At 43.6% G+C, this 121896-nt stretch overlaps 3 protein-coding genes and 1 non-coding gene across 4 annotated transcripts; 2 read left to right on the forward strand and 2 right to left on the reverse strand.

Moving 5' to 3' along the window:
• Positions 1 to 48862: 48862 nt before the first annotated feature.
• On the reverse strand, positions 48863 to 48965 carry LOC146175689 (U6 spliceosomal RNA). Its single transcript, XR_014701638.1, has one exon. It is a non-coding gene; the product is annotated as a U6 spliceosomal RNA (small nuclear RNA).
• Positions 48966 to 51961: 2996 nt separating this feature from the next.
• Positions 51962 to 71155, forward strand: LOC146175690 (sulfotransferase 1C2A-like). Its single transcript, XM_084580844.1, has 2 exons — positions 51962 to 51989; positions 69480 to 71155. The coding sequence occupies exon 2, from the start codon at positions 69499 to 69501 to the stop codon at positions 70441 to 70443; it is 945 nt and encodes a 314-aa protein (XP_084436970.1). The 5' UTR covers positions 51962 to 51989; positions 69480 to 69498; the 3' UTR covers positions 70444 to 71155.
• Positions 71156 to 82217: 11062 nt separating this feature from the next.
• LOC146175691 (putative thiopurine S-methyltransferase) lies at positions 82218 to 103175 on the forward strand. The gene is made up of 8 exons (XM_084580845.1): positions 82218 to 82309; positions 87884 to 87976; positions 91405 to 91534; positions 93459 to 93511; positions 96452 to 96526; positions 97859 to 97944; positions 101406 to 101450; positions 103072 to 103175. The coding sequence occupies exons 1-8, from the start codon at positions 82218 to 82220 to the stop codon at positions 103173 to 103175; spliced, it is 678 nt and encodes a 225-aa protein (XP_084436971.1).
• A 2058-nt stretch (positions 103176 to 105233) lies between these two features.
• LOC146175692 (sulfotransferase 1C2-like) lies at positions 105234 to 120334 on the reverse strand. The gene is made up of 4 exons (XM_084581184.1): positions 120301 to 120334; positions 114499 to 114862; positions 110585 to 110903; positions 105234 to 105557 (listed from the first exon to the last, which is right to left on the reverse strand). The coding sequence occupies exons 1-4, from the start codon at positions 120332 to 120334 to the stop codon at positions 105234 to 105236; spliced, it is 1041 nt and encodes a 346-aa protein (XP_084437310.1).
• Positions 120335 to 121896: the final 1562 nt, after the last annotated feature.

Below are 121896 nucleotides of genomic sequence, written 5' to 3' on the forward strand. Positions count from 1 at the left end.
GTCGGTAAGTTGAGTTATTTCTCTGACCCATTCTGCACGCTTTCTATCTCTTAATGTTACCCCTACCATTTTTCGTTCCATAGCCCTCTGGGTTGTCCTCAACATAAGTAGAACTCTCTTGGTTAGCCTCCACGTTTCATCCCCATAGGTGAGTACAGGCAAAATGCAACTGTTGTATACTTTCCTCTTGAGCGATACCGGTAAGCTGCTAGTCATAATCTGCGAGTGCTTGCCAAATGCGCTCCATCCCAATCCTATTCTTTTTGTTATTTCCTTTTCGTGGTCCGGATCTACGGTTACTACCTATCCTAAGTAGACATATTCGCCTACTCCTTCCAGTATTTCGCTACCTAATGTAAACTGCTGTTCCTTGCCGAGGCTGTTCAACATTACCTTAGTCTTCAGCATATTGATTTTCAAGCCTACCTTTCTACTCTTCCTGTCTAGGTCATCAATCATTATTTGCAGTTCATCCCCCGAGTTGCTTAGAAAGGCAATGTCATCAGCAAATCGCAGATTACTGAGGTATTCTCCGTCTACCCTTATCCCTAACTGCTCCCATTCCAAGTCTCTGAATACTTCCTCTAAACAAGCTGTGAATAGTACTGGGGAGATTGTGTCTCCTTGCCTAACACCTTTCTTTATGGGAATTTTGTTACTTTCTTTATGCAGAACTATGGTTGCTGTGCAGCCACTATATATATCTTCCAGCACTTTCACGTACAGCTCGTCTACCCCCTGATTTCGCAATGCCTGCATCACCGCCGAGGTTTCAACTGAGTCAAATGCTTTTTCGTAATCAATGAATGCTATGTATAAGGGCTGGTTATATTCCGAGCATTTTTCTATCACCTGATTGATGGTATGGATATGATCGATAGTAGAGTACCGTTTCTGAAACCCTGCTTGATCCTTTGCTTGATTGCAGTCTAAGGTTGTCCTGATTCTATTAGCGATTACCTTAGTAAATACCTTATACGTAACAGACAGTAAGCTGATTGGTCTGTAATTTTTAAGGTCCTTAGAGTCCCCTTTCTTGTGAATGAGGATAATCTTTGCATTCTTCCATGGTTCCGGTACCGTCGATGACACCAGGCACTGCGTATACAGGGTGGCCAGTTTTTCTAGCACGATATCCCCCCCGTCCTTCAGCAAATCTGTAGTTATCTGATCCTCTCCAGCTGATTTCCCCCTTTTCATAGTTTCTAGTGCTTTCTTGACCTCGTCCTTTGTCACTGGTGGAACGTCTGACTGTTTTTCCCTATCGCCAATCTCATTACGGTCCTGACTACTTTGGCTACTGTAGAGATCTGTATAGAACTCCTCGGCTACTTTGACTATCTTTTCCATATTAGTGATGACGTTGCCCGCCCTGTCCCTTATTGCATACATCTGGTTTTTGCCTATGCCCAATTTCTTCTTTACCGCTTTAAGGCTTACCCCGTTCTTTACAGCATGCTCAATTTTCTCCATGTTACACTTCCTTATATCGGCCACCTTGCGCTTATTGATTAGCTTTGATATCTCAGCCAATTCGATCTGGTCTGTTGGATTGGAAGCTTTCATACTCTGGCGTTTCTTAATCACATCTTTCGTCTCCTTAGACAGCTTGCCGGTATCCTCTCTAACTATCCTACCGCCTACTTCTATCTCGCACTCAGTAATGATATCTCTGAAATTATTGTTCCTTGCCTCTAGGGTAACGTCACCATCCTCAGAGATGAAAACCTATTCTGTAGCGAGATCCTGAACTGTTCTGCCCTCCCCCTCACCGCTAATTCGTTGATGGGTTTCTTTCTTACTAATCTGTTGCGTTCCAGGCTAATTCGGGACCTCACCATCCTGTGGTCACTGCATCGCACTTTCCCGATTACCTCTACATCTTGCATAATGGCGGGGGTTGAACACATTATGAAGTCGATTTCATTTTTAGTCTCTCCGTTAGGACTTTTCCATGTCCATTTCCGGTTCTTCCGTTTGCTGAAGAAGGTATTCATGATTCGTAAGTTATTGCGCTCTGCAAACTCAACTAGTAACTCTCCCCTGCTATTCTTAGAACCATTGCCATAGTCCCCTACTGCCTTGTCTCCTGCCTGTTTTTTCCCTACCTTGGCATTGAAATCGTCCATTGGTACAGTATACTGCGTCTTTACTTTTCGCATTGGCGATTCTACATCTTCATAGAAGCTTTCAACTGCCTGGTCATCATAACTACATGTAGGTCCATAGGCCTGTACAACCTTCAGTTTATACCGCTTATTAGACCTAATTACGATGCCTGTAACCCTCTCATTAATACTATAGAATTCATCTACATTACCCGCTATATACTTATTGACAAGGAAACCTACTCCTAGTTGTCGCCTCTCTGGTAAGCCTCGATAACACAGTACATGCTCATCCTTCAGTACAGTATATGCCTCATTCGGCCTCCTAACCTCACTAAGCCCTATGACATCCCATTTCATGCCCTCTAGTTCCTCTAACAGCACTGCTAAGCTAGCTTCACTAGCTAGGGTTCTAGCATTAAACGTTGCCAGGGTCAGTTTCCGATGGCGGCCTGTCCAGCGGAGCCAGGCTTTCTTAGCACCCCCTGCTGCGTCACAGGTCTGACCGCCGCCGTGGTCAGTTGTTCCGCAGCCGCTGGTGACTGAGGGCCGGGGTTTTATGGAGCTTATCATAGGAGGTTGCGGCCAATTACTGCACCAGGGTGGCCAACTCCTGTTCTGGTGCGTTGCCGGAGGTGTTCACCGGCATCAGGTCGCACCCCAAACCTGTTTATGCAATTCCATCGACACGCGGATTTTTTTTTTCATCCGGTGGAGAATTGCGCGGCACCGGGATTTGAACCCCGGTCCTCTTGCATGCGAGGCGGATGTTCTACCGCTAAGCCACCGCTGCACTCCAATGTTAACAAGACAACCATAATGGCCGGACAATATTAACCAAGCTATGCCATGATATGTCCAATGCTGGTTAGCCATCACAGTCCATCAAACAATATTGACCACTAAAAGCCGATCTGTATGTATTGTTGGCATGCCAGCATGACTGTCAGAACAATACTGACCAATGCATGCCAATATATATTCAATGTTGACAAGACAGCTATATTGGCAGAACATTATTGCCCAACCTATGCCATGATATGTGCAATGCTGGCCAGCCATCAAGGCTCAGTAGACAATATCGACTAGTAGAAACCAAGATATTACAATATTAGGAAGCCGCCAAAGTTGGTTGGACATTATTGACCACTGTATGCCTAGATAAATTCAATATTGAGAAGCCGTTGTTATTTACCGGACAATATTTACCAGGTTATACCATGGTGTGGAGGATATTGGCAAACCATTGTAGCTGGTTGGCCGATAATGACCAGGTCGTCTTATTGTGTATACAATAATGGGAAGCTGTTCAATATGCATGGGCATTATTGACCGCGTTTAGCCGGTTGAATGCCAATAACGGATATGGGTGAAGTTCACTGGGCCAATAATGATTATGGTATAGCACGGCTGCACATTATTGGTAGCTCAATGGCACCATTGGGCCACTTGTGGGCCAGTAATCCCCAATCAATCCCCAATATTGGGCCGATGGCTGGTGCTGCATGGGGAGTGTATGTCTTGAAGACGCCCGCGTGACCGGATTGTGGGTCAGCGTGGAAATAGTCACAAATTTGCGAACGTAGCTGCCGGGAAATAACTAGCAACCACTTGCGGCCATCTGCACAGTAGTTGCGGCGGTAGAGGAGGTTATCACGAATGGCGAAGTGGGAAGCATGGCGGCGGAGAGCACGCGATGGAGAAGCAGCTGTAGGATTGGAGATAAAATCGAGGATAGAGTTTATCCAAGGATCTTGCCGCTGCGCTGACGGCATGTCATTGATGTGAAGCGATGGCGGGGAATCGTCGGAAGGGGAAAGGCTCGCGACCTCAGCTGTAAGGGGCAGCGGGAAAGTGCATCGGCATCGTGATGTTTGCGGCCAGAGCGGTACAAAACGCGGACATCATATTCCTGAAGGCGAAGAGCCCATCTTGCCAGTCTGCCGGACGGGTCTTTCAGTGAGGAAAGCCAGCAAAGCGCATGGTGGTTCGTCACTACGTCAAAAGGGCGACCATAGGGGTAAGGGCGGAATTTAGTAAGAGCCCAAATAATCGCTAAGCATTCTTTTTCAGTGACAGAGTAATTGGATTCAGCCTTCGTGAGTGTACGGCTAGCATAGGCGACCACGTATTCAGTATAACCTGCTTTGCGCTGAGCGAGCACAGCGCCGAGACCAATACCACTGGTGTCTGTGTGGACCTCAGTAGGCGCTGTGGGGCCGAAGTGACGTAGGACAGGCTGTGCCGTGAGGATGTGTCGTAAAGCATTGAAGGCATCGTCGCACGCTGGTGACCACGACGAAAGGTCGGAACTGCCGGAGAAAAGTTCTGTCAAGGGAGCAGCAATGGAAGCAAAATTCCTAATAAAGCGGCGAAAGTAAGAGCACAGCCCGAGGAAGCTACGTAGATCTTTGATGGAAGTCGGTTTGGAAAAGGCTGTTACGGCACGAAGTTTGGCAGGGTCTGGAGATACACCTTCTTTGGAAACAACGTGGCCGAGAATGGTGAGCTGGCGGGCGGCAAAACGACATTTTTTTTCAAAGTCAGCTGCAGTCCGGCATCAGATAGGCAGGTCAAAATGTGCTTCAGACGGTAGAGGTGTGTGTCAAAGTCACGAGAAAAGACGACAATGTCGTCGAGGTAGCAGAGGCATGTCTTCCACTTTAGGCCACGCAAAATGGTGTCCATCATCCGCTCAAATGTTGCCGGAGCATTACAAAGGCCAAACGGCACAACTGTGATTCCCCAGTAAACACGAACAAGACATTCAACATAGATTCACCCTCTAATACAACAGTGCTTTAGTGTTATTGGCATATTGCACTGTTGGTGTCTCAGTTTTCTCCGTTTATAAAATTAGTTGTCAACTTTTAAAAGAAAATAACTATACAGTGAGCTGTGTAAAGAAGCTGCAGACACAATAGCATACTAAAAGTTCTATTTAGTGCTGTTGGGAATTCCAAGACCTCTCCTTCATTAAAATGTTGAAATGAGCACTGTTCAAATGAGCAAAGCTTCCCTTACCTTACACAACTTGTAGAAACCAGAGCAAGCCGACTATTATCTACAAATAGCCCACTCCTATCCGAATAGAAATGTAGCTTCCTTGGCAGTGAAGTGTAACCTCCGGCGTCGTCGGCTCTAGGCTCAAGCGTAAGCTTCTAACAGAGTGCATTAAGGTCGCAGCTGCAATTCATGCTCGCCGACGTGCTTTTTATAACTCCGATTTCACTCTTTTCTATTTGTTTTACAAACATAACAGAACATTTTCCAATCCTGTCAGGTCATATGACAGGTGTAGTGGTTTCCTGTGTCAAATTACGAGCTTTGCTGTCAGGGCGTCTGCATTCCCCACACGGGAAGGGTCCGACGTGAGTTGCTTTTTTTATATCCATCTACAGTTGTCAGACAGAGCGGAAGATCCGTCATTTGAACTAAAGCAGCATGTTTTACAGACGAATCAAACGAATAAGCCCTGTCGCACACAGGTAAAAAAGCACCAGCGCATTTCTTGCAAAAACACGATGGGAAAAATATTTCTCGTTATTTGTTCGAAAGCGCACCACTCAACCGCTGTAACCAAGCACACTCTCCTTATATTGGTGATTAATCTCTGGCAGGAGTGCATGGAAAATAATATAAGCATACCTCGGAGCTCTGAAATAATTTAGATCTTCAGAAACTTTAGCAAGGAGTGACATCGGACAGCGAAACGAAGTCCTTGACAATCTCTTTGGTTAAAACCCGGTCGCTGAGGCAAGAATTTGGTCCCAGCCCCATTACCATAATTTTAAATCACCTGTTTTGTTCAAGAAATTCCTGCGTACAGAAATCATCTTGCCCGGAACAATTTCATCATTGTCTTTAGCGCGATGCTTATTATAACGTTGTTGTAAGACCCTTCAAGGCCACTGGTCCAGCTGTCCGGCTCCATAGAGCACGCATGAGACGGGAGACCATAACAAGTATATTGTTATTTACAGTAACCATTTCTTGCCTTTTATCAAAGATTACCACCATATTAAGAGACAAAAATGGCAGGGAATAGGTGGATTCCCTTATGACGTTCAAGCCTCCAGAGCGACCACCAAGAAAAGCAAAAAATATTGATATATACTTGAATTTTTGAATTAAGAATTTGAATTTTTTATTCGTGAGCAGGTAGTTCCCACTTGTCAAACATATCTATCCGATTAAACTTTTTGGTTTCGTAATCGCGGTATTTCAACCATTGGGGAAGCTTTTCGTCCGAAGCGACCAATACCTATGGGAATTTGTTGACAAAATGAGATTATATAGCGTTTTAAAGAAACTAGTGGATGATTGGGTAACAGAGAGCAAGTCATTCTAAACTATTTGAAATATGTTTTCACTGCATAAAACAAAATAGATAGACTGATGAGTGATCTCTCATCATTTCGCTGACCCAAGAACCTGCAGAACGGAAAAAACAATTAGCAAGGCGCTTTAGATTTACCTGAAGTGAAGACGCGACAGCGTCCCCAACCACCATTTCATTCTGCGAGTTTCAGGTTCTGAGATACTGACAAAAAGTTTTGCAATGTGCTAAACACCCTTAGTTGGTTTGGCTTTTGGAGAAAGAAAGGCGTTGTATCTGTCTCAGTTCTCAGTCGACGCCTACACCTATAATCAGTGGCATACAGTTGAAGGTATGCGTACTAGGGAATTTTCGTAGACTTCCACCGGAACGGTGATGTGGCACAACGATGACTGATGGATAGCGACTCTTGGAGATAGCCAAGAGGTGGACTGAAGTTTATGTACAGAACTTTACGATATCTACAGCACTTACAGCGATGTTAAGCCATAGCTGAGCACACTCGACTGGGCCCTGTGGCTCAGCTTTAATGCCTCGGGGCCCAAACCACACTCGAATCGTAGTCAGTTGCAGCGAGCACCAGCGTTATTGGTTGCTTGCTGCCTACCACACCCTTCTGATTTACTAGTACTTGTAATTCTCTCCCGAAACAGATGCGCAATCAGAAAGAGCATGAAAAAAGCAAAAACATGCAAACGGCAATGCTCCGGGCGACCACCACTGGCTTGCCAAATACAGGGCCCTGGCCCACAACCTTAACCTGCACGCGGGCCCCTCTTCTATAGAGACAGCTCCCCCCCAAAAAAAAACTAAAGAATGCAACGTTTACTTTCACCCTGTGTTGCCTATGCGACGATATTTCACCTGCTTTTGTTTTTCAAGCTACGGTTGTCAATGTCGACTTTTTGGCGTCGTTTTGACGCATTCTTCTCGCAGTTTTTCGGCGTCATTCACTGCAATAAGTTTACCTCCAACTCTCCCGAGATCTGCACCGTCAATGACTTTTGCCCCCCGCGAGCGCGTTATTGTTGCTGAAACGACACACAAAAAACCCGTTCCCAGCAGGCGCCTCTCTCCTTTGTCATACACGGGCCTAGACGATGCTGCCTCGATGCGCCAGTCGTTACACACTGTTACTTATGTCAAACCAACGGTCTTCTTCTCTGCCGTTCACCTTGCACCGCCCAAATTCCTAAGTGCCGACAGGCGCCTGCGTACCATCTTCCAGTAACCATTTCGACCAGGGGTTAAACACTTGTCAGTGTCACCGCGTGCCTACACCGACCTTTACAATGCATATGTCTTCGAATTCTGTTGCAAACAAGCTTCCAACTTTTCTAAACAGGCAACGGAATAGCATGTATGACATCACATAAGCGTTGCACACAGAACGGTTGCGTGATATTTTAAAACAACATCATGTGCGCATTTATTTGGCACCTTCTAAATTCTGGCCTATATGGCGACGTCCTTTCGGCAAAACGAGCCGTATTCGCTGCTGAGTAATAAATTAACAATGTGGTTCGTATTACTCACTCGTATAAGGGCAGATTTAATGAAACGAAGTTCTGGACTATAACATGATATTACGGGACGAAGCGAAGGGGCATACAGTGTCTACCACTAGGTGCGCGATTAAGCAGACAAATTGAAGGGGATATGAAGGGCTCGTATACACTCGAATGAAAGAAGCCAACAGTCGGCAGAACAAGGAAAGCGTAGGTTTTTTATTTTATTTTTTTGCTCCTAACCTAGATAATATGAGGGTTAAAGTGATCACAAAGCAAGGAACGGGGGATGAAGGGGAGCGGGGGGCTGTTTTGCCGTGGTTTTGCAGGGTTTATTTTGAGGTTACACGGTTTTGCTCCATTTGAGCTGAAGGCCTACTTGATTTGACACACGAAATGTGTTATGCTTCCCCAAGTTGGCAACATATGGAAAGTCGCGCACTAATCAAGCTGTACCGGAGAGCTTGCAATGTCTGACTCGAGATCAAAGGGTCTCTGTTGGCTAGGCCCCTGTCTCAGACGCGTTGCCGAAGATGGTAGTTCCTGCCAATCCGGACCTGACAAGTGGACCCGTGACGTCACAATGAGCCTGGAGGATTCAGGCAAACACAAAAACAGTGGCTTATAGCCTAATCGAGAGCCCTAATGCTACCGCCCTGGAAACTTCTTTTAAGTTTTTTAAGCATGCTAGATTGAAATAATACAACTTGGTCTATCGCCCTGACGAAACATATTCAGCATATATTACTATAAGCACTGGACGGGCGATAGACGTTTGTGTAAAAAAAAAACCCAAATTCGCCAAATATATGTATGTAGATTATTCTGCAAACTAACAGGAGTTTTCACGTAACATTATGCTCATTTGTCGGCATTTATCTTGCAGTTTTATTATTACGCCACTGAGTACTCACCAGTTGTATTCTCGTGTGGTGCCTTTTGCTTCCTTTTGTGGCGAAAGTGAAACCTAAGCTTTTAACAGCTTTCTTTGTTCAACACGAGAGCGCTGGCACTCAATGTGTTGCATTTTAAATTCGATTTTTGAAACAACTGGTACTCCTTCGCTATGAATTGTAGATGCACACATAAGGTTTATTCCTCAAGAAGCCTACAAAGAATATTTACCAGAGCCCCGAAATCCTTACAACACTTATATAGGTAACTTAACAAAAAAAAAACTCATTGCCGGTAATAGATAGACGCGGTCAACAATGTGAAAAGCAGGTTTTTCATACACTGCTGCTTTCCACAATTAGGTTGCATGGTAGTCATTTATATTAGGACTGTGAATAGGACTGGCATCCCCGGTGTCAATGCGGTGAGCTACAACTGTCGTTTGACCCAATGGGCGGGTGCCGAAGTCAAAATGGTCACTTTAGGTAAACAAAAGCTTGTGTAACTCAGCGGCGAATTCAGCTGTGCGGATCGAAGTCGGTGTGAGCAGGAGGGGTCTTCAGAGCAGAGCGGAAGGTCCAAGCGAAGTAGGCCGCTAGAGCAGTCAATAAGGATAACGTCGTGGGGGCATTCATGTGGGACGGTGAACAACACTGGGGCATGACGGTCAGCAATTGTAACTCGCGCCGTACATATGCCAACCACGGCAGCAGGGCTGCCATTGGCGACGCGAACTGTTGACGAGACGGCTGGCGTAAGGACTTTCTTGAGGCGACGGCGAAATGAGGAGCCTAGAACGGATAGTTGGGCGCCTGTATCAAATAGAGTAGCAACGGGAATTCCATCCACAAGGACGTCGATACGGTTATTTTGTAGGGCAGGGGTCAACAGAGGTTTTTCAGTCGGGGTCATATATGCAGCATCACCTCCGGGAGCTGCATTGGCTAGTTTTCCGGCAAGTGGCCAGAATAGGACGGTGGCGAACTGCGACGAGGAAAAGGAGAACGCGAACGTCGTGCTTGCGGGGATGGTGAACGGTTGGCAGGACGGACAGTGGAACCAGGGTCAGCACGGGTCTGGTTGGGGCGAGATGAGGAATAGCGAGGGGCATAGTTTCCGCGGCGGTCGGCGTAGGTGAACTGACAAGATGGCGTATACCAGCCACTACGGCAGTGACGGGAAATGTGGCCAAGGCGAGAACAAGTAAAACAGATGGGGCGATTGTCATGGGTACGTCATTCATTTGGGTTGCGGTACCGATATCGGAGCGAGAAACCGGCGCTGGATGAAGCAGCAGCAATCATTGGAGGAGCAGGTCCTGAATCCACGGTGTCGGTGAAGCTGGCAGAAGGGAGGCCCATATTCGCAACTTCTTAGCGAACAACAGCCTTAATAAGTGATATAGTAGCCAGGGTGTTGTCGGGTGTGTGCGGCAGTGAGGCCGCGGGAGTCATTGCCTCAAGCTCTTGGCGGACAATGCGTGTCAAAGTGTTGTCGTTAGCAGGCGGTCGAGGGGTCGGGAGATCGATACAGGACGAGCTCGCAGCCGTATTCGGCAGCCGGTCGAAACGGTGAGATATGCGCCTCTGTTTCGCCTGCTTGAAACGTCGGCACACCTGAGCGCAGAGTCCACGGTGGAGCAATCCCTGTACAACAGGAGGTTGAAGGCATCGTCGGCAATGGCTTTTACTAGATGGCCGACTTTATCCTCCTCAGGCAAGCCTTAGTAGGCTTTGCGGCATAAAGACAGGACGTCTTGAATGTAAGTGAGATAAGACTTCGTAGACGTTTGGGCACGAGAGTCGAGCGCTTTCTTGGCGGCGATGTGGTGGCCAATAGACTTTCCGAACAGGTCGTGTAGCTTTTGTTTGCAGATATCCCAAGATGTTAGGTCGTCTTCGTGGGTTTCAAACCACACCCGTGCGGTCCCAGCCAAGTAGAATATTACATTCGCGAGCATGAGTGTGGGATCCCACCGGTTGTGCTTGCTCACGTGCTCGTATAGGGCTAGCCAGTCGTCTACGTTGACGTCGTCGGTCCCGCAGAAGGTTCCGGGGTCACGGGGGTGGGCCATGACAACAGCAGGTGCGGCGGCAGTAGAGGTCGAGGAGTCTGTAGTCATTGTAGTGGTTCCGATGTGGCGGCCGCTGAGGAGGTCCAGCTTGTGACAGGGGATCGAATAGATTGACCTCAACCAAGAGATGTTACGTGGACGATCTACAGTCCGGAAGCTCTCCGCACAGCTAACGTTGATGAGGGCACTGATTTCACAACGCTCAGCGTCGTCTTCTCGGAGTCTGTTGCACTTCTTCACCCTCATCACGAACAGCGAATACAGCTAAGTAACAATGTATTTGATAGCATCAGTGTTTAGCGTTGTTAGCTTCTGTACTGAAAACAACGAGTCAGTTGCATAAGAGGAACATCCCGTTATTTCAGAATTCATTAACACCAGCTGATAAGAGTGTATTTCCGCAGATGAGGCTCCTCGCTTTTTTTCAGTATTGTGCACTTCTGCGAACTGCGCAATTTCACATTTTAAATCTGTGCAAATATGCCTTATCGTCTTTGCTAGCCATCATCAGCTTCAATGATATTGTGCTGGTTATTACACCTTACATGGCGCCAAATATGTCCGTCACGTTTTCCAACGTAACGCAAGCGCCAACCTCTTAAAGGTTTAGGTCGTGCGTCTTTCGGATTCAAGGTGCGGAGCCTATCTCTAACGGTGTTTTCCTTCTGGAACCACTCTCTTGAGCCCTATGGGGATGGGGTCGGCATCTCGGCCGCGGGTTGGCAACACATTAGTGAGTCGCTGAGGGCACCAAGTCGCGTAAATACTCATCGCAAGCATCTTGCTCTTAAAGTGTCACTTGTTACAGGTCAGGTTCCTAGCTTTCGCTTCGTTGTAATCATCAGTCTTCGTCCTCATCAACCTGACTGGGCCGACGGCTGATCAAATGGCTACCCCATCTCTGTTTAATTAACTTTGTATTGTGTCAACTGGGGCGCTCTCATTAGGGCGATCATCTTAATTTTAACTGGTGTGTGACCTGACTGTCTACGGGCGCTTGCACAAGTACTTGCCTTCTTTTTGAATCCAACTTGTTAGAAATTAACCTTTTTATTCCCATAGAACGCTTTGCAGCATAAAATACTATCTTCAACCGAGAGGTACAAGCAAGGTTTTGTTACATAATCCAATGAGTACCGGTAAAGAAGACCAAATATCCAGGTGATCACATCCGGCAGTCAACCTTGGGAAGGCCCGCATCGGAGCAGACGTTTGTAGGTACTATTAAGAGTGTCCATTTCCTCTGCATGATGATAAATAGCATTATACAGAAGATGCTAAATTAGCATCATGCAAATGATGCTAAATACCATCTGCTATTAAGCATCATCGGAGTGAGTCAGGGCGCTTTTGCCCTGACCCACTTTTTGATCTCAGTGTATGTCAATATTACGCCCTCATTTCCTTTTCCGTCGCTTATACTGCCCTTTCCGTTAATTTCAGTATAACACTTATTATCCTCCACATTTCTTCCGCATAGATTAGTAAAGGTAAGATACAACTGTCAAGTAGATTTTTCTTGATGGATGCTGAAGTGCTATAATTTATAACATTAAAATACCTGCCCAATGTGCTTCACTCATTTTGTTCATGGGATTTCAATTTTGGTGTCCGTACCAGTAGTCGTTATATTCCCTAAGTAGATGTACTCCCTTCGCCTTTCCAATGTATCGCTATCCATCGCGAATTTCTCTACCCTTCCTATGTATGTATGTATGTATGTATGTATGTATGTATGTATGTATGTATGTATGTATGTATGTATGTATGTATGTATGTATGTATGTATGTATGTATGTATGTATGTATGTATGTATGTATGTATGTATGTATGTATGTATGTATGTATGTATGTATGTATGTATGTATGTATGTGTGTGTGTGTGTGTGTGTGTGTGTGTGTGTGTGTGTGTGTGTGTGTGTGTGTGTGTGTGTGTGTGTGTGTGTGTGTGTGTGTGTGTGTGTGTGTGTGTGTGTGTGTGTGTGTGTGTGTGTGTGTGTGTATGTATGTATGTATGTATGTATGTATGTATGTATGTATGTATGTATGTATGTATGTATGTATGTATGTATGTATGTATGTACGTATGTACGTACGTATGTATGTATGTATGTATGTATGTATGTATGTATGTATGTATGTATGTATGTATGTATGTATGTATGTATGTATGTATGTATGTATGTGATTGATTGAATGTCCTTTATTGAATGGGAAGGCTCATGGCCATGGATGGGGATAAAGGGGAGTAAGAACTGTCCAGGGGCGTCGCCTGCTGGCCTGGGATGAACAGCGTAACGACAAAACACCAGCCCTATATGTATGTATGTAGCAGGCAAAAATAGAACTACTTTTTGCACCTCTTTGACTTCATGAAATAAACGCGTTGCAGCTCGGACTTTGCGCTTTACCCGCCCCCTCGGGAGATTGATGGACGCTTTATGTAGCGGTCTGGAAAGGGTAATATGCGTATGTGATATTCAGAACTTAGACTGTGTGATATTCAGAACATCCAGGGAGCAAAACGTTCGTTTAGCACTTGTTTTGGACTTTTCACGCTAGGCTAGACTCGTTTTTAACTCCAGAAGTAGCGCTTTTGAGCTTTGACACCTGGCCAATATAGGCAGCGTCCGAAATGATCTCTTAAAAGTTGCAGCAGCCGAAAGTTCCTGGCAACGAGTTATTCATAGAACAGCGGATGTTTGTTGGGCACGTGCTCGTGCTTTCGCCGTTTTATTCAAACCTTTGCGGACATTTTACACTTCCTGACAAACCTCATTTATAAGGATGTGAATTTCAAGTGGATCGCACAGTGAAACTTCACCTTCTGCCGACTATAATTTCTTCCTACGTCGCCGCCTTTACTCCAGCATGTCAATCCATTAGCCCCCACAGACGCTCTTGTCGACGCAAGCGTTTGAGTCGGCCCTGTCCTCCTCCTGGCAAGGAGCACATTGCTGCGTACAAGCACGGTGCTCCTTCTGTGAGCCGGAATGAAATTATACCACCCAAGAGCAAGTATGCAAGCTGTCGCCTTCGGTACTCAGCGCATTCGCTCGTATTTTTATGAATGCGATTTCCCCGTCGTCCGAGATTATCATGATCTCTGCTGTGCAGTTAATCACAGAGACCCGTGCGGCCTCCTTAAACAATGCGCCTCAGCGGCTTCAAGAATACGATTTCACAGTCTTGTAGACGAGTGCTAATCAACATCCTGATGAAGAGATTCTCAGCGGAGTGGGGCGCCGATAATTTCAAATATGTCGAGTAGGTGTCACGCATCCAACCTCATTATACAGCGGTTAAACTCTCAACCGGCACACCCCACCTTTTTGTGCGACGCGGTCTGTTATGGAATTATTCTATGGGTCACCGTTCACTCCTAATTCTTCCGAGCGCCTATGCACATTCTTCTTGTAGGTCATACATGACGACCCCGCTTCTTGGCATATTGTAATTCAGCAGACACTCCAACGAACCCAGGAACGCCTCTATTTAATGAATGCACCACGTCGCCAGTTGTAGCCAAGGTCATTGCCATGAGCGCCCCGCAAGCATTGCAGCAAGACAGCGCTTTGCACCGCCGCAAGCATTATATGAGCAAATGGACGTTATCTTCTAAGCTCACTTCCACTATCCTATAACGGTTTGGTTTGGTTTATCTGGTTTAATATCCCAAAGCATCTCAGGCTATGAGAGACCCTGTAGTAGAGGGCTCCGGAAATGTCGACCATCTGGGGTTGTTTAACGTGCACTGACATTGCACAGCATACGGGTGCCTTGCTTTCGCCTCCATCGAAAGGCCGCTCGCTGCCTTGGCCGGGATTCGAACCCGCATTCTTGGGTGCAGTAGTCGAGTGCCCTAACGACTGCACCGCCAAGACATTAATGTGCTGCTACGTGATCCTATGTCGTCATTTACCCACAAGGCGAGCTAAACGAAGACATCGTGCGCCTCATTACAACCACTAATCTGGAAACCCTGAAGTCGCTGACGGGGCTCCTTTGGAGAATTTTCATTCATGTGATGCTTTTAATTCGCCCTATAACCTCAGGCTTCGTAGAAGGAAGAGTAGCGCCCACAAATAAGCTGACATACAGAAAAAGGTTAAGGAGTTGACGAAAACGCTGACAGAAAAGCGGTTCGTACTCATATAAAAAAGTGGACCCCGCTGTCTTCGGCCGCTCAATTTAGGGTCACTTAATGCCCGTCTCGTAAGAATATGTGCGTCGGTTTCAAATTCTTCGCGAGAATATATCATGAAATAAAAAAAAACGCAATATCTGAGCCCGGGTCGCGCGTTATAGATTGGCAACCTTTGAGTTCTTTTTTTTTTTCTTTCTGACGTTACATGTAATGGAAAACAAGTGTTGTTAGATACTAACTCAGCATAAGATGTTTACTGTAATCGCGACTAGTGAAAAACCAAAGAATAATAATGTGGAAATACTAGTTAACAAGAGCAATAGCCTTGATGATGATAACGATTATGATGATGATATGGCCCAAGCCCTTTTCAACTGGTGATCACAGTGGGTTCTGGATCAGGACTATAACAAACGTTGCATACAACGCCAAAGCGTTGTTCACAATAATTTATCTAGAAGTCCCCGCCACCAGTGCTCATGGCGTCGTTTCGCCGTTTCCACTGCTTTGTTTTTGCTGCTTGTGTGATGCACTTCATGGTGCAGCCCGAGTGCCATTGCCAGCATGTCGTCTGTGTCCGTCATGGCATGCGTTGCCGGAGAGAGTGGTGACGATAGCTGTGGGCACTCCAATAAAATATGCTGGATCGTCTCCTCAGCAACTTGAGATCGGGGGCATGCCGTGTCCCGCCCAGAGGAGAGCTTCGCTCGCAGGCGTAGGGTGCGAAGCACGCCGGCTCTAGCCTAGCACAGGAGGCCCTATAGCATTTTCCGTGCTCAAAACAGGGTTTCCTGCTGGGCAGTCTGTTGAACTCTAATGGACATTTCGTTTAGTAAGAGAGACAGGCAAAAATGTAACTCTTGCTGCCTGGCACTGCAGCACTAACAACTGATATCTGCTGGACCTCATTTCATGATAAGGCACCGCTGTGCTTACGACTGATTCGGGCTGTCCATCCCGTTAAATTATGTTACGTGTGAGCGGTCGTTCGCTGCGTGACATATAAAGCTGGCGCAAACATCAAGCTAAACCACTTCTTTTGCAAGCAACGTTTTTGTCTACTATTAAGCCAACCAGCAAAAAGCAAACCAAATCTGTCCTGACAACAGATGAGCATGCATCCTCTCGCAGTTATTTTCGCTGTTTTGACGGAAATAAGCTGAATTTAAATTTGCCTGACATCCAAAAAGAGGCGATCGTGAGTGAGCGGCTGTATTCCTTCCATTTCATGACAATGGAGGGTATACACGCACGCTCCAAATATTACTTCGACATTTCGGACCAACCATTCCCTGCGGTGTACCCCCAACTAGGGAAATTTTCTTTCACACAATCATTTCGCGAGCTGCCCTTTTGGCCGATACTAATGTCACTCCTATCAGAGCTGAAAATAATGTCGCTTAATTGATTCTTTAAATAATAATAATAATAATAATATTATCCGCCCCTCAATAGTATCTCAAAAGTCAATGTTTATGTGACTGTCCCGCAACCGCTGTATTTCAGGCAAACTTATCAGTGGTGTCAGATATATGGTCACCGTATGCAGAAAATATCATGTGTCCAAAAGATTCTGAACATGTCCCCTTGCAAACGACACACATGTTGCCGGCTCGAACATCGCCAATAACGCAGCATAATACTGTCTGCTAATACGACATATCCTACCCGATAAGAAATAATATGTTGGCAGAATCTGCATTCTATTAAGAAAATTAACAAGGCCTTGCTCTCGAGCATCAGAAGACTGGATGAAAGGCCGAACCATTTGCGCCGAATCTGGTCGCTTGGCTTCTGATCATCGAGAATCACTTAAATACGCCATCTTGAAGCAAAAATCGTAATTTTTGGACATTGAATTCTATCTTAACTTATCATCTCAGAAAGTTAGGAACGCATAAATATACAGACGAAAATTCACAAACACGTACTGACGTAGGTACACGCAGAAAGTAATGAACAACTGGAAAAATATACTGGTACAATTGACGACAGAAATGTAAAGAGACAGGCAGGAAAGAAGTCAGGATGATTGAGAGCGCGTTACGAAGATAGATTCAGAAGCGGGTGGACAGGAGGTTGATGGTTAAAATCAAGTTTTATGTATAAAACATCAATACCGAAAAACGCGTCAGCCACAGTAGTGACACAAAGAAAGGGTAAAGACAACTGCAGTGAGAAATAATGTGTCGTTGGAAGTCCCAACGCACTTTTTCACACCGGGAGACCGAAAAATTACATATTTACTATATACCTTCTTCTTGAGCCCTCTACAAACCCTGCAGAAGATACACTCAGCTACGGAGCCCTAGAACACAGATTCTGTTGCGCCTGGGGTGCTAAGTGAAACACAAGGCCCACTTGTGCTGTGGACTGCCCAAGCACTGTAAAAATAACCAGATTGTCAAAAACAATTAGGAGCACAGCATTTCGCAGTGCCGCCAAAGAGATGGCAGTTTGGGACCTCAAACCTGACATAAATATCCTGAAGTAGAACCGACATTTGACCTATTTACTACTGAATCTGAAAAAACGGCACACACAGTACAAAAACAAACTCAACCCCTCTGGTGTCTAGCCTTTCTAGTATTCATCCTGTGCGCGCTGTTTTTGTTTGTTTGTTTGTTTTTTTCAATATGGAATACTGCATTTTCTCTTCAGCTCGCTTTTACATCTGTATTATCATTAGAGACACGCAGCATGAGGCTGTAGGTGTTTCATACATCTATGTCAATAAGCGACACAGAGCCAGTTGGTTTGACCCGATAAACTTATTAATCCATCGGTGCAGCTGCCATATTCAAAACGTACGTCTTATTGGAGAAAACACCCCTAGAGGGGCAAGCGGAACTGCGAAAAAAAAATGTACAGACATCGATGGACTGCACTCCGGGGGTTGCAGCTATGGTCCTTCACCAGCCAACTGTGGGCCCCAACTCATGGGTCTGCTGGCCACTATCCAAAATATCAGCAGGACATGTTTGAATTAATGGTTTGCTCAGTTTGTGGGAAAGGTAACAAAGCTGCGGTGCATCACCGCAATCGATGGCTCCCCTGGTGCATACTACGAGAAGCATTAAATGCCACTGACGACGTGAGAATTTTTTCAAATCAGCTGTTGAAAACTATTATAGGGATTCTTCGGAAGACATTGGTGAATTGGTTATCTGTACAAACATCAAACGCTCAAATATGATTGGCAAGGTCTAACTAAACGAAAAACAAAGCTGATTTGTCCAGCGCACAAGCCCTAGTCTGACAGCGGGATAAACAACTAGGTTTCAATTTCAGGCTAAGAGCAACTTCATGCTGTCCTCGCAACAATACGCCCAAAATTGTTTTATAATTATTTATAATTGTCCGAACAAGGATGCTGTAGCAAGACTGAACAGACACACATATATAACACACGGACATGTCAATGCAATCTTAGGTAAGAAATCACTACCCAACAGAACACCCCTTGAGAAATATCCTTCAGGTCATCAGAGAGAAATACGCCATTTCTTGGCATAAGCTGTCGTGATCCCATCATCTGCGAACCGATATCACATTGTCAGTAGCCGATCTCTCAGCCAACCGATCTCACGTTGTCATTGACACAAACAGTGCGCTGCCCAGGCAAAGCAGAGGCAAGCACGAAGCCACTCGCTAGCGTCGAATAGATTTTAGCCAAGCATTGAAACAGTAGCATTGAAACAATGCCCTTAATTCTATTGCGCATTGGCACGGTTTTGATTATCCTTGCGTTATTCGTTGAAATCACAACGCTGCGCGTTTGTTGTATCTGCTCTGTTCTCGGGCGGCCATCGGCGTTAACGTTCGCAATCTCATCACGGGCATTCTCGCTTTTAGCTTGATAGATAGATAGAAATGAGGGTGGAAGGCAAGGATGGTAGCCAGGAATGCCTCCGGATGGCTACCCTACACTGGGGAAAAGGGATAAGGGGAATTAAAGAAGGGAAGAGAAAGGGGACGTCGCGCACAGTCAAAGTTTGTCACATAAGCCGGTGGCTGTTAAAAACTGAACAGTGCCCTGTATGCCTTAAAGGCGCTCGACTGCCGTGGCTACGGACCAACGATTTTATGGGCCGTTAAACGGCGATGATCGAGGCGGTCCAGCGCACAACGCAGCTTATGTCTTTCACTCACAAATGCAGTGCTTTCACATACGAGATGCTCGATTGTCTCTTCACAGCCACAATTTTTACAGGCATGGCTGTCGGCCGTTCCAATCCTGAAAGCATTCTTGTTGGTGAGCGCAACTCCGAGCCATAAACGGCACAGCAACGTTGCTTCTCGACGAGCAATCTGATGGGGAAGGCGGAGGCGTAGTTTAAGATCCAGTGCGCTGAGGCGGCGGTTGCAAAAATCCCCATGTTCCACGCTGAAATTGTGATCTCCAGGGCCAAAGAGCGAAGCGCACATGCCGTATCAACCCTCGAGATGGGATTTTAACTTAAACGCCGTCGCTGTGGGCAGAACGGGCAGCCTCGTCCGCCTGGTGGTTTCCCTTGATGCAGCAGTGTCCTGACAGCCACTGAAAAACATTATTTTCACCTTTTACTGCTGCGTCGTGGTACAGCTGGTGGATCTCTCTAAAGAGTTCTTCATGTGAACCGCGGCGTAGTGCTGCTTGCAGGCCTTGAATGGCTCGTTTAGAATTTGTAAACGATGTCCAGCAATGTGGGTGTTCTTTGTAAATGAATTAACCTGCCGTGCGTAGGGCAGCCAGTTACGCACCAGTTGAAGAAGTAAGGTATGATGTTTTAACATTTATCAGGATTGACTTGGCTGATATAACCACAGACCCCGCGCGAACTGGTTAGAATAACTGAGCCATCTGTGTAGACATATATACGGTTTTGATGATTGAAAAGCAGATAATCCAATGTGAATTGTTTAAGAGCAAGTGATGACATTCCGGCTTTCTTCGTAATTCCAGGAATATTAATATGTATCCTTGGTTCATGTATACTCCATATGCGGGAGCATGGTGTTACAGCGGTGGCAAACTGCGAAGGAATATAGGTGCGATGGGCTTCTATAACTTTGGCGAAAGCAGTGTTTGGCCTAATTATTGGAAGGGTTTCTGTATGATGACTAGGGACCCTGGTTAGATGCCGAATATGCATTCTCATTGTGTCAACAGCAATATGTGTGGTAACCGGATAATCGCAGGCGACAAGAACAATCGCTGCTGTTGAGATACATTTTGGGAAGTCCAAGGCATATACGAAGGGCTTGAGCTTGCAGACTTTGAAGGGTCCTGAGGTTCGTTTTTTTTTTTTTTCAATGTTATTAAATATGGGGAAGCTGTATCGCATGTAGCCCAGAAACAGTAACCAGTACAGAGCACCGAGTGTACTGGTGTGCCCCAGGACTTTCTCCCGAGGAAGGAGACAACTTGGACAATCGCTACAGTTTGCTTCTCATTTCTCTGAAATGAGGACTCCACAAAAAATCGAAAACGTTTTGTCACTGACCACTCCAAGCAATCGATGGCTTCTCTCGTAGGAAATGGATTTGCCATTTATGCATATGGGGTAACGTGACATTGTTTTGTGGGTGAACACCACAAAGAAGCACTTCTCGGTCGAAATATCTAGGTCTTGCAGACGAAGGTACGACGTCAATATCGTTGAAGCCTTTTGCAGCCTCGCACGTACTTAGAGCCGAGTCACACTGAATGCCCAAATACATATATCATCTGCATAGATGGAGATTTGAGCAAATTGTGGTACTAAGTCTGCAAGACCTACGAGAGTAAGCTTGAATAGAACTGGGCTAAAACTCCACCCTGTGGACCTTCGCTCAAAATTCGATACAGAGACATTAGTCCACCTTCAGTCTGGACGTAAAGGGACCTCTCTGACAGGTAGCTTCGTATCCAGCTGAACATGCGGCCTCCGATCTAAGCAGCTACTAGGGCGTCCAAAATGGCCTGATGTGTTACGTTGTCGTAGGCGCTCTTGATGTCCAAAAATAATGCTACTGTCAATCTTTTCAAAGCCGTTTGGCGCTGCACAGAGGTTACGAGGTCAACCACATTGTCGATAGAGGAGCTGCCACGGCGACACCCAGGCATAAAATCTGGATAAATTTGGTATTGCTCCAGATACATTCGACACGTGTTAGTAACATTCTTTCCATGACTTCGATGCAGCTGGTCAGTGCAATTCAATGGTATGATGCAAGGTCGAGTGGGGACTTTCCCGGTTTCAGAAGTGGAACCAGACGACTGGTCTTCCATTCCTTAGGAACTGTGCCATCCCACCATAACATATTGCAATTATTCAATAGATACCGTCGAGCCTTCTGGCCAAGGTTAGATAGTGCCGAGTATGCCACACCATCAGGCCCTGGCTATGATGACTTTCTACAACATGCCAGCGCAGCATCAAGTTCCTCCATGAAGAAGGGATGATCCATCTGTGAATCCTGCGAAGGTGGAACGTCGCAGCAATGCAGCGCTGTGAATGGGTTCTGTGCGACTATAGTTCTTGCACAGAAATCTTCAGCTACTTCTACCTCACTACGTCTTTGGTGGAGCGCGAGAGATCTGAACGGGTGACGGTGTTGAGGGGACGTACGAAGGCCACAAATGACACTCTAAAGGCGGGACTAAGGCTTGCGTGGATCTAGCTTTAGACCTCCAGCATCGTGTCTGCAGGGCTTGAATACTGCGCTGAATCTTCTTCTGCTTGCGCCTTGCTTCTCTGAGGTCTAGGTGTGACTTTGTGCGTCTGTATCTACGCTCTGCCCTCCACCGAAGTGATCACAGTCGTTGTAACTCAATGTCAAAATCGATGCAGTCTGCAACTGGGTTAAATGAAAAAGTTTCGCTTTTCATGGCCTCTTTAATTTTTTCTTCAAAACCAGTAGACAATCCTTCTGTGCAGACATCATCCCTTCGTGCTTTAAAAACTGTCCAATCAATGCGCTGAATACGTTTGGCCGGCAATGATCATATAAGTTGGAATATGGTCGCTGCATGAGTTTCTACATCTGAAAACTACTGGACGCTGTTGATAAGGCATTCCAGAGTGAATCTCAAGTCCAAGCAGCTGCCATAAGTCATTCCACGAATATGAGTTGGAGTTCCGTAGTTAATGCACTGAAGGCCATGGTCAGAGGTGAAGGATGCAAGCTTCCTTCCCGTTAGATTCATCCCAACACTTTCCCACGTGATGTGGTGAGCATTGAAATCACCTATAATTATCCACGGGCCTGATGTGACTGCCATCAAAGCACTGAACCTTTTGGCGTCAAAGCGCCTTGAGGGTGCCAAGTACACAGCCCCGAGTGTAATTGTGAAGTCCCGGCTCTTCACAGTCAACCAAACAATAATTCTCACTGTTAGAGGGAACCGAATGAAGAACATATGCAAGTTCACGCCGAATGTAAAGATGACCTTGCTAGTTTTGTTGCGTGTTGCCGATGCAAACGCTTCATAACCGGATATTCGCAAAATTTTGGTTAGATTCGGTTCACAAATAACCAAAATGGAGAAGTGATATTTGTAAACATATTGCCGAATATCTGAAATTCTGGACTGAAGTTCAAGGGCATTCCATTGAAAAATAAAAGTTTGCTTGACTTCATTTTGAAGAGATATATTCGGCGGCGCCATGATGCCTTCTACTGTAAAGCCGCAAGAACCGGATTCAGGGCGTCCAGTACTTAAAGTGCATTGTGTGCTGCTGGCGTGCGCAGGTTGGGAAGACCACGCATGACATTCATCAGTGACATGAGCATTGCGATCGCTTGCACGTCTTGGTCACGGTCCAGAGCATGCGTTTTGGCTGGATCAGTCCTAGGCCTTGGAAGCCTGGAGTGCGGCAATATTCCAGCCCCGGTGGTTCTGGAAGACTTTGGTAGTAGTAGCCAAGTTTTTTCTGGTGCATCAGGTCCCTCGTCATCAGACATCGGGCTCCCTTAGTTTAGTATGACTGTTGGTGTACTCGGTATGAAGGAACACTGAACAAGGGTAAAGGGGGGACGCTTCAGCACGCAGGTCGAGCCAACGTTTCGACAAGTGAACTTGTCTTCGTCTAGGCCTGTGTACTCGGAATTGTTTCAGTGGCACTTGGGAGCTTGGCTTCAAACGTTATTCGTTTGTTCGACGACCTTCGGCGACCCGAATGACGTCGCCGTACCTTAAGTAGCGGCTTCTTTGTGCGTAGAATGGTCCCGCGCCCCTTTCTTCAGTACCGCCCGCTCAGTCTTCAGACGGGGGCAGTCTCTAGATGAAGAATCGTGAGGGCCATGACAGTTGGCGCACTTTAAGGTAGTGGCGCGGCAGATGTCACCGTGTGTGCCTCGGAGCAACTCGGGAACACGATGGAGTTTTTACACACAGCACTCACGTGGCCGATCCTCATACACTTTCTGCAATGTAAAGGCTTAGGCATGAAAGGTCGAACTGGGTGTCGAAAGTGCCCAACCTTCACGCACGATGTATGCTTTCAGCTTGCATTACAATTAAAAGCTGCAGCTGTGGCGGTGGTTTCGTAAAGAGGGCCACCCAGCTCAGTCCCGGCCATCGTGACCGCGTTTCAATGTACAAAAGCTCAGAATGCGACAGTGTGCCATGCAGAATGTATATAGCTGCTGTAAAGTTCGTCACAGAGTCTGAATCACGTGTCCATATGTCAGTCGGTGGTGGTGATCCCCTTAACTCGTATTCACAATTAGCCGCTGTGCATACAACTAAAATCACTCGGTATATAAGAATGCAGATCCAATCGATCAAATGAGCGGCTGTCAACGCAAAGATACAACCTTCATCACGAAATAGTTTACAATAACTTGAGGTGAATACGGCGAAGGTTACCCTTGGAACATAACCACGGAGGAGTTCAACATAGATCGCTCGCGCAGCAGCTGAGCTCTGTACGCATACGTACAATTACCAGAGTAAAAAATGTGTTTGAGAAATTGTTTACATATATAGGTAAGCACATCTACGTATGCTCCAACAAAGAAACTGGCCTAGGAATTACAATATGCTGGCTGCCTCGTCTACGTATGTTACGTGCGTAGTCGCACCCTCCCTAACCAAAGATCATATTATGTGCCGTAAAGAAAGCCAAACTCCAGTTATTCGCGGCCTTTGACAAAGTAGACCGCTGTGGTGTAAAGGTGAATAAGATCTAGCTTAGCCGGTACAAAGTGTTTGCCATATATTCGATGAGCCGGCGTCGGTATCCAGCCTTCGCGCTTCACTGCGGCGGCCCGCTGCTTACGGCCACCTTCGTCGGTAAGAAACTTGTGCAAGCTTACTAAAGTTTCCTTACTGTGCCTTTCGACACATGCCACAACGACACAACAAGTTGGCATGGTGCTGTTTTTTTTTTTGTTTTTCCGACTGCAGCAAACCAGCAAACAACCCTGCAGTCACGGGCAAAAGCGACTGAGATGTTGTTTTGCCAACCACGTGAAAGTCACTGACGATGACAGCGCCACCACATTTTCATGACGTAGCCAGAGTGGAGGAGGCCCATACACAAATGAGCTAAAAACATTGTTTTCCACATACAATTCTGAAAATAGTGTACGCTTGCCAACAAGAATAACTACACATAGTGCAACATAGCTAGATATATGCGTAAAAAAATTTAGAACGACATGAATTTCAGGCTAGCGTGCTCTTACCTGACTAAAGTGATGACTTATCATTATTCTTTATAGCAATATCTCTAAGGAAAAGTGAAAAGGATGCATGGCTTCATCGGCGTCGAAACATCACTGAGGCGACACTGCAACGCTTTGTTCGCTTAATCAAAAGAGTTGATTGGAGTGAAATCTACAAGCAAAAAGACGCTGACAGAGCTGTTGACATATTCTTAGCCTTGGTGCGTGTTTTCAATGAAGCAGCGTTTGCACAAGGAAACAACACTTCTCCCAGAAACACATATTCTGGAAACCATAGATGACTTCACTTCTTTACAGTCTAATAAAAATAAAGTATAGAATGCATGTACCATGCGTTTATAAACAAAAGAGACCCAACTTTATTCTTGAAATTTAAAAGATGCCCGTATGCATTGACATCCGATCTGAAGAAAGCGGAGGAAGAATATTTCCATAGTAAATTCGAAAGCATACGGGAGGAGCCTCGAAAGGTGTGGGATGCAAAACATACGCTCACTGGAGGAACAAATAGCAGCTCGAACATTATGCATTATGCAAATCATAACTGATGGCAATGTTGTGCGTGGTGGCTCTCTCACCAACGCTATGAACATACATTTTATAAAAGTTGGCTCGAATAAGTGTACAGAATTGAACATTGCAGGTCAATCAGTATAGGTTGTGACACCGTTACCTTATTATATTTATATGCATCCAACAATTCCCCATGAAGTAGAGCTCTTAATAAACAAGCCAAAAATAATGCTGCCCCTGGAATTGTTGGCATTGGCCCTACTGTCAACGCTCACAAAATTCTTTTAAGGTGTAATTCATAGCCGAATAAGGTTATTTTTTTTTTATCAGCATGTCATTATTACAGAAAACCAGCAAGGTTTTCGAAAAGGAAATTCTGCAGAGCAGGCTTTTTATATATTAAGGATAAAATTATTTCCAATATAAGGAATAGAAAATGCACAGTAGGACTTTCTTGGATATAAAAAAGGCATGATAGAAAAACAGCGCAAAAGACGTGCACGGAGGTGACTTTGACAAGACCGCCCCCAGGCTGGACAGAGCGATGCCATCTTTTACTAGCTTAGAATGTTGCGATCCATAATCTAGCAGAGGCTTTGCACTCCTAGGCGAATACCGCCAACAAACATGATGGGCACAAAACTTCAAAGTGAGGTCTAGAAAACGCAGTTCGTTCTCTTGTGACATTCGTTCAAAAGTAAATCTCGGTCCCAGCCCTTGCTGTTGAAAAACTTTAAGAATATTCATTGGTGTTGAGCACCTCCGTGCACGTCTTTTGCGCTGTTTTTCTATCATGTCACCATACCAACTCGCCCAGATTTCTCTTCTTTTATAAAAAAGGCATTCAATTCTATTCAATGCAGCATCTTACTAAAGATATTGTCTATGTATGGTGTACGCGGTGTTGCACTGCAACTTTTCTCTTCTTATCTGTATGATTGCTATCAGATCATGCGCATAAATGGCTCTAGTTCATCAGAACTAAAACTAACTCGGGGTGCTCCACAGGAATCTATATTGGGACCGATGCTCTTCTTAACTTATATAAATTATATAATCAAATTAACTGAATCTCCTGAAATCTTCATGTATGTAGATAATACTTTTTTTTTCAAATCACACGATATAACAACACTCGAAACCAAAGTGAACAACTATCTTATGCACCTCTCCAGGTGGCTTAAGGAGACTATGCTGGAGCTGAATTTGAAAAATAAAACCTATATCGTATTTAGCCCGGTCAATAAATCGTGACAGAATAAAATAGCACTGATGTTTGATAAGCAATGCCTTTCCTCGTTGAAAGAACAAAAATTCCTATACATGTGGTTCCAGGAAGAATTGTCATGGGCACCACACGTGAACCATTTAATAAGTGAACTGGCATGAACCGTTGCTTGTTTATACGAAGTAGCCCGTATAGCCCCCCTATGGACCAAGCAGATTTTTTTCAATTCACGTTTCTACTCAAAACTGCTTTTAGGGTTATGGACTGGCGAACCACAAACAAGAACGAACTATGCAAAACAAACATTCGCATACCAAATGGTTATTTTTTCCTAATCAATTAGAGGGTGCAGTACATTTCTGAACTAGCAAAGGATGGTTCAAAAAGCACATTAAAGATGTCTTAATACCATCTGGTGTTCTGTACGGAAATTGAAAATACCATGCACAAGATATCTTGGCATGGTATACTGTCCTGGTATTAATCTATGTTGTCTTGAATCGTGTTCCTGGGCATATAATTTTTTTTTTTTCTATAAGTATCTAGATATATATTGTATAGGTGCGCGGAACGAAATCTTTGTGATATATCACTTCATTGTCGTTGTACATATTGCTATAGTGTCTTATAGTCTCATATTGTGAGTGTTAGTTTCTCCTTACATCTTTTTTACTTATGTGCATTACTTTCTTTTTATGGGTAATAGTACTGCACTTCAGTGCACTGCAGAGGGACGGAGGCCTTCGTCAGGCTTCACAGCCTTTAGCCTCTGCCACTGCACTAGATGCGGTATTTGTTCTGCTGGAATAAAGAAAAAAAAGAATTTCATTTAAGTGCCACGCCAGTGTCTTCATTTGTGGCTACCGGGCTTGCCACCACTACGTGACAATATAGAAGTCATTTTAAGCGTCTAAAGCGTTACAATATAAGCAATATTTGTGTGCAGGTTTCTGTTATTACAGTCCAGTGGGCTCGTTTTCACGTTTTTATGGTTTCAGCATTTACACGAGGTTGTGGAACGCACCTACAACCACTCTCGGCCGTGGTTGTAGGTTCCTCGGCCTACAACTCATTTCCGGCCTACAGTTCATTTCCTGTCTATGAATCGGGAAACAATAACACTCAGTTTATTAAATCTGCAGCCTTCGTGAATTGAGCGCAATGCCGTTTGGTCTTTGCAGTTCATGGAACACTGTATGCTGCGGTCTGGAAAGAGAAATATACATGTATTACACGTAATGTTCAGAACAGTCAATGAGCAAAACGTCTGTTTAGCACGTTTTCTGGACTTCACGCAAGGCTGACCTTGTATTCAACTCTAAAAAGTAGCGCCTTGGAGCAGATTAGGCTACATTCTTTGACACCTCTTCAACATAGACAGCGTCAGATCTATTCTCTGAAATAATGCAGCAGCCGAAAGTTTCTGTTAACAAGTATTTTACAGAGCAGCGGATGTTCCTGGACATCTGCTCGTATCTTCGCCGTTTTATTCAACCCTTGGCGGATATTTCATACTTTCTGGCAAGCCTCCTTTATAAGTAGGTGGCTCTCTACAGTTGTTCTCTCAGTACTCCGCCTGCTGTCAACCGTAATGTCTTCCCACATCAATGTCTTTACTCCGGCATGTCGATCCATTAGCCCCCACAGAATCTCATGTCAGCGCAAGCGATGTTTGAGTCCTTCTCCTTCGCTATAAATGCCAGAAGCACGTTGCTGTGTATACGCATAGTGCTCTCTCTGTGAGTCGGAATGAATTATACCCCAACAAACAGGCTTGCTAGCTGTCACCTTCGGTACTCAGCACATTCGGTCATATTTCTATAAATATCATTCCCCATCATTAAGAGTTCCATCCACACCACTGCTTCATTTACTGTGGGTAAACACCCATGCACATGCGCCATCTGAACGAGTGTGGACGAGGTCGTGTACCAAAGTATCGGGCGTAGGGTCGGACGAGGTTGACAGAAAAGCGGCTCGCGCTCGGACTCAGAAGCGAACCCAGCTGGCTTCAGTCCCTCATTTTAGGGTCACTTAATATCCACCTCGTAAGAATATGTGCTTCGGTATCAAATTCATTGCAAGAATATATCGTTAAATTAAAAAACGTCCTCAACATTCATGCTCGGGTCGCACATTATACACCAAGAACCGTTGAGATTTATCGTCCTTTTTTTTTTTTTGTCTTTGCGGGGAAAACAAGTGTTGGTGGATACGAACTCAGCATAATATATTTACTATAATCATGGCTAGTGAGAAAACCGGCCGCATTTTGAGGGGGAGATTCTAGTTAACAAGAACCACAGCCTTCTCCAGGCTCATGACAATTTTTTTCTGCGAGGCAGTCTGTCGAGATGGGCAAAAATATAACTCTCGCTACCTGGAACTACAGCAATAACAAAGCAATAACAACTGTGAACTTTTTGACCTCATTTCATGATAAGGCACTGCTGTTTTTACAGATTATTCAGGTTGTCCATCCCGTTAAATTATGTTACGTCTTAAAGATCGCACGCTGCGCGACCCGTCAAGCTGCCGCAAACATCAAGATAGATCCTGTTTTCGTGAGCAACACTTGTGCTTTCCATTAAGCCTACCAGCAAAAACCAAACCAACTGTACCTTGCGAACATATGAGCATGCATATTCTCTCGCAGGTATTAACGTTGTTTTGACGAAATTAAACTGAATGTGAATATGAATTTGCCTAGCATCCAGGATGAGGCGATCGTGGGCAATTCTACTCTTTATCTTCAATTACAGTACAATGTAACCTCGGACCAGGGAAAATTCCTTTCGCACGATCATTTCGCGAGTTAACCCTTTGGCCAATACTAATTTATTTCCTGTCACCGCTGAAATAATTGTTGCCCAAGTGATTATTTATATCAAACAAATATCCGACGATCATGATATCTCAAACGTCAATGTTTCTGTGACTGTCGCGCATCCGCCGTAATTCAGACTAGCTTTTCAGAGGTGTCAAAACAGGGTTACCCAGTGCAGAGAATGCCATATGTGTCCAAAACATTCCTAAAATAGCATTCAGCAAACCACCCACGTGTTGCTGGCCCAAACACCGCTAATGACGCAGCATATTACGGTTGGCTAATATCGCGTCTTCCTATTCGTTAAAAGTAATATATTGGCAGAATTTATATTAAATTCTGCCAGAAGCTAACTGCCCGAAATGCTGAACCACTTGCGCCGCGTCTTGCAGCTTGGTCTTTGGTCCTCGAGGATTTTTTTTAACGCGCCATCCTAATGAAAATTTCGTTATTTTTGGACAATACATCCTGTCTCAACTTGACATCTCAGAAAGGTAGGAAAGCATAAATATAAAGACAAAAATTCACAAACACATACTGACGCATTTACACGCAGAAAGTGATGAACAACCGGAAAAACGAACTGGGACACTTGACGACAAACATGTAGACAGACAGACAGGAAGAGATTCATGATCGACAGCACGTCACGAATGAAGATGAAGAAGTGGATGGGCGATCGATTTATAGATGAAATCATGTGTTATGCATAAAACATCAATACCGAATAACTTATCAGCCACAATACTGCTTGGTTTATGGGTTATAACGTCCAAAAGCGACTCAGGCTGTGATAGATGCCGTAGTAGAGGGTCCGGAACTTTTGACAAACTGGGATTCCTTAACGTGCCCTGACATCACAGGCACACGGATACCTAGCGTTTCGCACTAGCGTTTCACGGATGCCTATAGCGTTTCACACGTAGCACACGGACGCCTAGCACGGTTTCGTACACCGGAAGACGTGAAAATTACGTATCTACTATATATCTTCTTAATGACCTCTCAGCAGACCCTTCATGTCTCTCGTATATAGCGGAAAGGAATTTAACATTGTCTTCCGGTCTGGCATTGTGCTTCAGGGGCTGCTGAAGCACACTCGGCTGCTGCACACGACATCGATTGCGGCTACGGTGCTCAGTGAAACGCAAGGCCCACTTGTGCTGTGGACTGTCCGACAACTGAAAAAAATAACCATGTTGTCAAAAACAGCTAGGAGAACTCCGCTTCGTTGTGTCACAAAGGAGATAGTAGTTTCGTCAAATTATTATTCTGACGTAAAGCCGATGTTTGAGCTAATTACTATTCAATCTTTGAAAAAAAAAACGGCGCATGTAGTAAAAAAGAAATACAAAAACAAGCTAAGTGCCTCTGATGTATAACCTTTCATGTATTTGTCCCGTGTGCGCTATTTTTCCAATGTACAGTACTACAACCTTATCTCTTCAAATCGCGTTTACGTTTATGTTATCATCAGAAGCGCACAACATGACGCTGGTGTCCCATCCACCAGCGTCAAGGAGCCAACAAAGCCCGTTGGTTTGCCACAATAAACTTATCATTCCAGCGATGCAGTTGCCGTATTCAAATATATTATTGGAACAAAGACCCCCTAGAGGCACAAGCGGGACTCGAACAAACTCATGGACGTCGATGCACTCCCCTCCGGTGGTTGTTACAGCTATGATCCTTCACCAGCCTACAGTGGTCCTCACCTTCAATGGGTCTGCAGGCGACTACCAGGGTTGGTTTATCCATGGTTCAAAAGGGTTCGAATTAACCGTGGCCTGGGTTCTTCGGAGCCCCTGAGGGCGGGAAAAAAGTGGTTTATTTTGAGGTTTAGTCAGAAAAATAGTCAAATAATTCTTTTTCTGATTTCCTATGATTAGAATTAGAGCTTATGTATTGCAATGTAGAATGCTTCAAAAGCTATTCGTCACATCGCACTCTTAATCCCAAATCTAGCCACATGGTTCGCAATTCAAAGTGCAAAACTCTGTACTCGTCCAAAAAAAAAAAAATGAAGGAAAAAACGAAGTTGTTTTAGCCGGTTCTGACTGGTTTCAGTTGCCTCCAGCTGCTCCTAGATGGTACTCAACTAACATTCTCTTTTCCAGATGCCTACCAGCTGGAAGTCAGCAGGTCACGGTTGGGAATCAAGTAGAATAATCGGGTTCTAGCGCGTTTTCAGTTGGGAGTGAGCTCGTACCAGCTGGAAAACCAACTGGCATCTTTAATTGCAGCTGTTGAGGTCAGTTGTGTGTTTTATTGATCACAGTGTAAACAGTGAAAGCTGAGAGAAAAAAATACAATTTTATTTAAAGATTATAACTGCTCACATCTGGCAGTCGCCTCCACAAATTGTTGCTGCTGAGAGTGGAGAGGGAGATTCAGAGGTCGGTCAGCGTTGGAGGTCTCATAAATAAACTCTTCCAGCGAAGGGCTGGAAAACGCTTATGAGCCGTAAATACCTCTCCTCAATAGTCTGTAAGTAAATTGCACATAGCAAGAATGTTATACGGATACACACCCCATTTCAGTGTTGTATTCCTCTGATATATTTAAACTTATGTTTTCTTCGTTTTGTATACGTGTAATAGTTTTTGCCAGAAATCAGGGCGCTGGGATCAATTAACGCTATCCCATAATACACCTAAAGGCACAGCCCTAGCATCCACTCTATTTTTCCCGACCGTCATCTACAGAGACGACGGCGTCTCCTCGGCGAAAAGAGCGATATATGCCACATCGTAAAATGTAATTCTGTTCTGTAAACTGTAAGCAGGAAAATTGTGTGATACATGAAAAAAGTGTTTTCTTCTGATTTAAAAGTAAAAATTAGGCGCAAAATGCAAATATTCTCACTTTTTAATGTGAACGGGAAATAAGTATGAAATGTAAATGTATATTATTGAATATTTTAGCGTGTTACAGATTCAATTTTGGTCAAATATTTAGGGGAATCCCACAAGGCGGAGAAGATTTGTAATAAGGGAGTAATTACTCATTGCATCCACCCAAGCGCAGCCATACGGCTACAAAGGAAAGCTATACAGCTTTCTCAGAAACTTCGTAGTTAAAGAAAAATTCGTCCTGATGCGGGAATCGAACCCGGCACCACCGCCTTTCCGGGCCAGTCGCTCTACCGACTGAGCTAACCAGGACGGTCAGCAGATCAGATGGTAGAGCGAGAGCGAATTGACCTATAACTCGAAGTGGGAATGGTGTTGGTCAAATATTTAGGGGAATCCCCCAAGGCGGAGTAGATTTGTAATAAAGGAGTAATTACTCATTGCATCCACCCAAGCGCAGCCAATTTTGTGCCGGTTCAGTAGTAATGCAGAAACGATTTAGATCTCCGCACTATGACAGCCTTTCGAGTAATAAACATTATGTGCTGCACTTTAGGTCAGCATACAGAAAATAATATCGTAGTTTCTGCACAAACACTACCTTAGACAGGCTTCATTTCATCTTTCTGGAACAATTCACAAAATCGTTAGACGACTGACAGCGTGCTTTAGCGAGAATTTGCGAACATTTTGTGAAAAAGGCCCATCTCTACTTCGCATGTCCGTGCCATTACTGCCATGGGCCCCATTCATTTGTCCGTTGCCACATGGCGGTGCCCTTACGAAAGGATAGATTGTGTGCCTTCCAGCTCGATGGTGTCATCATCATCATCATCATCAGCCTGATTATACCCACTGCAGAGCGAAGGCCTCTCCCATATTTCTCCACTTAACCCGGTTCTGTGCTAGCTGCATCCAATTGACCCCTGCGAACTTCTTAATCTCATCCGCCCACCTAACTTTCTGCCCCCCCTGCTACGCTTTCCTTCCCTTGGAATCCAGTTTGTTGCCCTCAGCGACCATCGGTTATCCTCTCTTCGCACTACATGTCCTGCCCATGTCCATTTCTTCTTCTTAATTTCTACTAGAATGTCGGCAACTTGAGTTATTTCTCTGACCCACTCTGCACGCTTTCTATCTCTTAATGTTACCCCTACCATTTTTCGTTCCATAGCCCCCTGGTTTGTCCTCAACTTAAGTAGAACTCTCTTTGTTAGCCTCCACGTTTCAGCCCCATAGGTGAGTACAGGCAAGATGCAACTGTTGTATACTTTCCTCTTGAGCGATACCGGTAAGCTGCTAGTCATAATCTGCGAGTGCTTGCCAAATGCGCTCCATCCCAATCGTATTCTTCTTGTTATTTCCTTTTCGTGGTCCGGATCTGCGGTTACTACCTATCCTAAGTAGACATATTCGCCTACTACTTCCAGTACTTCGCTAGCTAATGTATACTGCTGTTCCTTCCCGAGGCTGTTGAATATTACCTTAGTCTTCTGCATATTGATTTTCAAGCCTACCTTTCTACTTTTCCTGTCTAGGTCATCAATCATTATTTGCAGTTCATCCCCCGAGTTGCTTAGCAAGGCAATGTCATCAGCAAATCGCAGATTACTGAGGTATTCTCCATCTACCCTTATCCCTAACTGCTCCCATTCCAAGTCTCTGAATACTTCCTCTAAACAAGCTGTGAATAGTACTGGGGAGATTGTGTCTCCCTGCCTAACACCTTTCTTTATGGGAATTTTGTTACTTTCTTTATGCAGAACTATGGTTGCTGTGCAGCCACTAGATATATATCTTCCAGCACTTTCACGTACGGCTCGTCTACCCCCTGATTTCGCAATGCCTGCATCCCCGCCGAGGTTTCAACTGAGTCAAATGCTTTTTCGTAATCAATGAATGCTATGTATAAGGGCTGGTTATATTCCGAGTGGTTATATATGGTGTTCTTCCTTGCGAATATTATAATAGCTGGCAAAGGAATCAACTGAAACGTTTCCTCCTTGCTTTTAAATCAAGACTAAACCGCTGCTGTTCTAGCTCTAACTTAGCATAAAGATTTGCGCCGGTTACTAATCAGATTTATTATTCCTGAAAGTGCAAGAAGCCCCTGCCGCGACTGAGCGTGTTATATGACAGCGTTCAATCTCCCTCATAAATTTCGTCCTTCATGCCTTACGACCTGGTCTCGCACCTCGTGCACCTTTGTAGACACAACGCTCATTGGCCTCTTTACGCCACCACATATTCGGGACGACTGCTGAACTGCGAAGACGCGGCGTGACTTCTGTCTGTTCTGCTTTGGATTAATCATTTCAATATTAAAGCCATTTAACTTCCGTAAATGCTGCTTATTTCTTTACGTGATTTAACTATTCATGGAGGAGGCGTAGCCAGGTCATGGTGCTTATCAGGCCTGGTGACAGACGTACCAAGGTTTAGCTTTTGGTTTTTGTAAAATATAAAAGGTTCTCCTTTTCTGCGAATGTTCTAAATATACTGCAAATTTTATTTTGTATTTTTTTTTTCGCTCCCTTGCAATCTGGTGTCCAGCCCACTTTGGCACCATTATTGAAGAGCCAGGGCTAGAAAGCGAAGACAAACGGTTGAACTAATGCCACTCATGGCGTGGTTGGGAAGCGCAAAGGCAAAATATCACACGGATTCACCAGAATACAGGAATGTTATTGTGTCTTCGGCTGACGGCACTCGTGGAGCACTGTTGTAGTGCCTGACAAACTAACACCGCCACAATCTAAACATTTCGTAGCATGCGCCGGTGTCTCTAGTTAGCACTAGCTCTACACACCATTTGTAGGAACGTAGGATAGCCTTCGAGACAGTTAAGAGTCTCGGAGGCTATGCAGGAGTGCACATAAAAGTCCACGAGTGTCGTCAGTCGAAGACACCATTAGATTTGGCAGTGCAGTTCCTCTCATTGTAACTCCTACTAGTGCTCTTATAACCACAGTAAGCACATGCATTGTCTTTCGGAAACAGGAATTCGTTCAACACATGGTACATATCTGCCACTTATGTCTTCAGATGTCTTCTTCTCAGACTGTCGGAATGGGAGAGGAGTAGAATATGCAGAGTAAGTGTTTAGGGATCAGAGAACTGTAAAACAAAAAAGCAAAACGTCCGGCGGAAAGAGCAGGTGGTGTGATAGGTGCTTAACGCTACAGGAAACCGCTTTGCTCAGCTTGAAACCACTAACGCTAACTCATAGTTTCTCTCAGCGACTCTCAGCGGATACGCCACGCTGCACATATGTCTCTGATACGCTAACCACTTCGCTGTCTGTCCACCTGGGCCACGGTAGATGAAAAATGGTAGCTTACATTGCTTCGAAGCCAATGCCCTCCAAACCTATTACTTCATTTTTTTTTTCGCAAAAACAGTGCCGCCATAATATTGTGTGCACAACTAAACATTTATGCTCAGATTAAAAACATGGCATCGCAGTATCGATTAATTGTCGGAAAAATAAATATTCGGCCGTCTTGACTTCTGGTGTGTAGCACGAAATAGAGGTGAAGACACGACGCGGGCTGATTACTAACACAAGTTTTAAATAGTGAGCGCTCGTTGTGTCTTCTCTGCACACACAGAGGAAAAGTGTATGGTAACAACCAGAACATGCACAGAGGCTTTGGAAACCCCGTCAAACCGTCTAAGGGACATTGACGCAAAAGTAAACCTGCAGTTAGCGCAATCTATCAGATGAAGATGGAAAAGTGGCAGGCGTAGAGCAGAGTATTGAAAATTAAGAACTCCAGGGAAGAATAATGCAGAATAATTTATTTCAGTGCACTTTTTAAGACCTGTAAATATAAATAAAAACCATGCTACAATGATTCAGAATGGCTGCCATCCTGGCTAAAAACTAAAGATCTCCTGAGTAACTTGAATACAAAATGTTTCTCACAATTGGATAGACCGCAATAAATCCTAAGTGTCACGCACAGCTGAGCTCACTGCAAGACTTTAGGGAGGAGGGTAAAGCGCACAAGAAGAGGAATCGAGTCTAAGGAATGTGAAGAGAAGAGCAAATGTCCTTTTCGTAAAAACAAGGATCCGAGAATACGATCCTCGCCATTCTTTGCTGGTGGTCACTTGACCAACTTACCAAACAAATATCAACGAATAGCAAAACACTTTAATACGCCTTACCTATGATTGCTGAAACAAGGCGACGGAAAGACAACGGAGACTTAAAACAGCGCAGAAAAGCAGAGCTGACTCGCAACAAGGACGAGGCTCTGTGCAGAAACGCTATGGCATCGGACCCTTAACGGCGGAGCATAACGCCGGTATTCACAAAAGCGCCTTCAACACGACGTTCCACCTCCACTCCGTGGAATGCAGTATACGGCTGCTCCTCCTCTCGATTCAGATTCATGAACTGCCCTCAGTATTTCCTCCGACAACGTCTCGAGAATGCCACCTCCACTCGAAGCAATGCAATAGATGTATGCAGACGTGATTGGGACTAAAATTTGGCCCAAAAACTGCGGGGTGCAGTATGTAACAAGCTCATGTTTCTATGTCGAGTCTTCCAAAGACCCTTCGCAAGCAATCTCTACGTTTTCAGTATACAAACTTGTTTTGCTTGCTGCAAGAAAAAGGTGGCTCAGAAAAACGGCTAAAAACGCTTTTAAGTCTGCCATCTTAAGGGACATCATATTATTAGTGTTTGAGGCCCGCAAAATGACCATACGTTTTGCAATAGCGGAAGTCGTTACCGCCACCGTTTAACAATAAAGTTTACATAAAAGCGTTGCGCAAAACGGAATTCCCAGTCGGAAAAAACTACAGAAAATGTTCTGATGTTACGACAGAATTTCTGTGCGGTTTTTGACGGGAAACCTGTTGTGACAACAAGACATTCTGTAGTAACATCAGAAATTTCTGTAGTTACAACAGAAAAGTGCTACAGAACTACAGGCAACAGAAATATACTACAGAAACGTATTACAGAACTACAGAAAAATTTGACGGTTACGACAGAACTACAGGATATTTTGTCGTATTTTTGACACAGTTCTGTAGTTTTTTTCGACTGGGAAAAAACGCATATTAGAAGCACCATTGCATGAGACGCACTAGCGAAATTTTCGGGAACGAACCTCCGTCTTGTGTACCATAAAATATAACATGCGTCAGATTAAATCCTGGTTAATTTTTCCTACACCAGTGTAGCGTGCTATACGAAGGAGAATGGGAAAAAAGTAAACAATGACATGCGGTCCACTTTCTATATTTATGCCGCTAAGCTCATCCAGGAGCTTCGCATCACGCAGCAACGCATGTTTCAGCAAGTATCATTTTGTGATTTAATGATAAGTCGTTGTTCATGTGCTCCTCTTTTTTTGTTTTGTTGTCAACAACGTAATTATGCTCACCCAATCTCTCATTCAAGCATCTACCAGTTTGGCCTATATAATATTAACCAAAAGTCAAAGGCACCTTGTACACAACCGCTTTTGTGCATTTTACAAACGGCTTTTGATGCTTGATTTTGCAACCAGACGTCAACCGGTTTTCTGAAGTGTTTTGCTTACATGAGCGCGGTATGTATGCAAAGAACTTCAGAAGACCTTCGGAAAATTGAAGGCAAGTTCTAATGCTCACTTACTTATCAAACAACGTAGACCTGCGCAAGCTACCCTGTGCATAGCGTTTGGAGCCTGATTGTCCGGAATTTTGCGCAGGAGAATTTTTCTGTAACCCGGAAAGACAACTACGGAACACCCTATACATACAAGCCGGGCTCCTGAAAGAAATATCGCAACAAGGACGATGTGGTCGCGATAACCACTCATCTACATGCTGAGGTCGACATGGAGGCATTTCATGCCGAAGCAGGAGTCTCTAGCAGAGGGCAAGTGTTGAGAAGCAAGTCAATATCAGGCGTTCATAGTTTCGGGGGTAGAAAAGTAACAAAAGGGGGTAGAAGCCACCGAACAAGCTTCGTACTTTACCGGCCACGGCCAGAGACCGGGAGTAACCATACAAGAAGTGCCTCTTCCCAGCTCGCAAAGCCGCCAGGGAAGTAGGTTCCACGGGGTGGGAGGAGTGCTCGCGTCACGCGCTGAACATTTTATTTTGTTGACATGGAGTCTTGTCTACGGAGAGGAATGAAGCAAGTGAATATGAAATTCAGGTGTTACGCCGCTACGTGACTTGTTTACCAAGGCTTGGATGGAGCGTGCATTTCTACGGATTTGTTGTGGCCATGGCGTCACAGAGACTTTATCGAGTATGTCCTAAATATGCCATATCAAAAATTCGAGCAAGAGAACCGGCCTCAGACTACGAACGGCGCCTGAGGAGTCTCTGACAACGCCAATTTGGCTGCTAAAGAGAAAAATGAGCTGACAGAGGATGCATATTGCCTCCCGCGTGGCCAGCAGCTACGCTTGTGTCGACGGCCAGGTTAAACTATTTTCTCATTCAGCTCTCTGACATATTTCCGCAGTCTTTACTCTTAGTTGCGTCCGCCTTTAGCAACATATTTCTCTTAAAAAGTTCCACGATAAAAGAATAAAGAAAAAATATTTTTTTAAGTCAGTGCGATCTTGTAGCAACCGTAAATCTCTCTCATGTTCTTCGAGAGGCAATAAAGATAGATATACTTTCTGGGTTATTTATTCTGACAGCGCCAGAACAGACTAAGAAACAAAAAGGGGGTATATATAGTTTCTCAAATCGCAAAATTCATCGCGTACTCGAAAGATATTACCTTTTGCATCAACATCTCACTTTCCCTCCCTCATCTGTCAAGACTACTCAACTGGCACTCACAAGCCTTCAAAACCATTCACCATTTTTAGTGGTCTCGTAGGAAGCCAAATTGCCGGTCCAAATCACACCAATGCTCACGGTGCAACATCGGCTCTCATGATGTGCCTGTGAGCAAACCAAACGCATCTGTGCACTAGGCAAACAAATGCAAATGGTTACTCGCTGATGTACAGGGGGGGGGGGGGGGGGGGGGGGGGGGGGGGGTCAAAAGTTTCTAGGCAGCAGGTTTTGCTTCTGGTAAACATATTCTTACATGTGAGACCCCATTAAAGCTATAAATAATCTCAAAGGTTAGAATAATGCTTCCTCTACCCTCCACATGTATTTTGAGATTTGGGGCCGTCGTAGATGTCTGACTATACTGCTCAGAAGCAAACCCTGTGGCATGGGAACTTTTGACCCCACTTGTACGTGTAATATGAAAGCTTCCTACAGCAAGTCAACAATAAAATATTGATTGTCATGTTTGTAATGATGATGGTCAAAAGTAACGGTAATAGTCACAACAATAGTAATTTAAGCAACTATTCTTTCTTACATATTTTATTCGAGTGATCTATCTTGGCGCGCAAAGAAAAATCAGGGGCACATAAGCACGCCTTGCGGGTGCGATAGTGTCCTGTGACCGTCTGGAGTGCATCCCCGTTGAGAAAGCAAGGCATAAGTGTATGTGCTGTGAAAGCCGTTTTCAAACATAGAATGCGGATTTGACTTGGCAACGACCATGGAGGAAGGAAAGAACTTAGAAGAGGCCCTGACGTCATTTTTTTTGAAGCCGGCGCGGCAGCGCTCCTTCTCCTTTACCCTCTGCATTCTCTTTCTCCGCGACGCTCACGTACCTTGGGCCCTTAGCAACGCTGTTGCTAGTGGCCTGAGTTTTCATAGCAACAGCGTCGCCGTTGCTAATTGCCCGACTTGGCTTACCCTAAATTTTGACGTCACTTCCGCCACACTTTCTTCAATGAATTTGGAATGGCAAGGGCCTCTCCTAAGTTGTTTCCTTCCTCCATAGCAACGACGTATCAGGTGTCGATGAAGTTCCGGTTTTCGCCGCATTCCAGCGCAACGCAAGTTTTTCGGACATAATTTTACGCGATTGCTTAATTCTGGGGTACTGGAGACGGCTTTCAGCCTAACGAGTCTTATATGATACCGAGCAAAAAAGAAAAAAACAAGACATGAAATATGACTCTTGCTTGCTGATCCAGGCAGGCGGAAGCTACAAAAATGAGATGTTTACGCAAACGCAATGCTGGGCGAGCTTACGATGAAAAGATACCATCGGCGTCTTTTCGCGGCTATCGCAAGTTCAAATTAAAAGCACTTAATATTTAGTAGTGGTTAAGCAAAATAGTATAGATGGCTAAGCAAACGAAAATATGTTTTTAACTGAACTTGCTTTTGAATAGCTCCAACCCTGCTATACGTCCTGTCTTCACATTCGATTCCAAACTGAATAGCGAGTTTCTGTTCGGTACAGTCACCTGGCAGCTGTTGCGTTTAGCGGCCGCCATTAAATTCTTGGGACTCACTCGGGACAGTGGCTGCCACTATCTGACAGCTAGCCCCAGTTAAAAACATATATATATATATATATATATATATATATATATATATATATATATATATATATATATATATATGTATATATATATATATCGGAATATATATATATATATGTGTGTGTATATATATATCGGAATAATGATTCCTTTATTCGTATCTTACAGCACCGAAATGTTTATTAAGCAAACTTCATTACAAATGGTGATTTAAATTCGACGCATTTTTAAGTTTGACATCACATAATGGGCTGTTGCCGCGCAAGGCGGACTTATTGTTGTCCGATGGCGGAACGAATCACTGCCACATCGGCGCAACTATTTGGGCCGTGACCCCTTTTCCCAAGCATTTCACCCCAGAAGAGCCGAGCACCAGGCCGGGGGAAAGCTTGTACCCATTTAAAAACCGGTGGGTAACCGGCGGCACCAGGGATCGAACCCGGTACCTCCCGAATGCGAGGCGGATGCTCTACCACAAGGCCACCGCTTCGGTGGCCTTTTCCCAAGCATTTCACCCCAGAAGAGCCGAGCACCAGGCCGGGGGAAAGCTTGTACCCATTTAAAAACCGGTGGGTACCCGGCGGCACCAGGGATCGAACCCGGTACCTCCCGAATGCGAGGCGGATGCTCTACCACAAGGCCACCGCTTCGGTATTTTTTCCCAAGCATTTCACCCCAGAAGAGCCGAGCACCAGGCCGGGGGAAAGCTTGTACCCATTTAAAAACCGGTGGGTAACCGGCGGCACCAGGGATCAAACCCGGTACCTCCCGAATGCGAGGCGGATGCTCTACCACAAGGCCACCGCTTCGCCACAAGGCCACCGCTATATATGTATATATATATATATATATATATATATATATATATATATATATATATATATATATATATATATATATATATATATATATATATATATATATATATATATATATATATATATATATATATATGTATATATATATATCGGAATATCGGAATATATATATATATGTGTGTGTATATATATATCGGAATAATGATTCCTTTATTCGTATCTTACAGCACCGAAATGTTTATTAAGCAAACTTCATTACAAATGGTGATTTAAATTCGACGCATTTTTAAGTTTGAATCTTCTAAAACAGCATGCGCCAACATGCACGCGCGCTCTGTAAATAGAATCAAAAATACTGTTATTCCGTTGCCACTAATTACCGAACTACTAGCCCGTGACGTATAAAATTGTTTCTAGCTAGTATTAGCTTTACGTGACCGTTCCACTAGGGATATCTTGCGACATACCTTTTGTGAAATGATTTCGCCAGTTATCACCAATGGTATCACAGTTGCTCACATTTTTAGATCGCACGCGTAGCAATGCAGGGTTCCTGGACCCAAAGCGTTCAATATCATTCGGAAGAGATTTAATACGGTGTATTCAAATAGTATGTAGTGCTTTGTGGCGTTGAACTCTACATGCCATACCGTACCCACTGCCTCGTACCCCTGCTCCACTCCCAAACCCTCCTCTCGTTTCGTTTTGCGCTAGTGCTGACAACATCGTCATTAAATCGACGGATGAGTGGTCGTTAAGAATGCATACGTTCTAAAAGTTGAAATAAAGTGAGCTTTCCTGCCGCCGGTACATTTCTGCGTATGGCAGTAAAGGTTCAGCAGGTATCAGAGGAAATTCTCCGGTTTCGACAACGGATGTTTTTGTTTTTCACGAGAACACATGCGCCGCACGAAGCTTCCGCTGATGTTATTGAACTCATCTGAAATGTTACCGTCAGGTCTTCCATGCTGACAACTGAAACAGCTGCTTCCACTGTTCGCGCTGCCGCACGTGGAACATGGTTGGTTGGTTTGTTGATTTGGGGGGTTTAACGTCCCAACGCTACCCAGGCTATGGACGCCGTAGTAGAGGACTCCGGAAATTTTGACCACCTGAGGTTCTTTAACGTGCACTGACAACGCACAGCACACGTGCGCCTTGCTTTTCGCCTCCACCGAAAAGTGGCCGCCGAGGCCGGGATTCGATCCCGCGTCCTTGGGAACGGTAGTCGAGTGCCGTAACCACTGTGCCACCCCGGCGGGGTGCACGTGGAAAATGGTTAAGTTTTCTCCATATATGTGAAACTCTACAGGTTCAGATATGGTGAGACGTGCGCTGCCATTGTCAATTGAACCTATTTCTGGCTCATGTGCACCTGGTGTAACCGACGCGGAATATCATTTTATATCACCGATGTTATTTGAGCGGAAATCCAGACAACAGGAGTCATCCTGCTAGCAATGCACAGAAAATTAGCGGAGACAGTACAATACGAAATCACGAAAATGAATGAGCTAGAAGATCAATTTTCACAAACGACAATAAGAATACATCGTATGAGTCTTGTCCACAGAGGAAGTACAGTCAACTCATATTCATAGAAAATTGGTTTTTGCTGTTTACAAACTTTCTTCTGTGAATCCTCGAGGTTATACAGCTACAATTCACTCGGCAATGCCTTAGTTTATGAAATATATTCTTCAAGTCAAAACTAACATTAAAATTTAATTATTACTGATGCGAGTAGGTCGAAAAAAAGTTATTATTATCAGTCGGGGGATCTAGATATATTTTACAATGCATACAGCATGACATATAAATGGCACAGAAAAGGAAATTTCACTTCGCTAACAATTTTGCATAAATAAGCATCAGCCTACTTACATGCATTCACATAAGGTACTCTTACACAGACCGAAATCAATTCTCTCATGATGATTTGGTGCAATTCTCTCACAACTCCATATTTTCAAAATCTACGTTTAATATTAACAGGCGATTAATTATTTGTTTCTTTTTTGTTTTGCATATTCTAAAAGAGAGTATCTATTTTCATATTTCATGCGGTAAAAACGGAGAAATCATTTTCTGTATTTCGAAGAGCATAATCCAGAGTGGTTTGCGTGAGTTGGGTTCAGCCAAGAAAACGATGATTATATCATATCAAATAGCTTTTTTATATCTAGTCGCTTATTAGTATTTATCGAGGTTGTGAACATAAATGATATTCTAACATGATAATGAAATAACCTGCCATTATCATCCCTTCAGGACTTTGATTCCTTAGAAAAGGCCGTGCATTGATTTGCTGTCTTGCTTGTACTTGTGTAAATTTTATGTTCATGTTTTTGCACTTTATGCTTTTCTGTTTTCTTTTGGAATTGTTGCCCCTCCTGCCAGGACCCTTCACTGGGTCTGCAGTATGATCAAATAAATAAATAAGTAAATAAATAAATAAATAAATAAATAAATAAATAAATAAATAAATAAATAAATAAATAAATAAATAACAAGCGGCCGCCTGGAGCAGGATAATCAGGCTTCGATATTGAACCACCTGCCCTTTTGTGGCGTGTACATTTTACGCATATTTGTTTTCTTTGTAGCCTCCCACATCAAAACACAGTAGTTTAAATGCGATAAAGAAGAAGATTATATATTGTGTTTGCCGTTTCAAGATAAGACCGAAAATTCTGATAGATAATAACGCAGTCCAACTAGAAAAAGATCTCTTTGATGGCAAAAGAACACAAACCTGGGCACTTTTTTGAAAAAATAAATGAGCGAAATGAAGGCATGCACTTTTTACTTGGTAAAAAACAAAGTTGTCGAATTATTCCCCCAAACCAAGCCCCAAACGAACAGAGGTAGCAATCCAAATTTTCTGCGCGTGGACTCTTGACATAGATAGCCCCTGCAAATACGTACCAGACTTTCGCAACCATGAATAAACATTATGCAGTTGCTGAGTAATAAGAGACATTATTAGGTTAGCTCTATTCCGCGAATTTTACTGTCACATCACTCTATGTGTGAATATGGACTGCCTTTACAAAACCTTACCTGCTCATTTGGTTGTGTGACGTCTAAGGGTATACTGATTGCACTTGCAATTGGCTTAGTAAATAATTTTATCGGGACACAGTAAAGTGACTAGTATGTAGCTTTTGGTGATTTTGATATTTGCTTTCTTAAGAATTAAGAAAATATAAGCACTTTCATAGAATTTTCGTTTGCTAGAAGGTAAGAGGTACTACTTTTACAGGGTGGCCAGTTTTCGTTTTACCAATGTCTATTCACCATTTGTTAAAAAACGCTGCAGTTACTTGATTCTCTCCAATTGCTTCCGAATTACCAAGTTTGTTTCAGGCTTCATTTGCTTGATGTCTTTTTTCTCAGCGCGTAGATTTTCGGTTGTACTGTCTGTACCACAATAGTTCTGATTACTTCGGCTGCTCTATAGGCTTATGTAAAACTCTTCGACAAATTCAAGCATCTTGCTCACTAAAATTGTGTCGTCTCCAGTTTCGCGCTTTGCCCTGTTTTTCTCGCTGCTTAAGTGATATATATTGAGAGTGGTGTTCTCCTCTTCTTTTAGCGCTTACACCTGTTTTCCTCCTATGCCTTGTGTATCTTTTGAATTATTTAGGCTACCTCTCTTCTTCAAAGCCCGTTCGATTTTCTCCATATTACGTTTCCTTATGTAGGGTAACTTCCACTGATTTAGCTCTGCCAGTTCTGTTCTGTCTCGAAGGTTGGAGACTTTTATACTCCAGCATTCCTCAATCAGGTCTGCATTTTTCAAGTAGAGCTGACTTGAGTCCTGTCCAAATGTCCTACCGCCTACGCCTGCTTCAAATCGCAAACTTGTGTGTCTAACTATCGTTGATTGGTTCAACGTTCAAGTCGCCATCATTGGATAAAGCATGGGTGGCCTGCCGAAAGCCAAAGTTTCTTATCACCGTCCCCACACCACAGGTCTGACTAATGCTTGCTCACTTGAACTGTAATTGCTGTCATTTGCGGGCAACCGGTTAACTAATGTATTCGTGGTGCATTCAGATGTACTGCAGCGTGCTGACTAAATCTTATTCTGTTGAGGAAGTGCCTTGTTGGCTACACTTTTTGAGCTAAGGCCCCAACCTAAGCCTGGTTGCTCAATTCAATCGACTCCCGAATTGTTTTTAAACAATGCATCAAGAATTTTCCGGCACCAGAATTCGAACTGCGCTCTCCCTGCACGCGATGCGGATGCTCTACATCTGAGTGAACAAGTAAAACTTTGCGAAAAAGACGGGACGTAAGAAACACGCAGGCACAAACTAGGCACATTTTAGCCTTGTTTGTGCCTGTGTGTTTCATACGCCACGTCTTTTTCGCAAAGTTTTACTTGTTCACTTAGTGTGAACCAACTAGCCCTTCAGAGTGTATTACTCTACTTCTACATTCTCGCATTCAAAACAGAAAACACACATTCAATGAATATACAAAATCCGTAGTTAATATTGTATCATTTTATAATGAAAGCTAAATGGTCACCATCAAAGAACAAAAAAAAAACAAAAAAGGGGCAAAATGGTTAAGCCTGGAGTAACAACACGTAAAAACCGATGTCCTTTTTACAAGCTTTCAGTTGCTTCATTTCATGAATAATGTTCACAGCAGGATAACGATGATTTAAAACCCTGTAAATTCAGTAGGTTAGTTTCTGGGTGCCGTAGTCAGTGCGTATAATCTTCCTTATTATAATTTATGTGTAGCGTATTGTAAATGAACGGAAATCTGAGCTTGTTGGTGCATTGCAAAATCAAAAAACAGCGACGCGACTTGAGACAAACACAGGAAGAGAATAACGAACAAGCGCTGTCCTGTTTGTGGGTTTTGGCAGAAAAGAAAATTTCTAAATAGTTTCTCTGACTTGTTAACTGATTCCCGAAGGCGTTCCAAATTCACTTCCTGCAGCAACCTCAAAGCTTCGCTCTTTTTCCTAATAATGTTAATCCGGACTTTTTTTTTTAAGTTTTTTGCGGCTGCAGTGCCCTAATGCATTGTCACATGCATTCCCTAATTCACTGGAGAATTCATCATGCGTCCGAGCGCGAAATGAGCCGTTGACTGAATCCCAGGTGTCTATGGTGGGCGAAAAAAAATACCTATTAGAATCTACTGATGCCTGTGACGGTGCCACTTTGAGTGGGCTACTGCGTGCATGGCGTGCAGAAGGCTTGCTGACCTTAATTGGGGCTTGTATCGATAATGTGTCGTCTACGATCTTGTGCAAAAGAGTCATGCTGTCATGCATGCGTCTATCAGCATGCACTCCAATACCATTTAAAGCGGCAGTGATGTGTAAGGGTGCATATTATTCCAAAAACGTTTATGTTAGTAAGCTTGACCAAAACTGACATCCATCGAGGTTTTACACTTTGGAAATTGTAGTCTGATTTCGGGTACGTCACACTTTCAATGCAACACAATGGCGCTAAGCAGGCATTCCCATCAACGCGTGCTACAGTCATTATCGTTTCCGGTGCACTTTACGTCGAGGCAAACTTATATTAATAAACCATATACCAGGCCGAGTTGGTTATGGATTTGTCTCATTGTCAGGTTCTTTTTTATTTTTTTTTTTTGAAAAGTCATGTGCAAGATACCAATGAGAAATACTGTATCCCAACAGTCATAAAAATGCGGCATATGATTTGTGGTTTATGGCAAATCAGGCAGTTGACCTGCCATGGCATAAAGAATAATTTTCACCCCAACCACAGTCTAACAGGTAATGCACCTCTGTGTAAAAAAAAAAATTGTCCATGGTACTCTCATTTCTTTTTCCTCCACAATGTATATGACCTATAAACAGATACCGCAACATGGCATCAAGCAAGTTTTTATACAGGGGTTTGGGTCCCAGTACTTAGGCATTCCTATGGGAATTTTAGTTTTACCATGTTAAACTAAGCCACATGATCACGTAAAAAACATTCTGCCTGCTATGTTGCTATCTCTAGGTGAGACCGAAAATTCCGGAAAATGATGAAACAACTAACCACAAAAGGATCCCTTTGATGGCATAAGAACCTAAGTCTAGGCAGTACTTTCACAAATATAAATGAGCCATATAAAGACCTCCACTTTTCATTTGGGGAAGAAAAAGATTTGTTCCCTCCCAAACCAAACCCAAACGAACAGCGCTAGCAATCTGTGAATTTTCAGCACGCGAACTCTTGGCATAGATAGCGCCTGCAAATACATACCAGGCTTTCGCAACAAAGAATCAACGTCACGCAGTTAAACGCGTAATAAGGGACATCAGGGGATTGGCTCTATTACGCTAATATCGCTATCACATCACTCAGAGTGCGAATATAGTATCCTGATTCCATTTACAATTGTCTTAGTAAACAATTTCTTTGCAACACAGTAAGGTGACTAGTCTGTAAATTTTGTGTTCTTGATATTCGCTTGCTTATGAACTAAGATGGTATTAAATGATAGAATTTCCGTATGCTATAAGGTATGAGTTATTACTTTCACAGGGTGGCCAGTTCTTTTTAACTAAATATCCTCGCCATCTTTCAACAAAGCTGCAGTTGCTTGGTCTCCCCAGCTGTTTTCGACTTAACAAATGTGTATAAGGCTTCTTTTGCATGATATTTATTCGCGAGGGGTTCTTTTGTACTGCCTTTACCACAATAATACTGATTACTTCAGCTTCTGTAGAGGCTTGTATAAAACTGTTGAGCTAATTTTACTCTTATTCACTGGAATTCTGTCGTCTCCCGATCCTGCTTTGTCTTTTTCTTTTCTTCTTGCTTAAGTATGTTTCTTGTTTATATTGACAATCGCGTTCTCCTCTTCTTTCAGCGCTTACATCTGTTTTGTGCCTATGCCTAGTGTTTCGTTTCACTGATTTAGACTACCTCTGAGCTTCAAAACTTGTTCGGTTCTATCCGTATTATGTTTCCTTACCGCCCGTCTCGGCTGCGGGAGGTGGTTAGTTCGAAACCCACCGCCGGACACCCACCGGTAAAAATGGGCACGAGCGTCCCCCGGCCTGGCGCTCGGCTTTTCCAGGGGTGTGCGTTTGGGAGAAGCTCCGTAAACTCCGCTGCGCGCCCCTCCTCCGCAGTGGGCCAGTTTCGAACCTCTCAGCCTGCAAAGGTGGCTCTGTTTGTCTTGCAAAGGTACTTCCTTTGAGCCTCACCTGAAGTGCTCCCTTAGAGCCTCAGCTGCAGCAGTCCTAAAAAAACAAAAAACAAAAAAAGGCCACATGATGGGCTGTTGCCGCGCAAGGCGGACTTATTGTTGTCCGATGGCGGAACGAATCACTCCCACCTCGGCGCAACTATTTGGGCCGTGACCCCTTTTACAAAGCATTTCACCCCAGAAGAGCCGAGCACCAGGCCGGGGGAAAGCTTGTACCCATTTGAAAACCGGTGAGTAACCGGCGGCACCAGGGACCGAACCCGGTACCGCCCGAATGCGAGGCGCATGCTCTACCACAAGGCCACCGCTTCGGTTTCAAAAAATGTGGAACGCTTCACGATTTTGCGTGTCATCCTTGCGCAGGGGCCATGCTAATCTTCTCTGTATCGTTCCAATTTTAGTATATGTACTTTGGAAGTACATATAACTTTCACAGATTTAGCGCTGCCAGCTCTGTTCTGCCTCGAAGGTTAGAGGCTTTTATTCTTTGGCATTCCTTAATTACGTCTGTCGTCGCCTGTATTGAGCTGACTGGAGTCCTGCCTAACTATCCTAGTGCCTACGTCTACTTCGCACTGCGTAAGCTTAGCTGCATTATTATAGTTCATTGGTTGAACGCTTATATTGTCGTAGCCGGTTAAAGCATGGGTGCCTGCCCAAAGCCAGAAGCACCCTTCCTGCACAGCACTTCTCACTGACGCATTGCTCACTTACTCTGTAATTGCTGTCAATCGAGGGCAAAATTTTAACTGACATATTTGTGGTTCATTCATATGTAGTGCAGCAAGGTGGCTAAATCGTATTCTAGTGAGAAAATGCGTTGTAGATTACGTTTCCTAAGGCAAGGCCGGTGGGCAAGCTTGGTTGCTCAACTCCATCGAGACCCGCATTGTTTTCAAGCAATGCATGAAGTATATTGCAGCGCCGGTATTCGAACTGCACGTTTCTCGCACGTGATACATGTGGATGCTCTACTTCTACGTCGCCGCAGCACTGCATCGCTATATTTTAAAGCTTAAACTCACAGAACAGAAAGCGTCGAAGTACAAACACAGCATGCGGGATGCAGACCGGTATCCTGTTGTTTTTGTTTGTCTTTTGTTGCTTTCCGTCTGAGCGCTTCGTTCAGTTATATATAGCGCCTAACCATACATGTACATTTATAGGCCATATATAACACCTTCCAGAGATAGCAGTGAACGCAGCCACTTCCATGGCAGTCATGTGACGCTCACTTCAATTATTCCTCATTCCTTTGTGATGACATTATGTGGAATATCGCAAACATGTTAGAACTGCTACCATGTACACACACTTAAGTCGCGGCATGACTACGCTGATCAAGGCTAAATCAACCGAGTTCACACAGAGTGCAGAAAGAAAGTTTGAAAGGATTACCTGGGGCAACTCATGCAGCCAGCATACCGCAGGATTATTTCTTACAGAGAAATGGTCATGGGCGGCGAAGTAGAAAGGATGGATTTTTAAATTGATACTTTTGATGTCCCGAAATATAAACAAAGGATATGAGGTCCCCAGCACTGGAGGGCTCTGCAGGGAAGGAATCCGGAGTTATTTAGGCCTCCGCAATTTATTCCACCCCTGCCTGTAAGCAGGCGCCCTGTGCTCTGGTAGGGCACCGCTGTGGAATACATCGAGCAGGCCTGGTGTGCTTCGCATTAGAAGCACAACTCTGATATGCATTCGACCTATCCACCATATTTAAAATGGTGCAGTCTAAGGTCTTACAAGTTGCGGTGCTCCTACGGCTCTTTTATAGTCTTTATAATGAGCGCGCTTTTTTGCCTCCGTTCTGGTACGTGCGGAGGCAGCGCTACAACACATGTGCAAAGTTTATCAATTCGTGTGACATGTGCTCGATGTGGCATTGTGTCTTGATAAGGACGGCGAAATCGAGGAACTGAGGGATTGAGCCAGGAGACCTATTGTGGGGCAGTCATTCTGTCAGCGAGCGGCACGAGACACCCTGTGTACACGGACAGCGAGGCGGGGTCTTACCTGAATGAATATGGCAGTGGGGCCTCCTTACCTAGGTTTTTGCGTGAGTTGCGACCACGTAGGAAGCAATGTCCTTTGTATCACTCGGAGCCCACTGACTGTATTGTATCACCCTGTCCGCGCTCTACTATGCTGTCTTGTGTAAAAGGACTGACCCCGTCTCTATTGTAATCAAAGATTTATTTTCCTCTCGCGAGCTTCAACCTCATGCTTTATATCGCAGCACAGTCCGGTGTTGTATCGTTGGCAAGCGCTTTTTGTTGACCCGGAATAAACAGGTGTTTATTTATGAACTCTGGATTTGTGACAAGTCGGACGAGACCATGGTTCGCGAACCAGACATTTCCATCAGATGACGGTCCCTCGCTAATTTTCCTTAGCACACGTGAACTGATCTCTAATAAACTGCTTTGTGTTGATTCGCCTTAAAATGCGGCTATCACATAACATTTCCTTTTATATAGTCGGAAGAATATTCTGCGAAAATTCCGATTTTGTCTCATGAGCTGCACTATGACATAATCTTGAAAAAAAAGGCATATGGCGTCCACATGCCTACAGAAAATTTCGAACCGTTTCAGATTCTCCAAAATGTCAAAAAAAAATTTCACTTGTTTTTTGCTGTAAGTAAAATTTATTGGTAAATCAAGAATTTTTCTTCGTTATTCATATTTCAGTGGAGCTGAAGTTTTCTCTACGCTTTTTATTTCCGATTATGGCCAAAGACTTGAAGTTAGGCCGTGAATCAGATCAAGTGTTTTCCGGATGCTGAAGGCTACGATTTGCCATGTGCTTTAGTGAACGCATTCCACGGTCGCTTACCACAACGATCTCAGGGCACGAACATATTTTACAAATCGCAACCATGCCACAGACAGGAAACCATCACTCATTCGGGCCACATGTAGTATCCTACATTGCATCAGCGCTGTCACATCGCGTCCGTTCTTATGGCTTTGTGTTAAAGAAATGCAGAAAATACGTAGAAAGAAATGGGAAGATAGGAATGAAAAAGTGAATAAACTGAACATCCAACCGCCATCGCAAAAGGCCCCCCACCATTGCAAAAGGCAACCTCATAAACAAATCCGCAATGAAGTTAAGGGGTCATTCTTTATTTCTTGATAGTTTTGCTAGCCCTGTTCAGCTGTCGTCTCGCACTCTAACGAGAAGAACGAGTACGAGTACGAGTAACCTAATGTACGAGTAAACTAATAACAGCTGGGTACGAAAACTTCATCGTAGTCGTGACGCCCGCAGGAAGCGCCTGCATTAAAATACCAGGTGAAAGCAGCTAGTTGCAGGAAATAGCATCCCACGTCAAAAGAATCACACGTCACTGCCTTTCAATAAAATGCTCAATAGAAACGCGATGTGGCCATCGGAAGAACTGCGACGTGACAGTGTGGCAACACAGAGTTGTGAAGTGAGTATCAACAAAGCTCCTTGAGAATATTGTCTAAGGCTGAGGTTGGTAGGATTTAGGCTCTTGTGCTATATGGCTGGTGCTGAGATCTCGATGTTTGACAAGAGAGCGCGGCGACTGCTCCAAAATGGGGAAATGGAGGAGTCTATGCTGTCTGACTTTTAATTCGAAGCGCTGAAAATGTTTCCTCATTCTATTGGTATCATTAGTGAGAATACTCGTTGTGCTCGCTTAGAAAAAAAAAAAAGGAAGCCGCCCCGTACTTCTATCCAATAGCAGATGGGCTGATTTTATAGTCGCAACCTACGGTCAGGCATTTGCTGAAATAACATCTGCGGCTTCCAAACAGCTGTGCCTTTTTCAAGAGCGGATACGACGTGTCTTCTAAAGAGTTGTATGAATATTGCTACAGCGACTTACTGGGCTCAACCAGACGCCCGACACATGCGTCTAAGAAAGCTTGATCGAACATTTAAATTTACTGTTCCGCGTGATATTCCGCGTCATCAGGCATGCTTGATACATCGACTTCGTTTAAACGTGGCTTTCACGCGCAAGTACTTACATTTAATTGGACAGATGGACTCACCGGAATGTTTAACTTGTGGCATCCCAGAGACTGTGGACCATGTATTATTGGTGTGCCCAGAGTATGCGAACGAAAGAAATGTGCTAGCTGCTTCCTTGAAGCATTTAGACAAGAGGCCTCTGTCGGAGGAACTGCTGCTGGGCGCTTGGCAGGACAAGGGGAAGGGCATCCAGGCAGTGCGCGCTCTTTGCCGTTATTTGAGCGCCAGTGGACTTGATTCACGTTTGTAAAGCAAGCTGCTGTGTCTGTATATATATTTCATATGCCTTCTCCCACATCGTCACCCATCATGACCTTCTTTCTTCTCTCCTTCCCCTTCCCCAGTGCAGAGTAGCAGGCCAGATTTGAATTATTCGGGCCAACCTCTCTGCCTTTTCCTATCAATAAATCCATCTATCTATCTATCTGCACATACCCAAAGAAAACGATTTCTCTGCTCTGACAACATGCATGTGCACTTCTCGTCAGAAACAATTAGGCGTATTTGGTATGTGATAAATACAGTAGTGCATTATTATTTGCTCACATGGCTCACATTTGCTCACATTATCTCACATGGCCTCAGAAATGTAGGCAAGAGGTATGGTGTTGACGTCGCATTGACCGCCCCGCTCAAGATGAAGAGGATTTTCCCGGCTATTCAAAGGGAAAGAAAATCCAAGAAGCAAGAATGTGGGGGGAAACATAGAGACCCATTTGTTGGATGCAAGAATGGTGTTGTGTGCAAGCTTCCACTCTCTTGTGGATCCTGTTATATAGGACAAACAGAACGCTATGAGACTACTGGAACACCGGAACAACTTGGAAAGTGGCAAGAATAAAACATTTCTAGTCTCACATTGCCATTCATGTGAAACAATGAAGAAGAAGAAGAAGAAGAAGAAGAAGAAGAAGAAGAAGAGGAAGAAGAAGAAGAAGAAGAAGAAGAAGAAGAAGAAGAAGAAGAAGAAGAAGAAGAAGAAGAAGAAGAAGAAGAAGAAGAAGAAGAAGAAGAAGAAGAAGAAGAAGAAGAAGAAGAAGAAGAAGAAGAAGAGGAAGAAGAAGAAGAAGAAGAGGAAGAAGAAGAAGAAGAAGAAGAAGAGGAAGAAGAAGAAGGAGAAGAAGAAGAAGAAGAAGAAGAAGAAGAAGAAGAAGAAGAAGAAGAAGAAGAAGAAGAAGAAGAAGAAGAAGAAGAAGAAGAAGAGAAGAAGAAGAAGAAGAAGAAGAAGAAGAAGAAGAAGAAGAAGAAGAAGAAGAAGAAGAAGAAGAAGAAGAAGAAGAAGAAGAAGAAGGAGAAGACGAAGAAGAAGAAGAAGAAGAAGAAGAAGAAGAAGAAGAAGAAGTGCATTCCTATGTTTGACCAGGCTAGGATTTTGTATCGCCACAAAGAAAAGATGACGAGAGAAATAGTTGAATCATATTTTATTTCAACGGACAATAAGTGTGTCAGCAATACTTCTCTTGCTCTTTCCAGCAAAGAGATGTCTTTTGAGTGACTTTTTTGTGCAGCAGGTGAGCCCAGAGGTAGTTTCACGTGATTGTTTCGTTTTCGTCATATTTGTTTTTATCTCGGCCTTGGAGTAAAGGCTTAGGCATAGTTGTGAGTCAGCGCTTGTACTGTGGCTTCCTTTTATCTGGTCCTGTGTCTTCTGGTTCACGCTGTTTAAATTAATAATGGATGTTTACCAACTCGCACAACAAAGTATCTTGGTCAAGGTATACACCCTTGCGCAAAAATGTAGAGACCACGCGTTCTGACAAAACTGCACGCCAGTTTCTTTGGACGGTGACGCGGTAATGTCTAAGTTATGCGTAGGGTAGCCTCGCTAATATGCTTGCCATCTTGCCCAGGCAAATTAGTGAATGCATTTCTTATACAGAAGAGTACTAATTGCAGCGGTTCGCTTTTAAAGACTCTCCACTTGTGTGCAGAGGTGTACTTAATTTATCTTTTACTTCTGATTAACCTGACAATATTATGGTGGGAAATTGATGCCAGTTATCATCAAATTTGGTTCTCTTTTGTAGATTTTCTAAGCCTGCATAGGGACTTGAAAAATCTAAGGCCTAAACTACGCTTCTGAAAACCGCTGAGTCGGCTTTATCATGGCCGGTGCACCTGTAATGCTTTAAATGCAGATAGTATTTGTGTATTTGAAAATTTTTATGTGATTAACATGATTGTGGTGGCAATGTAACATGTAGAACCTTCCTTTTAAAAACGCACAATGCGTGAAAGCCAACTTACCGAAGGAATTGTCGGATGCGCATTTTTTACGTTACATATTTCAAGGCCCATCACTAAATAAGTAAATATAGAGAATGAACGAAACTTTTATGTCGGCGGCCTTAAGTTTGACAATAGAATATTGCCCCTCAATATCAGCAAAAATGATATTAAGTATTATTACACAATTAGTTGCCTGAGAGTTGCTCCCATTATTCTGCATAGTGTTCGCCATCATGTGTTATCCGTCTGCATGCACCACACCGATTTATCTTTGGCAGATTTCAGAATTTAAAAAATTGAAACGTTATAAGAAATCCCTCGACATATTTAACCCTTTGTTCGAAGTCGCAATGCGTCGCCTGTAGCACTACTATTGCTACAATTACTCGCAACCTTTTCCTAAACCATGAATAATTATGAGTTACTTACCAGCGAGTGCTGCCTACCAACAACGATGTAGATATTCGCTACACCGCATATTTATTTTTTCCCAACTGCCTTTGCATTGAATATTTGATGAAGTTCTGGAAAAGCTGAGTTCATGTTCCGTTTTTGCCTTCGGGCTATGCAGGATATGCGCTGTTTGATTTTACATAAAACACTTTATAGCGAAGGCAGGCTGTAAATATTTTGCGTGTTCTACGAGCTGAAGTTTTACTAAATGTGGAGAAATAACCGAAGACAGGTAAACATGAGGTGGTCCGACAACGAGATAAAAATTAGCGAAAGCAAAAGCATAAGTGCACTGAGGTATCACGAAAAAAAAATCCAACAGCCATTAAAAGCCTCGGATAAAGTCTCGACCCTACTACAGCTGTTTCTGCGCGCGTGTGTGGAAATCGCATGTTCGTTTCAAGCGGATAAATAGCGCAGCTATTTCTGCCAAGCCGAGGCGATTAAGGCACAACGCAACCACCTTTTATGATAATATTGCGCAAGTATTATTTTAAAGGCTAAAGCGAACTAACATTTTAATGCCACATTTTTTGTCTTTTGCGGGCCACGCCAACAGAGTGTGTCGGCAGTGTTGACAGTGTATGACAAGGCCTGTCATCAGAGTATGTCCGCACGAACTTTTAATTATTCATTGCATGGGTAATTAACAAAACAGTTCTCTTCTTTATTATTTTTCTCACTATACAGTGAAAAAAGGAGCCAAGGGAAAAACCGCTTAAGCACGGCTTGAGTTGTCGTTGGCCCCATTTATCAGGCACTGGCAGCAGCAAGAACAGCACGAAAACAATGTTCTAGGACGCAGCTAGCTCAGTCAGTATAAAGCAAAATATAGAGCAATAAAAATGGAACCGTAGCTGGTGGTACAAACATTCCACTTATCAAAATACGGTACAACGTTCAAGGACGCAGCTAGCTCAGTCAGTATGAAGCAAAATACACAGCAATAAAAAATGGAACTATAGCAAGTGGTACAAACATTCAACTTATCAAAATAAACTATATCACACTGCATTAATTGAGCGCATATCACATGGTACACAAAATAATAGAGTAATATTCAGCGGATGAACATGGCAATGAGATCAGAAAGTTGCAGTTTAGAAATGTTGATATACTTATATCTAGTCATTTAACATACGTGATACGATATCATTCAGTATCTGTGGACCATAATTAGTTCCGCAGGTAGATAATTTCTTTAATGGGGCAGACCTTGTGGTGAGTACTGAATTGGCTAAACGTAATCTGGCAATGTAGGTAAGGGTATTGCCTCCGCGCTTTTGACTAATATAATATTTTCGTGATAGTCTAAACCTATATAGCTCACTAACTTTAGGTATATTTAACTGTTTTAAAAGCTGAGAGGTAGATTGCAGAAACGGTACGTTAGCAATAATGCTTGTGTCGGAGGGTTTCCCTGTAGACGGGAAGATAGAGAGTGTACAAAACAAGAGTACAGCGATCTATGGAGATCCTCTGTTAGTACGATATTCGAAGGAAACTAGTCCAGTAGTACAGTGCCGCGTAAACGGGAGTGAAGCTGGAATATTAGTTGACGCGGGCTCTCGCATTTCGCTCATTTCTGAACGAGCTTTCAAGAGGTTGCTAGAGCGATGTCCTGACAAAAGTACTAGCGCGGTAAGCTCGCATGGGCGCTTTGTGAGCAGCATCACTGGGAGTAAGATCGACATCCGCGGCTGTTTCTCTTCGCAAATTTCCTTAGGAAACAAAACTTTCTTTAGAATAACGGCCTGAGGGGCGAGTTGGTGCATGATGGAATTGAACGGCGGCGTGGTGGTGTCCCCTTCTTGTCTATGTCCGTTTCCGTGTTGCGCCGCCGTTCAATTCCAAAACTTTCTTTCATGACTGTTTTGTGATTGCGGATGGGCCTGCAATCCCAGTAGACGGAATAATCGAACAGGACATCATATCGGCCCAGAACATTAATATTTTAACAACTGAAGGGGTCTTAGATCTACAAGAGTGCTGAATTCCTATTAAAAACTGGCGAGCTGAATCCATGAGAGAGGTCCCTCAAGCGCTAGCTGTCCTAGATGATGCGCCCGAGCGCATACCTGTGAGGCTGACGTGCCCTTGCACTGTACCGGCCTTGTCGCAAATTGTTTGCTGAACAAAGCTGGCGAAACCCGTGCGCGTAGGGCAGGTTGACGTCGTCGAGGTTGATGCTGTTTTGGCACATGGATTGATAAGGTCCGCGACTCTAGTGAAGCCAGACGAAAGATGCCGCATTCCCGTCCGCCTAGCAAACTTCACTAAAGAGGAAATAATTTTGCCCCGCAATAAGAATATTGCTACATATCTGTGCGCTCTGGAGGAACCAAAAGACGAAAAAGAGCTTGCGGTCACAGATCATTGCCAGGCATTGACAGATGATCGCATCACGTCTCTCTTTGATGTGTCTCACATACCTGAGGAGGCGTTGGCCAAAATGAGGAAGGTAATTAAGGCATACACTGAAGCGTTTTCCCGAGGCAACTTTGACCTCGGGCAATGTGGGGCAATCAAACACCACATAGACACACGGGACGCATCTCCTGTGTATCAGAGGGCCTACCACATTCTGTATGCGCAGGGCGAGAAGATGGCCACAAGCAAGTGCAGGATATGCTTAAAGCCTGAATCATTGAACATTCCAGGTCCCTTTGGGGTTCGCCTGCACTATTGGTTGAAAAGCCAGATGGGCCATTCCGTTTTATAGTTGACTGCAGGAAGCTAAACAGTGTCACCAGAGTGGACCCGTATCCGTTGCCAGATACCCAAGAGACCTTGTCACAGGTGGGATCGGCCAAGTACTTCTCGGTTGTGGACTTGGCCTCTGGCTTCTGGCAAATCGAGATGGATCCTTTTGATAAGGAAAAAACGGCGTTTAAAATGACCAGTGGTCATTAACAATGGACGAGAATGCCCATGGGATTAGTAAGCAGTCCTGCTGTCTGGCAGCGAACCACCGACGTTGTGCTCGAGGGCTTGACTGGCCACACATGTCACGTCTACATGGATGACACAATCATCTATAGCTCTACGATCTAGCAGCACATGATAGATATTGAGGCAGTGCTGAGGAGACTGAAAGGCGCCGGGTTGAAGTTGAAGCCGAGAAAGTGCTGATTTTTGAAGCCGAAAATAAAGTACTTCGGGCATGTAGTGTCTGCCAATGAGAAGAAAGTTGAGGCGGTTCTTCGCTTTCCCAACCCAAGCGGTGTCAGACAGATGCGAGAGTTTCTAGGCTTAGTAGGGTATTATCGACGTCACATCGCAAACTTTGCGCAAATGGCTAAGCCACTGACATCGATAACAGCAAAGCACACACATTTCGAATGGACGGCCGCGGCAAAAGCTGCTTTCGAGAATCTAAAAAGCTCGTTGAAGCGCCAATGCTCAAGTACCCTGACTTTATATAGGAAGGAGTTTATCCTTCAAACCGATGCGTCACATAGCACGGTTGGAGCAGTCCAGTCGCAAAGGTTAGAACAAAATGAACATCCGGTGGATTTCGCAAGTCGTCAGCTAAATAAGGCGGAACAAAATTAGAGCGCAGCAGAAAAAGAATGCTTGGTTGTTGTATGGGCGGTCCACCACTTTCGCTGTTACTTGTATGGTCGCAAGTTTAAAATAGTGACAGACTGCCAACCGCTTAAGTGGCTTATGAACATCAGGGATCCTAGTTCGCGACTGGTACGCTGGAACCTTCAGCTTCAAGGCTATGACTTTGAAATAGAGCATAGAGCGGGAAAAGTGCAGGCAAACGCGGATGCCTTGAGTCGGGTGCGCTCGGAACCAGTCTCTGAAGTAAGGACCGCAGCTTTTATTCCAGATATTGATGGGGAAAGGCTGAAATAGGAGCAGCAGAAGGACGCGAAACTTCAAGATTTGAGGGATGAACTAACTGACGACCCGGAGTATTCAAGGGAGTACGCATTGAGCGCATCTGGCTTGCTCTTAAAGGTGTGCCCGTACCCGACGCAAAGGTCAGGCGCGGCTACCAGAGAAAGATACATTGTACCACGCAGCCTGGTTAAAGATGTGTTACGTGCGTACCATGATGCACCATACTCCGGTCATTTCGGGGCCAAGAAAACGAAACAGAAAATTGAATTGAAGTATTTCTGGCCAGAAATGAGAAAGTCGATTGCCGAGTACTGGGCTCAGCGCGAATCCTGCCAGTTACGAATAACACCGAAAAACAAGAAACGCGCTCCGCTTAAGGAGTTTGGAGAATCGAGCGCACCTTTTGAGAGAACGGCCATGGATGTTATATCGGACCCTTACCGACAACCAGTAATGAGAACAAGTACGTGCTAGTATTCTCCGATCACCTGTCAAAATTCGCGGAAGCCATTCCAATGATTGACCAGAAGGCGCCAACAGTGGCGAGGAGCTTTGTTGAGAGAGTCGTTTTGCTCCACGGTGTGCCCAAGCAGCTGCTGACTGACCAAGGGAGCAATTTCAATTCCAAGGTTACGACAGAAGTGTGTCAACTTCTAAAGGCCAAAAAGCTGAAAACAACAGCATACCACCCAGAATGTAATGGGGCAGTAGAACGTCTGAACCAGACTCTTAAGCAGCTGCTCTCCCATGTTGTGGCACGTGACTAGAGAGACTGGGATTTGTGGATCCCGTATATAATTTTCGCATACAACACCGCCGTCCACAAGAGTACTCATGAGACGCCGTTTTTCCTAATGTATGGCCGAGACCCACACATGCCGCAAGAGGCATTTGAGGAGTGGGGGGTCCCAAGTACTCCGTCATGGACGATTATCGGGCAGAGCTGGCGTTGCGACTGCAGCTATCTCACGAGATGGCAAAGAAGGCTTTGGCTTCCGCCTCCACGGTCCGGACGGTATGACATTAAAGCCGCGGAAGCAGAGTTCATGGCAGGAGATCGGGTCTTGCTCAAAGGTGAGCACAGTGAAAGGGGCTGTCACATAAACTGGCGCCAAAATGGAAAGGCCCCTTCCGCATCGTGGAAAAACTAGGCCCCGTTACATTTCGTGTTCGCAGCTGTGAAAGCACCCAACGCTCACTGTGCATGCCAACAGACTGAAGCGCTACCAAGAAAGGGCCCCTCAGTAATTCAGAACAGGAAAGAACCTAAGCTTGCACACAGAACGCAACAAGCTCTATAGGTCCCGAAATCGTTCACGGCGTTCTGACACATGCTCAACATTTACCGCCGAAAAATGCTGAAGACCGTGATATTCAACTCAGCAGCACTGCCGAGGGTGACGTGGTTATTTCACAGGCCGCAGGGTCGCAGGCACTGGAAGGGAACAGGGATGAAAATTCCGAACTGCCGACAGAGTCAGACCATGAGCTGATTTTGCATCCCAATGTGTGGGATATGTACTATCCTGTGTCTTGATTGATAACGCTGTGAGCCTGCTAGTAAGTTTCATCCATGTACAAAGCATAGTATCATACCCTTTTCTGAAAACTGTTCAGTTGTCTAAGCTTTATTCTTCCACCGTTATGCTTCGTTTTACTTGTATGAATATTATGAACTCAGTTTAATTATGTGTATACCAACCTGTATGATATCATTTTCAGACCCCCTTTAGAATGTGTATCCGCTGCAATGCTTTGCTAAAAGGAAGAAAGCGTACATGCATTTTTGTTTATTGTAGATAGTCGCCAATCGAGCCAGTTGATTCTCAACAGATGTTAGGGAGCTGGATGACCTCGCTGTTGTGTGTGAAATGCGGACCTCTTGTATGGACGGTGATGTGGTTGAACTTATCTGTGATGTGCCTTCGTGGCAGTGCGCATACAACTCAGAGTCCACAACCTATGGACACAAGAATTGATGTGACCCTAAACAGACTTCGAAAAAAAAAGCATTTTTTTTTTAAACTATGGTGAGCGAATGTGATGGCTAAATTGTCTGTGCCGGAAATTGAGATCGGGTTTCGCGTGTGTTCTGGGAACCACCGACCTCTCCACAATTTTGCCTGCCCGTGTCGCCTTTTGTCCGAAAACCGGTTACGAGAAGGGTCGCTGAACACGCTAGAATGCGGGGAAGACGCCCTAATGACGGCTACACGTGCGCTGTTGCGGGTATGGCGAGAGTTCCGGGAACGGGAACAAAGGACCCGAGGTGACAAGGAAAGCAACAGAAGGACGGTGGGGCAGAGAGGAACGAGAGATGCTCTAGAGCCGGTCACCCCAGCCTGCATGAAGATACGAAGACGGCTCGCTAGTTCTGGCGGCACGCCTATTAAGCTCGCCGTGTACACCGTCACCATCAGCGCTGCCTGCAGCTATGTCCATCATCTCCCACCTCAAGCACCGGATCATCGCCGTGGCGTCCAGACGCAACGTCAAGACCGTGGGCATCCAGCTCTAATTAAATCTGTTACTGGCCCTATTTCGTGTGTGATTCCTACTCTCCGCCCGGAAACCTGAATAACCGGGACATCACACTTTTACAACTGCGTCATTTACATTTAGAGAGGCAGTAAATATACTGGGGTCATCAGCATAAAGAATAAATTGAATTTCTGACGCTATTTTAACCAGATCATTTATATACAAAATGAAAAGCAAAAGCCCAAAATGCTACCCTGTGGGACGCTGGATATGATATGCTTCTTGCTCGATAGCAAAGTGTTAACAGAAACAAACTGACACCTATGTGAAAGATATCTTTCAAACAAAGTGGAAGACCGCGGAATCCATAATGCTCTAATATTTTGAAGAGAACGTTAAGATGGATACAGTCAAATTCCTGAGGGAAGTCAACAAATCCACCTAAAACGAATTTATTTATCTCAAAATTGTGCAAAATATACACTTTTTGACCCAGTAGTGCCAATTATGTAGATCAGTTGTTTTTAAAACCTCACTGGGATGCTGTTATAATGTCATGTTTATTACAAAATAACACAAGCTGCTATGAATTATTTTTCTAGGCCTTTAGAAAAGAGGAGAAGGGTTGATATCGGCCTATAGTTGTTGACTTCATGCCTCGAACCCATTTTTATAAACAGGTATTACGCGTGCTATTTGCATTTCTGATAGAAATACAGCCAAATATATTGAAAGATTGTAGATATAGGCAAGCACGGCTTATTATATAAATCACATATTTAATCGGCCTTATCTGTACACCGTTTGCATCACAAGTGTGGGAGTTTTTGAGGCTTAGAAATAAAGACTGCACTTCGTTTGTATCTGTGGGCCCTAAGAAGAATGAATTCTATTTACCTGACTTAATACTTTATAAGCAACCTGCGATACAACGTTTAAATCTCTAGGAACAAAATAATCATTAAATTTATCGACCATAGCCTACCTAGTAATTTTTCATCCTGGTGGATAATTTTCCTAACTGCTACCTTTCCGGAATTCCGTCCCATTAGTGAATTTAATTTATTATAAAGTACATCTGTGCCTGTTGGTACATATCCCTCGCCCTCTTCAGCTCCTTATTTAATGCGTTGCGAAAGCTTTTAAAGGCACAAAGGTAAGTTTCACTTTTGATCCGTATAAGCTTCTTAAAAAGGTAATCTTTTCTATCAGTTTTCTTAAGATGCGCTCGAGTAATCCATAGCTTACGAGCACCTTAAACACTAGACACTCGCTACTGAACAAAGTGCTTTTTAGAAATTGGAACAGATTATTGCAAGAAGATCTCAGAAGCAATTTTTGAGTTCGTTTCGGTAAGGACAGTATTCCAACATATCTGGCGGATTTCTACTCGAAAAGCATCCAGGGTAGCTTGAGTCACATGTTGGTACGTTATATGTGTATCAGCGTTTTAAGCACAACAGCTTCATTTTAGAAAATCGGTTCCGTGATAAAAATAATATACCGTAAATAACTAGCGCTATGATTTCCTTTTGTTTTTGCAGACATTACTCATGTAACTATGGACTATTTTCAGCTGCGCAGGAAGATGATGCGTTTCGGCTCCGTACCTTTGGCTCCATTGCCAAGAAAAAGGGTCCCCGAGTGGCGAATTCGAGTGGGAGAGCAGGCGCACTCGAAAGTACTTCGAAAGTGCTCTCAGACAAACGGCCGCCCTACCGTGGGAGAGCAAGAGTAGAATCACTGGCTTGCAATGGTAGAGGAGGAGGGCTTTTCCTCCGCTGAGAACACCCGAGTGCACTTCCGGCTGCTCCCTCGTCTAAAGCGAGAGTAGAGGAAGTCACATGGCATATCCGCGCAATCTTTTTTTTTCTCTCTTGAGTCGGCGACGCTCAAAATGGCGGCTGCAAAACGCCCGAGGATGGGCGTGCGGAAATCATTTCTCGGGTGCTGTATGCATGTTTGAGAGTCGCTGCTGGCGTCGAAAGCGCCAAAGGAGGCAGATCGCCGCGCTGTGAGAACAAAGGCATACAAAACAAGCAGTTCTATACGGAGCGTAGGCCTCTCCTCGGGTTGCAACGGCTGCCACTGCGGGCAGGCGGAGAATGCTGGGGTGAAAAGTGTTGGTTGGTTGGTTTGTGGGGTTTAACGTCCCAAAGCGACTCAGGCTATGAGAGACGCCGTAGTGGAGGACTCCGGAAATTTCGACCACCTGGGGTTCTTTAACGTGCACTGACATCGCACAGCACACGGGCGCCTTGCTTTTCGCCTCCATCGAAAAGCGGCCGCCGAGGCCGGGATTCGATCCCGCATCCTTGGGAACAGTAGTCGAGCGCCGTAACCACTGCGCCACCCCGGCGGGGCGGAGAAAAGTGTGGTCACGTGGTCGTGGCGCGCTGCTCTCGACACGCAGAGAGCATTTCCGTGGGAGGACAGTTACGCCCTCGCTCGATGTGCTCCTGTACTGCTCTGTACCGCTCGGAGCCTCTGCTTTCGTCCCCCAACCGAATGCGCCATAAGTGTGGATGACATCGAATTAGCGATGAATTATGAGGCATGACGTTTGTTAAAGGGCGTACGGCATCAAATTAAATGTGTATAGTTATTTATTTTAAGGTGGATGAGGTTAGATAGTGAATCCTGATGAAGTGGGATAGATTAAATGTAGGCTACAAATAAAAAAGTTTGATTAGAGTTGGTCGTGGAGAAATCAGCTATGTCTGAAAAAGAGCGGTAGTGCGCATGCGCCGTTACCATGGCAACCAGTTCTGGCGTACAACTGCTGCGCCATCGGAACCATAGTCTAGAGTTCACTGGCTGCGCTCGCTACAGAGAGAAGGATGGTAGCGCCATTCCAGCAGATGCGCACCCGCGTGGAGAGGCGAAGGGTAGTTTCCATACTACATATGCGCGCGGCTCCGCGGAGAACTAACAGAGTGGAGCCGGAGAGCGTCTGCCGGCATCGCATACGCAGGGCATAAAAGTGGATTCTGCATAGAACGTTGCCGGTGACGTTTGATGCGTTCAACGAAACGCGGTAGTTTTCGATACAACGCTCGGTCGCCCGCCGCGAAAGCATTTCGCTCCACATTCGGCTCAGCAGAACTGAACCCCTTTAATTTTTTTCACTCGCAACTTCAACGTCAACAATGACAACGCTAGTGTTTTCCTAGTACTAGTGTTTCAAAATGATCATTTAAAGACTTTGCGTTAGATTGCTTAATTGTTCTTTTCAGTCCCCATTTTTCGTGTTCATAAACAACCTAGCGGCGATGCCCTCGTAAACATCAATTGGCGGCGATAGATTCCTTTTTTTTTCAGTCCCCCTGTTCCGTGTTCATTAACAACCTAGCGGCGATGACCTCGTAAAAATCAATTGGTGGCGATAGATTTCTTATTTGTTTTCTTTCAGTCCCCCTGTTCCGTGTTCATAAACATCCTAGCGGCGATGCCCTCGTAAACATCCATTGGTGGTGATAGATTCATTTTTTTCTTTCAGTTCATAAACAACCTAGCAGCGTCGCCCTCACCTGGTGGCGAAAGGAGCGTATTGGCATTTCAACCTTCACTCAGATCGCACTGCATTTGATGGGCTCACGGACTCCAGTTGGCCTCGCCGTAAATGTTGGGTCAATGCTACGTGTGCTTCCGAAACGATTGACCTTTCTGAGCAGTGATACCTAAACAACTTAAGCTTTATGGCATGTGAGCTTTTGATCACTGAACACTGAAAAAAGAGCTAGCTGCAAAAGTTATGGGGCAAAGAGAAAGATACAAGGTTCTCAATGCGGGTTTTCAGAAAATAGCAAGGAGAGATAAAAATGCCTTCCTGAACATATAGTGCCAAGCAGTTGAGGACAACAGCCAATTAAGGAGCACAAGAGCTCTATATAAGACAATCAAAGATATCAAAAGAAGCTTGTGTGCTAAGCTGGGCGTGATAAAGGACAAACGAGGCAAGGACCTCACTGAAGCCTCAGAGATAAGGAAGAGATGGCAGGAATACACAGAAGAACTGTACAAGAAGGACCCGAATGTGCAAACCCAGCATAAGACAGTTGTGATTACTGATCTCGAGCCGGGCATCCTGAAGAGTGAAGTTGAATGGGCCTTAGCCAGCCTTGCTAAGAACAAAGCAAGCGGAATTGATGGCATTCCAGCTGAGTTGCTTCAACACCTCAACCATGACGCTGTTAACATTCTGCATACATTATGTCAGAAGATTTGGACAACCCTGCAGTGGCCACAGGATTGGAGGAGGTCAGTTTACATCCCCATTCCAAAGAAAAGCAGTGCCAAAGACTGTTCCAACTACCGCACGATCGCGCTTATTTCGCATGCTAGCAAGGTGATGCTGAAAATCCTCAAAGGTAGGCTGCAGTAGTATGTGGATTGGGAGCTTCCGGACGTGCAAGCTGGGTTTCGCAAGGGCAGAGGAACTAGAGACCAAATTGCCAACCTTCGCTGGATCATGGAAAAAGCAAGAGAGTTCCAGAAACCCATCTACTTCTGCTTTATTGATTATGCGAAAGCGTTTGACTGCGTAGATCACAGCAGATTGTGGCAAGCTCTCCAAGAGATGGGAGTTCCAATTCACCTCATCTGTCTCCTCAGGAACCTGTATGCAGGGCAAGAGGCCACAGTAAGAACTGGGCATGGTCTTACTGATTGGTTTCCGGTTGACAAAAGAGTGAGGTAAGGCTGCATACTGTCGCCCTGCCTATTTAACCTATATGCAGAGTGCATCATGAGGAAGGCCGGCCTGGACGAGTCTTCAGCTGGAGTGAAGATTGCTGGAAAACGTATCAACAACCTTAGATATGCGGATGATACCACTTTAATGGCAGAAAGTGAAGTGGAACTCAAGAGACTTCTGATGCGCGTACAAGAAGAGAGTGAAAAGTTTAGGCTTAAACTCAACATTAAAAAGACAAAGATCATGTCGTATTGCCCTATCAAGTCCTGGAGCATCAAGGGACAAGAACTGGAAGCTGTGACAGATTTTCTCTTCTTGGGCTCCAAGACTACCCCAGAAGGAGACTGCAGCCATGAAATTAGGAGACGCCTGCTTCTGAGAAAGAGAGCCATGGTTATCCTTGATCGTCTAATAAAGAGCAGAGACATTAGTCTGCCAACCAAGGTCCGTATAACTCGTGCTATGGTCTTTCCAGTTGTGATGTATGGATGCGAGAGTTGGACTGTTAACAAGGCTGACCGCCGAAGAATTGACGCGTTTGAATTGTGGTACTGGCGAAGACTCTTGAGAGTTCCTTGGACTGCCAGAAGATCAAATCAGTCGATATTGTCGACCATAAACCTTGACTGCTCATTGGAGGGTCAAATTCTAAAGTTAAATCTCAGCTACTTTGGTCATCTGATGAGAAGAGAGGAGTCGCTGGAGAAAGATTTGATGTTGGGAAAGGTTGAGGGTCGCCGGATAAGGGGTAGGCAGCGAACGCGATGGTTAGATGGCATCCTCGAGGCACTTCAGATGAAGTTATGTGATGTTAGGAAGATAGTGAGAGACCAGAAAGCGTGGCGTGACATGGTCCATAGGGTCACAAAGAGTCGGACACGACTGAACGACTGAACTGAACAAAGAAATATTATTTTTCAATAAGAGGTCCAAAATGTTTCTTAATATTTCGTCATTTATTGGCCAAAAGTGAGGCTTCTTTGTCGCATATAGTCATCAGATAGTGCACAAAGGGCAGCTTTTCGAACAGCTTGCAGAGACATTGATATTTCAAAACTCTTGACAAAAACATCGAAATGTTCGAACTTCGAAATCCTGAACTCTCCTTAGAAATTTTTCTGCAAACCGGTCCGTACGAATATAGCGGTATATTCAATAAAACTTATTTCCTTTATATACGGACATAGTTTTCAACGCAAAGGCACGCGGCCAAAGGAAAGAAAAAGAAGGAAGACTAAGGGACGAACACAGCACTGACTCACAACTGTTCATTTTTCGACGCACACAAGAGTTACATGCAACCAGACGCGCAGGCGCATACCGTGCCAGGGAAAAGATAAACAAAAGGAAACGCATCACACCTTTTATCTCAAGAACTTAGAAAGGAAAATCTTTGCTGCGTTGTAGAAAACAACTGAGGTATCGCTGAGGTATATATATATATATATATATATATATATATATATATATATATATATATATATATATATATATATATATATATATATATATATATATATATATATATATATATATATATATATATATATATATATATATATATATATATATATATATATATATATATATATATATATATATATATATATATATATATATATATATATATATATATATATATATATATATATACACTTCTACTTTGTCTTTAATTATCTTTCCTCTAAACAGATTACATTACTAATTTCTGTGAGTATCCAAGTAGACATTTGAAAAAAAAAACAAAGTACCATCCCCAATATAAGAGACTGGAGGCCAAATGGAGGCTTAAGTGATAAATGTGGTGGAACGCATCTAGATTAGAAAGAGAAGCGATATAGTCTGGCAGGCAATTCCATAAGCTGATGGGTTGTGGAAGTTGATATCTATGATGAATGAGTTGCATGTCTAATGTGTCACCATATATTCTTGTAAAACTGAAGTGATTGTGCAGTTTTTCGAACATGCAGGATGGAAAATCAAGGTGAAGTGAACTTGATCTATTTAGGTGCAGTACATACTTGTGAAATAGTGTTAGGATAGCGTGTCACGGCGTGGGCCTAAGGATTGTAACGAAAGATTAATTTTAAACTCAGTGATGGTTGAATGGTAGTTTAAATTGCAAATACTTTAAATTGATAGTCACAGGCCTGTCATGCCGCAGCGGGGAGGAGTGAAAAAAACTAAAAATGGCGGAGGTGGACTTAGCAGCAGAAAGCACAAGAGGTAAAATGAAAGGCAATCGAGAAACATGCTGGAGTTTTAGTTCATTAGATAAAGAAAGGGTTGCTTGAACTCCAAGCGCAGGGCAGCATGGCAATGCTGCGTCGTATCACCCGATGCAGCTGGCCCTAATCACACCGCTGCTGCTGAGATGAGTAGACAGTTTGCCCTGATTGGGGATAATCTGAAATTTATTCCCTACTCTAGTCCCTGGTATGCCAAAAAATACATTCCATATTGCGCAAATGTGCGTCATTTGTGTTTAATACAATCGTACTTGGAGTCTGAGCTACGAAGCTTTTTTTTTTTTCTTCAAAAAATCTACGCATGAATTAAAACTTTTAATTCCTGTTTTGAGTTAATGTCACGCACTGCGCTGCATTTCCGGCCTGTTCATTCACATAGCTTTTATCCCATACAACGGCGCTAGCATTTTGAAAGGGAAAAAGTGTCAATTTTTCAAAGAACGCCACTTGTCTACCTGCGAAGGAGAAAAATCAATAACTGATTTAATGTCTGTCTGCGTATGAAGGTTCAAACTGTAAATATTACTCATGATATCAAAGGATAATATTCCTTACTCCGTTTATGGTTTGCAGCACAAAATAAGTGCTGTTTTAGGCTATAGTATGCCTTTTTACACTCCTTAATGTTTCCAAATCAGCCCAGTGAGGTTATAACCACCTCCATTTTATTCCTCTTTCTTCGTCAAGCCCATGATGATGCATATTTAATATGCATAATAAGGCATACTTTATTTGCATATTTATAGAGCATATATTTTCTATTTTTTGTCAAACATTAATGATCTAAAGGTAAACCGTTCATGCTATAAGGTTCAGTCCACATTTAGGTCATATAAGCTAAGACCACATTTTGAGCTCCACGAATCGCTGGCCGTGAAACACAAGAGCCGCCTGCTTATTTTAATGTCGCATCGCTTCCTAATTCCACAAACTCATGGATACATGTTTTGGTCTTTCGCAGGTTGGAAACTACGTCTGCGATGAATCCCGAAGCGTACCAAACCGTGAATGGCGTTCCAGTTCTCACCGTATGCTCTGACGAAAACGTGCGCTCGGCGATGCAATACAAACCTCATGCGAGCGACGTACTGCTCGTTACGTATCCAAAATGCGGAACCACGTGGACACAGTACATACTTTGTAACATACTGACCAAAGGCAACACCCCTGTGGGACCAGCCGAATATGCGCTATTTTCTCCCTTCCTCGATATGATGGGCGCTGAGGCCACTAGAAACCCAGATAGAAAAGGCCCGTTGATGACACATCTGCCGCTAAAAAACATTGTGTTCTCAAAGGAGGCCAAGTATGTTTACGTGACTAGGAACCCGTACGACTGTTGCGTTTCCTGTTACCACTTTTTGAGACATGCCCCGGTCAAGACTTCCAGAATTGTGTCTTTTGGGGAATTTGTCGAACACTTTATATCAGGCAGAATTAATTATGGCGACTTCTTCGATCATCTGCTGCCCTGGTACGCTATCAGAGACAAGCCCAACGTTTTGTTCCTCACGTATGAGGAGATGAGGAGGGACACCAAGAAATGTGTTCTCAAGATTGCTGATTTTCTCGGAGAGGAGCATGGTTCCCTACTGCGGAAAGACAATGACCTGCTTGAAAAGATACTGAACTCATCGAGACTGGAAAAAATGCGAGAAGTGTTCGTGCACACTCCGCATGATCGAATAAACGCTTTGTCTCAGCTTCCACCTGAAAAATCCTGCCTCTCGTTCGCAACATTGCAACAGGACAGTCTGTCGGATTACGTTCCTCAGGAACGGTCAATCTTTGCACGCAAAGGAGTTGTAGGAGACTGGAAAAGTCATTTCGGTCCAGAACAGATTGCTACTATGAAGGCATGGATAGATAGAAAGACGAAAGGAACTGATGTCATGAACCTATGGAAGGACTCCTACCTTCCATGACATATGAGTCTGTCCACAAATTTGTCAAGAGTGCTCTCTATCAATCAGCCAGCAAAATATTGAAAGCCTGAAGAAAAAAAAATCTTTTTCGTGGTACTTTATTCAGCTATCTTAAGAGCGCTCATTATGTCACTTTAGCCGTGGAGTGGATCGCAATGTGCAATCTGCTGACAAGAATATACTTCATAAACATCTCGGCACGTAGCGGATGTTTGTTTTTAGTATCACCTAAATACGTTGCCAAAAGGATATCACATCACATATTCATTGTTCCTACATAGGTTATGGATTATTATGTGCAACCCTGCGCCTGGCGTTGGTGCCGGTCCTCTTCGTATTCATTGTTCCTACATAGGTTATGGATTATTATGTGCAACCCTGCGCCTGGCGTTGGTGCCGGTCCTCCTCGCCGTCCACCCCTTGTGACTGCCAATATTCTTTCCCACCACAGCAACCTTGGCAGTCGCTGAAAACCGGAAGAAAAGCTGCTCACGTCAGACACAACACGAAGAGAGTAGCATTGACTTCGGGCGGGCTATGACAATTTCTTATCGGAGAATCGAGCGAGCGACACGGGAGAGATCAGACTGAGAAGAAGACTTCCCAGTGCCGAGATGGCACCATGAACGCATCCTGTGTGTCTACCTGCTGCCTGCTTGCGACCGAGAAAGAGCTTCGTACATATCCGGAGATCCCAATAAACAATTCACCAGTGGGCTATTCTTCCGTGTGTGTGTTGTTCTCCGCGGCCGCTAGTGTGGCCCAAGCTAGCTGAGTAAGTTTGGCTCTGAAGGCAGAGCCTCAGACTGGCTGGAATTCCCGGAGTGCCTTTATGAACTAGACTTTCAGCTTCCACCTGCGTCAGCAGTTTAATTAAGGAAATGAAGAAAAAATGACAGTTTGATTATTTTTAATTGGAACCAAGCACTCAGTTTTATCGAATGTTTGGTGTAATTAGTTCTGGCACTTAATGTTATTTGTTTAGTTTAGAGCGGGGATTTTCAGCAGTGAGTTCAATTAAACTGCTGAGGAGTATGCATGTATGTAATATAGCAAAGCCTTGAAATGCCTACAATTCCTGAAACCGAGGTCGCAGGAACGAGTCTGGGAAAACAGCTGTGCATGCAAGCGATACGAACTACGGCTGTTATCAGAAACATTGCACCCCACAGAGTAGAAAGAGACCGGAAACGTGCGGCATGTTAACGTGATGATGGCAGAGCTTGGAATGTCAACTGCAAGCGTGCTACTTTGCAATACCACCCCGATCCACAGATTTCAATGTTTATGCCACCGATATACGGGGGATGATATAGTAGCAAATATCGAGCACTTCGTACTAGGAAAGCTACGAGTGCATTAAAAGAGGTGCCACCGAGCCCACTTTGGCCTACTTTAACACTTGTAAAAGAAACTTCTATGACGAAAGAACTTCTTTGCATTTCCCTTTTATTTGACCTTGTCCATATTACCGATAACCAGAGAAGGTGCGACGCTCTCCTCGATCTGGTTTTCCTTAGCTCTAACATTTCTGAAAAGGGGCTACGAATGTGGTGTCATAGAGTCTCCTGAAATTTTTCAATTACTAAACCGAATTTAGTTTTTTTCCACATTTTCTGATTAAAATAAAGTTGATTGTATTTCAAGAACTGAAGCTCTGGCTGATATATTTGAATACTTTGAATAAGTTATAGCGGTAAGTATTAGTTGCGATGTTAACGCATTTTTTAGTCATATCGAATCCTTACTTTAAAAATACATAAAGGGTTTCATACCTGTCAAAACAGAGCCGAAAGATATTGAAATTCCGCAAGATATATTAAATCTTCCACGGCGGCAGCCATGACATGTCTCTTGAAAGCCAAAGAAGACATTCCATTAAAAACTAACTTTGCTAAGGATTTTTTATCTCGAGTGCAGCTACAAGATCTACTAAACACTAACCCTGTAAGCTTTGTTTTCATCTGTTCTACCAAGCGATAAGATAGCTACTACTGTAACGATTAACAGTCCGTCTACCAATGATCCATTTGTTATACCTAATGCATTTACTGAGCACTTCCATTCAACGTTTTCTTGTGACAACAACGTCATCCAGCCAGGCACTATTGCTTGAATGGCCGTACCCATAAAGGATATTTGTTATCAGTGAAAATGGCGTTTTAAACCCAGTGTTGAAACTTCATACTAAGAAGTCTGCTGGGCTTTATTGCATCCCGAACTCGCTTTTGGTACGCTCCTCATTATGGACTTGTCACTATATCATTGCAATGCTTCGCACGTCTCTTGCTTCCTTCACAGTTCCGTCATCACAGAAAATAACACAAGCCCTCCCTTTGTTCAACACCGATGACAATCAAAATATATCTAATTAGAGGCGAATCTCCTTAATTCATCATGCATTTAAAATTTTATAGCGCATAATTTAAAAAACATTATGAAATACCTTGTGCCACTAATTTGCTAAACAAAATGTCCAGCATGGCTTAAAGCGTGGTTTCAGCACTTTAACAACGCTTCATGAATTCACCCTTGACATTTACTATAACAATCAAAGAGAAGCGATATTCCTTGATTTTTCAAAGGCATTCTATTTCATACAGTTATTTACTAAAACTTGTTGCATAAACTTGTCACCATCCTAAGCAAATTCCCTGCCTTCACAACAGGGTTTGTAGTTTTATTTCTAATCGTTTTCAGCCTTTCAACAGAGCTAATTCCACGGTAGCAGAGTGCCCTAAGGTGTTCCATAGGGTTTTATATTTTTTTTTCATGAGGCCATGAGATCATTTTATTGCGCTTAAGCTACAAGAATTGTCAAAAATTGCGTTATGCGCGGTTCTGAATTGATTCGAACATGCTATTTTATAGGAATTGTGAGAATTCTACTTCGTGGATGCAGATTCATGTTTACAGTGAACAAACGTTTTATACACCAGTGTTGGACCTATGTTGGCGAAGTGGAGAGGGATCTTCAGATGAAACCAAGTGTATGGGAAGCGTCGGCCGTGATTCTTGCAATGTGGTCTGCCCAGGTCAATTTATTACTGATCGTGATTCCAAGGTAGCAGTAAGATTCTCCCTGTCATATCTCTTCCTAGAGTAACAGCTGTGGGTACGTTAAGTTAGAATGCTAGAGTGAAACTTGCACATAACTGCACTGCTTGGTACTACATTTCATCATCCTCTATGTGCAGCAGTTCCCAAATAGCATTAGATCTTTTTGGAGACCGTCCTTAGCAGTTACACGTCTGTAAATTGTGGTATCATTGACTAAAAGGTGGATGGTGGAGGAGATATCAAAGTTGAGGTCATTTATGAAACTTAAGTAATGAAGCTGACCCAGCCCGGATCCCTGCATGCGTTACTCCGGAAGTTACATGGACATTTTATGAAGGCAGACCACCTATTACGCCGAATTTAAAGCGATCCATGAGAAAGTTAGGAATCCAAGCCAAAATAAGTGAATGTAAGCTTAGACGTCGAAGCTTGGGCAAAAGACGTTGATCAGGCACCATTGGTTGAATAGGCAACATTGGTTTGGAACGAGTAATAAATTTTTAATAGAAAGTCTGTGGTAATTTAAAATATTTACGAAAAAGCTAGGGTAATTTTTAAAGGAGGGGTTGAAATACAGGTGGGAAACATTATGACAGTATATGATACTTTCAAATAATTCACTGGAAATGCAGTGTAACAAAAAATCACTATAATTCGACGGGTCGCTTCTGTTAGCTGCCTTGAACACAAAAACCATTTTGTTTATTTTGCAGTCCCTATGCATTGATCCGTTAGCCAGACATTTGTCAAATAACACTTTTAAGATATGGCAAGATATAATTTGCGCAACGCTCTAATTTCACCTATGGGGCTGAAACGTGGAGGCTAACCAAGAGAGTTCTACTTGAGTCGAGGACAACCCAGAGAGCTATGGAACGAAAAATGGTAAGGGTAACATTAAGAGATAGGAAGCGTGCAGAGTGGGTCAGAGAAATAACTCAAGTTACCGACATTCTAGTGGAAATTAAGAAGATGAAATGGACGTGGGCAGGACATGTAGTGCGAAGAGAGGATACCTGATGGTCGCTCAGGGTGACAAACTGGATTCCAAGGGAAGGAAAGCGTAGCAGGGGGCGGCAGAAAGTTAGGTGGACGGATGAGATTAAGAAGTTCGCAGGAGTCAAGTGGATGCAGCTAGCACAGAACCGGGTTAAGTGGAGAAATATGGGAGAGGCCTTCGTCCTGCAGTGGGTATAGTCAGGCTGATGATGATGATGATGAATGCCGGCCCCACTGTACTATTTATATACATATTCAGTTTATCTATTTGTGTACAGACAAATGCAGTACTGATGCAGAAAAGGGCCATCTCAGGCAAGTTTAAAATTGGTAAGGTTGGTGTGCTCACGGCAAGCTCACTGAAAACCGAGGAAAAATGAGAATTCATGACATCGGGGCGACGTTTTTAGGGAACCTGTAAGCTATCTGGATAAGAAAGGGCAATGCTGTGCGAATGAATCAACTTCGGTGATAAAAGCTTATATAATTTCTTTCGGCTGGTTTGCAGAGTGCTATACAATTTTATTGTTAAAAAACGTTCTCTTTTGCTCATCTTAGAGGACTTGCATATTCTTGTAGGCGCGAAAAATACTTTTTTTCGCTTTAAATCTAGCGCCGTTTCTTTGCCTTAACGAAAAAATATCTTACTTTCGTGGAAGCCTGTTTAAAACGAGTACCGGCGTTTGTTAGAATCGCCGCGAATACACATCATTCGACTATAAATGTCGACCAGCTCAGCAATTTTACTCTTAAAACCCAGCCAGTTTTCTTCGAGAGTGCTATAAGGGGCGGACTGTTGAAAGTCAAGAAAAACATCTACAAGCTCGGACTCTAGGCGGAAAATGTCTCTCTTTTTTATATAAGCGTGAATGTATTAAGCAAGGGGGAAACAGCGCAAGCTAACCACGGACAAAAAGGGAGGACGAGACACACACAGCGCTGACTTACAACTGAAGGTTTATTTCAGACACGTCGGTAAATATACAGTAGCATCAAGGGATACAACAGCAACCTGGTTGGGAACAGTCATCGCCATCAGAAAACATACAGGAAAACACAGATCATCCAGCTCTCGATAAGAACTGCAATTCTTTATCTATAAGGGCTATGGAGGGTGGGCTGACACAATGCTCTTTAAGATGCGCAATGTTTAAAGCTTCAATAATCTCTCGCGTGGTTTTGTCACCACACCTGCTTATCACGCTCGTGTTGCCCAACTCAGGGGTGCATTTGCAATCTCGGCAATGAATGCCCAGATGGCCCGAGATTCGTTGCGTAACATTGCAATTGTGCTCAGACAATCTCTTGTTGAGGCATCTGCCGGTTTGGCCTACATATGCATGTCTCGTCCTCCCTTTTTGTCCGTGTTTAGCTTGCGCTGTTTCCCCCTTGTGTCTCGTCCTCCCTTTTTGTCCGTGTTTAGCTTGCGCTGTTTCCCCCTTGCGATGAACCAACTAGCCCGCAACGTTTTGTTCAAGTGAATGTATTAAAGAGCGCAGCCGGAGATGCAGAAGAAGTGCTCACTTGAAAACAACGGTGTTGTGGCCACGAAACCATCACTGCATGAGTGAAACCGAATAACCGAAGGCTTCACGAAAAAACTAAATAAAGAGTGTTATTGCCGCAGGTATGAACGTTAACCACTGGGCCGAGTTTAAAGCTGGCGAAACACTCAAGAAAATCTTTCGAATGTGGAGAAAATGAACATAGGTTTTCCCAGTCATTACCGGGAAAATGAAGTCCCCGCAGAGGTTGAAGCAGGTGAGATGAGCATAGGTTTTCCAAGTCAATATCTGGGAAAATAGTCTACTCAGAGGATGCAACTGAGATCTAAGATCGAAAAAAAATATAGTGTAATTCAGTATTAAGAGGGCTGTGACTATCAGAAGCGCGGCAACATGTAATTGCATGCACGTGATCGAGTAAACGAGTGAGTTTGACGCTAAGTATTTCGAGGTTAAGACGTTCGCAGGGGTCAAGTGAATGGAGCTAGCACAGAACCGGGTTAAGTGGAGAAATGTGGGAGAGGCCTTCGCCCTGCAGTGGGTATAGTCAGGCTGATGATGATGATGATGATGATGATGATGATGATGATGATGATGATGATGATGATGATGATGATGATGATGATGATGATGATGATTTCTAGGTGGGAAGCAATAAAAAATGAATGTTGTTATAGAAGCTAGAGCATCACCCACCACCTGCGGGCGAAACCCGATCAAATTTGTATGTGGTATGCGGGAAAGGAGATGTTGTATCAAGTAGTAAGTCGTTTAGATTGATTGATTGATTGATTGATTGATTGATTGATTGATTGATTGATTGATTGATTGATTGATTGATTGATTGATTGATTGATTGATTGATTGATTGATTGATTGATTGATTGATTGATTGATTGATTGATTGATTGATTGATTGATTGATTGATTGATTGATTGATTGAAACACGTTTATTTACAGCCCCGAGTCATGCACTTTTGCTTTTAGCATCTGTGCGGGCATCTGGTTTTACCACAGTCACGGCGGCCGAGGCGGGTGCTGGTTTGATTGTCTTTGGCATCTGCTATAAAGCTTGGTTCTGAGGCCTAAGTCAACAAACTCTCCGAGCTTTGCCCAGAGCATAGCGACGGCCGAGTTGTCGAGAGAGAGCGGTAGGACCAAGCCGATGTAGCTGGCCGGGCGGATGTCAATTTGGAATTTCGGCGAAAGCCCTGACTCGAATGTTAGAATAATCTTGACCGTCCCATACTAAATGGCCAGCGGTCGCTGGACATCGGCAGTGACAGCACATCCCTTTGTCGGAGTCGTTGTGAAATAATTTTGCCTCAATGACGGGATTAACGAAGTGCTAGGCGGCGGACTGATGTCTGTGTGGCCCTCGATAACTCTTCCGGCATAGGGGGAAGAATGTGGCGCGCCTGTTCCTCGGCGCGTTCCTCTCTTCCATTGCGGAGGTGCTCAGGGGTCTTGCGCCGTCGCTTCCTCGCGATCGCTTTGAAGGTGGAGAATTCCAACGGGCAGGTTTTTGTACCCGTTAAGGTGGAAAGCGTGTTCGGTGCCGTTGATATTTTGCGTGCTTCTGCTCGCGCCTCGCTGTTAGCCCACTCGTTGCCTTCAATGCCTGCGTGTGAAATCGTCGCTCTAATGTTTAGCTTGAGATTGAGGTCGTCCAATGTCTCTTATAAATCACCGATAATTTTAAAATACGTTGACGGACTCGAGGTCACTCGTCTGCACACTTCATACGCTCGAGATGAATCCGTGAAGAGATGTAGTCTGTGCTTGGAATCATGTATTTGAAAGGTTTGTAGGACCCACTGCGCAGCTTCTAAAAGGGCTACAAGCTCTACTTCCACAGCGTCGACGTCATCGATGATGGGCAGTGGAGATTTATTAACCACACGATAGGTGACATCGACCCACGCCACCGTCCGGATATACTTGGAAACATCAGTGTCGCTGTTATTGGCATTGGTTGTGGTAAGTATTGTCCCTGCCATGTCAATATATATTATTGTGGTAGTAGCCGTTGGTTCGTTCGCTACGCTGTGGCTATGTGCCTTAGCGAAACGCTTGCGTCGCTCCGAGTTGCCACAGCGAGGAGCCATATTTTGTAGCAATGGCTTACCATCTGTCAGCGAAATTGGCGGGGCCCAAGGCGGATACACATAATCATTTGAAGGGCGAACTTCTTTGTTAGGCGCAATATAAATTTCCTCTAGGATGTACCGGCCAGCTGGGGTACAGAGTAGCCCATCCTTTGGGGCGAGATTTGCCTGTTCAGCAATCTCCGCAAGCAGGTTGATGCCGCTATGCGCGTACAACCCTTTGAGAAGTGTGTGTTTCGGCAGACCCGTGACAATGCGGATGGCTTCTCGGTTGAGGTTTTCAAGGTTTTTGAGACTGCCTTCTTGCGATGATGTAGCAATTGTATTCATACATGATGCGGGAGTTGAGAAGGGCTCTAATTAGCTGGCGGGTCTCCTTCTCCTTTGTACCCCACTGGAGACTGGTTACTCTGTTAAGGAGACGTAGGAGTGTCTTGCACTGTGACCTTACTTTACTGACACATGTTGTGCCCTTTCCGTCTTGGTCAAGATAGGACCCTAGAATTCGCATGATAGATCGGCGTCGAATAAGTCGTTTAGAAAAATATTTGAGAGCAATAATTTTGTAAATATAGCAATGTCCGTATCACCATCATGAACGAGAGCTTCCGCTGTACCTCTGGTTGGAAGATAGCTTTGGATATTCGCTAAAACGACAACCATCGTTTGACATACGCGTGAACAAGTCGGGAGCATATGTGTCTAACGGAGGAAGGAGAGCCTTGATACGGATAGTGACCGTATGCCTCATGCTCTACCACAGATTAAGAACTAGCATTGTATGCTACAATTTGGAGGGACACTTCAAAAGGCTCCACTCACGGTCGGTTTTCCGGGTACCGTCTCGAGGACGCTTATTAGCTCTAAATCAATGCTATAAAAATGTATGGAGAGGATAAAAAGTGTCACTGCTTCTTGGATTTCGACACATAACAGCCGAATATAGGTAATGAAGCATTCGCATTAATCGAAATGGCCTAGCAGACGACGTTCACTCCAGCAGAAGGATTTGTGGGTGCGCCCTTGCTTTCACATATTTTCCTCTCCTTCCTGTTCCGATGCCGCAGTGCCGAGCTGTCTACGCTCCTGCGATACCTCTGAAAAAGCTACCGACTTTATACATGGATTTTGCTACCCGCCTGATTAGTAATCGCTTAATTTAGTGATATGCTAAAGGCCATCCAACACAGTTGTAACGCCCTCTTAACCTAGCTGTACCAACGTGCTTGCCTGTCCTGGGGCAGCTTTCTGAGTCGGAATGCAAGGGTCCTGGAAGGCTGCTTCAAATCTTAGTCTGCCATCTGAAAAGGGAAACTTCATGTGGTAGCTAATACCGAATGAGTCATATGTCCTCACAGGGCGTCGGACAACCTTACGTCCATGCAGTGTCCTGCAAAGACAGCCACTAGCCACACGTCCGTCTTTTTTCGCTAACTACGTAGATGCGGGATTTTCTGGGGAACGAGAGCTTTAATTCTGACGCGTTGAAACGCGCGCCGTGAGGATTTCAACCCGTCACCGGCGCTTGTTGCTGTTCCGCTGAACAGCTTGCGCGCCTGACTTGTTCAGCTTCAGTCTTTTGCGTAATGAGCATCGATTTCCTCATGTCAAGAGGCTTTGTACAGAGTTTTGTTTCATTTTAAAACCTAACGGCACTATCTTGTTCCTCGCACAGACCTCACCCCTGACATTGACCTCCAGAGTGATGGTAAAATGAGGTTTAGAGAGAAGGCCCCTTTTGCGTACCACTACTGTATCGCGCGACTCTTTAAATAATAACCTAATGGTCGAATTGTAGTTCCTGGGATAAGTAATAGCCATATTTTTTTTCATTAACTGACATCTTCCGCTGCTGCTAGTTTCTTCTTTAAAAACTTTTCTTCCTGTCTCGGTTACCTCAACTTTCGCAATATTGTATTTCATAGTACATGCTAAGGTACCTGGTATAATATAAAGTGCGTGGTTTGGAAACTTTATATGGCTTGCTCCATTAACGCGAAACGTGGAATTGTCGTATCACTACATGCACAAACCGCAGAACGTTCAAGCACACATCAGAACAAATTTTGTTCTGCTAGGTTTTCAACTAAACTAGTAGGCTGATAACAAGCGCTGAGGTGCCGGCTAGTTGGTAATACATTTTGGAATAACAGCGCGAAGGACGAGGACGAAGATCAGAAGGACAAAAACACAGCGCTGTTTGTTTTTGCTTTTTGTTTTGTTTTGTTTTGTTTACTGACAACTGATTGTATTTCCAGAAGTTGGCAAGCATATATACATGGCTTGAAGCACGACAGAAAAACAGATAAAACAGATGCAATGCGCATGCCGAAACCAAAACCAATTATCTCTTTTTACGCATTGCCAAGAACGTAAGCTCTTTGTCCGATAACGCAAGGGAAGGAGTGCTAATGCATCGGTCCCCAAGCTCCAAAATTCTTTCGGCTTCAATAATTTCTCTTGTGGTGCGGTCTTTATTTTTTTGGTAAGATTTACATTTATCTAAAAGGGGTTTACATTTGTGATGATTGGCTGATGATTGGCTTTGTAGACAAGTATAGCTTTTTATTTGCCGTCACAATGCTTTAGTGTACGTGTATGAGGATCCAGCTTACCGATAGTGCACCGTTTAGTTGAAATGTGGGACATAAATGTTAACCTTCTCAACAAATTTACCGTGCTACTTAACTATGAACCGTGCCCCCTTTAAAATTACGTGTGGTTGTTTTTTAAGAGCACAGGTGCCGCGCTGCTTGAAATCATCCTTAATTCAGAAGACGCTTGAAAATTCAGTGCTCTCGCATTGCAAGCTTCAGTGGGCTTAATCTGTGAGGAGAATATTTATTTATTTATTTATTTATTTATTTATTTATTTATTTATTTATTTATTCATTTATTTATTTATTTATTTATTTATTTATTTATTTACCCTCAGGGCCAGAAGGGAGTGGAGGGTACAAAATGTAATAACAAATAAATAGAAAAAGCGCCGACAAGTCAGTCGACTTCATATGCAATGGTGGCTATGGCAGTACGAAAATGATCAATGTCTTCAATGCTGGCGATCGGAGCGGGAAGATGGTTCCAGTCCTTGGAGGTACGAGGGATGAAAGACTCGCAGCATGTTTGTATCCTGAATAAAGAAATCCCAACCTTGTGTGCATGATCCAGTCGAGAAACAATGTATGCAGGTGGGGGAATTAGTACAGTACGAATCTAGGGGCAAGTGTGAAATATTTTATTCAAAAAAAATGCGCCAAAGTTTACGACGAGACGCCAAAGAAGGGAGGTTTAAAAAGCGCTTCATTGCCGAAATACTAGCGGTACGATGATAGGGGTGCAGGATGAATCGAGCGGAGTTATTCTGAACCATTTCAAGGGCGTGAGCTAGGTTAGCACAATGTGGGTCCCAGATGGACGCAGCATATTCTAGTTTAGTACGGACAAGTGTTTTGTACAAGAGAAGTTTAAGAAAGCTAGGGGCGGAAGAAAAATTACGACGGAGATAACCGAGCATGCGATTAGCCTTGTTAATTATCGTGTTAATGTGCAGTGACCAAGTGAGAACTGAAGAGATTTCAACGCCTAGGTAACGGTAGGAAGTGACGGATTCGAGAACTGTGTTATTTAGAAAGTATAGCGTAGGAACTGATGAAATTCTGGAGACACGTAGGAATTTACATTTAGAGGTGTTAATATCTATTTTCCACAAATTACACCAGTTAGAGATAACATCAATATCAAGTTGCAAGGCTCTAGAGTCGTCGGAGCTGATAATTTCACGGAAGACAACACAATCATCAGGCAATAATAAAAATATCCCAGGAATTCAAACATCCGCCTGGCGCCGATCATTTCCAGCTCAAAGGAAAACGAAATCAAGTTAGCCGCCCTGCTGTTCTTCTACACTCAGTCCCATAATTTTGTCGGAAAAACGGTTACCGTGCATTGAAGAAAAACAAAAAACAAAATAACGTTGTCGCACACGCTACTATGCTATGCTGACGTCAACAGGAAACGCTATGATTCACAATACCGCATTAAAGGTTATTCGTTCAGTTAGTTACATTCAGCCTGAAAACAAGGGAAAACACAGCCGTCATGTACGGGGCTCGCGACAGGGACGGACAAGAGTACTGGGTAGCCCAGTGGAGGAATGGTGGCGATACGTGGCAGCAACCGGGGATTACGAAGTGAGTCCTTCCGACGTTTTTGCAAAACATATCATAGTGGTTCCCAGCGCAATTTGGAAAAACCGCACGAATGACAGTAATACGGGCAGGTTCTTTTAAGCGTAAATTTCACAGACTTCAAATAGTCACATTTTTCTTTGCATCATTTGGCAAAGCTTCCTTTGGTAGATTGAGACATGTCTGTTAAGTACGAAATCAGTAAACATTCACTACAGTGCTCCGTCAAGCACAGGGTTGCTACATTTTACTTCAATACATACAAATGTAGTATCGTAATTAGAGTAGATTCCTCATTATTATTATTAGCGCTTCCCTCTTAGCTTGTGTACAGGGCACACAATAGTGCACGACACGGACAATAATCCACTTCAGACACGCTTCTGACAATCTTTAGACAGCATAATATTTCTAATTACTTCAGTCAGCTTTGAGAAATCCATGGAATTACCTGTGAAACAGCGAGCGGTATTTTAAAAGACGCATATACTTCTACAGAGTATAACAACAAACGAAGATTACTACATCGAAACACCACGTTTTGTCGAATGAGTACACAAAGTATCATTCTTTTTTGTAAAATAGCCATGACTCCGACATAGTGATATTGGTTGTGTGCGTATACCTACTTGCAAGTGTACCTATGCCGAAGAACACACCGGTATGTTCACTGGTTCAAAGGAATACCATTTACTCCTTTCGCCAAAGTGGCATGGAATTGAGACAATCGGAAGGCTAAATAAGTTCAGAAGAAACGAATCAAGGTGGGCTGTTCTGTATTCAGAAGAAAAGCTGCGAACTGCAGTCTGCACAAATGTGCCCTAGAAAGAGTTAATGGGCCATTAGCAACATGCTAGTAAGGTCCGCACACAACCTCACCTTTTCACTGATGAAAAGCAGAGGAAAAAACTTGCTATTGCCTTTACCATTTTCCTATATGCGCAGTCAACAATAAACCATGTGATGCAGTTCTCGACGTGCACAATGTACATACGGGCCTTGCGGTTTACGAACTATTTGAGCAAAACTGCCATTGGTTTCTGGTGAGCCCGATTGTACTAACTGCAGGACATAGGCCTCTCCCATATTACTCCAATTAACCCGGTCCTGAGCGAGCTGCATCTACTTGGCCCCTGCGAACTTCGTAACCTCATGCATCCACTCGACTTTCCGCCCCCCTCCCCCCCCCCCCTCACTCCGCTGCTATGCTTTCCTTCCCCTGGAATCCAATTTGTTACCCTTAGCGGCCATCGTGGTTGCTCTCTTCGTGCTGCATGCACTGCCCATGTCCGTGCCCATTGCACTAAAATTCCGAGCACCTTGTCCGTGGACATTCCTTAATATTGTTACTGAGCGGTATTCGCTGGCCGTGCTGACGAAAAAGAAGTGCGACAGACTTCCAGAAGAAGAAGACGCAGACAAGTGCTTTGCTGTGAGAGTGCTGTGCTGTGATCATCTTCAGTGGTGTGGACAACTGCCGTACTGTGAATATTTCCCGTAACATCTCTTGGTGGAGGTGATTCTTTCGATCCCCGTCCCAAGCTGGATCTCCGCAGTGGCCGACGCATCATTACCACCACTATGACTACTGACGCCGCTACATCTACTGCCGCCGCACCTGCTGTCGTCATGGCCCATCCCCGTGACCCCGGAACCTTCTGTGGAACCGACGACGTTGATTTCGACGACTGGCTGGCCCTATACGAACGAGTCAGCAAGCACGACAGGTTGGATCCCACACTTATGCTTGCTAATATCATCTTTTACTTGACTGGGACAGCGCGGGTGTGGTTTGAGACCCATGAAGAGGACCTCACATCTTGGGATATATGTAAGCAAAAGCTCCACGACCTCTTCGGAAAGCCCATTGGCCGTCACCTTGCCGCCAAAAAGGCGCTCGCTTCTCGCGCTCAAACGTCTACTGAATCTTACATCACTTATATACAGGGCGTCCTATCCCTGTGCCGCAAAGTCGACCACGCCCTGCCTGAGGAGGATAAAGTCGGCCATATAGTGCATGTGTCCCGCCTGAAGCCCTATTATGCACGTTCTGTTTCACAAACGTAGAACGCACCGGGACTGTGCTTTTCCCGAGGGGGGGTAGTGTTACTGAGCGGTATTCGCTGGCCGTGCTGACGAAAAAGAAGTGCGACAGACTCCTAGAAGAAGAAGACGCAGACGAGTGCTTTGCTGTGCGAGTGCTGTGCTGTGATCATCCTCAGTGGTGTGGACAACTGCCGTACTGTGAATATTTCCTGTAACAATATAATGTATCAATTGAACGCAAAAAAAAATTGTGGGTTTAAGCATGGCTTGAACCTAGGGACAGAGCGAAAGCTGTGAGTCTTGCAGCGAATTTTTCTGCGGGCACCTGGATTTAATGTGCGGCTGTCACAACGTCCGAACGAACCTTCTGTCCAAGCAACTTGCTGTTGTCGTTCACCTCTACCATCTACTGAGTCATCTGTCTTCCCCTTCTTCTTCTTTTACTTATTCTTTTACTTCTTCGTTTTGTTTTCTTCTTCTTTTTCATTTCTTCTTTGTCTTCCACGGTGCCAGGGTGCCACGCCGACGGCTTGCAAACCTACAGTTTCGCTACAAAAAAAAAGTCTGTCACATATTTACCATCTTCACCTACATTCTGATATTTAGTATTCACTGGAAATACTGAATTTATGAATTCACAGAAATTGGTTTCCCCGTATCAGCTGTCTAGCTCAAAATCGAAATAGATCTCGAATTATTTGCTTCTTACCGCGGCCTGCTTCAACTAACTGTCATTCGCTGAAACTTTCATATCCCGACGTAGCCGCCTTTAAATTCTTGGCATTTTTTTTCCACTAAACTTTAAGTGCAACATGCGACTCAGGCGCATTTTTCAATTACTGAACACGATTCGTCACATGTTTTCTGAAGTAATCAAGCTCTAAGTTTACGCTTCTTTCAATCACCGAGCTCCCTAGACGAACGCACGACACGCATGTGCGACTCCATATTCATTGTTTTTCTTTAAACACGAGCGCAGTAACCACCGCGCTCTTTGTGAAATTCACCGCTGGCGTTGCATATGTAAGCGAAAACACACGACAATGTATCTGGCAGGTGCCAGGTGGAATGGACGAGCATTATTTTAGCGGTGGGTTTTGCGACAGCGCTTATCCATATGACATGGACTTTAAAGAGCTGACATGCAATTAAGGCTTCTTTTTTTTTTTTTTTTTTAGATGGAGAGACAGAAATCGAGCCCTCCGAGTATCATTGGATGCCGAGGCATAAACGCTTTCCCTAGGCCACGCAGGCACGCTCGTATGCTTGGGTAAAGCAGTGCTCTATATTAATTTCGGGCGTTCCTTCACATAATGTGCTAGCTTACGAATGTAAGCAAGGAGCACGTGTGACATTATGGGGGGCACAATGAAATCAAGGCATATAAAAACAGCCGATCTGCGTCGTGTGCTGCTGATTCAATAAAAAAATGTCACCTTGCAAAGGGCTTTCTTCTCTGACCTCGCAACCCCTCTCGGCTCACCGACACATGTACTGAATCTCTGAACTTTATACATTCCATTGTTAATGCGTCTTGCCTGATTTTCTATGCCTTGTTCTGCTCATTTTCTTCGTTTAATTATATTAAGGCGATAGCCTTTAAAGTCTCATGCTCGCGGATCATGTCCGTCCGTCCGTCCGTAACGCTTTGTGTAATGGGAGGTGGTAGATGACAGCTGACATGGCCAAGCACTAACTGGACGTAGGACTTCCTGACCTTACGTTTAGCAGAAGCTGCCAATTCGAGTCTTTCCTTTTATATGGGAGGGTGATATCGCAATCAGCCTGTCAAGACCCTTGCATTCACTTTATCCCTAGGCCACGCAGGACCGTTCATACGGCTCGGTTAAAATGGGGCTTTATACGTTGGCTGGTATCTTACGCTATCGCGTCATAGCGAAGGTGGGAGTGAAAAAAGGGAGAAAGAGGTGCCATAGTGGAGGGCTTCAGACTATTGCACGATAGAGGCTTTCGCCTCATCACAGATTAGTCATCCAAAGTGCCCCCTAGAATTTTTTTAATGAGTGTTCAATAATTTGAGTGATTTCTTGAGTATCGTTCGTGTTGTTCATATTGTCTATTATTTATCATGGTTCTATTCGCGTTTGTTGCATGGAGCATTGCATTTACACCCTCTCCAGTAATAGTGTGATTGGACTGCAGTAAGTACGAATAAAAATAAAAAGTAACCGTTATCTCAATTAAGCACTGTTTGGCCTGGTTTGACATAATTTCGAGCAAGACATGGTTTCGAGCAAGACATGGTTTCACGTAGCTTATTCGGTCGGAAAACCGTCGCCGTACCACAGTTTCGGCTCGTGTGCTGACGAAATGTGTTCGGAATGTTTTAGTAAAAACGAAGGCCTGTTTTTAGGTGGTGCACCTTCCCTATACGGCGCGGTTAAAGTATACAATGAGAACTGCGGCAGATGATGCGTTTTTACTGTACTATAAATCAATTTACAAATTAGCTGTAGGCACCCGTAAAAAAGTGAAACAAACATTGCGCATTCTTTTCCCTAAAAATCTACTTTAAAATATTTTGAATATATTTGGGATGAAGAGGCGGTGTTAAAGGCGATATCACGTTGCAAAAATCGATGAATGCAATAAAACTACGAAGTTTCTGAGAAAGCTGTATAGCTTTTCTTTTAGCCGTATGGCTGCGCTTGGGTGGATGTCAATGAGTAATCACTCCCTTAGTACAAATCTACTCCACCTTAGAGGATTCCCCTAAATATTAGACCAACAATGATTCGACAAGCAGACCTGCACTTAAGAAGCCGAAAAAAAAAACAATCATAACGGAAAATAAGTAAATATCTAAGAGTAAGTACAAACATAATGCACTTCACAATTACAGAGCGCAACGTAAATATTCCGTGAGGCATAGAAAATCGCGAGTGTATGACAGATGATAAAAATAAAACACACTAACAAACACTCTTTTTATATGAAGAAAAAAACTATTTTTCTTCTTATATTTCTATCGAATAAACATATATTTTTCGATATGAAGTTTCATTTTATTTTTGTTGGCACTTTCAGTGGACACTTGTGAGAAGGAGCCCACCTGCTCACGTCACACATGAGACAAGTGAACCTTCCGCCTTAATAATTTTAAAACGTTGCAAAGTGCTGTTATGAATGTCATTCGTGGGTATTTTTTAATCTTCCGACGGGTGACCACGTTTTGCTTTTAAATTTTTTTGTGCCCTCGCGCCGAGTAGTTAAACGTGAAATAAAATACCAAATGAGTGAGTTATAATTAATGGCACGCGAGTGCAAGCACCCCGAGGGAAGATTTGTGACTATTTATTGCAATGAAACAAATATGCGCTAACAAGTTGTGCGTGTAACCAGTTTCCCGCAGAAACAACATGAGCTGTCGACAATTTCAGGATGCATGCGAATGATATTGGAAAGATCGATGTGTGTCTGACTTCCGCCCTCAATCAATCCAAGAAGAGAACATGCAGTCATCATTATCAAAGTACTTACACGTTATGAGTTGTGCATGTTTGTTGACAGGCTATTGAAGGATAACAAGGACGTGATCCTGGCTGGAAAGCGACGGGCACAGGTGTTTCTGCCACTTTGTGGGAAAGCGCACGAGCTTAAGTGGTGAGTCCGCTTTGCGTTCGTATTCTTTTATGTCAAGAGATTCCGCGGAGCAGTGTACAAATAATTTGTTATATCTTGCCATTACTGCAAACTCCGTAAGTCTGAGCGGGCCGAAGATTACTCCATCCTACGAGCATAAGGTGATTCAGACCGCTGACCGGCGATAGATCTACACCACATTAGCCGCAGACCACAGAAGAGTAGTGCATGAAGGATTGGACAACGAAACACCTTACTTTTAATTGCATTGTAACGAAACACGCCACGCATAGTGCAAATGATATTAACCGGATTACAAAGGGCAAGCATTAGCACTCATGGAAAAGGAATTGAGAAATTAGAGAAATCTGAAGACAGTACCTGGGGATGTAGTAAAAATAGCTCATCGTAAACCTTGCCATAACTACCGACTAAAGACGATTGAAACGTGACATTGTGTAAAATTGCGTGCACAATTTCGCGCGTTAAAAAAAAAAAGAGTAGAAACATAGAACCAAGCCAAACGACGGGCGACACAGAGCTTGGCGAAGTTGTCCGCCGTTGAAGGCGGAAAGCGAGGCGCCCGTGTACTACCCGATGTCAGTCCGGGGTAAATAACCCCAAGTGGTCGAAAGTTCCGAAGACCTCCACTACGGTATCCATCATATCCTGAGTCGTTTTGGACAATAAACATTAAAAAACTTGACCATACTTTCCGATCTCAAAACTAACTGAATATATTCAAGTCATTAATAATGTTCGATTGATTGATTGATTGATTGATTGATTGATTGATTGATTGATTGATTGATTGATTGATTGATTGATTGATTGATTGATTGATTGATTGATTGATTGATTGATTGATTGATTGATTGATTGATTGAACCCCTGGTAATTTTATCGGGACCTGGAACTGTGCTCCGCTTGAAAGAACGCACCACTAGCAACCAGAAGTTCGGCGAATCTGAAGCCTGTATTCATTCCTAGCTCGTTTGCATCGTCGTCCATGTAATGCTACGACGGTGCAAGAGCAAAAGTGTAGATATCGGGTAAAACTGCCTCACTATTCGCTCCGTAAGCTCTTCTTTAAAGGAGAAAACGCAAACTAAGTTTTCGAGAGCATGTCGCGCCTCGTTATTGCCAACTATTTGGTCTCGAAGTAAAACTGTCCATATGACGAGCCGTAGCAAATCAATACAAGGGAAACGTTGAAGAAGACACGCTGTGATTAAGGTCTGCTTCTGTACATTGTAGTAACCGGCGAAGTTGGCCTACACGTTTATTTGTCTAACTCTATGAGAGCTCAATTCCCCCGAACTGTTATAAGTATGAGCACTCATTCGGTTGACAGCTTCATACTGCGGCTTTCTACATGGCACATTCTGCGGAGAAAGTTTTTATCACTATGAGTCATGGTGCTAAAGAGTAAATCTCCTCTAGTTGTAGGCAACTCCGCAATGTAGAAAACGATAAATAAAAAGATAGGCCATTAATCAGTCATTTTCAATTTTTTACTTTATTTGACATGCTCTCAAAAACAGAATATGAAGCACCTGTCTCTAGCAGTAGACATTTTGTGCTCATTCTTATCCATATCAATTCGCCAAAATACATGGGCTCAAATAAAGTCTGTGCGTTTTCTACTTGTTCATTATCATGGCGTCGTGTTTCTATAGTAACGAGGCATAAATACATTTAAAATGTGTAGTCCACAACAAACTGCACAAAATCCGAGTTGTCCCTCTTGTTAAGCATAGTAATACCGCGGCACGACTGCACAGGTATAGCGATGATTGATATGCCAACTAAGGCGCGCATAACGTGCCAGACTTTATCGGGGCGTAAAGTTTATCGATGTTGTTATCGCAGGAGCCAATTGATGGAGGCTGGTTAGCGCCGTTTTGGTCTTACTTCTTGTGCATGTCAGAATGATTTTTTCCGTGAGTGGCTAGATTCACATTTGCCCCAAGCCTTTAGAACCAGACGACGTTGGTTACATAGTGTGATGAAGCGTGTGTAAATGTGCCCACACAAGTTCAGGAGTGCAGTGCATATGATGGGCGTGTAGAGGAAATGTCTTCATGACAACATTACAACATTTTTCGTGCCCCTCGATTCAGGCAGATATGGAGTCGGGGGCCGATCGTACCTTGGGTTAGTCACAAAGCGTGATGGGAGATAAAGTGTTCCAGGTGAGAGGACAGTTTGCATAAACGGAAAGGTTATTTGAAGAACAAAGATTGCATTACCCATCTGAATCTTTTGTGCACCGCGGAGTTCCCTGCGAATTAACCTTGTAACGTCAGGGTTTGAACCAGATTATGCAACAGTGCATAGACGCGCACAATAGACATTTCATTCGGGTGGTTAATGTGGCGAACGCTCATAAAGCTGCCGAGTTGTCGTCCTGAGACTGAGGTATACAGTCGTACTCCCATGTATGATGTGAACGCTTGAAGTTGGCAAGAAGAGTGTAAGTACTAGATGTAATAAAATCTGGCTTAGCCTTGTAGAAAAGATGCGATACAGATTTGGTAGTTACGGTGAATTGCCTAGGAATTGAAAATCTAGGGATGTTAGTCTTGATAGATGGCGCAGTTTCCACGGAAAAAAGCTGCGATATTTTGCTTCAGTTGCGAATAAGCACGTCGCCTGAGTGCTCTAGACAAGTGTGATCGACACTGTACGCCTTGATCAAGTCAACTTCAAACTTGGCAAAGGAGAGGGCGTTAGAGGCTATTTTGTCTTCACGAAATATGCCTCAGAAAAATGGTAACAGCTCGCTACATAGAAGGCAGCTTACGCTTCTTGATGTATGGTTACTTCTAGGCTGAAACCAGTAATTCGCGTGTTTTCTAGGAAGCCATGGCTCTTGCGAAGAAAACCGCGGCACTTCCAGTGCAAAAAGCTTAAAACGTTGCTAGGCGGGGTTGTGGGTTTCATGATATCGCTCATCAAAGCGGCTTTCTTAGGCACAGAAGTGTGAACAGTAATGTCGGCGCTAGGCTACAACAGGGCAAAGAACGCGAGGGAGAGGAGATGCCGTTCTAGTTGTTTAATGTCAGCCGTTATTCGTTATATGGCTAGTATGCCGTGGGCAAGAGGTTTCTGGATACGAGCGAGCAATGGCGCTCACGGCCGAGCGAGATTCATGCAGAAGAAACGTGACAGGGCGTGAGTGATATGAATGTAGGAAGGAACGCGAGAAGAGAAGTTTAAAGTCTTAGATAGACTGCTCACCTCCTAACTTAAAATGTATACAGCATCATAGGAGTAGATTGGGCTGCAAATATCATTGATGATGCGGCACTAAGCAGCAGGAGGTACACTCATCGATGTAGTGGCCAACTTCATCTAATGAAGCCATCTGAAAAACAGTAATAAAAAACTAAGGTAAAAATAATCTCTAAGTACTGGGACACATATTCATCTGCTTTTATTTTCAGGTTCCACGAATTAGGCTACGACGTTGTCGGCGTGGAATTTGTCCAGGAATGTGTCACCGAGTACTTCCACGAAAATGGCCTCGAAATAGAAGAAACTGTGTGTCCTGTGATAAACTGCAAAATAATCCAGGTGCGCATATGCATGCTAAAAAGAGTCGAGGGAGTTGAGTCACACTCTCATCGCACTCACTGGTCATGCGTTAAGTTCTTAGTGAGCCAACATCACTTTATTAGCAGTAGGCACGTGTTAGTAAAGAGGTTCCTGTTGCTACAGTCCTACCTATTTTCATAAGTCTCCAGAACAGATATCATGTCATTGACAGCTAGGTTCTAGGCAAAACACTAGCTGCAGCCTCAGACAGAAATGGCCAACAGCGAAAAGAAGAGTACAAAAACCACGTAAAGAATCGTTACAAACCCGGCTACTTGTGAAGCATTCTATGATAGAAATACAATGACGCCTTTGCTTTCGGTTGTTTTAGGTTTTGTTTTCCCTTAAAAAATACTGAGTCTCTTATCCGCCATGTTTTATCCACAAAAAAATTTTCAAAAAAATGCTGATATTAACATTATTCAGGGCCCTAACAATGCCCTCCTGCACACCGTAAGCCTAACGTTTTCAGGTTAAAACCTCTTATCGCATGTTTAGGCGCAAATTAATGCTTTACTGCATTTTTTTCTCTGAACATTCTTTATGAGGAAAAGCGCTAAATATATTACCAGAATTGAATACAAGTTGCTTTTAAAATTATTTCTTAAGTCTACCTACTCACTTTGAGTCCAACTGACCAGTTCGATCACCATCGTTCATTTATTTATTGATATCTTTAAAGATACGGGTTGTAAAAGAATGGTGCAACTGTCTGTGGGTACCAAACCTTCTTCGAACATCATCGAATTTCTAGTAGTACTTAGATATATCTGTGCAGAATTCTTAAGCAAAATATTTAGACCTGTGATATCCGGATATATCAATTGTTGCCTGGTAAACATAACGATTGGCTAGTGTTGAATAAGTGAATAACCAAGTCGGTTCTGTTTGCTTTTCTCAATGCCTCTGTGCAAGCTTTAAGAGTGCAGTTAATATTATCTTACGTCATTCCTCAGTTGCAATCATAGACGTATTTTTAAATATCGCTGTTTGAGGTATGTGCTCACTAACCAAATGAAATTTTCCGCTGCATTACGCAATGCCAATGATAATAGCAATGATTTTTAAACTATGGTATGTCCATGAAATTAACACACAACTTTCAGCTCTACCAAGCTAGCATTTGAAGACTTTTGTATGTCCTGGTTGGCTGTTTTTATTCAATCATAACTTTCTCTTTTCTGCCCGAAGCAATGCCAGGTGTGTCGTTGAAATATTAACGGCTATCTTGTTTGCCACGCTTTGGTCGAACTGCTTCATTATTATGACAATGAATCACAACACAGTGCTGGTGGCTGCAATAAAAGGGGGGGGGGGGGGACACCAGTCAGTATCCTGTTAGCCTTGAGTGTGCGTATACGTTTTTTCGCAACACAACTAGTTCACTAAGAAAAAAATGACATTTCTCTATGTAATTCTTTGTTATTCGAAGAAAAGCGCAATTAAATATTATTTATGATGTATGTGACTAAAGATACATTGTTGGAGCCAAAAGTGCATGAGCGTCATTCGAACTAGTTCGTGACCTCACGTCAAAACCTACCTCAAATTATTTCCCTTGATTCTTGTGGGAGCGTCTCGATATATTTATAAGCTACATAGTACAAAACTCGGGGCTTCGGCTTTACCTACGTCAAATGCAATATTTAGACCAAGAAACATTGTAACTCTACTTAATCGTGGATAGTGTCTGCGATGCATACTACTATTTCTTCTACACAAAACTAAAAACGAAACTCGCAGTTTGTTTGCTTTTGTGCAATGACGTGATATGCTTGCTCCCAGTGTATGAATAACGAGATCCATATTCAATAAAAACTGTCGAACACTGACACTCACTCAATAGTGTTAATGTTTTGACAGTACGTATGCCGCCCTTCTAAATCCATGTATCTTTTTGCAGACCCCAGACCACCAGCTTCGTGTCTTCGTATGCAGCATTTTCGACTTCCAAAGGTAAACATTCATTAAGAAGAAATGCAGACGCTACTGGCAGATGAGAACTGTTCTCGTTAACTTAGGAAGGAAGTTTCCAGTTTTTCTCTGTTTTTTAATGCGTAACCCAGTTTTGCATCCACGGTCACGTCGCCTGTTTATCGTTTTCTGTTATCGTTTTTGAATCCGTTGTAGCTGTGTACCTATATCATTTACTTATTTAGTCCCTCTGTACAGGCATTGTGAAGAATATGTAGTACGTTTTATTGTTGTTTCGGTTGTGCATGCCCACCTCTCAAGTAACGCCCATTCTGGGGTATTTGCGGTTACAAAATAAAATAAAAATAAACAAACGCCCTTGGCGAAGGCTTTCTCTCAGCTGAATGGGGCAAATACAAGGGCACAAAAGTGGAACGAATTCATTCACGCTACAATGGCATTTTTCTCATGACTCTGCATTGTTCAATGGTTTAATCATACGCTAACAGGAAAAGCCGTTTTCACTCTTTTATAGCCTTCGTACCTCAAATGATGGCATGCTACTTGTGTCTATAAGGCCTAAGATAACCGCGTTATTTCTTTGTTTCATTTCGTAGTTCAGACCTATTGCTCATAGATCCACGTCTCCGTGGAATAAAGTACTAAATGTTGGTGCTCGGAGCACAGAAAGAATTATTCAATTGCATGTCACTAATACTATTAGTACATGGATTGAGATTTATGGGACGCTTAAGTACCTTCAGAAATTTATGTTATAGCGGTGGCGTATGTGCATTATGCGCAGTTGCTAATCCGCCCCTATTAGTAGCATGCTTATAGTAATGGCGAGTGGTAGCGTTTACTAGTATCTCTATGTAGTAGTCTAATGAGTGAGAGAACTAACCTGGGGGTTCAAAGCTTTGCAAAATAGTATAATGTTTCTACATCTGCCAGCAGTGCTTTTACAATAAACATTTGAGCTTTGGAGTGCCGTCGGTTTGCAAAGATCACTAAACTATTGCATTGAACAAACGCCCTTCAGTGCTGCATATACACCTGCAGTATGCTTCGTTTTAAACCTAAAGCGCCATGACTCGATTTCTGCTCGATCAATTTCTCTTTCCCACAAGTGCTATTTCTTTCCGTATCGCAGCAACTGATGAATGACGTAGTGAGCTGTGACGTCATCACTTTGATGATTAATCAGTGATGGTCGCTGTGACCCCGGGGTTTTCGGCGAACGTGTGCTTTAATGGTATCGCGTTAAACTGTAAAGAAGGAACGGCGCGTGAATTGAAATTTATGGACCCGCCGTTTTTATGGTGCGCGTTCAATGTAACTTTCGTATGTCATGAAAATTATTTTGTACTTGTATTTTTCATGACATGGCAACGCGTAAGGATTTGGCGGAAGCTACTGCACTGACATGTGTCGTAACCTCTGGCCTTATCTCGCAATGCATATTAAGGAACCTAGCTTTAAATAATCATGATTTTTTAAAACCTGATTGTCTTTGGTTGATGGTTGCTGAGGATAGAGCGACCTGGTGTTTGGTATCATTTTCGATCTCCAACGCTAATCAGTTAACTTTAATAAATGTTTTTATATATTAGCTTTAAAGCAGATTGATTCAGCAGTTCTAAACAGCATGAAAAAAAGCTGACGGGAATTTTGGCTGCCGTGGAATCATTTACGAGAGTACATTTGATTTATAGGCTTTAAAAAAACGCTCCCAAAATGTAAACTCTCTCTTGCGACAGAAGTGCATGAGGCTTCAGTGACCCCATCAGCACTTGAGATAGCAAAATTCGCTTTTCGTTGGAGCATTGTGTCTGGCCACGCTTTTCATGTGCAGTGGGAAAGGTATATATGCACCTGCAGCTGTCAAACTGCGCTCAATCATTTATAACGTTTTCCCTTATAATACCGGGGGGTAGTTTTACTCCTAACAAGCGACGTCTTTGTCAAAGTCACAAGACTTGGCATTTTTCGCTCATGAACATGTTTTCAAGTCTCTTCCTAAACGTTTCATAGTATTCATAAATTTTCCTTCCTCATATTGCGCTTTCTCAAGAAAAGGATTATATTCCAAGTTTTTGCAGTTTTTCAGTTGCTTATCGCTCCAGTGTTAAGAGTAATTTTGAAATAACGTATTTTTAATAGCTAATGTAGTCTTGTGGCCACTAATGCGGATTGTTAGAAGCATTCTGCAATTTTTAATATTTGAAGAAAAAACTGTTGCTCAGTGCATTCCCTATCAATTAATTCAAAAAATAAAACTACCATCAATAGGAAAAGTATATCTCTATATCTTTAAACTTGTGAAATAACTATATAATAATGTAATTATAAGTATAGCGAGTGAGATAAATTAAAATATCAGGGATTGTTGGGAAATACAGAATCGTTAGGCATAAAAACCTCAAAGTAAAATCGCCACATTACTTCAACAGCGCTCATTCCGTTTCATCTTACCTGGAACACCAGCATAACCTACATATCTAAAAGACCATGAATCAGAAAGTACTCATAATATATTTCCTAGCATCAAGTCATCATTGCACACATTGGGAATTAGTTGCGCAGGCAGCAACAAAGCTCGGAAAAGCAGGAATTATCATTTATGAGCAAGAAATAAATCTCGCTCACTGTGACGAAGCGGCCAGTGTGGTTATGGAACGCCGTCCGAAGATTGCAGGCCATATTTTAATGAGAGTGCCCATCAGCCACGGCTGACAGGAACACAGACGTAAGGACCATCGACAATGTTGCTGAAATGGCTGGAGGCTTACATTGCGTTCACATAAAGATGGTATAGACACCGCCACTCTGCACAATTTGATACGAAATGAACCTGCCAGCCTATTCGCAAGCCTGATCTACTACCAGCCGTTTTTTTTTTTTTTCTTTTTCGCTTTACAGCGGAAAGGTAATGAGCTGACTAAAGGTTTTGTATATATATATATATGTTCTTTTCGCCAGGAAATGCGCTGGGCTCATGGACATCATCTGGGATAGATCAGCATTTTCTGCCTTACCCGAAGAAGATCGACCAAGGTGGGCTTTCCTTTCGTAAATTTTAGGTGCGCCATTGCTACCTTCCTCCCAGGCACGTTGCTCGCCTATCCCTTCCTATGCCCTTTTTCGGCTCTACTTCCGGTTGTGTAACGCTACATCCTTGACGTCACTCTAATTGACTGACTTAGTTATGTTCGAACTCGACTACCGCCAGGTGCGTTTCGATAGAGTCGAAACGGAGAGGCGTCCGTACGCTGTGTGATGTCAGTGCACGTTACAGATCCTCAGTTGGGCGAAATTACTTCGTAGCCCTCCGCTACGGCGTCTGTTGTTTCTTTCAGCTTTCATTCCTTCTTTCCTCCCTTCCCTAAAAACTCTAAACATCACGCTCGCTTCAGTGCTCCGGGACACTTCTGTCCTTTTCCTCAGAAATTGTCGCAACATTTCTCCTCTCTTTTCTTTTTCGGCTATCAGTACTAAGATGTAAACGGCGCAAGAGATTTCATTATCGGTTCACCTCTCCTCGGAGCTTTTTCATTCTCCAATGTCAAACAACAATGCCGATGCCGAGAGTACGATCTGACATGCTAGGTTTGGTTTGGATTGGCTAATGGGGTTGTCCAAAGCGACTCAGGCAATGAGAAATGCCGTTGTGAAGGGCTGCGAAAATTTGGACCACTTGAGGTTCTTTCACGTGCACTGATATTGCACAGCACACGGGCGCCTTGCTTTTCGTCTCCATCAAAAAGCGGCCGCATCTGCCGGGACATCTTAGAAGTCGAACCGATAACATCGTTCCGCAGAATACTCAAGTCATCGTCATCATAAGCCGGACCATACCCACTGAGGGTGAAGACATCTCCCTTATTCCTCTAATTAACACGGTCCTATGCTAGCTGCGTCCACGTGACCCCTGATAACTACTTAACCTCATCCATCTGGCTTTCTGCCTCCCCCAACTACGCTTTCCTTCCCTTGGTATCCAATTTATTACCCTTTTCAATCATTGGTTATCCTCTTTTCGCACTGCATGTAATGCCCATGCCCATTTCTTCTTGATTTCCACTATAATATGTCCTTAATTCGAGTTATTTTTCTGACCCACTCTGCACGCTTCCTATCTCTGAACGATACACCTACTAATTTCCATTGGATAGCTCTCTGCGTTGTCCTCAACTTATATATAGAACTTATATAGAGCCTCCGAATTTCAGCCCCATATAGGTGAGTACAATTAAGATGCAACTGTTAAATATTTTCCGGTAAGCTGTTACTCATAGTTATGTAGAAGGTAAATATGGAGGTAAGCTTTCAATCTGAGGAATGAAGTTTTTCTAAAGTGGCACTTTTCCTCTTTTTCCGTTTGAACAGGTACGCCAAGGTGATCAAATCACTTCTAGCACCAGGATTCTCATACGGCTTGTATACCATGCACTATGATGCCCCCTGGTACAAACGTACGTGACTCTATATATAATGGTATTTCGTTGTACAGCTGATCATTAACATTAGCTCGTCCTCGTAATTTATATTCACAATTTATTTTTCATTACTCAGATTTTCAACCGTTGAATCATATTCGTATTCTTCTCCAACGATCTACATTCGTCTGATAATAACACGTTTGTCCTAGTGCTCGTCTACGCCTTGTTCAATGAGTTAAATGCTAGCTCTTAAGTAAAAAAGTGCCCGGGTAAGATTCTCTCGCTCTAAACTGTGGTCTAGCAATAGCTAATCAGGAGGTGCGAAAGCACGTAAATCATTTTAGGATTAGTGGCCTATTAGGCTTACATATGTCTAATATGCTTAGTTAAGCTTAGGAAGTCTGATTATATGCCAATGCTCGTTCACATATTTTCAGACTTCATTTCGTAAACTGTTCTTGGTGAAGACCAAATAGCGTTATTAGGCTTAAATTGGTTTGTTTTTTTTTTTTTTTTGTCTTGACTTTGTGGTGGTCGTCATGTATAGTAGCCGTGGTCACTCATAGCAAGGCATAGTTCATCCATCTATAGCAAATTTAGTCTTGGTTGTTTGCATATCAACACTCGGTTATACGGATGGAAACCACAGTGCAGAAATCAATTAAATTCGTCGTGCTAGGCTAGAAGGGCTTTTGCCCTAAACGCAGTTGGCTCTAAAATGCGTTTCCCTTTTGGGAAGGGCGCTTCTACAGCGAAATATTATGCATTATGGTCAAATCATCCGCACATAAATTTCCTTCAAGTTTAATATATTTCTCACGCGTCGTTCGAATACTTTCCGATAATTTAGTACCGGGCTACGACGCAATCCTAACACAACTTTTCAAACCTTAAAAATATGTGTACCCTAATTAAAGCCACATGACACATATTAATTATCTATGTGGTCAAAAGAACATGTTGATTGGCTTCCCCAAGTGATCTACCTGTTCATCGGCCTTCTTTAGTGTAACAAAACTCTGCTGTCTATTTGCTACCATCAGCCGCAGTTAATCTTGATTTTGCATAACTTCTGAGTGTCCTGCAAATTATTTACCCACTGCGTGAGATCGTCGTGCCAGCGCAGGCACCAATCGTATTTATTCAAGAATGCATTGAACGACCACTTTTCGCGGTTTTTTGTCTTCATTTTACCTCAACAAAACGTTTTCAAAGCCGTTCGCAATCTTGGTGCTCGTTATAATTTACCATATTAACCTAAGAAGTTGGAATAATTATGTAAAATGGGATCGAATAATCAACCTAAGTGCTACTTCATGGTCATTTATAGCATTTCCGCCCCTTTGCCGTCCTAAACAAGAGTATGCGTCTGTTCGCGATCTCCACAAGCTAGAACTGCGGATCCTTTAATTGGCTTTCGCTGCCGCAGACCGAACTGTAAGAATTGACAAAGTAAGGATCGCAAGCCAGCCACCACCCATTCTCGAATGGGTCATGCTTTTAACTTCGGGTGCCTAAATTGCTGGCAGCAGAAGTCTCAACTTCAATTCCTGTAAGCTGAGAGAAAAGCCTAAAAATAGAGCTTGAAAGTAATGAGGACCTTTATCTGCTTCAAATACTTGTACAACATTCAACAATGACCAGCGTTTTCTTAGCCTTCCTGAATACGACTAATTGTTCTTTTTAAATTGAGTGCTGGTATTTTGGCTTTCGTTCTTATAGTTTTCCATATATTTTTATAGCAAAATACGGTCGCTTCAGTAGGCCATCCTCTCCTCCAAGATCTCCGAATAGCAGTCGTATCGCATCGCCTCCTTTCACTCTCGTCGCTCAATGCCAATCACAAGGCTGGTGTCGAAGCACTATAATGACAGATTCTCTTAGTCACTGTGTGCGGGAACACCACGTTTTTAGTATGTCTTAAAGGTTCTGTTACGAAGGTATAGTTTCCTACAGAGCGTCGAAAGTCCTAGTCATGAGACAGATTGCTTTTGTAAATTCCCGCGAAATCTGCTGCTGTTTGTTAACAGTAACAAGGAGGGCTTCTTGTTCATCGCCGGAAGCCCTCCCTAAGATCATTATGTACACAAGAATGTATTCGCTGAAAACTGTCTGTCAGGTAGAAGAACATCATCTGGAGCGGAAAAACTCTGCCGCAATCGCCGTGTCACTCCTCTAGGAACTGCGTTGGCTTCTATGGACGCGGTTCTGTAAATGAAGAGAGGGGCCAAAAGATACCATAGATGCCCTGAAGAACACTTTGCGTATCCTGGGCTGGTCAGGCTCAGACTTGCGAGGAGGTGGTTTGACGAAAGGAAGCATTTTTGCCGTAATCTATCCGTCAGCACACACGGGCATGACTGCCAAAATCACGTGTTGACGGCTCGTAAAAGCACGAAATTTAGTAAACAAAGTGATTTAAAACTGGCACGACATAAGGAAAGCCCGGTACGGCACGCAGCCAGAAAAATAGCGGCTTTAAAGCGGCAGGCTGGCAAAGGGGCCACTAAGCGAACAAAGAAACAAGCACATTGCCTAAGGCTTAGTGCATTCTGAACGCTGATATAGGAAGCGAATGTATAGAGCGTTCGCATTTTTTAGGACGAACTTAGTATTAGCGGAAAAGTTATGTCGATCTGACAAATGTTATATATGTATTTTTTAACTGGCTCTAACTGACTTGGTAAGCTTAGTTTGACAAGCTGGAGGTGAAACCTAGCTGCGCCGGTTACGGTAGGTGTAGTAATATATCGTGCAATATTTAAAGAACAGTTTTACAGTCGTCTTGCTACTTCTCTCTTCGGGGATTATCGCAAAGCTGCATAAGGTTAGGAGGGCGGATTTCCTATTTTATTAAACTTTTTTCATCATTAAAACTAGTGTATATGTAATATTATTATTTAAAAGAAAACAGTGATTTTGGTGTACCTCGCCGACTTCCTGTGGTGGCTTCGTCTTGGTGACAATTTGATTTATGGCAAAATGCACATGGTGCTCGTGTTCTGTGCAATGTTAGGTAGTCGAAAGTAATACGGTAGGTATCCACTACGGCGCTTTGCATAGCCAACGCACAATGGCCATCTTCCATGGTCACTTTGAGTTCCAAACACCAGGTTAACGACATTTCTCAACATTCAAAAGCTAAACGACTCTTCTCTCTTTAGGCTGGTCTTTCATAACTGCGGAGATGGCTGCATCAAACCGCGTATATTCTCTAAAGTGTACTCCCAAAGGAGGAGCTTCCCAAGATGTAACAACGACAGATGGTGCATCCTCGAGAGCACCCCATCTGTTTGCTTAATCTTGAGTCATGACATTTACCAAGCCATTGGCGTCATTTTACCTGACGTGAATTCCTCGCTTCAGGCTTTGTTGTAAAAGCTGCCTTTCATCCAACTGTAGATGAGACGGCAGTGGATGACTTGATGGCACAAAGATTTCAGCAATTCCTTGTTCAACATTTCAGGTTGTGTTTGTTTTCTGTCCTTCTGCAGTGAACCCACGGAGCACCACAAAAGATGACCTCCAGCAGCTTTTTGGTAAGGCATATTCTCACTGACTTCATTGCAACTAAAGCTATCTTGTCCCTTCAATGTGCTTTCCTGTGGCGTCTTTACTGCCCGAAATTTGTATTTTATTTCTAAACACCTCTCAGTTGTAAGGAACTTTTCAAATCCACACTACATTTAGATTAACCCACTGCCCGAATATCTGCGTGCTGTTTAAGGTTCTGACCCAATTCATGTGCAGTGAACAACACTGAGAAGGCTGTAACCAAGGGAACCTTTCTTTGCTCTTTTATTACGCCTTGGCCGAGATCTTGGCCATAATCTAATCGATGAATAATCAAGCTACAACTTCTGCATTTAGAAACAGGAGACATGCAATTTCGCTGTCTAGAAGACGTTTTTGAATTCTTTTTTACCTCAAGCCCCAAAATAAGGCATTTTTCCTCAGTTCCAGCTTTTACGTTAGCACTTGTCTACGTCCCTCAAGGAGCCACAGGACTAACTGTAGCTAAAGGTGTTGCACAATTAGACGCGCGCTGTAGAATGCTTCTCCCAGCTAAACCGCGGAATCCTTGCAGTTCAGATTTCGCACAGAAATCACATTTTGTCGCTAGTATTTTTTAATACTAAATTTGTTTGGGGTACTTGCTTGATTCGATCAGAAGAAGTCAGATGTTCCCATCGCCTGCGGCGGCGGCGACGCCAGACGAACCGCTGCCCCAGCGATGGGACTGGTGGCACCACCTCATGCTGCTAATAACAACTCAAACCTGCCAGAAACGCTCGCCCCCTCTTTTCCTGCTACAGAGTTGTTGTTAGCAGCATGAGGTGGCGCCACCAGTCCCATCGCTGGGGCAGCGGTTCGTCTGGCGTCGCCGCCGCCGCAGGCGATGGGAACATCTGACTTCTGATCGAATCAAGCAAGTACCCCAAACAAATTTAGTATTAAAAAATACTAGCGACAAAATGTGATTTCTGTGCGAAATATGAACTGCAAGGATTCCGCGGTTTAGCTGGGAGAAGCATTCTACAGCGCGCGTCTAATTGTGCAACACCCTTTATAAAACACTCTGCTTTCCTTCTCCAAAACATCTGACCGCTTGAATTGTAACCTTATAGACAACATGGATGTTTCACTAAAAGGTCGTGGCCTTGATCATTTGACCTTTGAGTGACATTTTACCTTTCAAACTTAGAACTGAGGAGTGAGTAGAAGGGGTGGAGTGCAGGATTAATCACTTGGGTGATGTCACGTCGCGCCATCGCACGATGGAAACAGCCATAGCGTCAATCGATGGGTATAAGAAAGAGGAGTAACAGCGCCTCGACTCAGAGCCAGCGATAGGCGCCAGTGGTGATGCTGCTGCTGATAGCGCGTCGTGCCGGTGCCTAGTTAAATCGTGCTTCGAAAGAGTTCTACCAAGCGTAACCTTTCTGTGAAGATTTCGCTGAATACCATATTTAAGTATGCTATCATCTGCTAATTTTTATGTCGTCCTTTAATTTAATTCGCTTCGTCAACACCGTAGCGTTAGCCCACTTTTAAGATTCGAAGGTATTGAAGGTGTGATAAGAACAGAAAGAATGTTTTGCTTGCCCTTTTTGCCTGATCTGTGGCTCACATCAATGTCTGTGGACACTATTTCTGCAGGAGATATTGGGAGGCTTGTCCTGGTCGGTACCTTCACAGTCACATATGACGACTTCATCAACGGAGCACCGGTCACATACTGCCTCTGGCACGTGCGGTCATGACGCTCTTTCCTAACAGCAGCAACCAACCAACACTTTTGTCCTGCACTGTCCTCAAATCTAGAAAAAAATTAAACACAGCCTCGTTGCAAAGACCTCAACTCTTGTCAAATTATATGCTCAACAGCTCGTACTCATCAAAAGACTTGTTATTCTTTCGTTTTCTACCAGCAAGGTAAGAAGTTTGCACAATTTTAGAGCCAATATATGCAAAGAGTACTTATTCTACAATCAGGGACGCCGTCGTTCTTTTTAAACTTCGCGCTTTCGCCGACTGCATCGGGAATGGATGCTTAGAGTACGAGCAAGAACATCGGTTCTTCGAAGCATTGACCCGTCAAGCAGTCCTCGATTGCCTGAAACAGTGATATCGAACATTTTGTGTGGCGATGCAAGGAACAAACTTGGTGTGTTACCGTTGAAAACAATCTTGCCGCAGTAAATCAAATCCCTTCATTGAGCTAAAAGCAAAATATCCTAAATGTATCTAAATGTCTCTCTTAGTGAAATCAATATCATGATAGACATAGCTGGATATTTGAGTTGTTTTCGTTACGAAAATTTAACTAAACTTTAACGTTATTCAGTGCTCACACCCAGGTTAGTGAAACGATGTCCATATTGCTTTCAAGCCCAACGTAAATCTCCCTTACGCGGGGTTAGAAATCTTTTACCGTCTCGTGTCTACTGCCGTCGCCGAATTCAGTGTATTTCACTATGTTCGCAATTATTACACGTTTCACTATTTTAATAACTGATTAATTGAGTTCTAATTGCCGTTAATATCAAAATCCGTTTTCTCTGCTTCAACAGATCACTTACCCTCTTCAAGCAGTCAGTCCCTCATTAACGCACGATAAAATACGGGCTATGTAATCAAACCTACTATTAAGCAATGCTTCCGCTAAGAGATATCTCATGTAGTGCAACCTCCACAAATTACCCCTTCCCCCCTCCCCTCCCCTTCCCCCCCCCCCCCCCCCCCGTCCCACCTCGTGACTAGAGGCGTATAGGCACCTTCCCCTATAAAATTTCGCACGTCAGTCCCAAAGCAAGCACACGCTGCCACATGCACGTGCAGGCCAAAATTTCCGCATGTAATTGCATCATCTTGATAGACGTGGCACCCACAGCCGCTACCGACGTTTTCGTAATGTTTTTCTTCGTTTTAGTGATGTAAGAGCAGCGATAGAGAGAAAATCCTGCCCTCTGCTCTCCCGGCCTGGATCCAAAGCCTAGAACTCCACAGAGTTTTGCGGCAAGCGCTAATCAGTTCACGCTGCTTTTCTAAGCTGCTAAGCTTACCTCTATCCGTATTTTTTTAATAGGTTGATCGAAGAATGCTCACAGCCACGCCGCAGAAATCCAATGAGGTAGGGTAGGTGAGCTTCTGCCTTAAAAGTACGAAATACAGTCAATCGAAGCTATGAAATCATCATACAAAATAACAGCGTACAGTATAGTAATGTAAAACGGATGTCCCAGCTAACTTGGGCTAAGAGTATAAAATAAATATTTGATAAGCTAGGGAAATCAGTTGCATACAGCTGCCAGCCGTCTTGTGGATCACACACAATTTCTTGGTTTCAGAAGTAATTAATTATTTAATTTGGTTATTTTTCTAATTTGCTTAATATTTATTTAGACAATATGTGATTTGCAAAGTTGGAGAGCGCCTTCAGAACCCCCATTCCATTTATTTGCGATAAAAAAAGCGTCACGTGTCTTTTTCCCGAGCTCCGACGAAAGCCCAAGAATTGCGAAAACTGGAAAAAACGTTAACCTGACCTCATCAGCTGTGCTTTAGAGCCATTTAACAAGCTCCAAATTGGAGCGGCTAGGAGTTCGTCTCGTATCTCAGAAAAGCATATACTGACGTCAATTTTCCACGCTACTGCCTCGTCCTCAGAAGATGTGCACGCACTTGAAGTAAACAATTTCGGTTACTGTGCAATAAACCAATCACCGTGCATTTCGTTCTTGTGCCTATCCAGACCTACACTCCACTTGACACGCCATGAACGTGTATCTCTCAAAAATTTCTGTAGCCACAGAGGCCAATTACAGCGGACAAACGTCCTTCCACAAAGAAAGCAGAGCTTCCCGATGTTCCGGAATTTTTGCTGCTATCTTGGCCATCATGTGAGAACGCAAGCGCTCCTCTTGGGACGAGGAAAACTGGGTCCTCCAGTCGCCGACGGTTGCCTTCCGGATGAGCTTGAAGAGTGCGTTATTGCCTTGGGAGGCCCATTGCGGCGATGGTTTTCCGCAGCCCCTTTTCCTGAGTGCCTCGGCTAGATCCATTACTTTCTTGTCGCTCGTGTTGGAAAGCACTGCCTGCCTGGCTTCCGTGTGCGTTTTTCTCATGTCGTCTGGGGATACTTCCTGCGAAATATAAAAGTATACAGTCGTGTCTTGGTGCGTCTCTGCGTCAAGGCCAAGACATATAACAGCTCCGTATTATACTCATGACTGGGTCAATCCCTCGTATCTCTCTTATCACTCCTGTGGTATCACGGTTCCGGCAAAGCAACCACAGTTCTGTAAGCGCGGGGATATTTTTTTATTATATCCACCATATCATACCTATTTGCACACAACCAAGTTAATACCTTTGCCATTTGCACCTTGCCATAACAGTCTCGATCACTACCCAATTATAGCGAAGGCGGCAATTCATGTTCCGCATGATTCAGTATGACCACTAACTTCGCGCCCTCATTTCATCCCAATTATGAAAAACTCGCAACGGGTGAAATCTGACAGCAAAGCTTTCGTAATAGTGTACAAGCCTCCTAATCGTTGGTATGCTGGTAGTAGTATACTGCGCAGAGATTGATTAGCGTGCACTTTTGTGTGCCGACTGTTTTAATAGACAAGAACAGGACGGTGTACTATTGTGTTCGGGCGCGTAAATGATTAATGTACCGACTGGAATAACAGAAGCATCTGCGACCTTACTGAGCCTATGTTTAGCGAATTACAAAATTAATGACATTGAAGCTGGGTTGTCATTGTACATATGAAATAAATCGGTAATGTTTTTTTTTTTTGTTTCCGCACCATTTCAAGGCTAAAAGAGCAAAAGTAATGAGCAAAAGGTACAGTACTTTAATTTTCCGTAAATACTTTTCACCGTGTTGAAAGTAAGCGTAAACGCCATGAGAAGACAATGTCGGTTATTAAGCAATAGATACTAATATTTCGGACAGTTTAGCCCACCATTCGTTTCCACAGCAATTTTTTTAAGAATTTGTTCGGGCACTCCAAGGGGGCATCGGCAATATTAAGCGTTTTGTCACTAACTGAAGCACAAAATAAAGGAAGGGTTTTCGCGATAGAGTATTCTCATCCGTATTTTGCACGGAAGGCATCTCCGTCTAGTGCTACTTGCCGCCGCTTACGCGTATGCAGCACAAGAAGCTGTCAGCAAACGTCTAGTCTATGTGTCCCCACTCTAACCACAGAAAAGACAAATTTATCCACAGCACTGCTACCTTTTATGTCCCTCGGACGCCTATCAAAAAAATTTCAACTAAAACATTTTCTTTAGACTGACTTGGTCACTGCATTATGTCACCCCTTCTGTACCACAAATATCTTACAAGAGCAGAATAGTGCTTTGTGCCATCGTTCTGTTGAAACACAAACTCTGGAATGCTTGTGGAAACACTCTAACAGTTCACTGATAACGATATAACGATATTTGCTTATGACATTTCGAATGCTATTAGGGAGGGCTACTCCACTGACTGTGAATTAGCCCCAAGCAGTTATGTACTTGTCTTTATGTTTTAACGTTGTAAGTTGATAACGAGGTCAGATAAGCTGCGTTAGGGGCAGTGTGTATATTCAACCTTGTTCGTCTAACTAAATTACTCTATTCCCTTGGTCACCTTTTCCCACCAAGTGCTCATCTGGATATATCATCCTAGATATCCAGTTATTTTTAAGAGATGTACGAGTTTTCAATTCGGCTCCTCTCGTTCAGCTGAGCACATGACCCACAAGGTTTCACAGTCCATGGAGCCGATGTAGAGCATTAAACCTGGGCAAAAACTTCAGAAATGCCTCTACCAGAAAGTCGACATTTGCAGCTCGTGCGAACAGTGCCATTTGCAATAATTATGTTTCTAGATTGCTATGTCCCCATAATACTCGCGAAGTCTCCTACTGCCCGACTTTGAAATGAAATTCACCGAAACCTCGTGTTTCATCCTAGTGCTTTGACAATAAATATTTCTGCCGTTTGAAAAGTTTTGGTGATGTTATACTTGTTCATTGCATTTCGCATACTGGTAACTAAAATGTGCACTAATACAACTAAGCGCGGAACATGCCGCTTGGAAATGACAAAACGTTAATAATAATTTATAACTGGTGGAAAATGAACACAGCAGTAAGAAACTATGGAAGGAGGAAAATAAATACAAAATTCGCATAGTTACGGCTCCAACAACTGCTGGCTAAAAAAGGGGCATTGTTGGATCAGAATATATTTTGATATCACAAATAGGTATTTCTTAAAACAAGAACAAGTAAAAATAAATAAAATAACAACAATAAAAATAATAACACTTAAAATGTTAATTAATATAAAATAAATATAAACACATTACAAATTAAAATGTAAAAGCTACACAATGTTGCGACAACACTAATGCTTTCGCTTTCTCCCAATGAAGTTTTTGTAGTGCCTCGAACTTTTATTTCTTATTTTTTATTTCGCCAAATAACCGTTCTCTCGCTTTGGCTGCTCAATTTACTCTAGTCTCTCCTTATACCTGAAACCAGTAGCCAACGTTTCTATACAAGCACAATTGTCTTCGCCCGAGCAAGGCACTCATCACTGACCACGGTTGTAAGAAAGTTTTCGCTCCTAGCAAGAAGCTTCGGTGAGGAAGAGGGGGATGTTGGGAGTTGACCTGCAGGCCAACTCGACTTGCAGCTACCATGCCTTCTGTCAGATCCCTCGTACTTGAACAAAACACTCCTTCAAATTTACTTTCACTATCCTTACGCTATCTCTCCCTCTCCTGCTGAAGCTTCTCTGCTTCGTCGCAGTTTTTCAGGCCAACCAGTCCGATTCCCTGTAGCATACCACGAGCATTTTCAACTTCAACATGAGGTGATCCGCAGCCAGAAATTGTGGACAACAGCATTCCCCAACCGAAGTATGCTCGCAATTTTCCGCGCATTACAAGATTGCAGAGAGACAATCAATACATCTGCGTGTACGTCCTCAAGACATTTGTCCATTTATTGTCATAACCGCGCCCCATAGTTTTTTATAGTCAACTTATTGGTGCCAGCTCAGGATAACTTTAAAAGCAACCTTTATCCATGCGCCGGAAGAGTGTACCTTGGAATATTCTACAGTTCTCTCACATTCAAAAGTGATCTCCGAAAATGCTAGACATGATCGATGAACCCATCCACTGGAAATTACTATTGGACATTTGAGTGCGTTTCCCTATACAATGCACTTGGCACTGCAGTGTATACAGAAGGTTCCACGCGTAGCTTTGTAACATACGTGAACATGTCGTATGTGGCGTATGTAAGAAAAGTTTTTCTGTGTTTGTTTTCTTATTATTGCATTTCACCAGCATAACGTCTGGCTTGCATTGCTCACTATTAACTGATTTTCAATTTTTCTAACTTCTTATTTCAATCGACGCGGCCAACAATGTCAGACGTGGTTGATTCAATAAAATGCTTCTATAGTGATCACGTAGTCTACAACCACCTATCGAGCTCAGACGCTCCCAATAACCCCTCTTATACTGCCCTCACCTTCACTGCTTCATTCTTCTGGTACTTCGGAGCTACTTCACTCTCCACATATTCCCCGTTGGACCTTTCCTTCAAGCCTTGCTCTGCCTTACTGCTCCCTTCCCCTTCTAAATGCTTTCACTCGCCTAACTCCTCCTACATCAACTTTCCCTCCTCAGCGCCCTGCAAGTAAATTGAGCCCGTTACAGCCTACCAGAATCTCTTTGACAGTTCTGAGCTCTTCAACTTTTTCTTCAGATCACTTTCACTCTCTCCACGCCTTGGTGCTTTCATCCTCCTGCAGGTAACACCAATATGCAGCGAAAGCAGGGAAATGAACGCTTGATAGCTGCACTGTAAATAAAATATCCGGCAAGAGTCCGGATCATGGCACGTAGCGTCTGAGCATGACACTGCTTAAAGAAATTCATACGATAATTCAAGCAAGCACGCCCAAATAGGTTACCGCATTTTAATGACGCAGAGAGTAACCGTCTACTAAAAGCGAACGTATTGCAAGCTTGAAGAAGTGAAAATGAAGTACGTGTGTCGCTACCACCGGCAGTTTAAGGAAGAAAACTGCGGTAAATAAGACGGGGTTTTGTCGCAAATCTTTGAGGTAAGGCTATATCACTAGAAACCAAATCACACCCTTAAAGGTGCACTTTGTGTCTATAACTCACACCCTCCGGAAGAGGTGCACTGAAGTACTAATTCTCCTTTTATTTCGGTGCAGAAACCAGCACCGCACCCATTAAAAGGGTGCATCAGTACTCAATGCACCCCTTCTATAGAGTGTGAGTTATAGACGCAGAAATGCACCTTTAAGGGTGCGATTTGGTTTGCAGTGTACGCTACGCTGTTATTCACTCCCGTGCTGTGATCACGGAGTCACTTCAAGTTCTAACGTCAATAATTGCTGTCAAGTGGCGGGGTAAAACTTTTAACCCCATTTTCATGGCAACAGATGTATTTTTGCTGTGGGACACGAATCAGTATAGCCAGAAAGACCCACGCGTTGTATTTTTTCTACAAATTAATTAATGAATGCATTTGTTCATGGGTGGTGGTGGTGTTCTGGTTGTTTTTTTTATTGAAGATTTTAATTTCATAGAAGTGCTTGCTACTCTCGATTGCGCTCAGGAAATTATTTTATCTACTTATTCTGTGCGGCGGAGAAAAAATTCAGATTGCGAGCCGGATTTTTACAGACTGTCACATGTATGACGAATCAGTATAGGTTTACTGTGTATATAGAGGTCATTTCCAGTCAATTAGCCGCCATGTAACCAAACTATTCCCTCATAACAGAAGAAAACTAAGTTATAAATTATATTTGTGTGCTACGTTCTGACCTTGAATGATTAGATGTAAAGGATTAATATTTCGAGCAGTGAGAAAACTTTCAACGGTCTTTAATGGTCATTTCAATTGACGGGTATGTGTTAAGGAGTGGTTAGTAAATATAGCTTCTTTTTAACAGCACGTTGAAGAATTAGAGTTTTACTCACTTCCGGACAAAAATATACAACGGCAACTCTTAACAATGTCTGCGTTTTTCTTTATCCCTGCCATCCTTTGCACTTATCCCAGTGTTAAATAAATGTTTGTCGCAGTTGGATAATTCCTGACTTTACCTTTATGATCGTTTCCAAGGCTTTAGGTTCATCGTGCAGACTCTTCCCGCACTCTTCCCCTAGGAAGTCGGCTATTCTCAGGATGCCCAAGCGGACGTCTTCCTTCAGCTGCTCGTACGAAATTAAGAGCACGTTCGGCCGCTTAGTCTGTGGAAACCAGGTGGCCAGAAAGTCGAAGTAGTCGCCAAGGGGAACTTGACCTTGGATAAAGTCCTCGAAAAAGTCGTCGAAGCTGATGAAGCTGGAGTTGGGCTGCCCGAGTCGCTGGTTGTAGTACGACACGCAGCAATCGTAAGGGTTGCGCAGCACGTAGATGTACCTGGACACAGAATGGGCGAGTGTGCATTATCTGTTCTATTCAACTCTTCACGTGCTGTGAGAATTTTAAAAAATTACGAGGAACTTTAGCGGCTAGAGTAGTGAAAGGCGAAAGCCTGAGTGTCGCATTATGCTAAGCAGGCGGTACTTTCAGTGATATCGGAACGCCTCAGTTCAGGCGTTCAGTCGTGTCCGACTCTTCGTGACCCTATGGACCATGTCACGCCACGCTTTCCGGTCTCTCACTATCTTCTTAACATCACATAGCTTCATCTGCAATGCCTCGAGAATGCCATCTAACCATCGCGTTCGCTGCCTACCCCTTCTCCGGCGACCCTCAACCTTTCCCAACATCAAATCTTTCTCCAGCGACTCCTCTCTTCTCATCAGATGACCAAAGTAGCTGAGCTTTAACTTTAGAATTTTACCCTTCAGTTACTACGGTACTAATTAGTAAATAATCTCTGAATTAGTTATTACTTAATTAATCAATTAGGTATTAAGCAGGTAATTGATTACTTACTTAATTAATAATTAATATGTAATTGCAAATTGTTTATATAGTCATCAATTAGTACATACTTTCTTAATTAGTTCTTAATTAGTAATTGAATAATGTGGCCATATAAGGCACGCATCGCGCATACTGTGGTGGTGCTCTGTTATTGGTCGAGACCTCTATGACGTCCTCCCACCTTGGCCAATCAGAGCCGCCGCAAAAGAGGGACACATTTTGTCCATGACAGCATGAGCCATTAAAGGCTTTCGCCTTAAAAGCTCCTGAGGCCATGCCATCCCTATCATGCTTTCAGAGCGCAGCTCTCATGCCCCCGTTCGGCGGCTGAGGCGCATCGCTGTTGGTGTCGCTGCCGGTGTAATCGAGCGAAATATTTCTGAACCAATTAAAGAAATTTTTCAGAAGAGAAAGAAGAGCCACGATCCCTGCGCCGCTCTCTCTTGGCTCTTTTTTCTCTTCTTCTGGGAAATTCTATTTGACTTGTGAGAAAAATAAAGTCCTTTGTAACTGCACATACACTTTGTAACTGCACATACACACAAACAAGCATCTCTCAAACTCTTTACCTAAATATATATCGCAAAACCGCTTAAATACCTTCGCTAAAACTTCGCATTAGGGAGTATCGTAATTGTCCCTAGAATTTTATGTTGCAGTGATCGCTTTCGAAAAGGTGGATTTCAGGACAGCAGCAGGCATAGATTATATTGTAAGGCATGGTATGCTATGTTAAATTCTATATTTTAAATTCTATATTCTGCCATACCATGCGATAGCATAGCATGGTATAATATTGGATTTAGAATATGAATACTGTTCTGTCACATATATGGTAAAATATTGTATGCCATGCTACGGTATGCTATTGTATGGTATGTTAGAGTATCAATATTACTCTATGCTATTGTATGGCACTGTATAAAACCGTACCATAGCATAGCATGCCTTTTTTTTCCTTTATTTTGGCGAATATTTTTTTCCACTAGGCAGTATATAGTAGGACACAGTTTCGTTAGATATGGTACAATGTATTATGTACGCTAGATTACCACGAACCTTTGAACGATCGCGTGACGTTATGCATGATACGCTATATCACGGGAAGCAAACCAAACATCGCAGAGGATAGAAAAAGGAGACAAACGCATGTGTCGCTTCTGCTCCTCGTCCTGTCCTCTGAGCTGTTTGGATTACTTCTCGTTATGTACAGCCACCAACTAGCTCAATGTGCCGTTCTTCTACATATATAGCACGTCATGGTATGGTTTGGTTTGGTATGGTATGGTATGGTATGGTATGGTATGGTATGGTATGGTATGGTATGGTATGGTATGGTATGGTATGGTATGGTATGGTATGGTATGGTATGGTATGGTATGGTATTGATTTGCATTGTATGGTTTGGCATAATTTTGTAAATTAATGACATTGTATCGACTCCTGATACACCTGATGTAATATTATATGCCGATGACGCCACCTTCGTTACTCGGCGTTAAAAAGCTAACAAGCATATTAGTCGATGCTAACACATGGATCAGACAACTATCTAACTAAGCTATCTCATAACCAGTTAGACCTGAACATAGACAAAACATGCTATGCGATTTTCAGAGCGATAAATAAGATAGCAGATCTAATCTTTATGGAAAAACAATAACTCAAGTGCTCAAACAAAAATTCTTAGGAGTACTCTTTCATGAAAATCTTAGTTGTACATCATATGTTGACAGCATTTGCAACAACATATCAAAACCTCTTGCTCTCTAAACAAATTCAAATACATATTGCCCGCATGGTTCAAGCGACAGTTGTACCATGCAATAATTTACTGTAGAGTACATTGTTGCATATCGGTATGGGGCACAACTTCAAAGGGTAGCGTGTAGCGGCTTCATATCATGCCGAAGAAACCAATTCGATTCATTGAAAGCATTCCAGTACATGAACATACCCAAGGACTCTTCTATAAAAACAAAATTTCAAAATTTACTAACATATTTTGCTAACAGTTAGCATTACGAATGTTTCTGGAAATCAAATGGGATGAACGTGGTTTTTTCGCTATATATGCAAGTCCTGATTGCGATTATTATTTCAGAAAAGCCGCATTTACTACACGTACTTTGGAATGCAGTCAATTAACTGCAATAATTCCAACCGACAGCCGCTCACACGAAAAAAAATTCTAGAGGGCACTTTAGACCACTAAAGTGCGATGAGGCGAAAGCCATTATAGGGCGGTTTATCGTAGCCCTCCACTACGGCGCGTCTATCTCCCTCTCTTCTTTCACTCCCACCTTCCTCCCTTCCTTTACGGCGTGGTACATGTGTCCGCGGAGAATTGTGACAAATACTGCGCCTTTTCTATCTTGTAAATCAATTTCAAACGCCGCTGATGCCTGCTGTACTAACGCCTCCTAGACATCTGGGTCTGCTTCTGTTTGCTGTATGGCGCGGCATTCGAGGAAGCGGCAAATGAAAAGAGCTGCACAGACGCCTGGATCAGACATCCGGCAGAGTCAGCTTCGTATATGCATGAATCGCCTGGTGACGTCATGACCTGTCGTGACGGAAAAGTGCTTCAATAAGAAAGCAGCGCCTAACAAAGTTTTTGCTCTCTTGTTTTGTTTGTTTGTTTCTTTTTCCTGTGACACTGATTACTGTTTTTATGTTGAAGAGCTCTTAAAATATTCATGTATGATTTTTTGCGTCTTCTCCTAGTATGGCTTTATTATTCTGAAGGTATTGTTGGATCCAAAAAGCGTACAGGGGAATACTTCAAGGCTGAGTAACACTTGAAATAGGAGAATAATTGCTCATCACCATACAAACAACTGTAGCGCTACATAGCCACTAAAGGTAGTACAGCTTTTCCCTATTATTTCAGTCAAAGACCGCCCAAGTCTAGGGACGAAACCTGGAACCAGCACCATCCAACCGGGACGAGCGGTAGATGGTAGCAAGAGGCCGAACTGGTCAGTAGCTTTAAATGGGAATGGTGCTAGTATGTCGTCTATCGTTTTCTGGACTATTGCCTCCAAGGTAATTTCACAAATCTGCATTTAAACGAACATACCTCGCTTCCTCTGAGAAGGGTGCCTTGTTGAAAGGCATGTGCGTCTTGATAACCGCACCTGGGGTGTCCGAGCCTCTGTAGCCGATAAAGCTGGCGAGCATGCACTGAACGGCGCTCTCCATCGGACTCTCGTGCCGGTGGTGTAAAACCCGTCGGGCCACGAACTGAGTCCACGTGGTTCCGCACTTGGGGTACGCCACGACGAACACCTCGTCGGCTTTCGGCTGGTAACGCATCGCTCCTCGAAACAAGGACTCGTCGTAGGACCGGCAGATAGGAACGCCCTCGACGATGCGGAGGTCCGACCGCTCTTCGCTGGAGGCCTCCGCGTTCTTCTCGCCATTGTTTGCCACGTGTCCGGCTCCTGCAGCACGGACGTATATTCAGTCACAAAAAATAAACACTTAAATAAGCTGTTCGGCTTCATACAACACACAGCCAAACAAAACACGGTAGTAAAGAAATTGAAATCCGTAGAGTCAATACTGACGCTTTTCCATACACTGTCCTCAATTCTCCTACCTGTTACAGAGATTGCGGTAACGCTTCATTGATAGCCACCATTGCACTTCATACTAACTGCAGGCAGTAGTTTTGTGACAATAATGATATTTTATGAGCGCGGATTCTAATCGGTAACGTTATGGTCGTTATTGCCATACAGATGTGAGTCTTACACACAGAATACATGCAATATGTTTAAAAGGACGGAGCTGTTTAAATGTTTAATACAATTTCATTCAAACATAATTTAATGTCCGCTCAATTGTAACTTGTCTTCATAATTTTTCCCCTCTTCGCGTAGGAATTTTCGCCGCCAAGCTGACTTCTATGCTTCTTTTCGTGGAAGGTATTAGTTTCGTGCACTGAGTGCAATGCCGCTTAAGACGAGTGCGACGATGTTTTATTCAAGTTGTACCAATATCGCTAAACAATAGGCACTGTAAACAAGAAGGCGCACAAGATGTGTTATGGGCAGTTCGTAACCGGAACTAAACGATGACAGCAGGGTCCCTTTTTTTATATATTTCTTCAATATCCCTAGCGAAAAAACCCTATGAGTCACAATAATCTCGTATAGATTTCTCATACTAAACTCATACTCAACTCGTATAAGCCTCATATAATCTCATACAGATATCATACAACGTAGGAGAACTATATGAGATTGTATGAGATTTGTATGAGTTTAGTATGAGAAATCTATATGAGGTTATTGCGACTCATACATTTTTTTTTTTCGCTAGGGATATGGGATTCAGCAGAATTGTCGTATTCTATCTTCGCAACACCCATCGTTCAGAATGTTTTGCATGTCACATTATGGAGTATAATGTTTTATGTTCGAAAGGAGAGTTCCGACCGCGTTTAAGAGGTTCAATGCAGGTATGAAGTTGGCATAGATGGACAAGGGATTCTGAAATTCAATCAAAGGCGGAGCTGACGCGCAGGGTAGGTTGGGAGCTAAAATACTCCAGATTAGGATACTCGACTTTCAACAGCCGTCGATCTGGTTTCTCTGGACTGGGACACTCCGTTTTTATAGAACAGTAACTCTACTCATCAAAGAAGTCAAGCACAAATCCGTGTCAAGATCCGACCTTCCTTTAGCCTTGAGAAGTACAGCATAGCTGAAGTGGCTCTAAGTTACAGTACAATATATTTTCATATACATAGCTTACAGTAGTGACTGATGTCCACCGTCATGTACATGACCCTTGACCTTGGCTTTTGACCATTGGTCCCTTTACGTTTGACTTTCCTGCTAAATCGAGCCACCAATCATCAAATTCGATGCTACAGTAGGCTACGCCATGCTAACTTTTAAAACACTGGTTACATTTGTTTTGACGCCTGAAATAGTAATTCTCCCCGCTATATTTTCATCGCTATCTCTCCTCTTGTATTTTGTCCTATCACTCTCGCCGTTTGGTTCATTTCCGCCAGCTGGGGATCAAGTGTACAGGAAACAAGCGGAAATGTAGGCGACCCGCAAATGTCTTTTATCTACAGATTTCTTCTTGCCATAATTTTTTATCAAACTACCAACATCCCAACTTATCAAATCATTTCTTAACAGTCATTTTCTTTACAGCACTACTTTCTTCAATCATATGCACTGAGATTGTTTCTGTTACCACTTCGGGGCCACTGAAGAGCTAATAAATATTGACCATAATTAATTGGCTACGGTCGTCCTGCCTCAGCAGATTTACCCTTTAATTTAATACTGATACAGACGGACACTCGAACTCCTGGTCACGCAGGCGCTTGTGACCTATTCTATTTATACTGGGGGTGCATAGCAAAACCACAGAACTTGCATCACACAGAACACACATACGAACAGTGGGAGGCGGCGCTGTCCACTGGTGCTTGGACGTCTAGCTAATCGTCCACAAGAAAAGCCAGCGCAGCCATGGTCTAAGGCAGCCCTGCTTGTCACTTCCCTATTTCCCATCCCCTTTTTCCTTCAAAAAGTTTTAGATCACCTCACCTTCAAACTGGAGTGAGGAGTCTGGTCATGCAGGTTTCATCGTGATAATTACTATCCGCTATCACAGGAAATTACAGTGTTGTTTATAACACTTGTCCTTTTGGTATTGGTCGTAATTATGTTGTTTTAGAGTCAATGAAACACTGGGACAAAAGCGTGAACATGGTTTTGGGCAAATGCATGGTCACCCGAACTACTTTCCTCGGAGCGCAGTCTGTTTTTCAGTGTCGACCTTCACCGCTGCGCTGCAGCAGCTGCGCCAGTTGCCTTCACCGCGAGTGCTCGTCGGCCACACGCATATGGTCTGAACAAGCTTCGACACAACACAAAAACTATACTTCCGTTGCTGAGCGAAATCTAGCACATGGTATATAAGTTTCTGCACATGAACAAAAATATGGCCTTGCGAAGGTCAATTGCAGCGAGAAAAGACTACTGTTTTACTTCAATAGCCTCTTTTTTAATATCTCGCACGACATTTAATACAATTAAGGAATCCGCTCTGGCTAATGTATTCCTAGACTTTTTTGGTTCTAATGCAGAAAGTTGCTCGCGAGGATCGCTTGGTGTCTCAAAATAGCCCGACGAAACATTAAATGTTGGGACAAAGGGGTTATTTCCTGCGAGTTTTTATCGATAGCGCTTATGAACCCGCTACTGCCAGTATTACAAACGGCTCATACAACCGACGTACAAGCCTTGAGCCTCTCTACAGTCGTATACAACTCAAGAACAAATGTGATCTTTCCCTTCATTGGACCGTTTAGAGCCAAAGGGGTCAGCCGATTTTCGTGATTCGAACGGGATTCTCTTGAACGTGCTATCGGGACAATGAAAGAAGGTTCATTACCCGTGAGTCGAGTTACCCGCGGCATCACGAGGATCGGTCGACGCCACGGGCCTAAAGGCATCCTTGGAGTCATATCTGCCATTTCTTTCTGGAATTGTGTACAGCGCATCAACCTTCCAGGGCCAAGGTAATTATTAACTCTTAATATAACTTATTCTTGCCAACTGCTTTTAGACTCCATGCAGATATGAAGGTTGAAAGATTTCTTCTGAAGGAGGAGCAATTATCATTTTGTTTTGTTTTTATTGCAAAAGGAATACTATGACACCCAAAGTGAGGCCTCGCCATGACATTTGATTTCACGTAGGCCCTACGCTACGGGCAGGAACTGCCAACTCGGGCCGCTCCTTTCATTTGGGTGGGTGATATCAGAATCAGCCTGCTAGAACCGTTTGCATTCTCGTTACCCCTACGACAAGCAGGCACGTCCATACGGCTTGATTGAAGCGTGAATTGATATGTGGGCTAGTAGCTTGCGCTCCCGCGTCATAACCCTAAAGAATGAGCTTAAGTGTCCCCAATAATGTAGTACCTTACACGGATACGGCGTGATAGGGGAATAATGTAGGAGGCAAAAGAAGCTTCCGTCGTTGCTTTCTCAATTAAACTACGGTTAACTAGGGCTAAAGCACAACTAATTTTTTACAAGGAAATATAAAGCGTGCAATGTGAAAATAAGGCCACTCCTGCATCATTTCCTGTACATTAGACTTTACCTTATTTCTTCCCGCAGCAGCGAGCTACCGATATAATGCAATAAATGTTGGCCGATTCGTTACGATGAATAGCAACTTGCTCGAGGTATACTGCAAGCGTAGCACATTGATGAAAACTTATTCGCAACGTTCACATCCCGTTAGTGTGAACGCGCTTTTACATCTACGGTCCTTGTAGATCTTCGCGTACGCGATCTTTGTTATTTGCGTAATTACTAATCCCTTAATATGTCTCCAGGAGTATTGCATTCCGAGCCAGACATGTTGTACAATACCATAGGCCACGCAGGCACATTCGTGCGAGCTTGGTTTAGTGAGGCTTTGCATCTATGCCGAGTGGTCATTCGCGTAATGTTGTATGTACCTTACGACTGGAGCCGCCTGCCACCCTCTGGGGACGTGCTCATCTCTACATGCCGTGTGGCTTGATGCTGACCTCCCCAAAATCTACCGACGGATGTGGACGCCTGAATATATAGGTGCTCATCAGCAGCCCTTACTAGATTTTCTTAAGGACTCTTGTCTGTACCTTATTTGTGCATAACCATCCTATGCTGCAAGGCACGCTATCGTAATACGAAAGTGTGAGATAACACAAACGCAAATTAATAGTTTAGTGAAAAGATTGAGCAGGAGGGGGAGAAATACTTAAGCTCAGCCTTTAAAGGCATGAGGAAACAACGTTAATGGCTCCTGCCTGCCGGCTCCCCTTGTGGATTTTTATTTGCGTACATGAACTTGGCTAGCCACCTATTCAGTAATCGTTTAATTTGCGCCTCTATTACCCACATATACTCAAGAGCACCCAGTCGTAAAATACCATACTTTACGGTAGACCACCCGACGTAGATACAGATCGTCGCCATGACTAAGCTGTACGAACCTGTCTTCACGGTCAAAAGAACCATGTCTAAATTAGGATCGAAGGGTCCTGGAAGTCAGGACTCCAGTCTCTGGAATCTCAGAGGCGATGTCCGAGTTGGCAGCGCCTTCCGATACAGCCCTGTCATATGGCCTCATACATCGCATCACCCGAAGGCCACTGAGTGCACTTCCATGTTGCCTGCCAGCCGACTCTGAGTCGAACCAAAACGCGCCCCTCAGGCAAGCCAAACCTCCCGACCCTCTCGATCGATGATTGCAAAGTCTTCATAGGACCTCACAATGGCTTCAATTTCTGCTCATTGGGCGCCGATCTGTCACACGGGCCATGGCAACGGCGTCGAAGCTTGCCTACACAAGTCAGGACGAGATCATATTCCACACACGCCATGAGCGAAACATTACCGTGGTGAGCACGCCAGACTCACCACGGTAGCAGTCCCCGAGCTAGCAGTTCCTACAAAAGCAATGCCAATACGCCCTACCTCCAGTTAATGGGCAGCCATGTCATCTTCCATGCAGCTACCTGCCAGCGCTATGCTCGTCATTTTTCGCTCACAACGCCGTCAGATTTTCAGGTAAAGGGGGTCTTAACACTGCCGCGTTAAACTGTGAGATACTTATTGGTAATTAAGTGAGTAGAGATTACATGTACGCGAACTATAGAAATCGCAAGTATAGGCGCAGACTACCGCTACCTCGTCATACCCTTACAGGCGGAAGTGTCTCCCATAATTTTACATGATTAGGTAGGAAAGGTAATCGCGGAGCACTGACGTGGTGCTCAGTAAATGTACAGTTCTGATTGTCTTCAATGCCTGCAAGGAGGATGGCTTGTCCAAGAGTTTGCACTGTACCTTGCGGAGTGGACTGCGCCTCGACTTCAGCCATGAGCGTAGAATCCGTCGGCGATAATTGCTTCCAACTGTCCTCCTATATGGCTTCTGAAAGCTGTGAAGCTGCGCTGTGATATGGGCTGCTGCCAGCATTTCATGCGGCGCTGCGTCCCACTTGCTACCCGCATTTAAAAAAAAAAACAATGATCAGGAAAGCAGATGCGTTTCCTGTGGCTGTGGCGCTTGCAAGCCACATTGTTACTTCCTCTCCGTTTCTCTACGGCCTTGCTGAGGAGCAAGCATATGTGCGCCAAGTTTTATTACAGTTTCTCCTGCAAAGATGTCCCGTTTGTCTCGGTAACAGGTAATAATTTATCTCGTTTTAGTGATTCAACAGATGTTTGGTTTGGGCTAGCTGGTAGTAATTTCTTGAAAACATAGCGCAAATGCATACAGGAACTACACAGGTGTAGACGGGACAAGCCATGCAACTTTATTTTGGAAAAAACATCCCGTCGAATATATAGGTGCCAATTTGTCACTATCAGTCGGTGAGCGTGCGCACAGAAGAGCCCAGTCATAACACTGGATGGAAAAAGAAAAAAGAAAATAAATGCACTGTGCCGGCGGGGTCACAAACAAAAAGCAGAAAAGCCTTGTTAAACGTATCACTGTTAAAATCTCTTAACAATAAAGGTTGTCCATAAATTAACAAATTCCAACAATTTAACAGCGGTGAAAAGATGCAAACAAAAAGAATTAGGATGAAATGATAAGGAGGAAGATTAAAGGAGTGCGGAATGATCTTACGCTAAGACAATCATAAGATGTAAACTATACCGATCAAAAGAAGAAAAAGGGAAGAGAAATAATAAAATAAAACAGGAGTGTATAAGGCTCCATGCTAAGAGAAACGTGGTGAAAAGCACATGATGACAAAATGGACAATAAACCATATGAAGAAAGCAAGTGTAGTGAGAGCTAAAAGCCAAAAATCAAGAGATATAAACTTATACGAAGTGAAAATAGAGCAAATATAAAAATACATGCAATTATACGTATATAAAAACATAGAAAACCAATTAAAAATAAAAAGAATTCAGGAAATAAAAAACAAGAAAAAACAAAGGTCGTAAGTGAGAAGAAAACCATTTTTCGAGATTGACAACTTCTGCGTGCATTGGCACTTTCTCTCCCAGGGCAGTAATTAAAAAAATATCTAAGTTTCATTATTAATTAATTATCTTTAGAGAACGAAAAATGCTGTAGATTAGCATAGGCGACTTTGAACAGCTCTTAAATTATTTTACTTCGCTATTGCTCACCGTATTTTTCAAAACCTTGGCTACATTTAGCTGGGACACCTTGTGTGTATATGTACAGGGTGGTCAAGCTAAATTTAGCCAATTGCAAAAAAAAAATAAAAAATTTGAGGTAGGCCAGGGGAATCACTTGCATAGAACTGCTAGCCGTCTTGCGCACCGCAGGCATTTTTTTTGTTTCACAAATAACCGATTAGTTATTTTTTCTAATTTACTAAACATTGACTTGCAAATATGTGATTTGCAAAGTTGGAGAGCACCTACAAAAACCCCCATTCCAATTATTGGCTATAAA

Source organism: Amblyomma maculatum, chromosome 10 (genome assembly GCF_055883805.1).
Source record: "Amblyomma maculatum isolate TAMU_Amacu chromosome 10, ASM5588380v1, whole genome shotgun sequence".
In the NCBI taxonomy this organism is placed as follows: Eukaryota; Metazoa; Arthropoda; class Arachnida; order Ixodida; family Ixodidae; genus Amblyomma; species Amblyomma maculatum.

Excerpts from the sequence above, each read along its gene's own strand:
- LOC146175690 (XM_084580844.1), top strand. The coding sequence starts at position 69,499 with ATGAATCCCGAAGCGTACCAAACCGTGAATGGCGTTCCAGTTCTCACC.
- LOC146175692 (XM_084581184.1), bottom strand. The coding sequence starts at position 120,334 with ATGGCTGAAGTCGAGGCGCAGTCCACTCCGCAAG. Across the intron at positions 114,863-120,300 it reads GGCGCAGTCCACTCCGCAAG|GAGCCGGACACGTGGCAAAC; the intron begins GTACAGTGCAAA and ends TCCGTGCTGCAG. Across the intron at positions 105,558-110,584 it reads CCTTGGAAACGATCATAAAG|GAAGTATCCCCAGACGACAT; the intron begins GTAAAGTCAGGA and ends TATATTTCGCAG.
- LOC146175691 (XM_084580845.1), top strand. The coding sequence starts at position 82,218 with ATGTACGGGGCTCGCGACAGGGACGGACAAGAGTACTGGGTAGCCCAG. Across the intron at positions 87,977-91,404 it reads AAAGCGCACGAGCTTAAGTG|GTTCCACGAATTAGGCTACG; the intron begins GTGAGTCCGCTT and ends TTTTATTTTCAG. Across the intron at positions 96,527-97,858 it reads CCCGAAGAAGATCGACCAAG|GTACGCCAAGGTGATCAAAT; the intron begins GTGGGCTTTCCT and ends CCGTTTGAACAG.